Source organism: Labrus bergylta, chromosome 13 (assembly GCF_963930695.1).
Source record: "Labrus bergylta chromosome 13, fLabBer1.1, whole genome shotgun sequence".
NCBI classification, from domain to species: Eukaryota; Metazoa; Chordata; class Actinopteri; order Labriformes; family Labridae; genus Labrus; species Labrus bergylta.
Genome location: NC_089207.1, coordinates 5359175 through 5503353, shown reverse-complemented (window position 1 = coordinate 5503353; position 144179 = coordinate 5359175). Strand labels below are relative to the sequence as shown.

The 144179-nt window shown below is 41.3% G+C and overlaps 2 protein-coding genes and 1 long non-coding RNA gene across 3 annotated transcripts; 1 reads left to right on the top strand and 2 right to left on the bottom strand.

Moving 5' to 3' along the window:
* Positions 1-70942: 70942 nt before the first annotated feature.
* On the bottom strand, positions 70943-132727 carry LOC136181313 (uncharacterized). Its single transcript, XR_010667665.1, has 3 exons — positions 131782-132727; positions 119668-119746; positions 70943-72433 (listed from the first exon to the last, which is right to left on the bottom strand). It is a non-coding gene; the product is annotated as an uncharacterized lncRNA (long non-coding RNA).
* zic2a (zic family member 2 (odd-paired homolog, Drosophila), a) lies at positions 126231-130163 on the bottom strand. The gene is made up of 3 exons (XM_020633965.2): positions 128733-130163; positions 127395-127558; positions 126231-127264 (listed from the first exon to the last, which is right to left on the bottom strand). The coding sequence occupies exons 1-3, from the start codon at positions 129703-129705 to the stop codon at positions 127070-127072; spliced, it is 1332 nt and encodes a 443-aa protein (XP_020489621.1). The 5' UTR covers positions 129706-130163; the 3' UTR covers positions 126231-127069.
* A 1569-nt stretch (positions 132728-134296) lies between the features above and the next one.
* Positions 134297-140143, top strand: zic5 (zic family member 5 (odd-paired homolog, Drosophila)). Its single transcript, XM_020633942.3, has 2 exons — positions 134297-135869; positions 137300-140143. The coding sequence occupies exons 1-2, from the start codon at positions 134828-134830 to the stop codon at positions 137737-137739; spliced, it is 1482 nt and encodes a 493-aa protein (XP_020489598.2). The 5' UTR covers positions 134297-134827; the 3' UTR covers positions 137740-140143.
* The last annotated feature ends 4036 nt before the right edge of the window (positions 140144-144179 follow it).

The window sequence follows — 144179 nt, the reverse complement described above, 5'->3', positions numbered from 1 at the left end:
TCCGGTTGCGATTCCCACTTTTGCTTTCTTTACACAAGTACAGAGGCCAAAAGATGGCATCCGTTTGTTCCACACTGGGAACCGAAAGAGGGGTAGAATACAGCGTTTTTCCTTTTTTTTTAATTAATAATAACAAATGATGTGTAAGTCTTTGTACGAGGGTCATGAGGGACCCTCTCCCTGCACAAACAACAAGACGAGCCGCTCGGCTATCGTGATCTTAGTGGGCTCTTAGTATGTGACCGTGTCACGGACCCCACGGCCTGATGGACACAGCTGTCTTGCCGCAGGCCAGAAAAAAAAAGGGAGGAAGGAGGGATAGTGGGAAAAAGATACAGACAGTGAAAAAGGAGAGAGAGATTGTGTGTGTGTGTGTGTGGTTGTGTGTGTTTATGTGGCGACTGTGTTCGATTGTCCTCTGGCACTTTCTGGGGCATGTGCCCACTCAGCGTGGCTTCCCGCTTATTCAGCACCCCGACGAAAACTCCACACAACAGACAGCAGAGGAACACACAAAGTAAAGTCACACAGACACAGAAGGGAACAGCAGCTTCTCATGTTGCTGACCAATCGCAACACATTAAGACTACAAAGCAGGTAACACCAAGACACACAAACACAGGTGGACATGGGGCCCGGACATCACCCTGTTACATGAGAAAACAGAGGCGGAGAAGCTGCTGCTCGTCATTAAGGAAGTCACACAGACGTCCCATGAGATCATTGTTGTTTTAATTTTGTGTTAAATGAGCTACAAGACTTTGATGAGGTAGTGTGGGGGAATTAAATATAAGCATACATGTGGAGTTTAAAACTAATAAGACTTCAGCTAAGACAAGAAAATAAATGTTTTACAGAGTAGGGTTGAGAGTTAGAGGAATGACAATCTGACCCTGGCAGTTTATTCAGGTAAGGAAACACAATGATGTGCGATAAGACTCCACACTTAAACTTTTCCACATTATTTGCATGTTACAGCCGCAGATTAAAATGGATTTTATTGGGGAAGTGTGTTATATGGACCAACACAAAAGTCCACAATTTTAAGTAGAAGGGGAGAAATGACATGGTATTATACAAATAAAAATATGAACATCTGCGGTTCCTTTGCTGTGAAGGACTAAGCTCAAGTGCAGGCATCCACCTGATGTTAGTTTTCAGACTTGTTTTGTTTATTTAACTGTCAAAAGCCAATAAAGTTATATGAATTTGGGTTGCAACCTTGTACAAATAAAAGAAGGGAAAACTCCAAGGGGTTTGAAAGCATATTATCCCAAATCTAAGTTTTAAATTTTAGTGCAAGGTGCTATGTCCTTTCTTGTGTGAATTTGTCTTAATGAAGCTTATTTCCTGTTGGATTAGAGCTGCAAGTGGATGTAGGCAAAATGATTTTGCTGTGCTTGTTCTTGTTGCAGCTACATGTGACAATAAAGAACCCTGTTCATGAGTCTGGTTGTAGTTCTGTGGAATCTCATCTATACCTTCAGGTACAGTAAACGTCTGTGTCCCCTCAGTGCGGCCCTGTCTGTGCCGAGCTGGGGCCGAGCGGGGCCGGTCAGGGCTGGGGAGTCTCAGAGCTCATGTTAGACGCAGAGGAGAGAGCCACTCAGACCGGAGGAGAGCCACATGTGCCGGGGCTGCACAGAGACACTCCGACACCGCTCACGCTGTCAACATGCTGACATATACATACGCAAACACGTCTGTGGAGGAGGCGCAGACACACACCAGCGCACGTACACACTGCAGGGCCAGGCCAATTAACACCCTGCCACAGTGCAGATCATTCTCAGAGCAGTGCTGGAACAGGAGGGCATATGTGGATAATCATACATGCAAATTAGACGAACAAGGAAGGCATCGGAAATTCTGGCAATGACTCCTGACATCACCTGAAAGTAGAGCCTCGAGTTACCCACACTTGTATAGTATTGCTTAACAAGAGTAATCATAATTCTATATTCTAATGTACAACATGTATTCATTATTGTTTACTATATTGTTCATAACATGCAGAAGAAAGGCACCAACTCACATCTCATGACAACACCTAAAGGTATAGATCCTTGAGTTACCAGTCCAAAATGTAAATCTTTTCATGACAGGAACAGCAACATTCCTAAAATAAACTATTTATTAAAGATTCTTTGACATCTAGATGAACGAGAAAGGCATCTTAATTCTGACAACTCCTAAAAAAAACATTTCAAAGAAGGGTTTTGAGGAAACATTCAAAAACATGGATTCGTATATTACAGGATACAAGAGTTCTCAGAAATAGCATTTATTTATTATTATTTTTATTTATAATGTGTTTAGATTAAAGTCAAAAGAAGAAAAGAAAAAAAAAGAAAAGTGTTTTGTGGAAGTTGACCCTGACCAAACCAATGACCTTTCAGCAACCAATTAGGCTTTAGCTGTGGCTTTTATGGCTTTTATTTTTGTAAATGCATTTTATTTTGAAATAGAAAAAGAATTAAAGTTAAAATTGAATCTGACAGTGCTTCCAATCTAAAGTGAAATCATATCTTTATTCAAGTCTCAGATCTCAAATATATGGAGCCCTGAAGGTCTGAGTGCAAATTCCTTCCTTCCCTGAAGTTTGACTCCAAAACCAGAAGATGGCAACATACCTCTGGCTGAGACTCGGGCCTGCAGCCTCTCCTTTCCTCTTTTTTTACTTATTTATGCATTCACATATTCACCTAGTGCTTCATTTATTTATTTATTCATCTGCTTGTGCTGCAATACAAACATTATCAGGCTTGAAGAGAGGAGCAGGTAAATATAGTGAATTATTCACCGCGTTTTTTTTACTTGAATACTGGATGGTTATATATAAAAGCCGGACACAATATTCCCTACAGGTTCTGTTGAGTGTGTCTGACATTAGATGCGTGTAGGTGTGTGTGTGTGTGTGTGTGTGTGTGTGTGCGTCATAGTCTGTAAAGATAAAGGGAGTTAAATGGACGTCTGAATTGAGAATTTAGCACAAATCTCTAAAAAGTCTTTGCTCTGTAGAACAATTCTCTACTATTCCTTTTTGCTTTTCTCTGCTTCCTCTTCTTCCTCCTCTTCTTCTTCTTCTCTGTCTGATGTTTGTTACATAAGCAAACACACTCAGACCACTGCAGGGTTCCAACGTTTACACCCAAAAGGAAAGATATCAGCGTCATGTCCTGACTAATGCAGAGTGGGTGCCTGATCTCCAACATGAGTGTGTGTGTATGTGTGTGTAGAAGTGACACAACAGAGTGAATGGGAAATGAGTGTGTTAGTTACAGTAGTAAGTCCCCCGCTCTACGACGAGTGGCTGATCCGCTTTACTCACGACTCGCAGTCATGACTGTCACTTCAAACAGACTGAGCCGGGACAAGTCTATTTGCCATCGTAAACAATTTAATATTTGATGTACAGTACAGTGAGCGAGCCCGCCCTGCATCTTTTCCTCCCCTCTGCTGTTTGTTTTGTAGTGTGTGTGTGTGTGTGTGTGTGTTTGTGTGTGTGTTTGTGTGTGTGTGTGCGTGCGTGCGTGCGTTTGAGTGTATTCAGCGAGGCTACATGAGGCAATGAGAGCTGTGAAGTGCATGCATAATAATGTCACAGAGGGATGACGATGAAGAAAAACATGCTGGCTGTTAAGTAAACACTCAGATGGTGATATAGATGCTCACAAATGATCATCTTTTTTTATTTCAAATATTTTATACTTTATTTTCTTCAAAAATGTACCTCACAGAGATCATGCAAAAAATCATATTTAAAGGGCCAGTTCACTCTAATCACACATCATATCTCTCGTCTATGTTGCTGTGCAGTTTGAGTCATGTTTTTTTTTTCCATTGTATCGGTGTGAGGAGGAGAGGCGATCACCAGAGGCCAGGAAACATGATATTAATGATACTTTAGTCACAGTTTGATTTTATCCTGATCTTTGCATTTGATTTCTTGTGAGTTGTGCTGTAACATGCATCTCTTTTTTAACTCATCTTTGGACTGAAATTCTCCACAGAGGAAAACATTGTCAGCAATACTTTTATATAAAGAAGTTTTCAGTGCTTTTTTTTTTTTTTTCCTTATGCAGCATTCATTTTAAGAAGCAAGCAGAAATAAAATAAAATAAATAAATATTAAAAGAAAAGCCATAAATGTTGAACATGACTAACTGAAGTGGTCAAAACTTCAGATGTCCAACTCGTGTAAATCAAACATGGCATGAAGAACTGCACCATTAAAGGTATTTTAAACATGGCAACCTGTATGAAAAGGTAATGCAGTGCCTTCTGCAAAACTAAACAAAACTTAACTAAAAGTGAATTGTGATGTCTTATACTTTTATGTAAAGCTCCTGTGAGGAACCTTCTGTTTGTACAGCTTATGGCCTATGGACAAACAGGTATATCTGTTATTGCTGCTGATTTTGTCCTGTACACACAAATAAGTGTCTCCTTTCTTTTTACTGTCAAATGTATCACTAATCAAGAATCTTTGCTGTGAAAAATATTTTATGAAAGTCAGCTTCTACAGTGTGAAGTTAATCTTTTCGTCTGACACCTTACCCCCCAGCAGCAGTGTCAGATATAAAGAAATAATCACTCTATATGCTGATGATCTTGTTTGCTTTTGAAGGTCGTAAAGAGGAATCAGTATTAATTCCATATTCTTTCATAACCTGATAAAAACTCCTAACAGGAGCTTTAACTTCCCACCAACCCTGCAGACATCACCAGAGGTGAGGCAACTCGACTGGTTAGCGTTGCAATATTACTTTTCCGTATTGGGCTTTAACGTTTTAAATAACATGTAAGTTGTTGATTTCACAATATTATCACCATCATTTGCAATATCATTTGCTTTTACTATCACGTACAATCATGTTAAATATGATATAATATGAAGATGTCACTACCTGGAGCTTGCACGAAGCCCGGGTCTGAACTGCCACTACTACTGCCATTTATGCCAATACTGTTGAACTTAGCTAACTCTGTAGCTTACCTTATCATACTTTAAAGACACGGTTTCTTAGAATGAAACCCTCATCCGTTCAATACTTTATGACAAACTGAATGCTTTATGTATTTCACTTATATCTGGTGCTCTTTGTAATGTATTGTTGGCTGGCATTAGACTGGAAAAAACATTTGTTTGTTAATTTCCACACCAAAAAGTTCTTTATTTTTGTGATGCTACCTTGATATCTAACATAATTGGAGGTCAATACCTGACATTGGTGTGGTGATACAATACAGACTAAAAATATCCAAATGATATGCTATATTTACCTTTTACCTGTCCCTAATTGGCTGGCATGCAGAACTGTAATTCTGCATAACTTAATATAAAAAGGGAGAAAAAAAACTGCTTTGGCAATAGAAAATGATGATGTGTCTGACAGTATCAGACACATTAGAAAATATGGATTTCTTATTGAATCCTTGAATCCAGAGAGTACTGATGTCAGGATGAGAGTCATGTATGCGCTGTAGTCATTCATCTGAAAAAATTCCACATCAACATCAATCCGTACAGTCGTATTAAATCTCTTTGTCAGGGGGCCGTGGGTTCGTGCCAAGATGGCCCATGAGGGCAATGTGGCACGACCAGGAGGATGGAGCCAGTTGGTTGGCTGAAGTGTTGGAGCTGGGAGCGGAACAATTACAGCAGTCACTTACCATCACAGTGTCTGGTTGAGGCAATGGCACAGCGGGACGCCGCGGGGCAAGAATGAAGCTTTCATCCAGCTGGTATCACAAGATCAGGCTGGTCAGGCCAGAAATGACAAAACAATGTGCTGAGCCAAGGAAACGCTTTTAAACACTTTTTTCTTTTCTTTTTTAACAATTGAAACATACAAGTGAGAGATCAAATAAAATCTTCTTTTCTGACAATTTGTGTGAACTGATGTCAGACTTTGTGATCTATCATGGAGAAAAAATGTAATTTCTTCCACTTCTGTTTGCTAACTCATCTCTTTTTAACTCAAATCAGTGTATTTACCTCACCATGTGTCATTTGGCAGCTGTTGGAGTTTTACGAAAAGCCCAACAGCAGACATGACAAACATTAAGAGTTAAACACTGATATTTTGTCAGCTTTCAAACTAAATATTTAACATCCTACAGCTAATGAAATACTTTGGGTCCAGATGGAGAATGTGACTGGAGTGGAAAAAAGAAAAAAAGAGACATGAAAAGAAAGATTTCATGTGCCAAAATAACCACCCACAGACACGGGCCTTCAAACCCATGCATTGACACAAAGACTTACATATCTGCATGCAAACATGCAAACACACACACACACCCACACATAAGCACATGCATACACAGAGCGCTAAGGCAGCTGACCGCATCTGCCCCTCGTCCTCAGGTTCAGTGATGGCCACTCCTGCAGCCTCACCTCCCCCTGTCATGTTTGATTCTCCTGGTAGGATCCATCATCTGGTTGGCAGTCTGGGTGCCAGTCAGCTGCTTCCCAGGGGACCTCGCAGGCAATGGGAGCCGCAAGGCACTGGGCTGAAGCCTCCCCAGCCTCGGCAGCAGCTGTGTGGGAGACAGAGAGAGGTGCGGCACAGATGTGGGAGTCTGGAGCCAACAGAAGGTACGGCTGATTTCGACGTCGGCCATGTTTGTTATTCCACCTTTTCCTGGGAGGAAGAAGCAGGCCCTTGATCTGGCTCACAGCTAAACACTTAGCTTTTGTTCCCCGAGATGAAAAACTGCAAGAAGAACGAGACGCGAGGGAGAACCAGAGAAATATGAGAGGAGAAAAGACTCAGGGGCCAGAGAAGAAATCTGTTGACCAAGGGAAGAGTGACTTGTGCCTTCACTTCTCCATTAAAGCTGAGACCCGATTTCAAAATCTGAGCTTTCTGAGCTGTGGCACACCTTTCCTTTCCTTTTGCTACAGTTCCTTAGAGCCACTGGCAAATGTACTGTATTGTTGTTATCAATCATCTTTCTATCAATCATTCTTTCCACCTTTATGAAAACATGCAGTCAAGCGTTGGTTTTAAAAATGCGGAAAATAGTCAACATTTATTCTAAATTTGTCTTAAAACCTCTCAAATTTAGCTTGAAATAGCAAAAAACAGGCACACAATATCAAAGTTGAGAGTCGCTTAAAGCTTGATCAAACAACAAGTAATTTTGTTGTTTAGTTTTCAAGACTTCAGTGCTTTGGCCTCTGGCTTTGATAGTCATCTGCCCTGAATGAATTCATGGTAATTGGTGACTGAATGGTGAGTCCCAAAATGCTTTGCTATCCATTACATCGTTAGCAGTTAGCTTACACATGAAAAGCTCGCTTAGATTGCTCATATTTGTTCTAAAAGCAACGAATGCGATGCTAAATGATTGCTTCAATGTTTTACCGAGTGTTTTGTCGTTCGAGAGATAAATCCCCTCCTAAGAAACACAAGACTTGCCGATGAAGAACATATTATCTCCCATACTCATTTCCCGGCAGAAAAAAGCAGACATCGGCAGTTTAGCCTCAACGTTACCATTACTACCCTCGCGCTTATTGTAAGAAGTAGAATAGCTGCTGTGTGGCTATCAATAAGACTGATTAGTTGAAGTAAAGGCATCATTTCCGTAACAAATAAACAAGCCTATCTATGCCACATTCAACCCAATATCACAAAGGATTTCAGAAAGTTAAAAGACTATGTCAGAATGCGATTGAGGATTTAGTTTTCTAGTGGCTTTACTCGCAAATAAGTTTGGATTTTTGGACTATAATTCCCCTTATTAACAGCTTTTAACACTCTCCTTCTTAAGGTGGGAAGATATTCATCCCACCGTAAACAAACGGGCTTGGCTGACTCTCAGTGGACCCATGTGATGAATAGTAGCAGTCAAAATCAGAGCTAACGCACATAACCAGATTTTCACAGGCGATTTTGCACAACTTCATTTTGTAGTAACACTATCCACCTTGTAAAAATGAACACCCTCTCCTAACAGCACAAGTGAGAAATGGGATAGTTTTCCCACTGAGTTCCCAGATGTAGGATTGCCATTGTATTCACACACCCGGTGTTAGCCCAAGACGGCACCCTCAAATACAGCTCTGTCTTTGCTCTGCAGAAAAAACAAGGCTGTGATATGTGAAGAGGTGGCAGTGTGAAGCAGTCGGTACAAAATGCTTGTTTATACTTGAATAACCCCGAAAGCAAGATTCCATTTGAAATCTGACAGCCTCGTCTCATATTGCATCCAAAAACCATTGTCCTAATAAATATTTGAGTTCCCATGATGTGCCTCAAAAACGCTGTGTGTGTGTGTGTGTCAGCAAAGTGTGTGTGTGTGCAGTACAGCGGAGCAGAGTACATCTGCAGTGGTAAGGAAACAGGCTGTTAGCATACAGCTTTGACAACTCCATCAGGCCAGTCTCAAGGTAGCTGTCAATCACCACAAATCATCTCATCCCTCAGCGCTGCAAGGACCTTCTCTCTCCTACTACACACATGACAGGCCCCTACAGCTCTATTTACCCATGCACACCCTCCCCGCGTGCCAACGGGCTTGTAATTAGAAAACAGGAAAACAGGAAAAAAAACAGACGGGGGTAGGGTGGTAAAAGTAAGTCGGTAACAAGTTTGGATACAAAGCGGGTGAATGGTGCCTTTTCAGTGGCCATGTTGGCATTTGAAGAGTGGGCTGGCACTTGTGTGGTGGCATTGAAAAGCAAAGGCATTCACTCTCCTATTTAGAGGGCAATTTGTGTTTGTGTGTGTGTGTGTCTGTTTGTGTATTTGGTGAAGGGGTGTCAGACACACACTCCTGATTTGCAAGACTCATTTTCAGCTATCTATAATTAGATTAATGTGGCGATGGCGTAGCACAAAGCCAAAGCAACTCCACGTTCTTTTCTGGAGCAGATGAATTAGAAACTAAACGCGTCTCTTTCTTTTCCAGGCAGAGAAAGTGTGTGCGAGCGTTTAGCATACCCTTTATGATGAGGAAAGATGTTAATTGTGTGCCATTACCTCGGAAACTGTTTGCTTGTTGTATTAATCACTGTGCTAATTGATGCAGAAATAAAATTGTTGCCACAGGCGAGGGAAGGGAGTGAACCAGAGTCAGGGATGGCGGATAAAAGATTATCGCGGTGAACATATGGAGATGGCACCGCTTTGAAAGTGCGCTCTATATTCCCACCAGCGCCACATGGGATGATGAGTGGAGTGCCAATAGCAGCACCGTCTCCTTATGTAAGGTTTGTGCAGAATGAAACAAAGCATGTCAGAGGAATTGTCTGCATATTCAGCAGACGACAAATGATTTTAGGCAGAATGGCTTTTATAATATGATAATCTGGACCTTGACTTTGCTGGATGAATAAAACATTCTGTTGATCTAAAGGTAGCTACTGTATGATTCAGGAACACTGTGCTCAGGTTCAGTCACACAAAAGCCTTACAAAAGTGCACCTTTGAACAAGTATAAGCAATCGTAAATATAGAAGAAGTATCCAGCTGAATTTCATTCTGTGGGTGAGAATGTGATATATCATTGTGCCTATAAATGGAACAGGTGAGGTTCAATTTTCTTCAAAATTAGTCAAGCACACAATGATCTTGTAACTGAATGGTTCAAAGTAATAGAAAACTCTTACTCTCTGACTGAGTTATGGGGAGAAAAACTTCTTTTTTTTTACTTTTTAAAATTGTGGAGTGTTTTTATTTTTTAGATATTTGCTTTATTCTGATTTGTTTTCTAATTGCAGAGGAGTAAAAACAGATTGGAAAGTAATTAAAGCTAACTTTTATGTATTCAAATGTTCCAAATGCTCAAAAGAGGCATGCAATTAAAGGTTGGGCCCTGCAAGGCATAACAAGACCTTATGAACCATAGGTATATAATATATTAGTGTTCATTAATGTATCATATTGTAATCATGCAGTGTAACAACCCTTGGTGGCCCTATTTGGCAAACAAACCAAATTAACCACACCTTAAACCTTGGGACACCTTAAAAAAAACTAAAATCCATGGGATGAACTATCACTTGACACAGAAAGACTTAAATCAACCCAATTAGGATTCATTTAAGACTAAATTAGCAAAACACAATGACAAAGAGGCACGTGACACAACAGTCCTCACTCTAAAAGCCTGCCTCTTCTGCAGTCAGCTGTGAAGGTTTTTAAGCATCTAAGCCAAAGTTCGACTCACCGACAATAATACGTGTCACCTGAAGCGCCGGAGAGCCAACAGAAGCGAGAACGTAACAAATACACAGAGGAAATATACATCTGTAACAGCAGTGTTCAGCAAAAAAAAGACTCGATTTTTTCACATTTTTGCAGACTGCATCAACGTAAGCACTGTTTCCCCAATCAATATATAATATGAAGGTTTAAAAGAAATATATGCTTAACATGTGTACTTAATTTTTATTCAAAAAATGACTAATGAGTAAATGATAACATGAGATTCCTATGTTGTGTGATTTAGTCTTGTACATTTATGACAATGACAGGATGGGGAGGGGGGCTCTATTATTGCACAGAGCCTAGATCCTTTTTGATACACCTCTGCTTGGGGCTATCAATCAATTTGAATTTGATTTCATTGCACAGATAGAGTTAATACATTTATATAATATCCTGTATCTAAATCTTTTCAGAGCATAGTTCTAAAGTCTCTGGGTTTGGCTAAGTCGGTATTAGCATGTGCAGGTGCCAGCCGGTAACACAGAGGATTGAATGTGCAGCTGTATGCCTCGCCGCCTCGCAATATGAAAAGGGGATAAACAGAGGCGGCCATTTAAAGAAGCATGAGTCCGTAAGGAGCAGGCAGTGAATGAAGAGATTCAGGGAGAGCTTCAGAGGCCCTCACCAGAGGACTGGCCGCTGCCTTCAAACCTGCTGTGTTTTTGTATGCAGATTCCCCTTGTCAGAACTCATTTGATTCAACGGGAGATATCTGAGAGCGCGGGTTATGAGACCAAAAATAGTCGCATTCACATTCGTCCTGAAAAACATTTGGAATGCTAATGCCATGAGAACACGCCGTTGATGTGCCCGTGTTTGCCTAAGAATCTGATCCAACACTGCCTTGGCTTGCTGGCCGAACAGCCCAGTTCACATATACAGGAGAGCTCTGATACCGCTTACAGGGTTCAATAGTCTAAATCTGCTCTTGGGGAACATTTTTTTATATTGCCAGGAACATTTACCATTGGCACTCTCTGTATGAAGCTGCTTGAGCCAAAAAAAAATCCATATTTTTTAAAGGGTTATTAGATCATTCTGCTTACAGTCGATCTTTCTAAAATTGCATCTTTGTTTATCAAAATAGATGTCCTTGGTGATGATGACAAAATTGCCTCACCTAAACGAAGAAACGATAAATCTCCAGCACTCAAACCATGCCGTCACAATCTCACTCTCACTGTCTGTTTGTCTCCTTCTCCCCCTCTTTCTCTTCCTCTGCACAGGTGGTAGGAGCTTCCTGCTAGAGTCTTTCTCATTCCTTTTTGTTCCCCTTCAATTGCTCTGATCGTGGACTGTTGATTATGATGACAGTGCTAGCTGCCCATTGATTTGCTGTGGCCCCTGGTCGTGAGTTCACAGCAGATGACACTCTTCCTTTGGCTTTAATTAGAGCTAGCCTCATCTTCTCTTCCCTGCAGCCCTGGATGTGGTTCGACACATGAACACAAAAAGCTCCTACTCAGACAACTCCCTGCTGGAAATAGCCACTACCGCCTACCGCAGCTAGCCCTTTACTCTAGATCTGCATGGTTGAGAAGATGTTTTGTCTCTTGTACTTTTAAAAAGACCACACTGTGAGACGAAACTACATGCACCATTGTTTTCAACAAATAGATTTCCTTTTGTGCACCTGTGTATATCTATCAGTAGCCTGAAGGGCTGGAAAAAATTATGCTGAAGAGGAAGTGCCAAGAAGTGCAGTACCACGAGGGGCCACTTGAGGCCAATCTCAAAGTGAGTCGAACCCCATTACCTACCATATTAATTTGTCCAGCTCTAAAGCAGAATTTAACATGATTTCAACAAGTCACAAAAATCGTTTGTGTGTCTCTGGAGTTAATTTGCCTGTAGTGACAAGTGAGGACTGAATTTTTATATAACTCAAATGTTTAAACTATACTAACCCTTAAATCTAGAATCAGTTCGGTGCTTGGTACTTGAGTGACAGGTGGATGTTTCTATTTTGTATATTTTTTCATACAATCATTTGATAAATAATATGGCTTATTGCACTAACATACCATTTTAAGAAGTCTGTGCTCCATGTTTTCTGCTAAATGGAAGTCATTATGGCATTTATATGCTAGCACACATTATTCAGTATTGGCGTCGGCACATACCTCGCTAGCTCATTCAGTGTTTCTAAATGAGCTAGCTAGGCCTGGCCATATGCATCAGTATTATTTTTGGCTTTGCACTGAGAGGACAGTGTGAAACTGTGAATACTTCTTCTCTTAAATTACCCCATGTGGGCTGTTCATCCACAGTGGCTAGCTTACCTGTGATCTGAGCGAGTGAGCGCTAGTCTACAACGTTCCAGGAAGTTCCTACAAAATTTGTAACTCCAGTCAGCTACCACCACGCATGGAATCTAATTCTGTAGGATCACAATCGGTGAACAGCTTTTTGACCAGCTAATGAATTAGCTAAAGACACAAAAACTAATTCACAGAAGGATTATGTGGCTGAGAAAACCAGAGTTTTCTTACAAAATACATGCAAAGGGTTCAATGCTCCCCTAAGCGTGCTGCAGAACAAACGGCGCCTTTGTTTGCCATTGCTGTTTTGCGTGTATTTAAATGAGCCATTATGAAGTTACATTGGGGAAAAAGTAACTGCATAATTCTGTACGAATCAGCCTAATTGCAAAATCATCTAATTCACAAACACTGGTGGGAATTACCACGCACAGTTAGAGTGAAAACTCTATCTCCTGCTGAAAGCTGTTGGTGACCGTGACGTAGTATAAGACATGTCATGTGCAAACTGTCCAGTAATCAGGAACAGATTTCTGCCTCCATATGACCTAAAAATAGAATAATCTGTAAGTAAGGTCTGTTAATATTACTTTAACATTACTATAAGTAATATAGCCAGGGGTTAAATCAGTCAGTAAGCTGCTCTACTCTTCACATGTGGAGCTGATACACATGATGACGTCATTGTTTTTTTTTGTTGCCCTTCTTTTATCCATTCAGGTAAAAAGCTTTGCTTCAATCGCTGAAACTCATATCATGTTTTTTTAGAGGCCAGTCTAGAAAAAAAAAACAACCCTCAAGGTTTCCCTTCCCCTCCTAGCTCATCATCTTCATGTGGACAGAATAGAGCTTTTTCCGCATAAGAGGGCAGCTCTGTGCAGAGTAAGAGTGCAGATGGCTTCTAACCACATTCAGATGCGAAACAAGAGCAAACTGCACAGAGCAGGTTAACTCTCTGTGTGTGTGTTTGCCTGTTTGTGCTAGCGTTTGCGTAGCGTTTGTTTATGCTATAAGCTCAGTAAATTTGACCTTCAGACGAGAGCAAATGCATCGCAATTTTTGGAGCTATAGCTGGCCACAATTCCGTCTCAGGGAATCAGGCCCATTGACTGTGTAGCTTCAAGGGCCTGTTGTTTGCTAACTTGTCGAACCTCTACGGCGCCAACTTTTCATGCCAATATGGTCACTTTTGGCAACAGAAAACCAAAATGGTGATGCTAAAAATACTGAACTGGAGGCTTCAAAACAGCCATCACCAAACCAGAGGAAAATGATGAGCTGGCTATGTCCATTTTTTATATTCTCACTGGTGTTTAAACACAAATTCTGTACCCAAATCCATGAACATGCACAGATACGCCCACATGCACTCCTGCATTATTATCTTATTTGATCTTTTTTGTTCATCCTTATATCCTCCATGAACCATTGTCCTTCCCCAAGCTCTGCCAGGAGATACAGGGGCCTCATCTTACCATCTGTCCCAGACATGCAGGCACTCCAAACCCAGGTGGGAGTGGAGTAGAGCAGAGAGTGGACAGAGAGAATCCACAGTCAGGGCAGAGACTATTATCTCAGTGGTCATGGGTCCTTGCACATATTTCATGGTTACTCTGAGGGTGTCTCCTCGCAGCTATTAGCAGACCGTATTCACTTGTGTGTCACTTGCCTGGGTAGCACTCTTTCACTGTTTAAAAACAAATAGGTTAAAAATGTTTGCGATAAGATTTGACAGTCAAATGGAAGACATTTTAATAACATTTTGTACAACTCTAACTCCCAAAGAATTCATCATAGTTGTCTCCCTCTCTGTAGAGGGGTAGGTGGACACTTTTTGCCACTGACACAGACGCACAAGTTTACTATGATAATGTCAGTTGTCAGATAGTTTAATGGTTTAATTCTGTGGTGTGGCCATAATTTTTAGCATTTGGGTCTTTTTTGTACTGGTTTGTTTTTTGTTTTTTTTACAGGACAGTGGACTATGTGAAACCTTCCTGACCTTGGGGTTACAGAAAAAAATAAGAATTCCTTTATTCACTGTGGTTTCTCCACAATGTTTTGGCTACAAAAAAAATGTTTTTGACTCGCAGAAAGGACGCAGAGCACACAATACCTGGGCAAAACAAAGCGAAGCAAACATTGCAGTTCATGTTGCAACTTTTGAGCAGACTTGTTTTTAATTTGTATTCCAGGCATGACAAGGCTGTTAATTAGGTTCACCGTAGCATAAAAACGGATCGACAGGTAGATTTTTGTCTTTGTTTTTATATGCCTTTTTTTTTTGTTGTTAAAACAATACACACTATACTAGCTAATTATTTCCACACACACTGGTGATGATCATATGTGCATGTCAGGGGTCAGCTTGTTGTCACATGAATACATTCTTTGTTGTATTTAAAACTTAAAAAAAAAACAAATATGAGGCATCAGTCTGCTTATATCCACGCTGGATTTTTAGCCCAGAATGAATGCACTTCCAAGTTGCTCCATAATGTAAGTGAAAATGGACTATTACGTTTATGTCTAATGCCTGTTCTGTTTTCATCATATTTGGTTTCAGGATTGGTTTCATGGAGTTGGATCACAAACAAAACTTAATTTAAAAATGTGCCGATACGGGTTGCTTGTGGTGTGATGGTTCGTGCCCGCGCCCCATATACCGAGGCTACAGTCTTCCAGGCGGGCAGTCCGGGTTCGAATCTAGCCTATGGCTCCAGCATGTCAGTCCCCACTCTCTCTCTCTAATAAATACATTAAAAGGCAAAAAAAAAAAAAAAAAACTGCTAGGGGGGTAGGTGTCAGTTAAGGAGAATAGCATTATGCTAAAAAACAAACTTGTTTTTTCTTTACATTTCCCTCTGCAAAGATTCACAGTGAGTTACATTTGACTGGTAAAACAGAATGAGATTTTTTTCAGATAACACAGAACCAGATCACAAATGTTCTTATTTAAACACAAGCCAAAGTTCCTCACAGGAGTTGAAAATTACACATACTCCCCCCCCCCAGTTAAACGCCGACAAACCAATGAAGATGAAAATATGATTTTGAGCATTATTTTAGTGCAGTACAATGGATATACACTTGAAGCAAACACACACACACACACAGATCCCCCCAAAACATATGCCCACATAGAGTACGTGCAGATGCTAAAATGCACATGCTTGACTGCATGCTTGCAGACAAGCACATAATCAATGCAGCCGTACAGCAGGGCTGACCAGTGGGGGGGCATGACCTGCCAGGTGACCCATGTATGTCTCGACTAGTGCCAGTCCATGCCTGTGAGAGTGTGTGTGTTTGTGTCTATTAGAGTGAAAGTCAGCTGCTCATCCATGCGAGTACAGTATATTTCAGTTTACAAGTTTAAAGAGGTACAAAAACATGAAGTAGCAACATGTGTACCCTGTTACAGACACGGACAATGCACCACATACTACTAACTTATCCTCAACCAATGTGTTTCCTTTGATAAATGAACCCATTACAGTTACGCAGCTTTATCATCCCATGTGTCACTCGTCTTTCCAACCACTTCATCTTCAAGACGAGCCTAAGTTTAGAGTTAAAGACCCCCAAATGACAGCAATAGTAGAGCCTAGACTGGAAGTCCTGTCATAAAGCCAATCAGGGGAGTCCTCGTTGGGCCTCGTAAATCTCACGCTTTGTAAGGTTACTGGGAGGTCTGGGAAGTGAAGATTTCCCACTCATTATTGTCAGGAAACCCCAGACAACCTCCCCCTGAACTCAGGTCACACAAGGTTATGACCTTGGGACGATCATCATTGTTGTTTTAGTAACTATGGAGATCAAGGGCCTGAGTGATGTGCGATTCACACCCTCTACGTATAAAACAGGGTGTGAATCTCTATTAACATTCCAATATATATTAGTGTATACATATATATTAATGTTCATGTTGCAAAGGTTAATTTCAAATTAAAAAGAAAAGACGAGCTCAGCGGAATCCAAGAGGATCAAACAGAGCTTTTCAACCAGTGAACTCTGTTCGTTCATTTGACTGTTTCCAAACACTCTGTGTAAAGAGCCCTTTTAAAGGCTTATCTTTGAGATTGAGAAAACTTCCACACTAGATGACTGTAGGATTCAGAAGCTGAGACCGCAGCCTGAAAGAAACAGAAACCATACTAAAATATGACAGATCCTGTCTAAATGTTTTTAAGACAATGAGATTGTTACTGTCAAGATTTCAAATGGTAAATCTTGGACATTCATAGTATTTGCACATCCATTACTTACATATGTTCAAATATATATTATTCTTTTAATGCCCTGCATAATTCATTTTTTTGATAAAACTCGTTATCGTCATCACCAGTGATGAGCTAAATCATGCTGCATTTCTTGTACACTTTCACATACACATGACAGCATTGAGTAGGTACATTTTTTAATGGATTTAGGTTTTACTCATCTCCCAAACTACACTTATCTGTTGAAGCGTATACATCAATACTAAAAAAAAAAAAAGCAGAATTGACAAAGCAAGTTAAAATATATTTAAGGAAAGTCGACGTGTTTCATTTGTAGAGTGCCGTTAAAAAGCAGTGATTTTTTTTTCATGCTCAATCATTAGGGGTCCTTAATCACAGAAAATGTATGTTTATTATGATGAATACTCACATAACATAGTAAAAAAAAAACATCTATTATTATATATTACCTATTCAAAGAGATGTGAAATTGTGTGGTTCATTTTAGTGTACTTTCAGTTACATTGTCGCTACAGAGCTGCGTGTACAGTATGTGCGTCTTTATTTTTTCACTGCAGAGCCTTCAGAAAATATCTCTGTGCCAATGTTCCTGCAGACACCTTAACAGGCATGAGACACATTTCCAGTGGGACACCGACCATCTCTTTCTGTCTCAGCAGAGAGCAGTGCTCCAGTGCCAGCGCAGTGCCATCAGCACAGGGATAAGCGTCCTGGCAGAACATTGACAGGCTTTCAGAGTCTCCTGAGGCCAACCCAGACCCAGAGAGGATCAGCGGGCTCCCAACAAGTGGTCTTCAGGGCAGCATGGGCTTTCACACTGTGAGGGTCTCTGACAAGTGAACCACAAGACAGTAAGTGACAGGCGCTAAGAACCAAATTGATCAAAGGCCCCTTCAGTCCCGTCGTGTACTGTATGCAGACATAGCGATATTCTGTTATACATATTGTATTGTATCATTTTAACCTCTTTTCTGTGTTGTATTTACTATAATACTAAAAAATATAGAGCAGGAAAACAGATGGAGTACACTTTTCACCTTAAGCACTTAAAAAAGTTTCCCTTAAAATATCAAAATGTCTTTTTATGACTTCTGTTCCACTTCTAGTTCCTGTAACAGCCATATAGGCCATGCCAAATGTGCCCAGAAATAAGCTGGGCCACCCCACTGTCTCTGAGATTGCCCACCCAGGAGTCTGGCACACGCCACAGCGAGCAGGAGGCCCTCTGGATTACAGTAATACACACTATCTCATAATGGAAAGCTGCCTTGCACATTTCCCTCTCTCCGCCCTCATTGTCCACACTACCAACTGCACAATCAGGATATGAGACTGTGATTGCACCCAGTAGCATCTGTGAGTTTGTTGGTGTGTTGCTTCTCTGCCACATTTGTTTTTTTCTGGCCTGGGCAGTGCTTGGCTGCTCCAAAAAAAAAAAGAAAAAGGAGTGAAAATCTAGGTACCATTTACTGCTCATAACAATGTCATGCCAAATAAACTACAATAAACACAGCACTAAAACCAGCTTCAAAAGTGAGCTCTTGGCTGCAGCAAGAAGAAGTAGTTTTAAAATAGATACAATGAACTGATAATAACCATGTCATGCTAAAATAAACCACCAACAAATACTTCAATATATCTATATAAAAATAGATTTCCTTTTCCTTCATCAGCTTAAAATGTTATTAGAAAACTTTGGTGCCATAAAAGGCTAACATGTATCAATGTAGTATAAGCTAACATAACCATGAAACCTTACATACATCAAAAAAAGCCACAGCTTGGAAGTTAAAACTTAAAAAAAAGGATTGGAGAAGTAGGTAACATATGGTGCTAATAACGGTGCCATTTAAAGTAAAATAAACAACCAATAGCGCTGAGCTACAACTAGCCTAGAACGGCTGTGCTTAAACAGGGTAAGAAAAAAGTATCGGACAATGATGTGCCATACATTGATAATAACTTTGTGATGTCATGTAAAATAAACCAACATAAACATTTCATAATATCTAGTTTAAAAAGGCTTCCCTTAGCTCCTACAAGAATAAAAAATAGACAACAACACAAAGCTAATAACTAGGTCATGAAGTGTTAAGTAGACATGTCTGATAAATACAGACTGTCCAGTTTTTAGGTATTCCAGCTGAGAAAATAAGTAAATGAAGATTTACAGCCTACCTGTATTTTGATATTGAGCTCAAAGAACATTAGTTAACATAGATCCTGTCCGAGTGTCTGGAGATTTTTAGTATTAATAATAAACGCTTTAGTGCCTCATGCAGAAATATTGACCGTGTCTTTCTGACCGCTTCTGATGTTGTGGGAATAATTCAGCGACTGCAATCTGCAATCAACATATTTTATACAGTGTCCTGTGTGTTCAGGGGCACAGTTCAGAAGTTAAATGAGGAGTTTTGCCTATCTCAGAGTTAAAACTGAAATCCGCCGGGCAACGTGCCTGCCTGCAGCCGCATCTGGCTCTTAAAGAGAATGAGAGCTAACCTTCTGATTGGTTCGATTAGATTGATTCCCAAAACACGCCTATATATAATCAAATCACATAATCCACCTTCTTTTTGATCTGCGCCTTGATTGGGTGTCGTGTAGATACCAAAATATAGTCTCACACACGCCCCAAATCGCCGTGCTCCATGTGCTTTAAACAACGCGCTTTACGACATCAGTTCAGGGCCCATAGTGTTACCATGTTTTTCTATTTTTAAAAAAACTGAATTTTAAAAATCAGCTAGAAAGTAGCTTAAAATGCACTTGACTTGGAAAAAAACAACAACCCTGAACCCTCAGCCGCGGATGGCTTGATTAATTTCAGGCAGCAGAGGTCAAGAGTCACAAGGAAACAATGGCATGAATACTTAACCTGAGATACCTACATGGTTAAATAAACAGTCAAAGCTGCCCCTTTTGGACCCGCCACACGCTAGGCAAACTCCGCCACTTTCCCTCTCACCCCGTAATCACCAGGAGCTGTAATTAATGGGGAGGCTGACCTACGGTTCAGGGCAGTGGAGAGGAAAGCCAAACAAAGTTGAAAGCCATTAAGAGGAAAAGGGGGAAGAGAGAGACACACAAGCATGCGTCTTGTCTTCCCTGGGTGGCTAACAAAGGGGCAGGTGGGCCAAGGGAAGCAGAGGTGCTCTCTGGCCGGAGTTTAGACCACCAGGTTACCACAGACTGTACGTAATTACACCACAGAGGTAATTTACTCTGCTAAGTGGCTTGCCTACCAACCATACCGGTGAGTGCACGCTAATCAGGCTTGGTGCCCTTAACAATGGACCATGTGTGCCTCTGAGTGTTGTGGGAGGGGCAGAGGTAACCTGCAAACCACTGTAGATCAACATGGACGCAAAGTTTCAAAAGGACACAAAAGCTAAAAAAAAAAAAAAAGGGGGGTGGAGAGCGTGAGGAGAGGCCAGAGACAGACAGACGGACAAGAAGGGTCCGCTAAAGTTGCAGACTGGCACGTCTTCAAACCGGTATTTATCCAGGAGGTTCTGGAGGATCAAGGCGGATACAGTGACACTTGGGACAAGCGTAGAACAGATGCTGTCTCACACAAGGACAAAGAGGATTTAAAGACATTAACAAACCACAAGGCTCAGATATCCACTTTATTAAAATATGTTATTGGCCTTCACTCTTTTGTTCATACAGCTGTATTGTGTGACAGTGGTTTGTCCTCGTAGACTAAAACTTCAAAATGCGTAACCAGTGATCTGTCCTCACTTTTAGCTTGTCACTGGTTGTGTTGAAATAGCACAAGGCTTTATTTCTTTCTAATCAGCTAAACGCTAACGTAAAGAGCGTTGATGATGGCGCTACAAGTAGCAGAGCAAAGCCAAGTTGGACTACAAGGTGGTACCTGCTGTTAGCAGTTACATAAGCTAGCTAGAAATGCTGCACTGACGCTACATTTTCCCAAGTGGGCGGATTGTAGGCAGAGAGACGTAGTACTTGACAAGTACATACGTTTTAGAGATACAATAGAGACAAAATTATCTGTTTAGATGATTAATTTGCAAACCCAAGAAAAATATATTAGTAGGCTACAAATAATCACTTTAAGCACAACTATAGCCAAATAAGCTAACAATCCCAATTAATCGCTCTTTGTGAACACCAGCTAGCACTAGCTGGCTACAATATTTGCACTGCTGGCAGAAAATGAACAAATTAATTATGGGGTGTTGTCTGTGATGTAGGTAAATTACTTAAAATAAGCAAAATGTACATACGAGGGGGGGAAAGAGGGTAATTAGGAAAAGTTAAAAAAGCAATAAAAATAAATATGTTGTGTTCAAAGTTTTATTGTTCAAATGTTTTATTTATTTATCAGTAAATGGTAAAAAAATAAATCCCAAATGGATACAAAAGTGTTACAGAAACCACTCGAAATATATCAGACTACAATGAGGAAGAGGTTCATAATCAGTTAAAACATTATCATCAAATAGCTTAACAGGCTAATTAACATTTAAACCATGAATAAAAAATGAAACCATGGAATATAACCTAAATAATGTTAATAAATATAAAAAGCAACCCCCGTTAACAGATCAAATATATACTCATATCATGCTGTTATTTTTGGCTTGGTGTAATGTCTTCCATCATAAAAGTTAACACAACATAACAATAAACTGATCTGCCCTACTTAGCACTGCGCTGACCCTGCTACACTGGCTGCGAGTTACACCGGAGTTTGGCAGTATGATATATGTGTACATTGCTAACAAGCCAATCAGGCCTGCCAACAGAAGCAGTGGAAGCACAGAGAGCCATTAAAGGCCTGGCTGCAGCTACACAAACAAAAACTATCCACCTGAGACCACAGAGGGACAGGATGCAGGCTACTTATAGCAACCCAAAACCAGCCCACAAGAATAGCAGGAAAAAACGACTCAGTGCGGTAGCTTCAGTGAACTCTTTTGAAGTGCGCCACCTCTAAACTATTCAGATGGCCACCCCAGCATCTTTGAAGGCAGGTTATCCTCTGCGGCCGTGTGTCCTGTTGTGGACGAATTGTTTCCTCTTTCACTTTGTCTCTATTTCCCTGCAGAAACTGACACTGTTTTATTGTTCTCCTGGGCCAAACTGTTGTGTAGCAGAGCGCAGGGGACGAGACCGCTCGCTGTTCTCCGGTTGGTAGAGGAGAACCAGGGCGGGCCGTTCTGGCAACATGGACTGTAAGTTGGTCACAGGTGACGCAAGGGCGCATTACCTAAAGAATCAGCAGAAGGATGACCCCCTGCTTATCGAAACCATTTCCTCTATCCTCAAGGTCGTGACCTCACAATGCCCCGGCTCCTAAGAATGGGCCATTGGAGTAATCAATCAGTCAGCTGGCAGTGATGTCATTGCACAAACATGGCACAAGAATAGGGAGAACAGTGACATATTTTGTTGTTTTTGGTGAGGTGCTGATGGTCCTGCTCGTAAATACAACAGATTTATGGTTAGAAAACAGACACCTGCCACTTCATAGGTAAAGAAAACAAGCAAAAAAAAAACAAGCAGCTATAGTCTTTAAAGCTCCTGTGAGGAACTTTGTGAGGATGTTTGTGTCATTTTGGTGCCCCTTGTGTTCAAAGCAGTACCTCAAATGTCTTGGCTGATCTTTTCCTCCACATGTGTAGGTCATGTTTTTGAGCAAGAATCGCATCCTGCTTTCTTGAAATGGTAAAATGCATCATTTACTGAGTATCTTTGCTGTTGAAAATGTAAAAAAAAAAAAAAAGAAGCTGCTTCTGCAGGGTGCTGTAACTCACCTTTTCTGACACCTACTACCCCCCCTGCAGCGAAATCAGATCTCAAAATAACTTCATGCTTTTGGTCTTGTTTGAGTTTTTAGGTCACAAAGAGGCATCCATGTTAATTTCAGTCTGTTTTACAACCAGTTCAAAACTCCTCACAGCAGCTTTTCAGTAATCCGGGAGTTAAAATCTCATTCCTGAATTGGAAGAATAATTTCAAATGCAGCTTTAAGGCAACTCATCAGATTTCCAAGGACAGAATAGTCTCAAAAATATGAAGAAATATAGCTCAACTGTTTCTTTTATAAAACTGCATCCAACTATTTCACACCCTGGGGAAGAAAATAAAAGTATATTGCATGCTTTATAAAAAAAAAGGATATTTATATGAGTGAAAAAGCCAAACCTCTGCTGCCAATAGCATTGTAACTGAGTATTATCTGTGTAATATCAGATGGAGGTACAGTACACGTGCTTCCGTTGACTCCCGCAGAGAAAGAGAGCTCTTTTTAACACTCAATATCAGGGAATCTAATTGCACTTACAAAGCGTTCGTTGTGGCTTGACTCTCTGGAAGAGTCTATAGCAAATGGTGTCATATCACAGTCCTATCATTCTTATTACAGGCCCCATTTCAAAGGATAAGAAATACATCATCAACTGTGTGATATAGGATCTGCTCCTTTGTAGAGAAGTTAACTTACAGTGTGCTGGATATTCCAGAAATCAACACATTTAGATATTTTATGTTTTAAAATGATCATAAAATCAATAAAATTTCATCTGAATCTTTCATTTTCTTCCCCCCATAGTTGTTTGTTTTTACCAATTGGTTATCTTTTTTAAATGTTAATTACACAATGGAGGAGCTCATTAGTCCAATGCTGTTTATGTTGTCAGATTGTATTCCATTGTTAAGTTGTCCTTATTTTCTTTTCTTTGTAAACTTTATAATGAGAAACTCCTGGTTTAAGTTGGTCTTTGTTATCCTCATCTGACTAAGCGATGACAATCAGACAACCATAGCAACCCATGGCTTTGGAGTAACACTGAACAAATCGAGAAAATGTTGTTTAAAGCAACATTTTGTGATGCTTTAATGATCAAAGTTTGGTATTTTTGCTGCAATTTGTTTTTCTCCATGCAAAGTGGAACAGGGAGCAAGAAGTAGAGTTTTACTTAACTTCTGTTAAATACAGCCATTCATCATTTTCTTGCAACTGTTGCTGCAGAACAACACTATCTACAACACCAAGCTTTACCTTCTCCCTCTCCCCCTCCCCTCTTTATTTTCTGTGTTTATCGCACCGTGCACTATGAGCAGAGAAAGCTCTGGAATTTCCTCCTTAGAGTCTTCTTTACGTGAACGTGCAGATCAGCACTGATTCTTCTCTGTGCAGGAGCAATGGATCAAAGTGCAGCCTGAATCCTCACTAGAGCTAAAAATATCACATTTGATTCGGGGCAGAGGTTAAGTGTCTCACTTCTGGCAACTACCTGAGTTTACATTTAACTCAAACTCTGATTGGTCTCTTTGATGACTTTCCCTTGGCTTATCTGGGAAGCCACTTCCACTCCAATACAATAATATAGTTTTCCTCCATTGTTCATGTGCACCTCCAATGATCCCATTATTAAACTGGGCATGCTGAGGTCCGATAGTAAAACATATTTTTCTGGTTCATGCCACTCAATTGTCTCATAGAAAACATTGTGCAAACAAGTGTGCACAATATTCTAAACTTTTTCTGTTTTATTGTTCCATTGGGAGTGTCTGCTGGCTGTACCTCAAAGACACAAAGAATGAAATCAGAAGGAGACTGTGCCTTTCAGGTAGTGGCACCTACATGTTGGAACTGTCTTCCCCTGGAACTGAGAGCCGTGAACTCTGTGGACACTTTAAAAAAGAAGCTAAAGATCCATCTGTATAGACTGGCCCTTGATTGATCTATCTGTTTTTGATTTGATGTAACTGTCTGTTTGTGACGTCTCTGCTTTTTCCAATCCTTTTTGTAAAGCAAAGGTGCTATATAAACAAACTTTACTTACTTACTACTGACATTGCTGTACAAATAAAATTAAATAATTACAACGATGTAACACTTTTCAGTACCATGTGTTTTAAACAATACAGTTGTTGTTTAATGTTAAGTTTTTTTCTTCTGTCTTTTGAAAACTTCAGCCATATTTTGACAAAAGCTGCCATGAGCAAAAGAAAAGAGAGCAGCTGGGTCCAATAAAATCTACAGTTTGGTACTGTAAGATGTGAAAATATGAAGAGTTGTAGTTCCACAGTTTTATCATACTAAATTGCAACAAATGAATAATATATTGCAAAAACTCTACTATACAGCTAATGGGAGACATTGGGTTGATCACTTTGGACAAAGTGGTACCTCTACCTCTTCACTAATCACTAATCTTGTTCCTTACATGTATACGAAGTGTTTTCTGACCAAAGATCTTATCTTTAACTGTCAATTGCATCACTCACTGTGAACCTTTTCCATGTAAATTGTAAAAATGAAAAAGGCATTTATAGTTTTCTCTATGCATGTTCCTTCATCTGACGCCCAATGGTAGTTCTGAAAGGCATTACAAGTAGCTTTATAGATATAATCAAACTTCTGCCTGATGGCCTTTATGTGGTATTTGTGTTCCCAAAGCTTCTGTGTAAGAACATAACATCATGTGCAATGTGCATGGAAATGTATTTTCTGCTCTAAATGTTAGGCGAGGCATGGAACGGTAAACACACAGTCTATATGATCATGTCTTCAGAAATCGTTAAGTGGCTCATGATTATAGCTCCTAATAGAGAGGAGTTCCTTATCATAGTATTAACTTTTTAATGCATCTTAAAGTAGTAATGTTGATGTATGAGGGGGGGGTCTAGAAAAAAATCACAATATGCAATAATAATAATAATAGCATGCAATACAAAACAATCTACGGCTCCCGGCCTTGATGCAGACAGTCTGTGTCAGTGGTTGTAGGACAGCAAATTACCATTCATCTAAATGAAGAGAGCTAAACAAGAGAACTTAAACTAATGGGGAATTGCTTACAGTAATGACACAACAAGGAGAATAATAGATTGTTAGTTGGCTTCATAATGACGTTAGATATCCGGGGATGTGTAGATAGGCACATTAGAAGTCAATACAGTTCCAGAATAATAGGGAAGGCTCAGAGATAATGTACTCACACGAGGGGGCCTCGACATTAGCAACAGCCCAGCAGGACTCGGCTCGCACGTGTGCCAATGACGCATTAAATCCCTCAATGACAAAAGATGAAAGAAAGGTAAATGTGAAGGCACATTGTTTGGCCACTGTCGTACAGCAGACACCAGACTGTACACATGCCAGTGGCACACAGGGATGCTGAGGTGGCTGGTTTTGGTTTGTAAATAAAGGAGGGAAGAGCACATTTAGTGAAAATATTGAACTAATGTGTGTAAGGCCAGCCTCAGGATTGCCCAAATTAAAAAAAAAAAAAGTCTCCTTGCTGTCTGAAGTTCAAAACACAAGCAAAAAAAAAAAGGGTTTGAAATCCATTGTTCACTATTTTAAAACAATTATGTCTGAATAACGACTGCTCACGAGAGTCAGAAATCTTTAATCAACCCACACTGTGATGAAAGCGTACTTCCAGCTTGAACCTCGGCAGATAAAAATAAAAATAAGACAAGGGAACAAAAAGTACAGATGACATTAACTTCTGCTCAAATGAGCACAGTGGGAGAGCACGCAAAGTATTTAGCACCACTCTTTCTCTCTTTTGATGTTGTTTGTCAATTCACAGCACCCAGCGCAGTATTTAGCGTCTTCAGCCCCCGTCTTCCCTGACGGCATGAGAGCAGGGTGAGTGTAATCGCGGCGCTCCCCTTCATTAGATATTAATTTATTCATTACATGTTAACTCTGCGAGACCTTGGAAGGAGACGCCAGGTGACTCTTCTTCATTTGGTCCCCAGCGCTCTCCACTGGGCCTGGGAACACCGCAGTAATGCCACGCAGTCGGGGAAGTGGAGAGCAAATTATTCAGCTCCATAGAGAGGGACTCTTTATGGTAAACACACGGTGGGACGCTTCTGCTGTCATAATTAAATCTGCAAATCCATAAGAGCAGGGTGCTTCCACTTTAGAGCTCAAACATATTGTGGGGTAAACACAATGAAGCCAAATCCCAAAACAAGTACAGCACATACTTTAAAAATACAAGAACAAATAAAAGTACTTACATAGTGCACAATCTCATGTTCACACAGACAGAGGTTTACTGTATACATATGCATGAGCTTTCTGACGCTACATATCCAATTTGGCTCTCAATGTATCTCAAATACACTTTCTGGTTAATATTTCTTCTAACTGGGGCACCAGTGGCCAAGCGGTAAGGTCGCGCCCCCGAGGCTGCCGTCTTTCAAGAGGATGACCTGGGTTCAAGTCCGAGCCGTGGCTCCTGTACCTCAGGTCATTCCCCCACTCTCTGTCCTCTCTAATAAAAAAGGCGTAATAGCCCCAAAAATAAGTCTTCAAAAAATCTTCCAATTTGTCACTGTTTAACACCAAGGCACTCGGTTGAACTGTTATAACTTGTATTAGTGTAAAACATTTAAAACTGAAATAAAACCTAAGCAACTAAAATGTGTCCAACATTTCCAACATGCATGCTTATTCTACATTTATTATTTTTATTTTTACCCGTTATATAATGAGAATAAAAAACACAATGCTAAAACTTTTTCCACTTGTTTTTCTATGCCTTGTTGCAAAGCTAAAAGCTAGCCGAAGCTAAGGACATTAACCGAAGGTAAAAGATGCCCCCGAAACAACAATGTTCTGATGCACTCACTTCGAGAGATGTTTTCATTGGACTTTTATATTACATCATAACAATAACATTTGCATTATAATTTCACATCTTTTTTTACTTACAACTTAAGTAAATATTGCTTTCTAAAATCTCATCATGGATCATTTGCCATGTCCTTCCTGTGACAGTGTGATTGGCCTGTTAATGTCTGTCCTTAAAGAAGTAACTAGCATTGAAATATTGTTCATGTTTATTCGTTGTTGTAGCCTCAGATACAAGGAAGAATGATTGAGTTTTCATTTTACAAAGGAAACAATAGACACTATTTAATTCAGTCGTTTATCAGTGGGTCCTGCAATTGTTGATTTCCTTTCTTATTTTCACATTCATTAGAGTGTAAATATATTGGCCTTGTGTTTATTTTTACCTCTTCTGAAGGTCTCTGTTTCCTTTCCGTACATTACAGATGCAATTAATTCTGGATTTTATACCAATTGAAAATCATGTGAATGTGTGAAAAGTCATGTTGTGGTAGTTTAATCAAAACCTTACTACGTCGCTATTTGAGATCTAAATGCAGAAAAATAAGTAACAGAGATATTGGAATAGGGAAAGAAAGAAGGGGATGAGAAAGAAGGGGACCTTAGAGAGGGGAGGGGGGTGAGAGGGGGGGGCTCTTAAACTTCCTTATACGTGCCCGAAAGAGCTCTCAATCTTTGACCAAACCGTGGCAGATCAGAGAGAAAGACGCCAAAGAGCATCAATCCCTGCTTCTCTGAGTCCCCCCATCAATGGGGAGAAAATCCCCAGTGAACAGGCAGCCAGGCTAATCCACAGCTAAATGACACCTCCAGACGCTAATGCCCAGACTGACCACAGAAGCAATCCTCGGCGACTCCTCCACACACGTACCCGTTGATGCTTTTCAGCCGAGGGGTGGGGGGGGGGACTTGAAAGGGACCGGGGGCTGTCTCTGTCCCTCTGTGTGCCACCTGCTTAGCATCCCCGCGCTGCAAGCTGCTATAGAGAGACATCTCCGGCAGAGGAGAAAGGCCCATTGTGTCCAGACGCCTTTGAGGGCATTGTTCTGCTTCAGTGAGGCCAGGCCGACATCTGCACCATTCACACTGAAGGAAGTTGTAATCACTCCCCTACTCTTAGCTTGCCGGCTCCAACTTCATACCAAGAGGGCCTATGAAGTAAGGCCTGTAAACAACAAGGCAAGAGGAGGAGGGGGGGGGGGGGGGGTGTATATAGGATTTGGAAGGGTGGCGGTTTTTGTTGGGAGGCATCAGTTTAAATAGAAACTCTTACATACCCCCATACAGGCCCCCTGATCCCCCAACTCTCCCTTTCAACCCCCAACTCAACCAAGTGCACTTATTCTGTACAATACAAAGCCTGCAAGTGATTCACAGAGTTACCTCTCCATCAAAAGCGCTCGTTAATTGCTTGTCTTTTACAAGGAGGGTAACGATTTCAAACGTGTCTGTGTAAAGTATAAATGCGTTCTCAGAATGCTGTTTCGCTCTCGCTTTTCATTAGTTGCAATGTGGAAGGAAAAAAAGGAAAGGAGGCACTTAAAGAAAGGATTGTTTGAGTGGTCAACTTGAGAAGAGGTTTTTATGTAGTTTTCATTTACATATAATTACTCTTTAATGGAAGTCTGACTGGTGTGGGGTAAGAGTCTTGGCCATGCAGGCTGCTGTGGAGACCCCCTATGATACTGGATGACAGGCTGTAGCGCTAGCTCCATCTCCGGCTAATTAAACGAATCAATTAAGAGACTATTGTCGTAACTGTGTAACTGATGTTCTGTAGTGGCAAAAATGGTCCCTTGGGGAGGCTTTCCAACCATATTAAAAGACCTATCCTCTACATCTCCATCTGATACCAATATAGACACTTATTTGCGCCGTGCTGTCATGTCATTGGAGGCGGGCGCATTATGGAAATTGAAATGGAGGGGTTGAGGGGAGCAGGGATGCGCTCAGTGTGAAGCGGCGGGGTTCACTTCCCATCACCCTCCAAGGAGAACTCGCTTCAGCAAACTCCAAAGTCCCTCAAAGTTCCCCTAATAGCAAAGCGAGAGCCGGCACACCCAGCTGTGTGAATCCAGTCACTAGGTAAGGGTCGCGCAATTAGCATACTCCTCCCTGCCAGGCGAGTCGCGTTGATGCAGATAAATTATCATATTAGATTTACCCTCCTCAGTTCAACTGATTGGCTCCCAAATTGTTTTAGATGGCCGTCATTAATCCTTAGCATAGGCTAAGTGCTTTGGCTTCAGATCTGATTGCATAGAGGCGCCTTGGGTCAAATTAACGGAATACTAATGTCTGAACTCTATCTCATTTGCAGTGTCAGGATGCTGCTTCTATTATAGGAAACAGAAGAGTCAATTGCCATTTATCTAATGCAAGGTTTAGAAACTCTCGGGATGATAATTGAGGTCCAAGGTAAGAGCGGAGAGAATGTTATCCCTCTCATTTTTTATAAATAATTGTATATAAGAGGCTTTCAGATGAGAAATTGAAAGAATGTCAAAGCATTTTGTAACTTCAAAGGCGGATTGTTAAAGGAAAGGTAATGCCTCAACTGCGGCAACGCTTTCCCATATGATTCTGTACAGGAATTCATCAAAAGGAAAAGACTTTGAAGCTGCAAAAAGCAAAAGCAGATATGTCAAATACGTACACATATCTGCTCGGCTTGGATAATGAATCTCCAGCTGCTATAAATACGTCTGTTCGCGGGGAGACTGACAGATAGAGCAAATCTACAGACTTGACTGAGACTCCAGTGGATCCATGTCCCGCCTTTGTCTTTGTGAGCTGACCCTGTTTGTTTAAGGCCCACAGTGCTGGCAGCACATGAGTGGAACTGGGCTGCTACAGCGCCTCAGCTTTCCAAAGTCAGCATCGGCATGTCGCTGGGGCCTTCTGATGGAGATCAAGGGATTATCCACACCTCACACACACAGAAACACATCATGCATATGCAGTAACTTATTATACTACAAGTAATGTTACCTAAAACAGTTATTTGTTCCTAAAGAAGCACTGGTGGCACCCATAGCCAGCACAGACATGACATTTACAATCAGTCATTAGAACCCGAGAGTGCAGACAAGACTCTTAAGAGTTTGTACTGGCAATCAGCTCTTACTGACCAATGAGGTAGCACATCCGCAAATCCATATTTGGTAATGAAATTGTCCAATGACTCAAAGATAGAGGGGTTTTTTCAACCAATACTCTTTTGTCTTTTTGCCAAAGAGAGACAGAAAATGTGGGAAAGAGAGAGTGGGGGTGACATGCACCAAATGGTCCCGGGTCAGAGATAAAACCAGCATCTAGGACTTTGCAGCTGTACAGTATATGTTGCCCCTGCCGAACGAGCTTAACCAGTGCCATCATCACAGACATGGTTACATACAGTATGGGAACAACTCATCCACATGTGGGGAGACCTCCAGAAGACGGTACCCTGATGAGAATGTCAGATTTTCTCTCCTTTCCTTGCACCAACCAGGAAGGAAGCTTTGTTTTAATCGGCGAAACTAATATATCACCTTTTTTTTCCGAGTCCGGCCTTGCCAATAAACCGGATGAAGTGTCCCCTCCCCACCCAATTCATCATCTGTGTGTGGACAGACTTTAGTTCCTCATCATGAGAGTCCAGGTTTGTGCAGAGTTAAGGCGCAGATAGCTTCTCTCCACATTCAGACGCAAAACAGATGCAAACCGCAATGACAAGTTCAACTTTATGGCTGTGTTTCAAATGGAATATCGTCAGCGCAATGTGCTTTGTGAGTTGGATTTTGGTACATAGCAACAGGAGCAAATAATGCGCAATTTTTGGTGCCATTAGTGGCCACAATCTACTCGTGAAGACTTGTAGATTACACTTTCAGTTAAGAAAGCTTGGGCAAAACTTTATCAAATGTCAAACTTTTCCGTATATTGATTTACACTTTGTCCTGTGTTTTTCTTTGCTCTGTGATTAAAACACCATCTCCCCTGAGGGTTTTTATTTCCAGCTGTGTTGCTGAGGTCTAAACCCCTCATTGTCCTTCAGCTGGCCATGTGTGTGTGAGCCAGTCTATGTGTGTTTAGGTGTGTTGATGCAGCCAGCCTTGTGTTTCTTTCTTTATACCTCCTGAGTCTCTCTCTCCCTGCCTCCCTCATACCTGTCATCTGGCAAGGCTAACCCCTGGTAGCTCCCCGCCAAATGCACACACACATACACACACTTTGTATATCCCCGCCAAATGCCCGCCCTTCCAGCCCCCGCACACACCAGCCGGTGTCAGCGAATCAGCTGAACCGTCTCCGCCCCGAGAATAACCCCATGACAGACAGCCCTAGTGGCCTCCCCTTGTCAACACAGCCTGCCTGGAAAGCTGACAGCCAGGGCACAGGGTGGACAGGCTACTGTAGGCAGGAGTTTACACCGGGCTGGGCCTGGAGAGTGCGGGCCTTTTGGGTTTAGATAGAAGTAGAGGTAGCGAAGGAGAGTGGGCTTTAGATAGGGGTTATATGAGTACAAAAGCAGGGCCAGGATAGAAGATAGGGCTTATTATAAAGCTAAGGATATGAGCAGGGTTGAAGATGGGAATAGCGAGTGTGAGGCCTGGTGTAGAAACTTGTTAAAGCTGGGGTATTCTTTCACTCTTCAACGTGGAATAAGGAGAGAAAAAAAGAGCGCCAATACTTCAGAAAAATAGGGATTATAATTGCAGAGGTCAGCGTCTGTCAAGGTGACTGCAGCATTCAGAGTACAGTACTTGGCTGGCAGAGTTGAGTGGTCAGTCCCTGCAGAGCAAAGATTGAAAGGTTCGGTTTGGCTCGCGGCCGGGAGACTGTCATTCTTCTATCCTCCCTACAACAAATCAGATACGAGACAGTCCCACTAACTTTTTCTCTAAAACTTCTTCATAGGGAACACTTGCTCACATTAAAAAGATAAATCACATGTTATATTGTGTTTTTTGTTGTTGTTTTGACAAATATTTTGATATATCCATTATTAATCCCCAAGGGGTAATTGAGGTTTTAAGTCTGTGATAGAGAGACATGCTACTTACAAACAGGCCTGAATATACATTAGCACACACAGGACCTATGGACATGCATAAATGGAGAGATGTCAGAGTTAAGGGGCTGCACACAGGTGGTGCCCCAAGCAGCTGGGGGGTTCAGTGGATTGCTCAAGGGAACCTCAGCAGTACTGAGGAAGAGAGTAACCAGAAAAATTACCATACTTTGGTTAGAGAGAGGAACCGGCTACCCTTTGGTTCCTAATCCAAGTGTGTACAGACTAAGCTACTGGCACCCCAGTTGACACCATATTGATCTTTAATAATCTTATCTTGGGAACATTCCACAATTGGATGATTTATTTATTTTTAGAAAGACGGATGTACATAAAGATCAGTTACATCTGCATCTCCCCAAGTCTCTCTTGTCACGTTCATACGGATTTCTATTCTAGCTGTTGGCCTTATGCATACAGTATGTGCAAACGACACACCTGCACACCTGGAGGGTGTTAAAAATAAAGCCATTGCAGACATGCAAACATCTGCAAGTCTTCAAGTGTGCACTTGAGAGAGAGGCTCCAAAAGCCAAGGAATCCTCATTAGGTCCCATATTAAAAAGGCCTTTGTAACAGCAGAAATAAACATGTTTACAGCCTGGTTAAAAAAATAAAAAGAAGCTGTGCGGGGGTGAATGTTTCAAAAATCAGTAATTTTGATTATATTTATGCTAAGAGTTATCCTTAATTATGGATGTTCCGCTATGTGATTGTTTGAAAGGAGGCCTGCCTCAACTCCACCTCTTTGTCTGTTACTCGATTGACCAAAAGTTAACGAGTGTAAGAATTCCCAATATGGTGACCGCCATCAGTTGGCCTTCTAACACCTCCTCAGAAACCAATGGGTGACATCACTGAGACTATGCCCATGGTTAATACAGTCTATGATGCAAACAAACAAAACTGATGAAGCTAAATGGCTGATTTCTAAGTAGAACAATGCAGACTTCAAGAATGGAACAAAATAATTATATAATAAAAGGGATTTATTAAATGGCAGGGATCTTGATCTTGATCTTGAATAGTGGTTTTGGTTTTTAGGGGAACTCCTAGTTTGCTTTAAAATGTCTCACGTGGTTTCATGTTGCAGTAAAACAGTACGCTGAAAAGACTGGCAACCCTGCAGGGAAATAAGCAGCATAAGCTATATTCCACATGTGATTCTAATCCCTTTTATATAAGATCAATCAGCATGCTGTTATTTAAGACCAGCTTTCTAACTCTAACTAGATAGCTGCAGAGAAGCAACTATGATGAAACCATTGTGGTGCCCTTTGAGCTTCCTCTGTACTATATTGCACTTTGCATTTAGGAATGACAGCAACATGGCTCCTGTTTTCTGATCAAGGCGTACAAGCTACATCTTTCCAGGCAGGCATTAATTCTTGTTTGTTGGGGGATCTTAGCAATTTCTGAGAAATGTCAGCGAACAGAAACACTTGCTCCGTCTGAGCTCTAATAATAGAGTAGTTACGAATAAAGGCAGGAACAGTCACATAAGCATAAACGAAGGCGAGGAAGGAAGGAGCAGCTTGACAATATAGAGCCCCTGATTGCTTCAAATAGAGTTGTAAAATGAAAGAGGAAATCAATTATTGAGCACTGACATGGTTTTTAACTGCAAAATATGGATATGCACGTTCTCACTAAGCTGACTGCAAATGGGCGACCTGGGAAACACAAAGATGGATGAGTGAGAAAGAGAGATGGATATTCAGTGCTTGATATAAAGATATAGCTCACTGGCACACACATGCATGCTTACTCACACTCATGCACACTCGCGCACACACACACACACACACACACACACACACACACACACACACACACACACACACACACATACATGCCAACTGTGTAGATAAAAAGGGATTGTCACATGACACATTCCCAGCAGATTGGACATGCAGAGATCTTAGGTCTTAGCTTCTGTGCCTTTTGACTTGAAGTGCATACAGAACGAGTGCAACCCTCAGAAAAGACATGCTGCAGCCTAAATCAAAATTCAGGATCAGGAATATGTGCTCAGTCGGACATATCTCAACTTATTATATGTAATGATTCTTCAACTTTTTAAGTGAATCCATGAATAGATAGACAGAAAGATAGATAGACAGATAGATAGATAGATAGATAGATAGATAGATAGATAGATAGATAGATAGATAGACAGATAGATAGACAGATAGATAGATGGATGGGTAGATGGGTAGAAATGTAGAGTACAGTATTTCACATCTTCCCAGTAAGAACCAAATTCTCTTAAGATTTCCCAGTCGTGACACAGATCTTTTAATCCCTTGGATGTTTATGTGTTGCGCCACTGCCAAGAATATGGTGCAGCAGCGGTGGTGAGAACCACAAGATTCTTCATTTGAAAGATCTTTTTTTCCCCCTACAACGATGGCATTTACCTGGATTTTATCTCTGCAAACCTGAACGACCCTTCTGCACAGCCAAAAGGAATATCCTCCCGGAGTGGTGACCTGTAATAGAATAAACCGGCATGCCTCGATCATGCTTTTTGTTCAGCTTTTTCCACGAGAAATGCCCCAGGAAAGGTGCATCCTCAACTCGTGAAGGGGCTGACGAGCGAAGAGGAGCATAAGGTTTGGGTGAGTAAGGCGAAGCAAAGAGCAGTGGGACTACGCGGCTTAAGCCAAATACATATTTATGAGGAGCATCCACCCACAAGCCTGACTTTTCAAACCTAGCCAAGCTCAGGAAGGCATGCAGGCACACAAGCTGGGCCAGAACAGGGGCAGGCTGATTGGGCCAGAATCAGCAGGGGCTCAGGTCTCCACTCAACTTTGTTTACGTACGATTGTGTCCTCTCCTTTTAATGGTGCCTTAAGAATATGTTACATTTTGAGAAATATGTTTCTCTGTTGCTGATTAAAGATAAAAATCCTGCAAAGTGTGTGTAATGGGTGTAAGGTTGAAGGACATGGGGGGAGGGAGTTGGATGAAAGAAGGATTTTGCGGAGCCTCTTTAAGAACACTGTTTGGAAGGTGTTGGTCCTTTGAATAATTTCACTACAAAGTATCTACCTCTTCTTGTTGATATCCCTCTTACCTTTTCTTTCATGACCTTTTGTACCACAAGGGTTTATGAATAAGGTGGAAGGATATGGAGCAAAGAGGAGAATAAAAGAGGGTTTGGGGGAGCCCAATCAAACATGTTTCTCCCTTCGACTAATTTTGCCGTATCTTCAGATGATTGATTACCTTTATTTCATGAGCCTTACCTCCTATAGCAGGCCTATTCAACTAGTGACTATCAACTTTTTTTTACATTTTCTATGGCCTGCAAGAGATCCCCTAAACACAGGGCAGGTGTGTCTAGAATATGTTCAATTATACTGAGCCCCGGGATTAGTGGTTAGCTTTTGCTACCCATGTACAGTTGCTAAAGCCCCCAGAAATTGACGGCCTGGGTACGAATCCGACTTGTGGCTCCTTCCCCGCACGTCATTCCACCACTCTCTTTCTCTCTCCCCTGTTTTACAACTCCATCCACTGTCCTGTTGTTCTAATAAAGGCATAAAAAGCCCCAAAAGTGAGTGAAGCAAAGAGAGCAGACTCATGTTTTCGTGAGGAAAACATCACAACAATGCTGATTATAAAGTACTTGTCTTATCTATTTAATCTGAGCAATTTCAGTGAATTATTTTACTACTCGTACTAGTTTATTCTGGTGTTCCATTTCCATTTGCATGACCTTTCCTTCACAAGGATGTTGTGCGAGACCATGGACAGCCCAAGAAGAAGAAGTAAGTGCTCAAATATTTGGGAAATTGTGGAGCAGTGCAGCTGTATGACTATTTTATGAAATGTACATCTTACTTGCTGATAAAAGACAAATTCCTGAAATCTTAACGTAAATGTTGTTGAGTGCTTCGTCAAGGTTGGAGTAGAATTTAAAAAAAAGAGTCTGTGAAGATCTTTCAATATTTTAGAGTTTGGAAAAGGTGTCTCTGCTTGGTTTCTTCCTCTTTCTGTTGCACCCTTCTCTTTCCTTTCACGACCCTTTACCACTCAAGGTTATTATACCAGTCGGTAAGCTCTGGCAGCCTCTAGAAGGAGAGAAAAGATGGTAGCTACACTTGGAGTAGCGGTGCATGCAGTGGGTCGACTATCGACTGGCCCATCCGGTGTGGCTACAACCACCACAGTTTGGTCTCCTTCACCCACTTCTTCAAGGCTGCCTTTAATCTCTCCCTGTGCCTCCCAATCCATGCCTTTGATGTGGGGATGCCCTTCCTTCACTTACTCAATATTTGATCTATCTCACTTCATACAGCTAAATCCAGTTGAAGTGGATTCGCATAGACAGGGTACTCCCTTTTTTTTCTTCCAGGTCGTCCAGCTTTTTCCTCCCTCTCTCGCTCTCTTGTGTTAAGCAAAATGACCACCTAACTGACTACAGGAAATCACTTTCTCTTTGCCGTGTAACACAGAACTGAAGATAGTGTTAATTGATAGAACAGTCAATTCCATCTGCTTCAACACAAGGTACACAGGACTTATAGATGGACTTGTAAAGAGGTTGCAGACATGCCTTGCTCGCAACCATGGACGCATTCACACCGCAGTGTCTCAATAAAAGTCAAGCAGCTGCTGTGCACCCACCCACCTTGTCAAACCAGAGGTGTAAGTATCAAGGCACCCACAGATGAGCCTACGAAGTCGAAACAAGATACAGAATTACTGCCTCTTTACTTCAACTGGAGACCTAACACATGTTGTGTAGGAAGATGGACTTTATTGTCAGCGTGGAGAAAAAAAAAGCCTTGGTTGTAGTTCCATAAACATAACAGATGTTTAACAGTACAGCACATCTAACGCTGAATGTGTACAGTTCTTTCATACAGCTTGCAGGCTATCCGTAGACGGGCTGTGTGTATATAATTGCTGTCTCTTTATGGTGCACAGCGCTCGGTGTCAAAGAGTGACCCCGCAGCCCATTCCCCGAGTCTTCTCTCCGTCAGGATGGGTGATGAGACAACTACCATATGGCCTAGCCTTCTGCATCCTTGTCCCTGCATAATCACAAGACCAATGCTGTACGCAGGGTAACAATTCAGCAGAAACGGGAAAAACAATAGAACCTCTAGAAGTATACAGCCAACATGAGCAAGGTGAATAAGCTTTTTTTTCCATTATGTTTGGAATTTAAATAGACCTTTTCTGTGCCAATTAAAACGAAGAAAAGCCCCCAAAACAAACAGACAACCTTATACAACAACAACAAACAAACGCTGTATTTGTTCCAGCCATGATTCAGATCATTGAAGCCCTCTTTCCCCACTTAACGCCAATCAGAGATTCCTTATTACAGAGCAGAGGGTTTGTGTAACACTGAACCCAAACCCCTCTACTATTCTGCCCCCACATTAGTTCCACTTAGTTGGGTCCCAATGACCTATTCAATGTAAATGCACTGAGCAGTAATGAGTGGCGGGCCGTGGCAGCTCTTTAATGGGCGAGAACGTTCAGGAGGAGTGAAATGACAAGGCAAAGGGGGAGAGAGAGAGAGAGAGGGAGCGGGGAAGAAAGCAAAGTGAGGGAGGGAGGGGTGCAAGGCCTTTCAGGGTGGGTGAGTTTAGGCGGGTAATGATGGGAAAGTAAACAACTTAAAAAATAATTAGGCAATGAAAAGACAACGGCCAGCCATGTCTTAACATATACACCGCTGGATTCTTGATATTTATTTATTGCATGGATAAGTTGAATCCTTGGCTAATTTCTTTATTGGTTAAACTTTCAGGGTTGGGATTTTCTTTTCATAAAACATCCATTTTTAATGATATTTAGGCGAAGGGGCTCGGTTGAGTTCTTTGACAAGCAAGCACTTTACAGGTCTTTGCCTTAACTCCACCTCTTCTTCTTTTACAAGACTGACAGAACGTTGGGTTGAGTCAGCATTTCCAATATGGGGACCACCATCGTTGGGTTTCATAATACCATTTTAGAAACTAATGGCTCACGTAACCGAGAGTACTGTCATGTTTTATGAAGTCTATGGCTCCGACCTAATCTCAGGACTACCTTCAAAAATTAAGTCCACTACTTTCAACGTCAACCATTTGATGGTAAAATGTCTACGAGGCTGTTGAAACTGTTGCCAGAATAAGGACAAAGAAAAAGAGAAGGAGAAAATGACGACAAGAAGGACAACATAGAAATCAAAAAGTTTGAAGAGAGCACTGAATGTAAACAGGAAACTGAACAGGGTATGGCAAAGGTAGTTTTTTATGAATGGAAGGAAATGTCAACAAACTAGGCGGAACATGTCAATCAGGTTCTGCTTTGGTTCTTGGGGCCATGTTTCCCACCTTTTCATGCTTTACCAGCAATAGAAATGTGAAGTGCCTAGAGATTTTAAAGATGCTATGGACCAAGTTTAATCTATAGAGTCTTAAAGAATATTTTTCAGTTTAAGTAATTCGATTATGATTGAACTGAGAAGTGGAGTTCCATTTTAAGGTGTCCAATATTGACAACTTTAGTAATGAACTTTTTTTAATTCATTAGCGGTTTAAAGGCTTTATATGCGATTCTTTGATCCAGCAGATGTCGCCCTTGAGCACCAGCATGAAACCAAAACAACTTGCGGTGCATTGTTGTGTTAACATGCTAATGCTAGCGATCTTTATTATGCTGGTATCTTCACACTGCATGTAAATTTACCCAAAATGAGCGTGATCTAGAAACACAGTTAAGCAGTGAGTACAGTATGTTATTCTTCTTTTCTCTAGTCCCTCAATTAAACAACTTTTATACACGAGGGGAGGAGTCAGCCGGCCGTCCCGGCGATGTAAACAAACTTAAGATAGGACTAGGAAAACTCGGAAAACATCACAGACAGTGGGACTCGGGTGTTACACCCATTGTAGACAGTCATGACTCACAGAGTTATTTTCAGAGATTCAGAGATTTTCAGATTTCTATTATATTTAAGTGTGAAAAATTGCATCTAAAGCCTTTAAGGGTCTCTGTCTGCTCCTGTTCACTGTACATTATACCCATATAAGTTACAGTTTCAGCCTTGTTAGTCTCAAGCAAAGGACAACTTAGGAAAAAAAAAATTGCATCTGTGATACTGTTAAGCTGACAAGATGATCTCAGAGGTAAAAGACCTGCAAATCAATCCGAGTCACACCTCAAAGCTCTGCTCGCTGTTTTGATTCATATGCCGTTTAAGCTTCGAAAAGGACTCAAATTAATGAGTGAGGTGAACAAATGAGTGCATCAGAGACATATTAATGACTTAAGTGTTAAGAGGAGTGCAACAGCCTCTTCTCTTCTTCCTCCCATTTTGGCACAAGGAGGTGTTGAGGGAAATAGGCTTTTGACACAACGCCGTGTCTGCAGCCAGAGAGTGTTAGACGAACTTGACTCAATCTGTCACGCTCTGGGACCGCCTTTCTTTAGCTTTGCTTTAGCTTAATGGCCTGAGGTGTTTGTGTGTCTGCACTCTGTGTTGAAGAGGGTGTAGGTGTATTTTGTTTCCCTGTGTATGTGTGAGAGTGATCAGGGTGTACCTGTAGGTCCCCATGGTGCTGTTTTATGCTAGCTAGCACTTGCAGATGCCAAGTTCAACTCACTGGACTCCCTCTCTCTATTCTCGCTTTCTCTCATCCGCCTCCCGTCTCTCTCCCCGTCAGATTCCCCCTCGTAGCAGCCAGGAGACAGGACTGTTACCTCGGAGACAGACACCGAGCAGATCTCAGGTTGAGCTCCCTGTTACCATGCGGCAGCCATTGGAAACAGATGGTCTCCAAACAGCCTGTCATGTTTACTGCTGCTGCCATAAAAGACAAGAGTCCAACAACACGCTCCCTCAGGAGCCCCACGGGATCGCACAGGGGCCTGCAAACAGCTGCCTAGGGGGCCCATTGGCCCTGCACACTCACTCATACACACACAAATACACCTTGAACTGACTCCTACCTTAACTACCATCCAAATACCTCTATTACCAAACACACACACACATACCTCTATTGTGCATACCGACAGAAAAATGGCCAGGCACGCACTCCAAATGTCCTCCGCCAACCTGTCCGGACATGCTACATTTACTGCAATTAAACAAGCATGCCATTTGAATATCTGATGACACCTTGCAACCTGCTCCATGGGCTCTGAATATAATGGTGTCCCTGCGGAGCCCGGGAGAAATTGTCCATGTCACAGTTAATGAAGGGAATTTGCATTGTTATCTCAATTAAGGGCAGAGGAATAATGAAGCTCACTTCTGAATTAGTTAATCGACAAAAACTTGTACAAATGTGTTTGCATGGCCCATAGGTATGGCCCTGCGGCTAATGTATATTCTACAGGGTTGGCAGGGTTACGTCAGGCGGAGGAGATGGGGGGGGGGGGGGGGGGGGGGTGGCAGCCGATAATGAGGCAGGTGCTACTGGACACTTATCTTCTTCTCCGAGGGAAGTCGAGAAGCCCACTCTGACCTCCCGACGCCTCATCCCGCGTCTCTCCCTCCCTGTCTCGCTCACGCCACGTCTCCCTCACCCTCTGTTGATTAGTTCCCTGAGGTGCCCCATTCTTTCACCTGCTCATGAAATCAAACACACAAATCGGACCTCAGAAAATCGGACCTGGATCCCTGGGTGCCTGGCGTTCCTCAATATCATGATCGAGGTAGGTCGATAAAAGCCTGCACTGGAAAAATAAATAATCTCAGTTTTTTCAGTTGGAAAAAAATCCCTGCGTTGCTCTTAAGGGATAATGTTAAGTTTGCTCCTTCTACGGATCTGCTGTGACAGTTTAAGTGGCTGCTTTGGTGCTGTTTGAGACGAGTGTATTCTTGTTCAAGTGGCTGTTTGTAAGAAGTGACTAAAGACCGTCACTAAAGGCTCGCACAAGCTTGCTCTTCTGCTCCGGGGGCCTCAAATGGCCAATGAATTATTTATAACAACCACGACATGAGTTGATGTTAGGGTAGAGGAGGGGTGGCACACACACACACACACACTCATTCACAAACAAACAGAGTTACACACACAATGTGGGCTCTTAAGGGGGTCAGTGTGCCAGACTGCCACAGGCTAAGCAGACAGCTCATATAGTCAGAGAGCACTGTGGGACAGTAGAGAGAACAGGACCGGTCAAAGGGGAAATGGAGAGTTTCAACGCTGTTTTCTGCTCAATCTATTCACAAGTGAAGCTTAAGGGATTCGAGGGAAGACACGGAGGATACTCTAAAAGAGAGTGCATCACAAGAAGTTATTGTAGGGTAGACAGGTCAATGTACAAGCCAAATAGACAAATACCAGCCACCCATTGACGAAGACTCAGAAACTGAATCATGGATGCCAACAGGATATATCTGATCTAAAAACAGTCTTTTACTGTTATTTCCAGAGCTGGGCACACATCTGTTCATCCGTTTTTTAATGGCGTTATTTTTTTCTATTTATTTCTAATTGAAAAAATGATTATTGGGACATTTAACTTCCAGTAAATGAGTTTTCTGTTACCGTCATTTTCGTTGCTTTAATTAAATTTTGCCAACTCAAGTCAGCTGACCTCATTTGCTTTCAATGTCAACAGAACAACGGTTAACAAAATAACATTTTTTGGATTAACTGTGCCGACCTTTGGCTATTTCTACTTCAAGTCTTATACAGGCGGTACCCAAAGCAACTCCAAAAGCAACTATATGTCCTGTCGTGTCACATGTTATTGTCCTTTTTTCACTTTTTCTGTAAATCCAACATTTTATGTTCTCTGGAGATCAAACCCAGTGGCAAATATAAATGCATGAGGGGAATTGGGCATATAGGGTATGGATCTTAACCCTGATTTACTCCTTTTTCTAAAGCCAACACTTTGTGCAGTTAATATACATTTTAATAATGATACGATGAGTCTAGCATAATCCTAAATAAAAACTGATCAGCACTAATACTAATATGATTATAATAAAACAAATGTTGCTGTGTATAAAGAATTGTAATTTATGCCTTCTCATTTTCCAAATGTACATTTGATTTTCCACCAGCTTTGTATGACACATCACAACATTTATTTTGCTGCCACATCAAACATGGCTTTTAAGGAGCGTATTACTTTCCTGTCCAACTCTGTAACAGGAGCCTTATAACAGATCTGCATTATTAACAGTCTCTTAACTCCACATTGTGAGCGCTAAAGACATGTGCATGCATAATGAAGAATAGGATCTGAGATTATAAAAAAACGTTGATATAATTAGTGCTGATGTACAGCAGATTGCGATTTCCTCAGCCTTTTTTTCCTTTAGCCTGTAGGACTAAAACCTTGAGCCTCAGGCTCAGGTCTGTAATATCTGAATATTACTGAAGGGATTAAACTAAACTTCTACATGGTACAATAAAGACACATGAGGTTGTAGGCACACACTCATAAATCCATGCACTGAGTTATAGTAGAAATACTTTAAGTCATGTGATATCGCTAAATCCAGGTATGGAATTGTGAGTTCACCAACTCAAATTATTTCACAGCTCAAGGAGACTGAATCCTTTTTCACACGTGCACTCCTGAACATTTCAGGACAGGTCGCCCTGTGAAAGCTTTCTGAATTGTCAATTCACAGATGACTGTCACTGTCGGAATGAGGGGGGACTCTGGCGGCAGGACATGATGCATAAAGGACGTTGCAGAAACATTTATATATATATATAGATTATATAAATCCCACTATATCAATTATATCAACCTTGCCTTCGCAGGACATTTTCCTGAATATTACCTGCTGTGTTCAGAAACGGTTTTACCCCGAATTCCCATGGAAATTTGACTGGGGCCTAGCTGGGAAAATTCTGGACAAAGATGGAGTGAAAAATTCAGCTGTTTGCATTCACGCCAAGCTGCAACCTCCAGTGGTGAGAAATGAAGCCATTGCGGAAGTTCCGAAAGCTGCTGTAAACATGTTAAGAGCCTGGTTCAAAAAAACTAAATTGTGTCTGAAGAGCTTAACTCACTGGTTTTTATTTTATGAAGGATTAGAGGTATTGATAATAAGATGTGTGGATGACCTGACTGACAGGCAGGCACGGTCTAGCTGTTTGTGTTGAGGTTTAAAACCTGTGTCAGCTCCAGCTCTTTGCCTGTCGTTAGGTTGACTGAAGTTTAGGTAAAGAGAGCATTTCTAAAAAGATCTGCACACCGTGGAGCCCCTGTTAAAGGATTTATTTAGCAAGAGGTGGCATTTGGAGCCAACATCACGACTCAGCAATTGTTTTCCCATGTTTACAGACAATGGTTCATGCAGCTCACCCAAAAAAACTTCTGCAATTTTTCAGTTTTGTGCATGTGTGAAAACACCCCGAGATGGTAATTTCGGTCTTTTTCTCGATGAACATCCACAACCTCATGTTCTCCTTCTGTTGACTGCTAGGTACATAAAGTTTGAACTCCTTCAGATTGCACATGCGGATCGGTAACCACCCCATTTTCTCAAATGGGACATAATCTCTCTGGCCAAGGCTTCAATGCGTTCTCTACTGCGGCCCAAAGATTGGGATTTTCGATTGTTTAATTCCAGTTAAATTCCTGAGAATTTCAGATATTAGGGATCCCTCCAATAATAGTGCATTTAAAAATCATTGGTGACAAAAGTGCTGGTTGTTTACATTTAAAATCTCTGTAACCCTGTTTTGTATGTATGCATTTTCTCTAAAGCAAAGTACGAGGCATTTCACCAACCCTAAGGGACTATAACTAAATCTGGACTGCGATTTGAAATGTATGACCTAACAAAATAAATCATTAGATATGTTCTTAAGTGTACAGATAGAGACAGATAAAAAGGCATTGAGGTGAGGGAAGAGAAAATAAGTAATGGACAAGAGGGAAGGAAGGAGTGAAAGGGCATGCAAGAGGGAATAACATCATCTCCGGGGTTCAATGAGGGTTAAATTGAAAACAAAACAAAGTGAATGTGGATGTCAGTAATAAAAGCTTCATTAAAAGGTCAGGGGTTCCAGAGGTCACTCAGACGGATCCTCCCCACCTCTGAATTGTCTCCCTCATTCCCTGCAACACTTGAGTCGCATCCCAGCAGCGTCTCTGCCTCTGATGCAAGGTGGCATCTTAAAACAAGTACTTTACATTCAAAGGTCAGCCGGGGGGGAGGGCAGCGCGCTGACTCTGTGGCTCCAGATGAAGAGGGCATCCAGCAACAGAAACAATACAGCACAAACACATACACAAATACATGCACACACACACAAAGAGACAGTCCTGTCTGTCTTTTTGCTTTGTTTCATAAGCACATACTGGCATACTGTAGGTAGTGGGCGCATACAAAATCACATAGACAAACCGCTACACTGTCTCTATCACAAAGTACCCAAACACGTGTTCAAATACCAAAGAAGCACAGACTCGCCTCCAAAAGGTTAGTGAAATCCAAAAAATCAACAAGAGCAGAGTTTAAATGCCAAACAATTTCAGATGCAGACATGTTTACAGTCACATCAGTGTAAAAAAAAAACTGACAAAGAAGGTTAATCTACGGCTTTCAAAAAAATCCATGCTAACCTGAAAGTATTTTAAGCTCTTTGACAAAATGCACAACGACACCGTTTACTAATCAACTTAGTTTTAATGAATTTTATAATGAGATGTGTGAAATAGATGCAGTTACAAGGTTAAATATCTATATGTGTTGTAATTGTGTGTGTCTGTGTGTGTGTGCGTGTGTGTGTGTTCATCGGCTTCTAACAGCTCCCTCCTCTGACACATGCAGCCACAGTGAACGGCTGCTTGATTAATTCTGATCCACTTAATTAGAAAAGCTGACGATTTCCCGCGTGAATACTGATAACGGGGAGAAACTGCTGTCATTGACTGTTATTGACTGATGAGTTCATTAAGACGGAGGAGCACGGGGGTCGAATTGAAACTTTTCTTACCTGCAAAATAAAAAATAAGAAAAAACAACATAAAACCTGCGATAGTGCAAAGTGGTTGATGCCATGTGGAGTGGTTTAGGTAGTTTACACACACAGTTACGAGCAATGTGATAAAACAATAAAGCTATTGTGTAAAGTGACATTGACACTCTGACATGAGACTACTAACAAGGAGGTTGTCACCCTCCTAATGGCGTATGTGTTAAATCTCACCTTGCGCTAAAGTTCACTGCCAATGCTGAAGGTGTGTGCAAAACCTAAAACAAATCAACAATTATATCATGTGCATGCATTAAAAGTTATTCCCCCTGTTAAGCGTGTTTTTGTAGGCGCACGTGTGAGTTCCTTGGGATGCCATTTTTACAGCTGGAAGTGTGTATGTCTAACCTCTTTGTTTCCACAAGCAAAGAGATGTTTTCATGGCTAACGAGTGAGAAGTAAGGGCTCCGTTACACTTGTGTTCTGTAAATTTGAAAGCAACATGCACAAACTGCATGATCGCACCGCACAAACACCCCGAATTATGATCCCTGTTCACCTTTTATTGACATTTTCTTTGTCGAAACAGGCAAATTCACAGCTCCAACTTTACTTTCCGAAGCAAACAGACACGCTTGTAGAATTTTTTTTTTCTGTGATGTGAAGTAACATATTAGCCGAAGGAACAAAGGCAGAGCAAGAGGAAGATGGACAGGCTAATAGTGAGACTATGTGAGGAATGTGTGTGAGGAGGTGTGAGGGGTGCGGGTATGGATGTGTCGGGGGTACAAGGGGGACAGAGGGCACTCTACCCCCCCCCCCCCCCCCCCCCCCCGTGGAGATCTCTCCAGTAGGGTAGACAGTGATAGCATGGACCCCAGATCTCCAGCTACGCAAACAATCTCTGCACGTCCAACTCCTGCTGATTGGCGGCGACTCTGTGAAACAATGCAGAAATTCACCATGTCTGCATTGTCATTCTCTCAGTGTCGGTCAGTGTCAGTCCCTCTAGGATACCCTTTTTTTGTGTACTAAAATGCCTGATTTAACAGCAATTGCTTAATTTTTTTATTGCAAGGCTAGTTGCACTGTTTTAGGTTTTTTTTTCTGTTTGACACCTAACACATCCACTGTAAGCAACATGGACTTTAATACTTTAATCGGAGCGGCAGTAGCTCAGTCCGTTGGGTCTTGGGATGGGAACCGGAGTGTCGCTGGTTCAAGTCCATTTGTGGACCATAATATGGAAGTTGGTCTGGTAGCTGGAGAGAGAGAGAGTACTGCAGAGATGTCGTTGAGCAAGGCACCGAACCCCCAACTGCTCTGATGCGCTCCCTGCGTAGCAGTGTGTAGCAGCCCCACTCTGACATCTCTCCACTAATGCATGTCCTGTTTGTACATGTGTGTGTTTCGGGCCTATGTGTGTGAGAAGCATGTCTCTAAAATAACTGAGAGTAAAACCAGAATTTCCCTCAGAGATTAATAAAGTATATAAAATGTAAGAAATTCAAAAAAAAAATGGTATTAGACCAAGATTTGGAAACCTTAATCCTAAAGGACAGTGGACAGTGGATAGAATATGAAATCAGGGAAAGAGAGTGGGGAATGACATGTGGGAGAGGAGCCACAGGTTAGACTCGCCGCCTGCTTAGAGGACTACAGCCTCCACACATGTGGAGTGACTTAACCACTACAACCAGCGACCCTCGGCTGTGCAAAAATAAGATCAAATGTATTTATTAATCAAACATATTCACACTGCTGTGGCAATATAAAACCACTGCTAAGAAACAGGTGGATAACTATCTTACTGAACAATGAGCAGCCCTAACACACAACAGTGATAACAACTCTGGTAAGTCAAAAGTTGGGAGCATGGCCTCTGATTGGTTGATTTGACCAGGGAGTTATGGAATGGCGAAATGGACCGCTAAGAGCTATTGTCACACAAACCACCAGACAAGAATATTGGATTTATTATTGATTGAATTTCCAGACAAGTTGTGCTCATTGGAAAAAAATGGCAAAGTTGCACAGAATGCATTGGGATTTGATGATTCTATGTTAATTGTGGTAACAAAGACATTGCTTCTTTTTAAAGGCGCCTGCTCCGTCTCGCTCTGTTTCTGTCATTTTCACTATCTATGTCTAAATTGCACACACGCCCAGATCACTAGAAAAGTCATGCTAGCTCTGTCAGCCATTGATGATATGTATTTCCCTTCTTTTCACTAAATGACAAAGGCACTAAAGTCCTGCAACTCAAAAATGATCACACAAGCAGCAGTTCATGGTTGACATGTCTTGTAAGCTTGTAACCAAAGTCAAAAGATGGATCCACATCAGCACAATTTATCATCAAAATTTGAACGTTTGTTTGCTTGACTATAGGGGAATAAATACATACATACTCCCTAAGTGAATTGGTTACAGGCCTCTCGTCTCCTACACACCTCTCACACAAATCAACTTAGCCAATATTGAAAAGCCCTGATTATGCATAATTCTGATGTATTGCTTTGGTTTATTAGGAAAAAACACAGAAAACAGAAATATGATCTATTTCTGTGTTGCTCCCTTCGCCATTTTGTTGGCACCCACTCACTTCTCCAAAAGCCATTAAGATGTGGAGTCTTGCACATAAACACACACACACCTCCAAGAATACAGACACACAACATGCAAAAACTTTGGGGAGGTCCAGTTTGGCATCAAGTTCCAAGCTTTATGAGTTTTTTATTCAAGCCATATTTAGGTCACGTATCAATCTGAAGAAGACAAAAAAGTGGAGACAAACTATTTCCACGAGAGACGAGCTGTAGCGTTCCCTTCTGAGAGAGGTCGTTTGCGTTGTTCGCCGTTCATAGCTCTGCCCACAAGCCAACAGTTGCACCCCAGCCTCCTTTGAAGTCAGCTAGAATTACTTATGACACAATAAGCGGCAACAATGAAGCAACAAAGGAGACTGGATTTTAAAAGGGCATTCCACTTTACCAAACTCCACCCAAAACATTGCTAGGAATTCTCGAGCAGACACGGCTTCTGATTGGTTTTTCCTGTAAAAGGCAGCAATCCAAAAAGTGTTTGCAGGTGGCAGATTGTCCAACCGCTGAAATGTAGTTCCAGTTCGGAAAGTGAAAGTATATGATTGTGTTTTTAAATATGCTCTCCGATGATTAACATCTCGTAGTAATCCAGACTTGGCAGAGCGACTTAACCAGAGCTTCCATGTTGGCCGGGAGCCAGGCCGACGCTGTGACTTGTCTTCCCACAGACAGAGGGATGAGCTTGGGACAGGATGGGAGATGCGGGGGCCTGGATCGACTGGCTGCAGACACAATACTGGCACGGTGACAACAGACACCAATCAAGACTAATCTCACACTACCAAACAAAACACACACACACATATTCTTATGGACCGTATAGACTGTGTAACTTGAAAGCCCATTTCTACTTCCCACAGAAAGATTACGATGTTGTTTTACACAGAAAGAATCACCTGTTCTACGAGCCCAATGCAGCATGTCGATTGATCTGAAATCACTTAATTTGCTTTTAATGTATTATTATGTTGAGGCCGCCTAATTGGGGATCCGTATTGTATCATATTGAATCACATTGTATTGTAATGTATGGAATCGTGCCTAGCCTTATTGTATCCTAACACCATCTTTTAGCATTCAACTCATGGGCACTCATTTTATGTGATTGTCCTTTTTATTTGTTACAATAACTCAACAGTTCTCTGTATCTCTACATCATTGCAAATGAGAATTTAGAGAGTTAAGCGTCTTTCTAGGCTTAAATTTATATTATATTTGACTGAATGGTAATGAATTAAAGATTCACATTTTTTACATTTTGATTTTGGGATCAATTTCCTCAACCTTATGCATACTGAGAGGTACATTCATCATGATATGATTCAAAGTTTGAAAAAAAATTGGTTTTGAAGCTGTAACCTGAATAGGACATCTGTGCATAAAAAACCCTGCCATGTTCAGAAAGCTAAAGGAACAGAATTTAGGGACAAACTTTCTTTAAAAAGAAAAAAATAACCAGTGACTGAAGTGCACCATGTGGAGGCTCTTGTAAATTCAGGCACAGTCAGTTCTCCTTTTGTAATGCTTGAACCCACTGTCATCAGACTGTGCACTTCACTTGGCAATTATCGCCATAATCAAACAGGCTTATGTATGTTTTACCAAAATCTTGTCAGTGCAGATTCCCTGCTTTCTTGTATCTATATTTGCCCGCTTGGTTAGGAGAACGAGGGAGACATTTGGACATAAAACACTGTTAATAGTCAGAGCATCATTAAGGGATCTTTCCTCATAACTGGCTTCACGGGGGGCAGAGGAATGATCAAGAATAATGTGCGGTGCTTTGTAGCCACCCAGGTCACAGCCTGCATACAAATCCGCAATAAGGAGGAGAGGCAGGGAAGGAGGGGAAGGCCGGGGACGAGGCGGGGGGTCTCGAATGGTGAATGGCTTGGAGAGGGGAAGAGGGAGAGAGACAGAGGGTGAGGATAAGCGATCTCAATAAGGCGGGTCATTTCTGTGTAGCAAGTTCAGAGATTCTGCGGGTCCTTGTGGGGAAGAGGTGGAGGGAAGTAAAGGGGAAAGGAGGGAGGTTTTTTTTTTTTGGGGAGGGAGAGGTAAGCGGGTAGAGATGGGGGAGTCTTGTGCGAGGCGGAGGCCCTGAGCTGTATTCAGTGGGGGTAGGTTGCTCCAGCTCCAACACTACTACAAAGCTGGACTCCTAGGGTTCATGAATAAGGCGAGGAAATGATCAGAAAAAAAAAAGGGAAAAGAACCCTGAGAGATGTTTAGACAGATGGCCCACTTGAAACGACGCAAGGACACAGAGAGAGAGAAAAGTGATTTTAATGAAACTTCAGATTCGGCACATAATTGATCTTTATTTCCCCCCCTCCTCAAAATCCCAGCAGAAAGGTGAGCATAAATTTGATGTGTTACAAGTGCCTTTCCAACAGACATTAAAAGATACTGGTCGCTTTAAATCCTTTAGATTGAATTAAATTGACATCATGAGAAGGGGCTGGAAGAGAGAGGGAGGGAAAAAAGAAAAGAAAGAGAGGCAGGGAATCAAATGGAAGACGTTCAGAAACGAGCTGTGGCGCCAAAGAAAATAGATAGCAGGGGACTTCTCTCCTTCTCCAGCCGTTCTTAAAGGGCCACTGAGAGCCTTTGAGGGAGAACATGCTCGTCAGTATTTTTAGAAATTTCATTTGATGGGATTCTGGCAAACATCTCTGCTCTGGGCCTTAGATGTAATATCAAATGTTACTTGCTGGGGACTGGATGATGTTTTATGAATTTAGCGGCCATGAATTATTAATATCCAAACCGCTATCAAATATCTAAAATGTGCAACTAATTATTTGAAGGGGGGCGGAAATGTATCGCTTTTGTGATTCTACCAAATTATTGCTGATTATTTGACCATATCAAACCTCCACACTTGAGTTCTCTCATAAGAGGGGAAGAAGAAAAAAAAAGCCAGAGGAGGTTTCATACGTTCTCGGGTTGCTTGGCGGAGGTTTTTATTGAAGGGTTTGAATGGAGGGAAAATAAAGTGGAAGGTGTAGCGCACAGGCACGGTAAATCACGGTAAAGTATGTACAGAAAAAAATGGCATAGAGAAAAAACACCAAGCCTACAGTTTAGGCACAAAGGACTAGGAGAACCTCCTGCTGGGAGCTTCGTCATATTAATTCGGCTCAGTGTAGGTACGCTGCCAACCAGCTACCTATCCTTTATAATCATAATCCATTTCCACTGCTATTGTCCTCCATGGAAAAAGGCTCGCTCCATGAGATCACCAAATGAGACAGAGAAAAAAAAAGAAGGAGAAAGAGCAATAACAGTGTAGAAATAGTCTGTGTGAGTGTGTGTGGTGAAGGGGGCTGCTCTAGACCAACTGAACGCTTATTAGAAAGTCCCCCTGAAACCAACCTGCCCATCCCACCCACAGTCTCCCCTCGGCCGTACCCAAACCCACCGAGGCCCTAATCATACGCTTGGATTTCTCTTAGATTACATGACCATAGCATTGTGGCGTTAGCACTTAACCACTCGGCTTCTAGAACATGGAATCAGATTTAGGATGGCGATAAAACCCAGAACAGCTCGATTTTTTTCGGGCGCTGCGTTCAACTCTTAACCAACATTTGAGCTGTGTTTATTAACCCTCTGCAAGTCAACTCTCTAAGGTGTTTGTGTGTGTGTGTGTATGTGTGTGTGTGTGTGTGTGTGTGTGTACGTTTGCCCAAAGGCCCGTCTGCCCTGCTCAGGCTCTCATTACTGAGTGAGTGAGCGATAGCTGTTCTGCTTGGGCGGCGACGAGAGCAAAGAGGTACGCCTCAGAAAATGGGTTTTCTGGATTTTGATTAAACAGATTTGGTGTTTCTCGGTTAGAGGAGTCAAATCGAAAGCAAGCGGATGGACTTTAAACCTTAAGTAAAATTTGGGAACTCACACGCCCTCTGTCCATGTTGAAAGATGTGTTGAACTTGAAGACAACAGGAGAAGCTAATCTATTTTTTAAATCAGGACATGTGCTAGTTTTACCAACGTTACCTTGAAGCTAATATGTTTTTGTCTTTGCTTTTTTTTGCTCCATATTGAAGACAGGTTTCCTTTCTTTTGCACTTAGTTTGATGACAGCATTGGGCGGAGTTCCTTACATCAACATCAAAAACAATGCATTTGATATTTGTTAATCCAGTAATCAAACACGTTGAGTACAGATTTGAGAGAGCGTACAGGGCTCTATATAACCTTGGCCTTAAATATGCATTGCTTTCGGTTACCTTTGACAAATACATATTGTGCCCCAAAAATAATCATGAAATAAATACAAGGTAAAGGACGGGAAGAAAAAAGAAAAGAAAAGAGAAAAATACAAACAGTAGCTGATGATTGCTATTGCCATTGTTTGTGTATTTTCTTATATATGAAGTAGTGGAGAATGCACACTTATAGACCCAAACATGGTGACCTCTCTAAGAGTCCTGCGATTATGATAGCCTGTCATTACTTCAAACACCCCATGTGAACACACTGTACAGCTTACACACACACACATACACACTGTGGCCTCAGCAGCTCACCAGCATTGATTTTCACTTAAGTCTTCCAGGTCCAGCACACACCTCTAACCCTCAAGCATCCACAATATTTACCTAGCTGCCAACAGGGGATTGTCAGGGCGGTGTGGTGACAGATAGGTGTACAATGTGGCTGAGAGGCCTCTCCTTTGACACTTGTGCTGTGTCTATTCAGCCGGGCACGGCAGGGGAGCAGTGTATGAGATGCCCTTTCATTTGTTCGCTCCTGCTCCGTCTCCATCCAGTCGCCCATCTAACTGCTCCATTTCTCCCATCCTTGTTCTTCCAACCTTTTGTCACCTTCTGTCTGTATAGTGGTTGCTTTTTTTTTTTTTTTTTTTGTCCGAAGTAATTACAGCCTTCCATAATAAACTGTGGTCTCTTTAGATGTGCTTTATTGTGAGCAACTGAAACTTCACCAGTCACAAACTACATCAACAAACGGGGAAAGGGACCAGCACATGAAGAGGCACAAATAACCTCTCTGTAATTCAATTCTATGTCTGTGCTCTGTTCTAGAGCACAGACCTGTCGTCCAGTGTGAAGTCCTTCCATTGAGACACAACATGTGTGCTTTCAACCTAAGATCTCACACCAGAGAACTACATTGTGGGCCCGGTGTAGTTGTCGAGAGGCTTAAACCAACCTAAACTCCAGCTCTCAGCCGGTGGTTAGGTTAACTAAAAGTTAGGCTGAAACAGAATTTCCAGAATGGCGACCGCCATCGATGGGCTTCCAAAAGCCTTTAGCAGTAACAGATCGGTGACGTCACTCAGGCTTTGTCCGTTAATATTTACAGTCTATGAAAGTACCCTTAACTTAAGACAGTATTTGACATTGTACATTTAAGACATTGTACAATGTATTGTCTTTATTGAATATCATATTACATTATATTGTATTGTATCATATCCTGGATGTATTTTGTGTCATGGTGTCATGGTGTCATATTATAAGTCTAATATCGTATTGTATGAAACCATTTAACATTGTAAATTATTGTTTCTATTATATTGTATCATACCCTTTCATTTAATATTGTATAGTATTACATCGTTGTGTAACGTAGTATTGCATCGTATTGTATCGTCTTGACCGTATATTAGTGGTGCATTAAATCTGCAACTCAAACCACAATGAAAAAACATGCTTGAAATCTAGATCAGATTTCTGCCTGTCCATTTTCATGGGCGCTCCACTGGAATCTTTTTTTTAAACATATCTAAAAAAACATTGGTAGTTGGGATTACCAATGATGGTAAGGCAAAACGAGTTAGGGGCTCAAGCCAGTACAGTCGTCTCCTTGGCGATGAATACTGCTGAAAAAGAGAAAATCTGGGGCCTGTCATTCTCCAAGTGGCTAACAAGGAAACCCTTGTTCAGAAAATCTGTGGTCAACAGGGAAAGGGGACATGCCAATGAGCTTCAAATATCATATGTATCGCATAATGTTTGCCCATATGAAGTTAACAGACACACACACATCAGTATGAATAGGGTGCTGTCTCATATGGCTCATATAAGTCAATCAATGGGAAAAGACATGTTGGTCCCTTCTTCCAACAGGCGTCTTAAAAGGTTTGTGCAGGATGAGTCACTCTCTCAGAGTTGCAGCAGGTAATGTTTGATATTACAGCAACCACTGTACCTGAATATTCATGGATGGCGCGTTTCCAAGTCCAGCGGTGAAGGAGAAATACAGAGCGACAGAGCAGATTAAAAGCACAAGTCAAAGTCCTGGGGAGGAAGGTTGTAGGAGTGTGTGTGGGGGATGTTTGTGTGTGTGTGTGTGTGTGTGTAGATTTTAATGCATGGTCAGAAGCAGGCATCATTGATTTCAACACTAAGTGAAGGACAAGGAGTGCAGAGCTCGATTCCAAATCAATGACACAGTCCAAAATGTCTGCCATGCTGAGTGCAAGGCTCCCAGATTAGTGTGCAAAACCTAGAGTGGCACAATTTTTTTTGTCGGACGCACACGAGAGGAAACCTCGGAGACACAGTCAGACACACAGACAATCAGACCATACAGGCGGATCCCATGTGACATATATAATGTTTGTTTTTTCATCCCATCATTTCAAAACACAAATAAAGGAAGCTTGTCTATGAAATTGCGTGGCATATGCAAAGGAGAAGCACTTGTGGGGATCCTATAGAGACCAAAGCAGTGGGTGTGATGGACTAATTAAGTAGGGCCTGTGTACTCAGACATCAATAGGTTCCATCAGACTGCACATAGCTTTCTATAATGGCACATGCATGCCCAATCACAGAGGGAATTCTGCTGATTACTCACCTGCATATGCACACATTTAAACTTACGCAACCGTTAAAGGATGTAGCTGAAAATCTTCATATTTAATCCGAGCAATATTGAATTGGTCCCTGCATTCAAGTTGCTTTCCCTGCTTGTAAAGTTAATTTAAATCAATAAAAACGCAGAAAATAGGAAACTGAAGAGACAACTACAAATCAATTTTACACTGACTGGTTAAAGATCTCGACAAAAAAAAAAAAGAGATGTTGGATGAAGAGAGAGAAAGAAAAACCTCTGACTGATGCACAAGTGGAGGCGGGAGCAGAAATTAAAATGTTTCATATCGAGCAATCCGAAATGAATTGGGTGAAGCTTGAGGACAGAAAGGAAGAGGAAAAAAAAAATCAATGGCTCTTTGGCTGCAGTGAAAGGGACGGCATCGCGAATGGGATTTGCCAGTGGGGCACAGCAGCTGCCAAATAACCTAGAGCTAAAGAATTACAATAATACTGATGAAGTGTGTGAGGGGCTTTTAGAGGCATTGCTGGAAAATTGCTCTGATGGAGGCATAACAAAGCTACCTAATTCGACTGCCCTCTCTGCTGCTCTCAAAAGGCACAACAAAAAGATGGAACACCACCTTCTCCACACGCTAGGTCCGGTTCTACAGAGAGAAAGACACAGATTGAGACAGAGGGGAATTTTTTTTCTATTATTTTCCTGTGTGATGTGTGAATGAAAGGCTTGTCGTCACCTCAATACAAAACTCCCATCAAACCTCAGGAAACTACCTGCACCCCGCACGTTGCCACTGTTTTTATTACGCCAGTATGTGAAGTGATTAAAGTCAAGGAAAGGAATACAAGTGGGCAACTCTTTCCCCCATTACATTTAGAGTGAGCAGCTGCAAAAAAAAAAAAAAATAGGGAACAGGAAAGAAGGAAACGACGAGATGGGGTGAATAAAGGGATGAGAGGAAACAAGCTCCCATCATCTATTTTTATGCTGCGTTTAATTTACATTTTCTTTTTGCTGCCGATAAAAGCGGACAGGGAACACAAGGACGGTGACACCAGGAGAGCTCCCCGGGTCAGAGGGCAGCAGTTAACCTGTCAGAAGCAGAGTACTGATTAGAATAAATCTACACACACACTAGAGGTCAGCTCTGGCCTCTGCTACCAGCCTGACCCACACCACTCTATCAGGGTGTGTGTTTACCGACCAACTAGTGCGCTTGTATGAGTTGGAGTGCACACACACACACACACACACAAACACAAACACACATGTTTGTATCTGAGAGTGTAATAATGCTGAAATTCAGCATTCATGTTTGTATACTTGTATGCATTTTCTTTTTGTTTTCCTCATATTCATATATTTTTCTCTACCCAAATAATGTTGAATCAGAGGGTTGTCATCTGATTGACACCAGTCAACAAAGTTCTAAACTGTGAGGCCATTGACCCATACAAGGATTTTGGGGGATTTGAATTACACTGTAGCAGGGTTGGTACCTTATTTGTGGACTTATATTTAAAGCTCCTGTGCAGACTTTTTAGCTGCTAGTGAATTTGACAAAAATTAAAAGCAATGCCTCTTTATGACCTACAAAAGCAAACTATCTGTGACAAGTCAGACTATTATAGAGTTATTTTAATGCTTGTAATCTGTTGTCAGGGAGTAGGTGGCAAACCTGACGATTTACAGCATCTTCTCTTACAGTTTTCTGCAGACAATATTAACAATGCTTAATCAATTTGAATGTTAAACAAAAAACTACCTACACATGCAAAGGACATGTTCAGCAATTAGATAAGATGTACTGCTGTGTCCACTGGGGGAACCAATAATGACACAAACCAAAAGTTCCCCACAGGAGCTTTAATATAAAGTCATAATTTAACTGTTTGGTTATTGTACTGTTTTTTTATTTTTATTTCATTTATTGTGATTTTTTAAATAATATTTTTTCTAAAAGAACATTGAGATCAGTGTTGGGGGCGTTACTGTCTCTAGGTGACATTTGTCTCTAATGCAGTGATGTACGTACGGCATCACTGTTTCTCACTTCAGTCATCAGACCATCACAAATCAAACAATTATCTCATTACTTGCATTACTTTCAGTTCTACCGCTATCTGCATAACGGGAGGACAGAAAATACAAATCAAATGTCGCTTTTCATGCACATTAAAGCAACACATCTGACCTTACTTATATGATGTTGGCCTGGGTCCATGGAGGAGGAAAGGAAAATCAAGACATCTTTTAAGGCTTGGAGATATGCACGTACTTCAAATTTGTTGCACGAAATGCTGTCTCAACCTAATTTTCAGTCATCCTAGCAACGGGCCAAGGCTGACTTTACGCGTCCCCCGTCTGTCAATCAGGTCAGCGACGTGCCATTGTGAATAACTCTTATCCTTCATAACATCAAAAGAGATGAGTTATCCAGAAATTCATCCCCTGTACAGTGGGTGCCGTCTTAGACATTAGCTAACCAGATCAATTTTGTTTTTTGAGCCAGGTTGTAAACATGTTAATATATGTTTAAAAAAAACAATATATTTTTTGAATGGGGTGTGAGTGTGACTTTTGGTTCTTCTGCAGCGAGCCTCAAGTGGACACTCGACAAACTGCAAAATTTTGCACTTCCGCATCGGCTTTAATTTTCAACACCAGAAGCTGTTTGGGTTTAACTTTTTTTTTTTATTGGAACTTCAGTGACAGTTGCTGATGTTACATGGTAATACACAGTAAATGTAACTAGTAGAGTAACTTGTTACTTTCATCAGTGAGTAATTTAGTAAAGTGATGCATAACTTTTTTGGAGTAAACACTGCTTGTCATGTATTCCTGTGTTTTTAAAACTTTTTTTATTATGTATTTTAAATGCAAAGAAGTACAACTTCAGAAAAATATGATATGTTTCTAATAAACTCAATAAGAGTCTTATTAAGGACACAAATAAAAAACTTTAGCACTATCAGAGGATAGTAGATAGTCAGTAATAATAGTAAAAGTATGAGGTCCAAGGCCTTGCTGCCTGTAGGAACTGACAACACTAAAAATGTAAACCAGCGAGCTGCTGTCCACATATCTTCTTTAATGTGAGTAGGGAGGGAGGGCCCGCTCTGTGGGAGGCAAATCTAACGCACATAAACACTAGACTTCATCTCTGGGCTCAGAGGGCAAGACCCTGCGGCCCTCTTACACAGGATGAAAGAGCCATCCCTGAATAAAAGAGTGAGGCTGCCAGTGTACACATACACACACGCGCACTGGCAGATGCATGTGCCACGCACACACAGAATACTTCATATGAGGAGCTGGAGGCTATCACAGTGTGAGCTACCATGTGGGATGTTTCTTGGGCCCACACCTATGGAGGGTGTAAAGCTGCGGCTGAACGTGTAGGGTGAGCTGAGGTTACCCACCAGAGGACTGAAAGGCTGGGTTTGTGCATTTAACAAATTGTTAATGAATACTTTGGGTTTTTCTTCTTCTTTGTCTTTTTTCACTGGGAGTACATTTTTCAGACATTTAGGGATTTAGTGCAACAATTGAATCGGCCTCTTTCCTTAATTGCCAATGTAGCAAGCAACCAATACTAATGAGTACAAGGGTCATCCTCTGCATCCAGACAATACAGGGAACAAATACCTCTGTGTGCCTTGAATTTTCATTTATCAGAGGCCACTAACAAGGCAGTTCATAGATTTGCATGTCATCTGTTTGCAGAGACTGTACTGTATGTTGATATTCTTGCTATCAATCCAAAAACTGTTTTGGCCTCCAGTCTGCATACTTAAATTTTTCTAACCTATTTTATTTATGTGGAGAGGGGCAGGAAACTTCAATAAGCATAGAGACAGATTTATATTTGGTTCAACTGCACCAAAACCATCAAAAGCTTAATACTTTCTATGTTAAAGGGGACATATTGTGAAAAATCCACTTTTACGGTGTTTGTGAACATATATTTGGGGAACCTGAGTGTCTACCAACCAACAAAATGTGAAATAAACCCATCCAGTCCTTTGTTTGTGATCTGCATAAGTCTTACAACAGAGAAAATGCTCCATTTCAAATTTGTTCTCCTTATGACATCACAGTGGGATTCTGGTAAAAAAAAAAAAAAAATGCCCTCCCCTCCCCTGGTATCTCCACCCATGGACTCCACCCCCAGCCTAGAACAAAACTTTTGCGCAGGTCAACCGTTTTTATTCTCGCTAGCCAAGAAGTGATGTCCACCGGGAAAACTCAGGGGGGCGCATTGCATTTAAAGAGACACACACACCAAAACGGAGCGTTCTGAGAGAGCTAGTTTATTCAGGGTCACAAATCTCCTCTGGTGCTTGATTCATGTTATATTTTGACCAAAGCAAAGCACAGATGTTTCATTTAAACCACAGGGAACTGTTTGAAAAGGTGGAAAAGGTGGATAATATGTCCTCTTTATGGTTCAAACTCAACTCCCTGTAAGTCTACCACAAAGCTGTTACTTGCATCTTAAACGGCAGATGTCATTTTCCAAAATGTGACAATAAAAACCGGAAAAAAGAACCAGAATTGTTCAGGGAGAGCAGTGGAGCAAACAATGAAGCTATCATCAATCATCTCTGCTGGTTTCCTGGAGGAAGCGACATGTGGTGGTGTAGTAGACAAGGTAAACACATACTTGCACAGGTGGCTGTCACAAACACCCTGGTGGATGCGTACAGTGCTTGGCTTGATACCATTGAATGTGCTATTGATCTCCCTGATCAGAACCCCCCCCCCCTCAAAAAAAAAAAAAGAAGAAAAATCACTTGTGTTTTTTTTCTTCAACAAAATTCATCTTAAAAGTATCAAAGACAAATCAAAGGTGTACCCTTTAAAACTATTGATGCCACTTTCTCTAAATGTCTCAATACATGGACACTTGGGTTGATCAATTATTTAAATTCAGGAGAAACAATACATTTAGCTTTTGTGATAACATTTTGACACTGAAGTACTATACTGCCTGTTTTGGTGCCAAATCACTGTGATGTATCTCTAACTACATCTACCAGAATGTAAAGTTAAGTGGCTCAGATATCCCCTGAAACAGATGAAAGATAACGTGATGAAGAATTAGCTAAATTGTTTAATTCAGTCACATTTTGAGTGACTTTTTTGTTGCACACAGGTAAATGCAGTTCTGTGACTTGGCCTAAGCTTTCCCTGTTCTTATTCTGTGTACTACGTTGCTTTGCTAGCTAGCATCTTTGATAAGCAGAGCGACTTCACAGCATCACGTCACTGCTTATCATCATTTTTACGTCAGCTCTAAATAAAGAATCATAACTGACAGACTGATCTGCTGTTATACTTGTAAAAACCAACACTATCTGAAAACTCCAAGTGTCTGTTTCACCTAATGCTAACAATTTGTTAAAACAGAACATTAACTTACCAGCTTCTCTGCTTGCAAGTTTCGTTAGCCGAGGTAACTCCCCCCTCTTCAAATCCTGATCCAGACTGCGTTTCAGTTTTTTTTTTGCTTGAAATCTAAAATGTACAGATGGTGAATTATTTAATGATGTTTCCCTCCAACCCATACACAACAAGATTTTGACTTTTCTCAAAGATCTTGATTCTAGTTTGTGTATAACAGGCAGGTTTTGGATCTGCAGGGAGGTTGTTTTAGGCAATAATGAAGAAATAGGTGTTTAAATTAAAAATTAGTCAAATCTTATATTTTAGCTTTAATTCATCAAGAAGGTCTGAAATAATACAAATATTTTAATCGCATTGATTGCATGCTATTTGGTCCCTCATGGCGCACCTTAGCTAAGCCACCACGCAGATGGCAGCGTCTCGTGATGGAAAAGAACACAATGCGCCTTTGAGTGGCTCATTTCACTTTTTAAAAACTTTGATGGCTTATTTGAGGAGTCAAAAGTAATATTCACCTCTTGACATCAAACATTTCACTTTCTTACTGTTCTCTCTGTTTCCATTTAGCTTACTTTTCCATCTGTGACCATTTCCTTTTTTTCTGCGGTTAAGCTAATGTTGTAGCCTTCAGTGTACCACAAGTTCCTAATTTAAAAACAGAACAAAACAAGCAGGTGTGTAGCCAAACTGGAGGTAAAGTACCTTTAGCTTAAGACAGTGCAAAAAAACAAAACATAAACGTTTTTGAAAAGCAAAATAACGTGATTTGAAACGTGATTTCAAATGTGATTAATCGCATTTTACTGTTGAACTATTGATCTTCTTTGAATCGCGATTGAAAGATTTGACTTTGTTTGACAGCCCTGGAAATAAAACATATTTATCATAAATTATCATAATTTTAAAAGGGAGCTAGGGTCTTATGATTAAACATGAGCTACTGTATTTCTCTGATCTTTTTATGCTCAATAAGCTAAAATTGCAATGAAATTCCTGAAATAGGCAGGTGCCCATGCAGCTGCCCACAATGCCCACAGGTATCTGCTATCTCTTTCTTTGTGCGAGTCAGCCGCAGAGATCAGTGGTGTCAGAACTATCAGGGCCCGGCCTCAACAGAAGGGGGGGTCAGGTCAGGGAACTCTTTCTTCCTCTGACCTATTGTTCTTCCTCGGTTTGAAAACACACCGCAGCTCTTTCATCCGCGGCTCTGCGCCCAGAGAAACAGGAAGTGTCTGCATCATAGACTCCATCCATCATCTCCAGCCAAAAGACCTGTCACATTTATAGACTTTTGACTCTCATTGTTATCCACTTCTTACATGACTGACTCGCACTATTACTCATGGCAGAATGAACATTGTCATGATAATCTCCCTCTCCTACGCGTTGCCCTTTTTCTTAATAATTTACCTTTTTACCACTTTATTATGATTATAGTTTGAGATTAAAATGTCAAGTATTTGAATAAAATGTGCAGTTGGCCCATTGGCACTTTCCCCCCAAAATACATCCCTTATGAAAAAGTAATTGAAGTGGCCTGACTTTGCCCAAATCAGTTAAACTAGGGGGAAAGTTTTTTTTAGACTTTTTGTTAGACTGCCAAGTCAATAAAATGTCTTTGCAGATCAAACACAGGGAGTGTGCACCTATTTTTAATAGTAATTCAACATTTTGACATTTTGGGTGTTGGTAAGCCGTAAGTACACATCAGCTGTTCAAACTAATTTTCACTCTGTTAACAGCTTAAGTGGAAACTTCTTATTTTGAAAGAAAGTTGAAAGTTTACATTTCACCTGTATTCTAATATTTGTTAGTTTCTTTATAAGGCTAGAGGGCCGGATCGAGGCTGTTAGAGCTGCCAACATGCAGCTAATTGGATGGGTCTAAGTTAGGCTCTCCTTCTAGAGACTGACTGGAGCAGTCCACTCAGACCGGCTTAACTCTCCTCTTCTCTCCTTCACCCAGCTCCAGGCCAACTCTAATAGCAATCAATGAAGTTCCAGACACAATAGCTAATTCAATTTCCCTGGACCAGTTTTCTCATCAGGGCTCAAGGTCCTGTCCCCAGCTGATAGGGCCCCAGAACATGTCTGGAAGAGGGAGGATTTATCCCGACCGTCAGCCACCCTTCTGTAATAGACACAGATAACCGGATTGTTCAAAGAGGAGGTGGAGCAGGGTGAGGTGAGGAGCAGCTCACCTGCCTGCGTGCCCAAAGTTAGGCCCTTACACCCAGCCGCGAGACACATCCCTCTGCCCTATCTGCCACCCGGTTTCCTCTCCTCTTCTATTAAAAATGGAACTCAATCAAGAGACTTCAACTCCCACTTTGCTGTCTTCAATGAGATTTCAGGGACTTAGGGCAAGAGGGGACAAGGAGAAGAAAAGGAAGGAAGGGACCTAGAAGGAGGTGGAGGGGGGGAGGGGGGGAGGGGGGGGGGGCGGGGGCTGAGGGGAGATTAACATCTGTGTGGCTTCGGTTCACTTACCTGGGGTTCCCAGATGATTCCCAGGGTGCAAAACGTATCCCAAACAGCAAAAAAAAAAAAAAGTGAGAGAAGAGAGGATAAGAAGAGAGGCGGCACCCTCCTCTGGCTGTCTGACAGCTGGTGACCCATGGGGGCAGAGGTTTGAGGAGAAGGGATCAAAGATGAAATGGGAAAAGGAGAGAGGAGCTGTATGTGAACAAATATAAGGGGGGAAAGGTATAGTCAATGATGTCTCTCTGTCTCCTTCGATCTCTGCCTCCTTTATTCCTCGCTCTGTTTGTTCGCCCTCTCAGCTCTCCTGGACAGTAACCTGCTGTCCGCACCAGTCAGAGTAAATAATACAAGGCTGGACTGAGGCCTAAGTGCGCAACAATCTCCTACATGCACTGGGACAACAGAGTAAACAATACAAACATCAGAGACACAACAGCCCTCAGGCTCTGCATTCTGGCTCTCACACAGCCTCTGTGAAGTCTGGGAGTGTGTGTTTGTGTGTGTGTGTTGCGCGCACGGAGGTTTCTCTCTCTTTTTTTTTTTTTCCTTTTACATGCACGTTCAAATGTCATGTTCAGCAGTGTGAAAGCAGATACACTCGCATCTCCAGCGCCATTCGGGATCCCCGGTGAGAAGACACCTGATGGCAGATGCTGCAGTCTGATGGCAACTTGGAATTATCCAAATGCACCAAACCATTACCTCTACCTCGCTCAAGTTGTGTGCACACAGCAGCAGCTATTAAACAAAGCGACGGAAGAAAATTTCAGTCTCGGTTCATGCAGAAACAGGCATCATTTTACAGCAAAGATAAAAACCAACACAAACGCTGGCTTCCATCCATAATGCATCGGACATGCTTTGGAGATGTTGTTTCTGAGGTCTTGAATGGCGTGCGGGCAGTTGTCATCTGTCTGCTGTACAGCGAGTTAGAGCCGCCATGGCAGCGCGGTCCAGACTGGTGTACAATGAGCTGGATTGGAGCCAAAATGTCTCCTCACAACATCACACATCGCAGTCGTCCCTTTCAACTTGTGCAGGATTGGAGGGAAGGAAAATTTCAAGGAAGCAAAAGAAAAAAAAAGCCAATAATTCAATTTCTTATGAGCATGAAAGAAGAGTTAAGAGGGTTGGAAATTTATGGAAAACGCGCCTTACATTTCTAAATAGAGCTGGAATAGTGTGATTAATAGAAATGTCGGTTAATTGTTTTCCTCCCAGCGTTTCATTATTCTGTGTCCCCTCTACAAAAGGCCCGGACTAAAGACGAAGAATTCATAAAATATGTAATTTAGCACTGACCTTTGGCAGAGTTCATCAGGTCCCCATCTGTGTGTGAGGAGCGGAGAGAGAGAGAAGAATGATGACCCCTTTAACAGCTTGCCTGCGACTACCTGCTGATCCAAAAACACTGGCCAGACATGAAGCCCCTGCATAGTCAAAGGATCAAACAGGGCCAGAGAATACTGCTTATTTCAGAGAAACAGAAAGAGGGGGTTTGGGTGGATGTTTGTGGGCATGGGGGTGGGGGGGTGTTCCAACAGTACGTTTTGTGCTACTTTGGCCACCAGGGAAAGAAGAGAGGAGGGGGTGAGAAACAAGGGGGATGTAAGAGAAAAAGAGATGAAGACAGTGAGGAGGACAGGAACGACTGTGCTCAGGAAAATAACACAAGAGGACGATTAATGGGCAACATTAGAGCTAACCCGTACCTCGACTGCTGGGCGAGAGAAGGAAACGACAAAAAAACTGTGCCGTTTGAAGCCTAATCCCCTTTTTACATTCTTAATTAGGAAACAACAAGCCATAAGCTCCTTTGTTGTGCTGACCCGCACATACTAAACGCCTATTGTGTGTGGGTGTGTTAAGATCTGAGGAGGAAGAATTTCTCCGTGGCGTCGGACGGAAACAGAAACACGTCGCCATATGAAGTCATTTTTTGCCATTCAGCCAGTTGAGCTCCTTGAGAGGCTGAGGCGAATTTATATTCTGTAACCAGTTTATTTGTTCCAGATCACTGAGTGACTGTCCAGAAGGAGGGATGTGGACGCACAGACGTAGATTTACACTAGCTGTGTTTCAGCATGCCCTTGTGAATCAATACAAGGAAACAAAAGGGAATGGGAATATTTTTCAAAAGGGGAAAAAAAGTGGCTGATTCTGACTGAAATGTACAGTCGGACTCAAATGTGAACAGGAGTCACATTTTATATTGAATCATAATTACTGAAATTAAACCTGCCTGGAATTTTGTTTGGTCATACGTCTTAAAAGATGACAACATAGTCATCTTATTTAAGTTAGAGACACAACATCCTTCTTCACATCACATGATTATCTCTCTTCATGACAGTAAACATTGACTTAATTTTTGCATTATTGATAATGGTATTGTATCAGCTCACACACATTTTCCTCTCAGTATGGGCCTTTTATATCACATGCAAGGCCACACACACACCCTTAAATTTATATCCTCACACACACACGCGCACACACACATGCACACAGAAGCAGCTGGGGAGCACGGTGGCGGGTGACGTGAAATGCCCACAATGGCTCCAGAGGGATTAATTTCTCCCACTTTATTTGTTTATTACTGCGTGGAGAGCAACTGGGGTGGCAGCGGCACAACAACCGGGGATGTAATAGTGAGTGGCTTCCTCCTGCGGTTCCTGATGCCTCATGCTGGTCCCTATATTATGATGACTCAATCCACTGCGATATACAATGTGTTATATTGTTCTCCAATATCCAGTACGGTGAGGTTACTATTTTTCAATTAACACTGCTTGGAACAAAAGCGTCTGCCAACACTTGTGTGTTATTTATTTAAATAGACAAACAAACTAGTTATTTTGTCCATGTGTTAAATAAAATTAAATGGATAAATGTGTAGTTGGCTCCACAGTAAGGATGAAAGAGCTTAGAAATAGATTTTTCCAGTACTATCAGTCAGATGTTGTATTGGTCGAACAAAGAACAATAAATTGATAAATCAGATATCTGTGAAATACATTTGGAAAAAAAAGTGCGATCAATATCTCATATCTTTATGGCTTACACGTGTACAGGAGTTATTCATTCATTTTCATAATTAGGAGTATGTTTGAGTTGACTGACAGCTAGGTGCATTGTAGCTACCAGCTCCACCTTTTTTGCCTCTTTTCTGGATTGATCTAAAGTTAGGTTGATATACCGTTTCCATTATGGTGACCACCACCATTGAGCTTCACAATGCCAATTCAGGAGCTAATGGATGACATCAATGGAGCACGTCCATGTTTTATACAGTCAAAGATTTTGTTAAAAGTCATACTGTACAATGTTCCTACCTGCAGAATCAGCACTCCTCTCTACCAACGTGGATTAAGATTTCAAAGTAAAAGTCATAACGACATTGACCTTGCTTTATCATTGTTTGGGGTCCCAGTGACTTTAGTCATATTATTGTATATAGAGTATCTTTTTTTTTTTCATTTTCAAAATGTCTTCTTATCAACACCTGATGTATGTATTGTCGGCCCATTGGGACAAAATGTATACAAAACCAAAAGCACTGTTAACTTATTACTCTACCTAAATAAAACAGTTCATGTTTAAAGGGCTATTCATGTGTTCCAAAAAGCCAATCACATAGAATTAAATGTAGGTGTAAAATGCATATGCAACCTTACATTATTAATATCATTTAATTGGGTTGTTAGTACCTGAATTAGAAAAAAATCATTTTATTTTACAATGTGCTAAAGCATAAAGAGCTCATTCAATTTGTTGCTTTGAGCGTCAAGTTGAACTGGTAAAAAGTGTGAATCAGTTGAATTAGTATTTATTTATTTTCTTTGACATACTTTAATCGGACTTTCAGGGGGCTCACTTTTTGTAAAGGGGGGATGCTTTCAATGCATTAAACAGCGGACTGACTCTGTCTTCTTTTGCAAAAAAAATATTCCTAACTGTAAGCATGTAGGCTTTATTGTGATTATACTGATTTATGTGAGCACATCTGATGTATGGTAGTTAGTTAAATCTCATATAAGACCGTCCGACTTTAATACCTGACGTGTTCAACAAATGGGTTAAGGGGCTTTTAATGTAGGCAGTATCAACCTCTGGATGGGCCACACTGGTTAAGGAACAGTCTACACTATATTATGAACAGCCTAATTAAAAGACGACCACTAAAGATTGTATTGTATAATCTTAAAGGAAACAACTCAGAAGTAAGAAAACGTCATGTGGAACAGAATTCCCAGTTTGGGATAAAGACTGTGAAATCAGCAGGACTTCATCTGGTTTCCAGTGTCACCAAGACGAGCTTGACCTCCTTTTTTTTTATTACATGCCGAGGTATTTTTGTATCTTCTTAAGCCTGCACCTCCCTCCTCACAGCAAGGATCCCAATCCTGATACTCACACAGGACCTCTGAAAGTCATACTTAAGACATACAGTACAGTGGTCTCACACACACATACATGCATTAGCACATTTTGCAACTCACCCTTTAGGGCTTTGAGGAATCAAAAATAACCAAAAGTTTGCATGACTTCATATAAAAACATGAAAAGAAGCACCCCTTTAGAACGGGCACTTCTGCAGCTTTTCTAAAACGAAAAATGAGCATCACTTGAATGAAAAGCGGTAATTATGCACAATGGAATAAAAATCAGCCCTCATCATCAGACCATTAGCTTTTGCAAGAAAAAGGCGTTCTTTGAAATCCATTTAATAATGTCCGTTGAGTGCCGTGTTTGTCCGTGTTTTAATATCCAGCTAATTTCCAGCTAACTGGCAAAATGATATTCAATTAGTTAATTAACTCTGATCCAGCTGCGTGCCATCTCTCCGCACCGGGGGCTGTCTCCCTGTGGGCCGCTGGTTTAAGCCTCTCTGCTCTAATTATCACACTGACATTATCAGGCTGTACCTGGCACTCTCAGTTACCTCAAGCACTGCACCATTATGTGCTGCTACCACGGCATCACAGTAAAGGGCAGTTAGGGAGTCATGTAAAAACTTGGTATATAAAAGTGTAAAGAAGCATGACGTACCTTTTTTTATCCGCTTTCAATTGCTCTTGTGGAGGATTTAGCATACCTCACTGTGATTTAAAATGCTGTTGAATTGACTTAAAGCCTCTGGAGACGTGGCTTAAACTAGTTAAACATGCTTACATTACAGAAGAGTTCATGATGCCTAATCCTCTGAGCACTAGCTACTGATAAACTATGACAAAATTATCCATTTTCATGCCAACCTCATTACCTGATGACAAAGGCTGATCATAAACCGGCCTTAGTTAACTCCTACAGCCGAAAGCAGAGTAAAACCGAAGTTAACGGTGAACACTGGCGGCTTGCTATACTTCAAGCTAAAGCTCGGTGTAAACACCATAGCTGCCGGCTGTGAGTCTTTTACAAAAATTTTGTGGACTACATTCATTTCATAGGAATTTACCCAAACACAAGGGTTCCCTTGGAGCCTAAAATAGTCTTTAAAAGTTTCTTAAATTTAAGGTCATATAATGTCATAATCCACCAACTGATTCACAGACTTCAGGCCTTTTTTTCTTGATTACACAAACTGTCAAACAGCGACCATAGCACCAGCAGGTATGAGGTGTCTGTCGGTTGTTCCCAGCAATCTGACCGTACAGGGTTAGAACCTAAATTGTGATTTTGGGTCGTGTGTCGTAAGCGAATCTTACTGTGTGAGCTGACATTTCCCCCACGACATTTTTTAAATCTTGAGGTGTGAGGCGTTCAATGTTATATTATCATACGTTTAATGTGGATTTGCTTGTTTCCGTCACAATTCATGGGATTACATGCTTGTTAAAAAAAAAACATGACTGGAAAAGAGCAGGAGAAGAAAGTGGGGGAAAGCAAGTTCAAGGATATTTGGCTTTGAGATGAGAAAAACAGAGATAGTTGGCGGGGGAAAACAATGATTAAGATTACGACTTTCACAATATGAAAATAATCTTTTCAACTCAGGACAGTGAGAATCAAAGCTGTTCAGTCCCACATGAAATCCAAAAAGCATTGATCAAGTGTGTCGTCGAGTTCACGGGGGCTGAAGTGTAATGGGTTCTACTCAGGACAAGTTGACTCTATTAAAACAAGGTGAATGAGGACATCCACCTATTTCTGTTAAATACACTACCCCTGTGTTAACTGCTGTTTGTTCTGCTGTGAGATAGATTATTAAAACCCTAAGGCAATGTTATGTTATATCTTACATGCATCTAGGTTTCTTAAAAACTCTGGTCTTTTATTTTTTAACTGTAAATTAAAAGTATCACTGCAAAGTAAAAACAAACAGGGGAATCATTGAGACAATGGTTGTTTTTGCTGTTATATGGAGGGACAAAGAGATGCTATAGATAACCAGACATCCGGAGGGCTGTAATAATACATCCTATTAATGACCACATACAAAAACACACAGTCCACCTACGCTCCTGTTCTATAAACACACACACACACACACACACACAAGCATCTTAGTGGATCCGCTACTCCATTCAGGTGTATTTTCATGTTCCTTTTATCTTATAACAGTGTCATCTGTTTTGATGGGAACACCTAATTAAAAACACTTATGGACCCAAGTCGGTGCACACACAGGGTCCGGTCCACCCGTCTCTACCTGACAACTGACAACCCAATCTGATTAAAGGCTGCCTGGAGGAGGGGCCTCTGTCGGCCTTCCACAGAGGGCCAAAAGTGATCACCATGGCGATGGGTAATTACAGCTGTCAACGCATCCTCCGTCCTGCTGGCACAAGTTTGATTGCACTCTGCAACAATGATGGACAAGCTTAGCATGCGCTCTCCTAACCGCCAATCACATCATCCCCCCTCTTTTGCTCCATTTAGCTGACATGCAACATTCACATGGCCACACAACACAGGCCCGTCATGGCATCCCAGCCATGTTTTTTAATTGTTTCTCTCTCCTTCTCTTCTACCTCTTCCCAGCCTCCTCCTCCTCCTCCCCATGTTCCCTCCTCTGTTCTCCCGTCTCCCTCTCTTCTCCCTCTCGCTCATGCGGACAGCTCAGAAGTGCAAGTGTTATTACATGAAACTCCCGCTGTAGCATTAATTGAAGGGAGATATGGTGGGACAAAAGCGACGGGGGGTAGAGCGTGCCCATTATCACTCCTGCTTTCAACAGGTCTCACATTTGGAAACTGCAAATTGCAAAAACTTGCAAGGGCAAAATGTTTGACATTATTTGATCTGCAACCATATGGTGTGAGTAGGGAGGGGGGGGGGAGGGAGAGGGGGAGGTAAACACAAAAATAGATAAATAAAGTAAACAAGAGCAGAGAGAAATACAGCGAGCACAATGGGACATGTGGCCACAGAGAGCAAACAAATCAAGAAAATAATTATCTTTAGGGTGTAATTAATGAGGGCGTTTGCTTGTGAGAGGGGATGTCAAGTGCTCTCTTCCCAAACCTCTCCCCTCTGCCATGCCCTTGCCTCCCATCCTATGGCTGACAGTGACAATAGCCATACTGTGGACGTTAAGCAGCCTATTGTGAAGGCTGGGAGGCAGGACTACAAGTTCACATTGAGAAAAACACAGCCTACCTGCTAGCATTGTGACGGTTGATTTAAGATAGCTGTATTAATGAAGTCAAGTGGAGCTGGACAGGGGCCGACTCGAGCTTCCATATCCTCTCTTAATTACCTGGCTTTGTCTCGGCATGCTTGTCCTTAATCTGACCTAATGTGGCTAATAACTGAAGTTGAAAACAATCAAAACAGCAATTAGCAACGGCGGCACAGAAATGTTGAATTCTCAAATTAACGGGTTAAAATCTGTTTTCTTCTTTCTTGTCAAATTGCTTTCAAGGTTTTTTTTTTTTGAACAAAAGATTAAAACCAGAGGAAAAAGAGGATTTAGTTTTAATAAAACCATAGAAACATAAAAGCTATTTGTGATTAAAAAAAAGAACAGAGTCTTTTATGATTTGCTGTAAAAATGAGATTTTGACTGAAATATCACATCAAAGGTCACGTTTGAATATAGATTTTTATCTCCCAACATTCTCAGAATAACATGGCAAAGCATTTGAACAACCTTTTCTTCCTTTTTTTTTTACTCTTTTCTAATACAGATATGTCTTCAAGGAGGTCTTACTTGAGCCTGTAAATTCCTTGAATGTGGATGACTGATACAGTCCCGGCATGGTACTGACAAAAACAGATGAGTGTTTTTCCTGAGGGAGAGGGTTGTGGGTATGGAACGAGTTAGCGCTGCCTGTTATTGCAGCTGATCATAAAAGGCTACATGCATGGGAATTCCACTGTAAAAACTGGAAAATGTTTGTTCTAATAAAAACATGTTAATGCAAAACAGTTAGGTGAAAGACAAAACTTAACGACAGACGGTAAGGTCATAAAAGTAGGAGCATTTTATTCACAGTGTGTTCATTAAGGAAATGGAGCTCTGAGCATATGCTTCTGCAGGGAAATAACAGAATTTATTCAGATACACAAAAGAACAGAGTGACTCAGACATTAACTTGTAGAATTAAAACAATGTAATAAAAAACACTTTCTGAAACACACAAATATATTTTAAAAAAAGACCATCTCAAATTCTCCATATTTTCTCATATTTTCTCAATATATTCAGAGATTGTTGAATTTTAAGAAGAAAGAGGGAAGTGTCCCGGCCCGGGTGGAGCAGCAGCCTGTTAAGTGTTTGGTCAGTTTCATTCCATTTTATTTAAATTATTATATTTTCAGTTTTTCTGTGCCTAAATGTTATGTTCAGTGTCAGACATGCTCTCTTCGACTTGATTATAGCTGCTGGAACTATATATTATCCTCCAAAGGATTAATACAGTGGTTCCCAAAGTGGGGGTCGGGCCCCCCCAGGGGGTCACGAGCCTCCTAGAAAGGGGTCGCAAGATGCCTTCCAAAAAACAAAAACAAAAATAATTTTAAATTGTATGCGTATGGTACCTGTTATTGTAAAAGTAGATTAAAAAAGGAATTCCATTTAAAAAAAAAAAAACATTAAGTGACATGAAAATTAAATTAATTTGTAAGAAGACTTTGCACATGAAAGCAACAATGTTGGCGTCTGCTGCTCTTTACACATAAAGATGAACATACTTGTGTGTCTTTTAAGTTTTGAATGTCCACTCAGTTTTAAAGTCTGTTCATGTTTTTTTTCAGATGTTTGTGCATAAGGCGACAAACTAATACTTGAAAATAAAAAAATCCTGCTCACTACTCTTGCTAAGTATCACCAATTTATTATAAGAATCACAACGTTTCTGTCCCTCTGAACCTTTATCACGTGTTGGTTTTATTTATTTTCAAGTAAAAGTCCGTACATGGAAAACTACTTGTATTCTGCTTCCAGCCTTTCTTACACTAAATACATACATATAATAATGTTTAGACTATTACATACTTTTGTGTTGTTCTTTTTTGTTAGCAGTGTTTGGATATGCCTATGTGCATGTGTGCTACATTATAAGCCATAACTACCTCCAGACAGTGGACCCCCAGTCTCTGACACCCTTATTTTGGGGGTCATGAGCTGAAACATTTGGGAACCCCTGGATTAATAAAATATCTATCCATCTATGAAAATACATCAATCATTTTAAAACTCTATTTGCCCTCACCAAACTGAACTTTAGCTGTTGTCATACATCCTCACTGGGGTGTGATTGAATTCAGCCCCTCCTCTCTGTGGCCCCCAATGCTGCTCCAATCCACCAATAGGGCTCCGGCAGGCAGATTAGCAGGAATCCCTGAGAGGAAGTTTAAACAAGAGGAAACATTAAGTTTGAAATAAAACACAGGAAACAGGGTTAACTGCTACTCCTCCCAGTCAGTGCCAGTGGCCTGGCTATTTTTTGCCCAATTATCCTTGGTTAACGGGATTAATTACTCTAACTTCTCCTTCTTTTCTTCCCCTCCAAGCAAACGGGCAATAAATCCTTCTCCCTGCAACCCAGTCTGAGAGGGCCGCGCTAATTAGCATAACAAGTTACAAAATCATTACGGCCTTAAAAGTGCTTACAGAGAAAACAACATCAGAAGCACACAGGATGCAGGATGGGATTTAGGAGGGCTATTTAATTGAATAAAAATGTTTGGAGAGGTGGGAGGAGGGGGCCAACACAACAGAGGTGGCTCAGGGGGAGGACAGGGACACAAGTTGGGGGGGCTTGACTTCCACAGGACTGACACATGCAAACAGAAAAGAAAGGGTTAATGTGTACCAGAGGAACAGGATTTGCTGTATTGATCCTAAGCCACCACAACTGGTGTGAATCATAAATAATTTTATGATCGAAAAAGGTTTGTTTTGCAAATAAAAACGACTTTCTTTGATTACACGAAAAGGTTGACATTGTTTTTCTGAAAAAAAAAACAGGCAGCCCTGAAACAAATCGCTGCGGTTATGAAACCCTTCACCATCCGCCGCCCTGTGCCAGAGCCCACATCGCAGAGTCTGAGGGCAAAAACAGCCGTTTTCTAGCCAACCTGTTTAGCATGAGTCCCACCCAGTCGTCTGCTTTCACTAACCTGTCCTGACAAGTACCCAGATTAACGTAATCTTATATCAGTGCAGAGGAGCAGAAGAGAGCAGATGGACCCCCTGTGCACCCCCCCTCTCCATCCGACACTGGCACACATATACACAAACACACACACGCACACATAGAAATATGCGAGCGCAAAAGCAAATAACAAACTCTCTCGTACACACGTATTACAGACGTAGCTGCAGAGAGTGCTTAGCATGCACAACCTGGGCCCCAGCCACAGCAATTAATGTTCTCACAGCAAATTGCCACAGCTTTGGATGATGCTGTTTGGGGAATGTAACCCTGTATCTTCATATGCTGTGCCTCAGCGAACACTCCAGTCCTGCTGGTGTGTGAGAGTGCTCTTTTTTATCGAAAGAAGAGTCAGACAAAAAAAAAAAAAGTCTGGTATAATTCATTTGCAGATATAAATAAAGAATTATTAATAGACAAGTAATTGAAAAAGAGACTCAACAAGAGGCTGCAGGCTGGGGAGTTGAATTTTTGGGATTTCTAACACTTGTCATCTGCCGTGTGGAAGCGAGCTTGTCTTTTTACAGTTTCTGTGGTAAATCTCAACAACTTTGCTAAACTGAACAGATGGGCTTGCTAATTAGCAGCGCTCAGGCTGTAAGTTTGTTTATAAAGAGAGAAAGGGTTCCAGACATCTTGACACATTTTATTAACATATCATACCTTAAAGCTATGCCTCTTCATACCCACCAGGCTCTTTAGCTAAATGCACACACACATGGTGGATGGTGGGGGGGGGCACACACACACACACACACACACACACACACACACACACACACACACACACACACACACACACACACACACACACATGCTTTCACACATGCACTCACACTCTTATATAAACATGCTCATGTGCGTCAGTGCACACACACATACACTGTACACACCAGGGAAACAATAAAACTCAGCCTTGCGAAACGGAACACCCTGTATGTATGCTCATGAATATGCACAATTAACTCTGAGTGTGTGTGTGTGTGTGTGTGTGTGTGTGTGTGTGTGTGTGTGTGTGTGTGTGCGGACACAAGTGCATGTCTTTACAGAACTGTAACAGCACATTTTTCACAAGTGTGTATGCACTGTAAAATTATGTGTGCATGTGAGAGTTAGTGTTTGTTTTTAAGGTGTGCGTGCGTGCGTGCGTGCGTGTGTGTGTGTGTGTCATGCATCCATGTCCTTGCTAGAGCGTTGGCATGCGTCTCTCTCCTCTCCTAAATTCCCACCCCCTGTGGTTTTGTCAGATTTCACTATTGTGTGTCAGGACACTGACACTAGATGATGTCCCAAGCAGACGGGGACGACAAGCTCCCCGAGGGGCCCCGGAGTATTCAGCAGCGGGATTGGGATGGACTGCGGATCCATCAGGGCTATTTAAGCCTACTGCGGGGGCCCCTGTTAAGGACAGGGGGCGACATGTCGGCACCAAAACCACCACGCTAAAGCAGGGCGATGTGAAAATGTACTGGAGAAAGATAATGATGGAGGAAAACCGAAAGAAAATGAATCACCAATGCCGAGTAACACAGCTCATGTCCAATTTTTTTTGTGTATCCGACACACACATACCCACAGACACCGGCTTGATTTTTCAGCAGCCACATATTGCCATGGTGATCCTGGTTAAGAGGCTTACATTCGGCCCATGCTGATGGTTGCTGGGGGACACTCCCATTGCCATGGTGATGGCTACCAGGAGGACACTCACATTGCCATGGTGATGATGGCAGGAGCCGGGCATGCCAACCAATGAGATGATGGATGGATGCCACGCAGGAGGCGAGGGAGAAACGTGACTAGAATGCCCGCTTGTCATGTCTACTGTCAAGGAGACTTCATAAATGGCATCCTCACACATGCCTACGTCCAGCTGCAGCCAGCAGATTTTTATTTTTGCAAATAGACCAGTTTAGGCTTTCATGAGGGCAAAAAGAATGAAAACATGTATTTTGATGTTTTTATCTCTAAATATATCAGGACAAGTTCACAGGCTACTCTAAAGATCACTAAAGAAAACACTGCAGATTACACATTTAAGATTGCAGATGACATGAATTATGGATAGGAAACATGCAAAAGAGGAGCTTCAAATTCAGAGCATGTAGAAATGCAAAATACATCAGAGCAAAACACAGATCCAGTCATTGATGCTACAAGGTTGGAGCCTATTTGTGTCAGCGTTTGTGTGTGAAATATGCATGCCCACCTAATTCCACATTCCATCAGTTATAGTAATAATAATACAAAAGCTGCAAAAGACGATAGCAATCTGGTGATTTAGCTCCAGATAATAGCCCAAGCCGTTTCTCCTGGTTCCCAGTAGAGGGAGGCTGGGGCTGGGTTTGAGGGCCAGCGGGACAAGGCTGGGAATCAAGGGACTGGAGCTGCCTGAAGGCATGGCCCCGGTCCAAATCTGGCCAAGCGTAAATGACTAACCAGGAGTTGTTGTACGTGTGTTTGTGTGAGGAACAGAGCAAAGGCAGGGGGCTTGATCCATCCTGTGCACACACACACACACACAAACAACCATACACACATCACAGTTTCACCTGCCCCTGCTTTCCTACCGAGCTGTTTTTCTCCAAGATGGACACTTAAAAATACTGATCCCCTACAAAGAAACAGGCCAACACCTAAAAGGTCATAGAACCATCTCATCCAGCTTTGCCACTAATACTTTAAACCCGCTCAAAAACATACACACACTTCCAAACACACACAAGGATGCACCACATGTTGCTTGTCTTCTCTGTGTCATGAGAGCCTGTGAATCTGTCAGCCAATAAGAACCAACAGTCTTATCACTGACCCTCAGGCAATGGGACTTTAAAAAAAGAACACACTGACCAGACAACCCCCATGGGTGTATGTGTGTGTGTGTGTGTTTGTGTGTGCATGTGCTCATGCATCTACCATGTTTAGCAGGGGACGCTGTAACCACCTTTATTTTTGCTTAAGCTGACAGTTCAGCAAAGATAAAAGATTTACCTTTCTTCCTGACAAAGTGAAACACAATAAACCAGATAAAGAGGTATTAAAAACGCACACAGGAGTGTGTCATGTCTACAAATCTATCTCTGCACGCCATGGGTAGATGTGCCTGCAGGATGCTATCTCCTATATCGAAGGTACAGAGAAACATCCCTGACACTCAAAAGACTCGACAGATTACACAAACTTAAAATTACACACAAAATATATCCTGAAAGTATATTTCTTAAATGCTGTGCGTCATTATGCATGTATTGTAAAACTGCACCTGAGTATCTTCATTTAACTCACTCACCTGCTGGAAACTGTCTGCCTCTTGTGCTCCTTCCCGGAGACCTGCACTCTCCAGGTGGAGCCACAAACACACTATAAATATCTATGGAACGCAGCATGAGGAATACTACAACAGCTTGTGTGCAATAAAAAACCATTCAGCACAAATGCAGAGATGATTTTTTCACATTTCACCCACATGGAAATCCAGTCAAACGCAGCGACCTTCCAACAGTATGGAATCATCAAACACAGCGAGTGGAGAAATTACATCACGGAACAGCAATTGAAGATAAAAGACACAAGAGATGTGTCAAACTGACATTGAAAACCCCAACACGTGCATGTGATGAGAGGCAGTAGCATATCTTTTCACACATAATGTATTGAGTAGAAATGCTGACCTGAGCCTCTTGTTTCTTTGATGTTAAACCGGACATTAATTTGTTTTGTTTTTTATCGGAAGATTTTCAATTTCACCACCTTCCATCCTTGCAGCCATTGGTTTTGCTTCTGTTACCAGCCAAAAGAATGACCTGTTATGAAACCTGCGTGGGCATGTTACTTAGACTAGAACTGATTTGCCAAGGAAAAGTAACCCCACTTTTTGTATGTGAAGTAAAGAGCATCTGCATGCTGCCGGCAAGACACTGTTAAGATTTTGCCATGAGTCGTTAATGGTAATAGGTATTGTTATAGCGTCCCGATAAGATTGAAAATGAAAGGTAGCAGCTGTGTTAAGAGGGCCCCTGTTTTTGTTAACAGCAGCAGTGGAAAATTAGGCTCCAGCTGAGGCACAAAGTCTCATCATCTTTCATCATCACAGTGGTCCTGGCTAGCTAGTTACCAAATTAATGCGAGGCTCAATCAGTGTGCCCACAACAAAGTGCAGGGTCCTGAAGCTGGACAGAAAGATAACACAATCATTAAATTTCAACATGAAAGACAGCAAGTGAACAAACGTGGACATTTTTTTTTTACTAAAGGTAAGTCCATGGAGTCTTTAATTCCATACCACTAACATATACATACAAAAAAAGATAAAGATAGTGATGAATTAAAGTATTAGCTGATGTGATGTCAGGAAAAATAAACTCTAAACTCTCCTAAAACTCTGAACTCTAAGATATAACTCTTCAAAACTATGGCAAAAACGGAGGGCTATAATGAGATATTTGTAATTCCTTTGTGATTTTTTTTTGTTTGTTTTTTGTTTCCATATACAGGCCCTTAGGGAAGGGAATATGTGTGGATTACACCTTAAAAGACACCCCCAAAACTAGCCCAGCCCCTGAGGAGACCAATAGAGAACCGTGTTACCAAAGTCCCCGCAGAGACAACAAGCCATGTGAAGTGTGAAACCTCTCGCCAACCACGGATTTAAGATTTCAGAAAACGTACATCAGTAAGAATGGAAATATTCGGGGGTAGAAAGAAGAGAACGGAGGGAGAAGGAGAAAGAATGGACAGACTGCTGTTTGACAAATATTGTGAGACGTGGTAGAGGGCTGGTGGTGTTTTCATTGCTGACATCAACATAAATTTTCCTGGCGTGGCTCTCCTTGCCCAGCGTGGGCTCAGCACTGGGAAACTGGAGAGGAAATTCTCAGAGCCGCAAGGGAGTGGAATCAAAGAGCCGGGGCTCCGAGACCTCTGACACACTGAACTCCTGCCTGACCCCACAACTCTCTCACACACACACACACACACATACACACACACACTCTGGGATCGACAGTAAGAAGTGCACAAACAAAACTCCTTTTTCAAGAGCATTTGGGATCAATGCTCATCACGTTGTGTCTTCTGTGTGTGATCTTTCTGAGAGCAGTGCATCTGTTTCTGCCATCTGATAAGCAGTGTTTGTCCCTGAGTGTCTCTTTACGGGTGGCACACACTAGCCCACATCAGAGCTGCGAGGCGTTCAATGTTAGACCAAAGATTCAATGAGCTATGGCTGAGGAGCCTCATTAAAACCTGACGGACACACACAGTTCCGTGCATGTCATACCGAACATGCATGCACACAAACACATGCAAACACGTGCGGGCCTGAGTTGATGATGATGTAATTAGCCCTGATCTCCTGAAATGTCGGGTGCCAGGAAGTGGGGACATGCTTCGTGTCCTCTGCAGAGTGTGAATGTGTGCATGTGTGCACGCACTACGTGCCTTCAAAGTTGCTTGAGACTGTACAATGAACATGATGGTCTCCCCTATTCTGTGCCGCAGTGAGTCTTTCCACCCCAGCTCCTCCGAAAAGAAGCGCGCACACAATGGTCACCATAATGAGGGACTCTTCCAAGCGGTCGCACAAACGCACAATTTGAGCAGGTGTGTTCGCAAACCGCTGCAGATACTGAAGGTATTTTTTTGAGAAGGGGATTGTTGTGTGCATGTAAGTGGGTTTGAGACTTTGTATGTCCTCGCCCTCGATCCAGGGTCCATCCATTCACGATTGGGCACTAGGTGAAAGAGGCTGCAGCTGCCTGTCATGAATGAATGCTTTTCCCTCTGACCCCTCTGTGTATATCTGTGTGTGTATAGATAGAGGGTGCGGGGCGTGGGAGGGCATGATGAGTGGACAAAGCGACTTTCAGATGCCACCACAAAAACACATCATTGGAATGAGAGGAAGGGCACAGAGGTGAAGGGAAAAGAGGGTTTACAACACTGCTCAAGCATGGCAACTTGTTCAAACCTCCTTTTTATTGTGTTTGGAACAGTCTCACCCCATCACCCACTGTTTGTCAATGCACCGTGTTCACACGGAGGCCATTTTCATCTGACATCATGTTCAGGAAGGGGAAATTGCAATGCTGTTATGTGGAATGTATAGAGAAAAAGGGACACCAGGCCCAATTTGGCCTTAAAACTAATTATTTGATAACCAACATTAGGGCTAAGTCAAATAGCTTAGCTTTCAACCATCTACCGAACGGTCCCTTTTATAAGTTAGCATAACATTTATTGTGCCGGTTGATCTAGCCAGCTAGCATTACCAAAAGCTGGTTGATATAAGCTTCAGCTAGCTAACCTTAAAAGTGGCTTATGAAATATTTAGCTAAATAATATTACCATTTGCTTTAGCTTAAGCTTACATTACAGTAATTAAGTTAGCATACATTTATATGCTGGTAAACATAATCTTGACTACTTCATTTGGTGGCTAATATAACCTTTACTTATGTATCATTACTAGCAATGTGTTCTGGTTAACATGACCTTTCCTTGGTGAACATTAATGTAAGATGGGTAACATGCCCTTAAGCTAACTAATACCTAAATTAGCTTGGAAAGCAGGCCTTTCCTATCAAACCAATATGTTAGCTTCTAGAAACTCATGAAAGCTAACATTAGCTGCTACCTTATGGTACCTAATACATTATATATGGCCCAATTTGACTAAATTGTCTCTTTGGATGTGGCTCAATCAAGAAGAAGTCAGATTTGGTACAATTGTATAGTTTGAGGGCTAGCACAAAGCAGAAGAAAATGGCTGCTGTGTAAATATGGGAATCAGACACGATTCTCAGAGCTGGAGAGGGTTCCAGTCCTATTCTGTAAATTATGTTAAAGAAATATTAACAGCATTTGTGCAGCAGGGGTTTTTGTTTTATTCCACAGTTGTTGATTTTTCTAAACACAGAGATGATGATGTTCTGGTGTTGCTCTGCTTTTTGAGTGTCACCAACCAGAGAAGCAACAAGGTCCCCAATCAGAGCTCAGAACAGATGCTGGGGCCCACTGAGGTCCGTCAAAGTGTGCAGGCTGTTTTAATCCACTCTGTTGGAAGTCTCTTCTGTAGACGTGTGTATGTGTGTGCATGTGTGAATGTCTGGAACAGTGGGCACGATAAGCCACAACAAGATAAAAGCTGGCTTGAACAATGATGTCATAGATTTCCACAGATTTTCTGGGAGGTCGGCGGAGTCAGACCCTGAATGAAGCCGAAGCCCTTGTTATGCTCCAGCTATCCGCCTTCCCTCCATCATAATAAGCGATAGTTGCAGGATTAGCCGGCGCAATGGGTTTGAAGCTTTCACTTATCCGTCAATATCATACTTAGAGCTCCTGAGTGTTAGTCTGCCCTCGCTCCCTAAGCATATCTTTTTGATCCTTAGTTCTCTGTATCAGTAAACACTTGTTCTCCCCTTCCATCAAGAAGGAAAGAGGAGGGTGACTAGAGGACTCCAAATAATGCAATTAAACACTGACCGCAGGGTTCAGTGCTGCTTATCAATACACCCAGCAGGGGAGCAAAGAGACCAGCTCAAACCAGGGCTTCAGCTGTCTACTCTATAGAGACAGGCACTTTATTAGGCCGCTACTATATTCTCCATCTTTCCTCTGCTGTCTGAAAACTAGACCATTTGTAAAACTAAGACTAATACAGGTTTAAAACTATAGCAGCAACATTAAAAGAAAAAAAAAAGCTAGCCATCAAATGCTGGCTATCACATAATACAAAAGGTGTGCTGCAGGGGACATACTCCCTGCTCTGTGGTAAGGACAGGTGTGCTCAACTTATCTCTTTCCTCTTTGCGTTGTTTCACTGTTGGCACAGCTGACCTCCACAGGAGGCTTGTCTGAAGCAGAGCCAGATTGAGAGCTAGCACACTAGCCTGGGAGCCCACAGAGCACATAAACGAGGCCTAAACCAGGGACTCCGCCAAGCAGTAGAGCTCCAGGCCACGCCTACCTCTGTCACCCCTCAGTCAGCAGCCGACAAACGCCGGGTCGCTCCCCTGGTTTCCTCGAACCTGGACACAGGGCACCCAGAGGATAAACCCACTCATACATAATAAACACCGGCCCCAGGGCCTGTTGTGTGATCTCATCATGCATGTGTCCTCTGCAGAAAGAAATGTGACAGACTGCAGCGAAGGAAGTGTGCGTCAGGGAGGGTGGCATGTGTAGAGAGCGGCAAGGGTGCCAAACAGAGAGGTACACAACATCAGCATGCATCCTCTTCTGCCCAGTGTGCAATGCCCTGCTGGCCCCCCGCTCATCTGCATAATGATAATGTGCACTGGTTAAACTGACACAATGCCTAATCAGGAATAATTCCTTTGGACCACCACAATCAGCTTTAGGAAGGCCAAGACTGAAGAGTTTCAGAGCTGAAAGTGTGGGACAAAAATCTGCAACAATTTCGACTTTAACACACACATACCCTAACATGCAAAAAAAAAAGGGAAAAGACGAAAGAAATTGATAACAGAGGGACTTTCTTCTTCAAAGCCTGACTGGATTGATGAGTGATTCTAAACAAACAGTGCTTCAGAGTTTAGTGAACAGAGCCAAGCACTTAGAGAACATGAAAAGCTGCAAAGCCCTGGCGAGGTGGTCCGGCTGTTTCATCGCTCTGCAGGCTGAGTAATCAATGGGAGCAGAGAGAGAGGGCATTCTTGGACGACTGACTAACTGACACAGAGAGAAAAGAGGGAGGACATCACAGATTTCCAGATAAAGGGAAGAAAAGTTATCAAGTGAGTCAGTCTAAACTTGCCCAAGCTTACTCAAAATGTCATCACTATTCTCTCAATGATGCATAGTTCCATTTGCCTATAGAAAAAAAAGTTAGAGCCAGACCATGGGGGGTGGGCCTCAGAGAGGGACAATAAGCAATGCTTTGACATGCAGTCTTCTCTCTGCAGCTGGACCAATGGACTATTGAGACAGGTGGACAGCATACTGATCAAAAGCACATACCCTAATGGGGCGGCAGTTTTCGTCCAAATGCAATAATATAGGGAAGACACATCGATGCTGTTTTCATTTTTTCTGTAAGGCCTTGAATTCAAGTGGGAGTTTGGATTTTTTAAAAGTGGGTTTATATTTATGGAGAAAATGTCAGGAAAATGTCAGGACAGCCTGCCCCTGAAGTCTTTACCCTGAAGAACAAATTGGCGAGCAGAAAAAAGTACAAGGCTGCATTATTACGTTGGTTAGGTTGCTCACGTTGCTTAGTCGGTGGCGTATGGTTGTGTATGAATGGGATTAGTTAATACTGATGGACACCTTACATAGCGACCTCTGCTATCAGTGTGTGAATGTGCCGTAAAAGGGTAGGTGTGTGCTGTGGTGTGTCCAAGCTCAAGTCCATATTCCTTAGGTGGTTGGTAGGAAAAAAAGTCCTGGTAAAGACAATTTTCAAGATTTTTTGGGGGGTGTTTTGTGTAGATGTTAAAGCAGCCTATCAGATATTAACTAAAATGCTTGGCACTCTACATGGCAAGCCAAGGGAACTTCACGGAAGCTCAACTCTTCACAACAAAGCCCCCCCCTTTAGATAATGAAAGTGCAAGCTGTATTTGAATTTTGTATTTATTTCTTTGCCTTGTCGTCTTCAGCCCTTTCATTTGGCACGTTTGCAACAGTACACAGGTTCTGTATTCCCAAACATGCCACACACTGTTTCTGATCAGAAGTTTAGGTCAGCTGATTGCCAAAAGTAGAACAAAAGTACCTCCTAACCCCAACCATCCATTTAGGTTCAATGTCTATTTCGTTTTAGAAAAGAAAACATAAACAAATCAACACTTTTAATCTGCAAAATACATAATCATGAGGGATATGTGTGGTTAGCGGACAAAACAACTCAACGCTGTCATTCTCAACACCAGAATTAGTTAAACTAACTATTTATAGCTTATTTATTCAGGCCTGCAATGCAAGTCAGTTGTTGTGTTTAAGCTGTGACACAGCCACCCGCCACTAAATGGCTATACTGCCATAATGCTCGGAAACCCAGATGAAATGCAGCACAGTGGACGGTTAGCATCTTGCAGCGTGAAGCCGTTTGGCAGTATTTTGATGTATAAAATGGAGATAAAGTTGAAGGTAGGCTGTGTTTTGTTAAACTGGCATTTAAATACACGACCATTGCAACCACATTCAGCCAAGACATGTGGACGTGAACGCACAAGCATTGCTAACGTTTTTCCAAAATCCAAACCTAATTCACATGCTGGATTTAATCATTTGTGCTCGGTTTTCATTGTTTCCCCGAGTGCTTCCTCAACTTTAGACCAGTCGACTAGTCTGAATTTAAATTTGGAATCGTGGAAATTAGTTGCTGGGAACATCCCTAATAATTACACATAGTAAGGAGTATAAAAAAAAAAAGAGTGTGTGTAGTGCCTTTTTTAAACAGAGCTAGCTTACAGTAGAGGACACACAAAGTCCACAATATTCTGTATTTCAGCCAAAGCAATTAGCCAAACAGGGGGCTCACAGAGGTGGGCTTTGATCGCGCAACTGTGAAATATTTATGAAGAGATGTGATACATGAAATGAGCTCGGCGAATGAGGATCTGTGGGGGTCCTAGGAGCTCCACCTCGGAGGGACCTTCAGGGGAGGACGACTGCTCGGACAAACAGTGGGGATTTCTGCGGGCCCATTCAAAATGAAGGGCAGGAGGGGACGGGGCAGGCCTAAAATGGCGTCCTACTTTTTCGAGGCAGAGAAGGGAACGCAGGGAGTTAATCCAGGGGTTTTTGGAGAACGGAGTGGAGGCAGACATAGTGGGACATTGAGCGTTTTGCGCGCGTGTGTGTGTGTGTGTGTGTGTGTTCTCAGCTGACGTGCTCAGTTCCACTTGGTTCCACTCAGACTGAGCGCAGGAGTTTTAACACACTCAAGCATGCGCTAATTAAAAATCCACACTCTGCATCACTACTGCAGCAATCAATATGCTTGATTAACTCATCTATACATCACTACTGCACATAATGGACACCACATTTTTGGACAACAGCTAGGAAAGTGAAAGCTATTTTCATTTGTAATTGTTACATTAAATCCCTGTGTTGTTTCGAAAAACAATTTTTTTTCTTCTAATTTTAACAATGTCATTATCATTTTTCTCCCCCTACAGCCTCTTTTATCGTCATAATCATTATGATTCATTTCTTCTCCTACCTTGAAATGTCATCTCATCTTGAAGAAGCTGATTTGTACATACTTCACCTGTGATTAATGATAACCAGGTTTGGAGATAACTGCACATGTCTCACTGCTCCTCTTCCTAATTAATTCACCCTGAGAGACTCGAACGAGGGAATAGTTTCATCCTCCAGCCCAGGTTATAATCAAACTGCCCCCTGGAATAATTTCACACTTCAGCGTGGTCGGGAACTTGGGAACCGTAACGCAGCCCAGGTTTCTGTAGGAAGTGCTAATTTGATAACATTGGAATATCAGAGGGGGAATACAGCCTATTAATAATTCCTGCGAGTTTTGATCAGAGTGGGAATTAAATCTGCAACCCGGGGAAGGTTATTAACATACAAAACTCTGTTTGTTTGCCAACTTTTCCAATGAAAGAAGTGGTCAGAACACAGAAAAACATATTAGAAGTCAATGAAAAAAATTTGGCATGATGTGGATTGAATTTTCTTTACAGCAGCTTTGAGAAATTGTAATAAAGGTTTTGGCGTCAGCTGTGGACAAAGTGGTTTGTCTTTGCTCCTTCATGATCCTGTCATGAAACTTTTTCTGTTCTTTTTTTACCAGATAAATTCATGACTGGGATTTTTTTTTACGGGGAAATTTTCAACAAAGAATTCTTCATCTGCAGGCTGTATTTGATTTTTTTTTTAGAATCCAAAACTAATGTTGGCCCCAAATAAAAAAAAATGTATATACAGCACATCATCATCATCTATACTTGATGGTCTGGTTTGCTTTTGTAGGTCGTATAGAGACATCAGTATTAAATTGAGACAGCTGCAATCTCCTTATAGTATGTACAACTTGTCCCTTACATGCATTCATCTGTAAGTGAGAAAAGGCTACAGCGAAGTAGCTGCCTTACTTTGCATACAAAAACTCTCAGGGGGGGCGAGAAGGCTCTTATTTGAATGGAGTTACAGTCATGATTTTGCTCCATTGCAACAATTGATCCGCTCACTATCAGTGTCCTGGAGCAAGTTGTGCATGCAGCGTTTGACCACATTCAGGATTCAGGCGTAGGCATGGATAATCAGTCAAAGAAAAAACAATTTAGTGTTTGACTACAGCGACACACATCAGCAAAGTATGGAGGGCTTGATGCAAAAGAAGAAGTACAAGCAGCTGTAATGTACAGTTCTTTTTGAGGGGATTTTGCCCTTTTTGTACAACTTCATCCTTTAAGTTTAAACCAATTTGTTGAAAATGTGTGTTGATGCTGTGAACTGTCTTTTCAGGTTGATATGATCTATTTTGTCCATGGCTTCAGCTGTCTCTCCCTACCTCTCTCTCTCTCTCTGCTGTTCTTAGCTCAGCCTGAGCCGGGGCCCCAAACTCAGGCTTCAAGTACCCCTTATGGCCCTCCTCTCCTTGAAGAGAGCCTGCAGCCTTTCTCTGCTGTTTGTTGAGAGAAAGAGAGAGTAGAAAGGAGAACCTTGAACATGACCCTCTAAAGGGCTTTTATTGCCAGTTCACGCAACACCGTTCACGAGAACTCCCTCCTTCATGTCGCACTCTTTACTTAACCCTTACTATTTGCAGAGTTTCTGCTAAAAATCCAATTAGGTTAATTCAAAACAGCCCTGGTGAGAGAACTTTATCCTTTTGGTGCATAGATAAGTAACCTAATTAAGACTAGACCTCTACCTCTGTCCTCTTTGAGCCTGCAAATTAAGGAAAGAAAAAGAAAACTTGTCAGAGATTAGGGCTCAGATTAGATTGCTAAAGTAAACACAGAGGGGGGAGACTACAACTTCAAATGCCCTTTAATTTGTTTAGAGCTCTCAACACCTTGGGTTTCACAGCCACCAACACCATGAAGGAAAGATAAGGAGAGCAGCTAATACAGTCTTTTGAAAAAATACAAATGATGATACATATGAAATAGATTGAAAGAGAGGTCAACATGTGCTTAGAGCACCTGTGAAAGTAGAACTTGATGGATTGTGTTTTTATAGAGAACCATCAAAGGTGCTGGAACATGTGAACCAATAAAAGGGATGTACTGTTCACCCCCATACACACACACACACACAGACACACACAGACACACACACACACACACAGACACACACAGACACACACACACACACACAGACACACACACACACACGCATAGTGTAAACACAAACAACAGGCCTGCTGAGTTTAGTTTACTCCTATCAGCTGGCTCTGACCGGCCACACGGACCACCCCGACTCCTCAACTCTTCACTCTCATTGGGACAGGAAGGGGGGTGGGGGGTGCAGAGAGGGAGTAGGGGGGGATTTGGACTGAAGGGGGATGGGTGCGGCAGTTGAAGAGGGCCCTCCACCAAATTAAAACCCAATCAATGTGAATCTCTCTCGGCCCGGTCAAAGCCCCTTTCCAGCGAAAAGCCCTTTTTCCCCCCCTCACCATCCCCCACTTCCAGTCATCCTGGATGTAACCCCCACCACCCCACAGCATATACCCCCATCCAACCCCCCCTCCCTGTGACCCACACTCACCCTGCACTGTCATGGAGCACTGACTTCAGGCACTGGCCTCTATTCCTCTGCTCCACACCAGGCAAAGCAAGCACATCAGAAATACAACACAGTGGGGATCAAACCCTGAAAAAAACCTGTTAAAAAAACAACCTGATTATATAAAATTAAAGCTTTTTTTGCATGCATGTTTGAGGGGGCTGTAGAGGCAGGGGGTAAATAACAAATTCAAATTTTAAAAGAACTTTCATTCATTGTGCCTTCATCAAAACATCAGGAAAATCAATGCAAACCTTCCTTTGCAACGACAGAGTAAAATAAAAGATAAATTGTTTTTCAGTGTGCACAAATCAAGAACTGTTAATAATGACCTCTAACGACGTATTTAGAGAGCGGTGATTCAAATCAGAGTAAGAAAGTGCTTCGCGTGGACAGCAAAATAAAGGAAGTGAAACATGACAGTAAGATATCAGTGCAAGCTTTAGAAATAAAAAGATAAATCAGTGCCTGTCACTTCTACCTGTTCGAGAATATACAGTTTAACAGCTGACTTTCAGCCTCCATGGTGTTACATTATACAGGAACAGCACGTTTTTAAAAAAAGGCAACACTTGTATTTATTTATTTAATCTTTTATTTAAGCAGCAGAAAATTTGCTGAGATTAAAAATCTCTTTTTCAAAAGTGTCCTGACCAAGACAGGCAGCAGCACGGTGTACAAATACATTGCTTTACTGCAATCTTACCTCTGAAACCTTCTTTATTTTAGTCCAGGTTACCAGTCACAGTCTTCTTATTTGTTGCTCTTCACTGTACCCCATGTTTTCACAGATCTGGGGAAAGCTGTCTTTATAAAGCACCTTGGGCATAGAATAATCTTCAAAATGAGCTCAAATTGGAGTCACTGACATCGGAAAACCTTATACTCCCTTTTCCACAGTTCAGTCGAAACAGACGATTAAGAAAAGGGTCCTGAAGCAGAAGATTGTAAGTTCCTGTACTCTTCTGTCTGATGTAGGTCAGAAGGTACGATGAAGGCGGAGCTTAATTAGCCTCATAAAGAAGAATGTGTCAGTGGTTTAGTCTGGTGGGCAAGGAAGACCAACGTATACGTCCATACAGCGAACAATGATGAGTAAGGCCTGTAAAACGAGTGAAGAACCTGAAAGCTCCACAGCACAACATTGGAATGAAAAATGTTTCAATTCAAATTAAACAATTAAAATGAAGCTTAAAGTTAAAAATACCACTAGAGCACATAGAACGTGTAATCTAATTTTTTGATCTAATGTGCTGGAGGACGTAGCAAATCTCCTAATATTTACAGACTACACTGCACACACACACACACACACACACGCATACACATACACGCCACCTGCTGAAGCCTAGACGGAGAGAGTCCTTGCCGGCTGAAGCCTAACAGTGGGGTACAATTAAACCAAAGAGCAGCCTTTGATCACTTGGTCATATGAACATGACAGGTGACCATATGGCTGATAAAATGTACATGACAGTCAGTGCTGAAAACTCTCAGGATGCAAAACCAAAGGAAGAAGAGGGAACAAAAAATAAAGCAGAGATTTTCTTTAAATGACGTTTACTAAACCAGATCCTGTTCGGTGCTGGATTTTCCATGCCCTAAGTGTTAAAAAAGGTTAATTTTTATGTAGTGTCAATGTCTCTTTTTTTTGGCTTCTTGGTCTGTTTTCATTCTCATCCCGCCCCTTGTGAGGATAGTGGGAACCATCCTGAGCAGTTTGTACTCCACACAAACACTCGTTTAAAGACAGAAAAGACACATTATGGATCATTAGACTTTTATAGCGGGCCAGGCAGACAAAAAGGAAAAAGGAGGCTGAGCAACAGTCAGCAGCCACAAACAATCGCTTGCAGATGCCGGAGCTGTTGTTACAGAGTGGAGCAGGGGTGAGCGAATGGAAGGTGAGGTCAGGTACATATTTGTGGCAGGATGCAGCAGAGTAGACCTACTGTGTAATGTGATGAGATGCAGAGCTGCACACACCGGCTGGCACATGCAATACCTAGAACCCAAAACTAACCTTCTCTTACATGCACACACGCAGAGCTCAGGGAGTGATACGGGGCCCAGAGGCAGTTTCCCTCTCCAAGCAGCAGGGGGAGCAGCTCCACTGTTGTTCTGACTGGATCCAGTCCCAGGGCACAGGGTTGGGGGGAAGTGTGTGCTCAAAAAGTGTTTGTGTATGCAATTGCTTTTTGTGAGCTTGCATGCATGTTCAACGTGAGAGATGAGAGAGGAATAATAAACTGTACATCCTATTTTCAGTCTTTTTGTCACTCTTTACAGCACCTGGAATTTTGGGTAAGACAAGCACAAGGAGGTGTTTAAATCTGAACTTACAAAGGGTGCCTTTTGTTGCAAGACGCATAAAACAGTGCAGGCAACTGCATACTGCAGAAGTTGAGACAGCAAATAATGAATAAAAATGAAAGCCCTGAAAGTGCAAAAAAGTAGCAGGATCTATATTTTAATGATTAACAATAAATATTGTGAAAGAAATAAAGAAGTGCTCCAATAAGGTTAACATGCATGGAGTAGTGTATTTGCAGCCGCTTCTTCTTTATTTAACTTCATTGATATTATAAAGAAGTTACACTGAAAAAGTTAAGCTTAAATCATTTGGTCAACTTCATTCTGGACGACGTTTTTAGAGTTCTGTGTTCATTGTAGTGCAGGACAGGAATCTGCAACCCAGTGCAGCCATGAGCCTCTTTAATGTATTTATAAAAGTTCTTACTAAGGTGAATATAAGTGGCATGTAAGCATAAACATGTAAAATAATGCTTGATTTAGTCTTGCATAATGATACTGAAACAATATTGCAAATGCAATGTGAATATGCATGGACTGTTTTGCACCAACAAAGGACTGGTTTAAGAAAACATATCCTGACAGTATTTAACCCTTTAGGTGTTTTGTTTAAGTTCTCGTTTAGTCAAACTCGATAGAAATCAGTCTATTTGATTCTGCTGTAACATATTAACTATTTTCCCAGAGACTTTTCCCTCAGTTATGTTTTGCCAATAAAAAAAAACTTGGAGCTGCTGAATTTTGAAAGTTAGATTTACGATGCTGTGAACAACTTAACTTCTGTTCTGCTCTGTAATAAAACAATATACAAAGAATTTAAACTGCCTCTTAAAGGTGCATTCAATGTTTTTTGTTAAACTTTTGGAATACTCAACCTCTTTACAAATCATACATGGGTCTGTTACACAAAGCCAACATCCCATATCTTCAAACCAAACACAAAACAACTTCACTGCTGAGTCATTTTATTGTCTTTTCAACAGGCAGCCTGCAAAAGATATCCACTGTTTGTGTAAGTCCTGTTTGCATGTGTGTATGTGTCTGAGTGTGTGTGTGTGTGTGTGTCTCACACAACCGTGGCTGGTCTGTGTGCTTGTAGTCCTTTGTCTTCCCTTCACAGTTGTGTGAGGACACTCCTGTTTTATGGCTGTTAACAGCACAAGTGTTAAAGCATCAAAATGCGGACAATTAAAGAGCCGCTCTGCCAGATTAGATGGATGAGTGCTGTTGGTGCAGAGAAGAGCTTTTATTCAGCAGCTCACACTTTTCTTTTCTTAAGCAACGTCTCCACTTTAATGGGCCACTTCACCCCAAGGGCCGTTGTTCAGCGCACTGAACATATATGCACATACTGGATGTGCTAGCATCGTCACAATACCATATTTTTAAACTTTGATATGATTCCACTTAGAGACAAACATTAGTGATAACTGTACAAACCACGGAAAAAAAGAAAGTCCTAAGAATCCAATTAGGGCATTTCTTCATAATTTTTGCAACTCAGACTGTACTTTGTTTTTTTTTGCATGCACACAATAATGTTTTTGTTGTTTTTTGTACTTGCCCAATATGGCAATGTATGTAAAGTATCAACTATTTTAACAACCTTATATGTAGGCTACACACAGGCACACACACATCCATTGTGACTGACATTTTCACTAACTATCTGTTAATTGTCTACACTGTGTTATTTATTTTATTTTGAAAGAAAATGTTTATGAAGTGTAACTTTCATCATAAAAGATGCATTTACAACAGTTTGAAAACAAAAAAACTATTATTTATGTATTTTATTTTCTGAGCATGTGTTCAATGTGAGATTTTCAAAATAAAATGCATTGTTAGTAGAGTTTTCAAATTGCTTATACAGTTCATTTCAAAATAAAAGCCATTTAACAGAAATGTGTTTAAGAGCTTCATCATGATTTCTGTATTTCTATAAGAATCTATTAAGTGTCAGCATCATTTTAAATGATGATTTGGATTTTCAGTCCTGTTATATCTCATTCTTATGACCGAGCACAGTTTGTGAAATATACAAACAATAGTTTTTCAACTAAGAATTTATTCACAGAAAAATGTCTACAGCTTCAGACAACCTTAAACCTTTTTTTTTTTGAAGAATATGTTCTGATCGTAAAATGTTAATACGGATCATTTAATTAAAAGAGATTCTGTTGACTGAATGTAGTATCCACTTCCTCTATCCATCCCTTGATGAAGCCATCAAAGTGAAAGAAAAAAGAGGACATCATTTGAGTGAATGATAGTTAGCGGTTCAGCAGATGATATCACATAGAGTCTGACTGAAATACACGCAGTCAATCTCATCCTTCATCCCTCTCTACTCCCTGCTGAACAACAGACCTGAGTCATTTGCAATGGGCTCTCTGTACATGTGTGCGTGTGTGTGTGCATGTGTCCCTTTGCCTCCAACGGGACCCATCACCTTGACCACAGCAAACCCAAGCCACACTGACCTTGGCTTTTCCATCAACCATTAATTCTGAGTCTTTCTGTCCATCTCCTCCTCAAAGCCTTCATCTCTCAGCCTTGTCTCCCATGGTTTGAGTTGTGTGTGTACACATGTGTGTGTGTGTGTGGTCTCCCATGGTTAGGGGAGCGTGCATGTGTCAGGTCCAGTGAAGGTGACACCTTATGCCTCGTGCCGAGATAATGAAGGCTTTAACTTTACAACTCAAGCATATCAGATTGCAGCACCACAGTCCCTGAGACACGCGGCCACAACATGAGTGATCTGAACGGGTCGCCACCCTCCATTTCATGTGCACCGAGGAGTGTGCGCTGTAAAATTTGCCAAAAGGCCTCATCATCATAACCATCGCTTATTTCAGAGTGGGTTTAGTGAGACATATCAGAGTACACATGCTTGTGCAGAAACACACACCCTTCAAGGAGGGGAGACAAGGGGGTTGCAAACTGTTTACCAACTGTTACGGCAGCCGGAGGCGTCAAAAAAAAAGGCATCTCTGTGTGCATAACCTCTGAACATGTGAGAGCCAAGATGTCAGAAATCATTCATGTAGCTCACAACTGGGCTAAGGAAGAGAGAAAAAACATCCCTCCTAAATTCCCTCACTGCCTCTCCTCTACCCCTTTCTCCTCGACTCACCTTTTCCTCCCCCTTTCATTCAGGAAGGGTTCTTTCCATAATAAAAGGAACCTGTGGAACTAATCCTTGCAAATCTCCTGTGCTTTCTGTCCTATACCTCCAGGCAACACAGCACACTGAAATCCTCCATTTGCATGCCTAAACTGCACTAACTGTGAATAAACCCTTTTAGCTGCTAATGTAATAACATCTCCATTTCAGGAAAAGGAGCAGGGGGTTAGCCAGCCCTCAGAGATTCAAGCAAACTCACCCCTCTCCCTCCCTCCCCCGTTCCCTGCTCCTCTGCAGTACAATAGGCCTGGCATACAGATGCATCCAGTGGCCCGCCTTATCTGCCCCCATCTAGTTAGGGCCAGCTTTGGAAATGGAAGTGGAGTACTGATTACAAGTAGATAAGCAGGAACACACACACACACTTGCCTGCCTTCACTTCACCTTGGCTGGGGGATTAAAAGTGAAGTTGAACATGATTTGTATTTCTCTCTTGCTATTGAGAGATAAAAAAAGAGTGATATTTATACTAATTGTATCTTAATAAAAATATGGGGATTTCTTGATCAGAGCTACGACTTTGCAGTATGCAGTTAACTTTCCTCACTTATGGACTTGAATCATTGTTTGTTTTTGCAGAGGATCCACTAAAAAGTATTTTCCCAAAGGTGCACACAAAATAAAATTGGTAACCATGCAGATTTATCCAGGGGAGGCCCTATATAATTTATTCAAAATGACCCAATAAAAAAAAAAAAATCTAAGCTTCTATTGGTTTGCCCCAGTACAAATCAAAACATGGCCACCGTATAAGTTCTAAAAAGGACCCACTTGAGGGACCCAACCTGAGACAAAAAAACCCTCAAAGGGGGCCCCAGAAAAAGTCACCCTAACATAAGTAATATATAAGGACCCACTTCATCTTAATATAAAAAATATAGACTTTTAGAGGAGCCCTAGTAGAGGTCAACCAGCAATGTCTCAATAAAAGTAAAAAAGGGTGACTCAGTAAAGTTTAATCACAGGGGTGCCCCTGTATTAGTCATATAAAGGAACTCAATAAAACTAGAGGCTAAAAACAAAAATAATTGTCATGGTGCCCCAGTACAAGTCAAACCAGGAGGGGCCTTGATAAAAGTTTTTAAAAAAGGGTGCCAAAGTCAGTTTAAAACAGAGATGCCCTTAATATAACCAATATACAGGGACCCACTAATAAAGAAGGAAACAACTTTTATTGGGATGTCAAAACACCAATCAAAACATGGTCACCCTAGTCACGTAATATTAAAGGATCCACTTAAAGTACACAAATAAAACACAAAAAGGGTTTTTAAGGGTGTAGTAGAGGTCAAACAGGAATACCTCGTGAAAAAAGGGTGCCTCAGTACTAGTTTAAATCGGGGTGCACTAATATAAGCAATGTATAAGAACCCACTTGTAAAGGACAAAAAAACTTTAAGTGGGGTGTCCCAGGTCAATGAAGGGGTGCCCCAATATAAGTGACATTTAAATACCCACCTAAAGTGAAGTCTTTTTTCAGGGCGTAACTCAATAAGAGTAAATAAAAAGTACGAAAAATGAAGAAATAATTGAAAATCATGACGAAAAAGGGGGTACATTTATGAAAAAGAATCCCACTCCCAGCATTAGATTCAATTTAAGAACATCTAATTGGACACGCTCCCTTGTTTCTCAGCGAAAAAATAACCCTCAGAACCTCTTTCACTGTCTTTCATCTCCATCTGAATTACATTAACACTGCCAAGGAATTCAGAGGCCAAAAAAACATGCTCCCTTTCTTTTTACCACACACAGACAAACTCGCACACAGACACGTAGAGTTACGTTGCATTATTTTCCTCAGTCATATCAAGACGAGGGTCAGAATACATTACAAGCCCTTGTATTTTTTTTCTTCCTCCCTCTGAGCAGGCAGCGAGAGATGCCAAGATACCGCTTTAATTGTCCAATTACACGGAATATAGCTGTTCCAGCACACCCTGAACGAGCTACTCCTCCCCGAATTCTGTGTTTTTTGGGAAGATCGGTTTTGGTTTTTGCAGTGATTCCCCCCCCCCCCCCCACTTCTTCTCAGGAATTAGGGGGATTGAACGGTGGAGATAACTGAGACATCTCTCACGTTTCCCCCTCGGAGAGCCAGCGTTCACTACCTCACAGAGTTCACATGAATAATATTAACATCAAAGAGAATTTCTAGGAAAGCATCTGATCAAGCTGTATCATACATGGCTGTGACATGCCTATAACACATCCCCCCTCTCTCTACACGTGCATACACACATATACTGTACTGACACGCCTTACATACATTGGTATTCTTCTAGTGTAAGAGGGAGATTCAGTAACTTCAAAGGTCCCATTTCCACTACTACTACTACTACTACTACTACTAGTAGTACAACTACTACTTACTGACACAATAAGACATCAAGTGCTGCCACGCTGCACTCAGAGCAAAACACAGCAGATGAAAATCGGAGCGTTATTATGTATACGTTGAAACGTTTTTCACACAAATTGTTTGCAGCGGATGTATTCTGCTGACCCATTTTCTTTTCACTCGGGCAGCTGATCGTTTATACTCATCTTTTTCAGATCTCCAAGCCTAGCGCCTGCAGCCACTCCAAAATCCACCTGCTTCAACACGTTTGAGTGCAATAATACACACTCATTACGTTGCATGAATGCTTATATATACACAAGACTCACGACATCTTATGAACAAGACGAGAAAGGAAAAATGGAGATGTATTTTTTTTTTTCCTCCCTGTGTTTGACAACTAAATAAATGAACACACACGCACGAGAAAGACAAGAAAGCGGCATGAGAAAACACATGAGGAGGAACAGCTTGCAGCTCCGCCACTCATCCAAACCAACCAACCAACCAACCAAATGCCAAGCAAGCCCCCCGAAAAAAGAAAAAAAACACACACATGAAAAAGATCAACTTATTGAGGTCTCTATTTCCATGGCAACACAGAATAGTTTTGATGATGTTCCTTCCCAGTCGGCAGGCAGGGTTTGGCCGAATCACGGCACAGATTGGTGCTCCGTGGCTTGTTACTAAGGGCGGGTTTAAAGCATTGCAGGGAGAAAGAGAGAGAGAGAAAGAGAGAGAGAGAGGCGCAGATGGTTGGAAGAATTGCCACTTTGAAGAAAAACCCCAACCCACATTCACAACTGGGTTCTGCAATATTGATTTGAATGGATGGAAGGGAAGAAAAACCTAGTGGCCTATGAATAAGTAAGTAATGGATAATATGGGCTAAATCAAAAGCCATTCAAACTGAATAGGATATGCGTTCTCAATGATGCAGAGGTCCAGTGCGTCTTTCTCTCTACATGAGGGCTCAGCAAAGTGTGGTACTGAACACCACTGTCAAGCCTCCTCATGTCACATCTCTGATATCCTGACGACGACTATAAAGCTCAGAATGAAGACGTAGCAGAGAGAGGCAAATCAAAAAAGATGTTACATCTTTGCTGAATTCGTCTCGTTTAAAAGAACTAAATCTTCCTGGCATATATTGTAAAATATTCATCGTTGTTTTACATCAGAACTGCGAGAAGTATGTATTCGGAAAATGGGGCTTTGACGGACAGATCCGCTTACCACTGTGAGTATCGCAGTCATCTCACCACTACATTTTATCAGATCGCTCCGATGAGTGTACGTTGTATGACTTTTTAAAATCCTTCATTACACATTTCCCCAGAAGGCTCCAGTTCCTTTTTGAATAAACAACACACAATCATTAGGGGTTTTTTAATTTACCCAGCAGGAGGAGTTGTGCTAAATACCATCTATTTGAAAGAAGAACCCCCCCCCCCTCCTCCCAACCCCCAACTTCCTCTCCTCCCTATCTAGAATGTCCTGCTCTCCTCTTCCTCTGCAAGAAGCAGCATTGGAGCACAGGGCCCTGCCAGGCCCCTGCTAGCTGTGATGCGTGTTCGACACGGCGACACTGCTGTTCAGACAGACACGGCTGAAGACGCCAGGTTGATAACGTGGCATCATTTACAAAAAGCTCCCGCACACCGTCCCTCTGTTGTACCCCCAGCTTCCTACACCTTTTCAGCACACCACCCCCCCCTCCCTTTCCCTCTCTTTTTCACTCCGACCCCACAACCCTAAATCCCTCCAGCACACGGGACATGGCAGACAGGCCGCCGCGCAGACAGGTGACCGTAAACAATTAATCAACATGGTGACACCTCTACATCTGCTAGGCCCAACATGGGGAGGGGAGCTGTCAGCTAGCAAAACAAAGCAAGCCCCCGACACACACTTTAACACACACACACACACACAATAGTGTTGCTGACTGGCACTCCAGCTCATAAAGAATGTCACTCATAAAATGTAGTCGCTTGTAGATATGAAATATTTACCCAACACACTGAGAGGCAGTGACATGACACACTGCTTTTAACAACTGATTCATTTCATCGCCTCTTGGGTGCCATTTGCCAGTTGTAGTGCAGCAGCAAAATGTGTCAGAATCTGATATAAAAAAAAAACAGTCCACATCGACTGAAATGCTACAGATTTTTTCGCTCTTTCTTCGCCTTCTCCACAACAATGAGCTGAAGCTGAACAATTGTAAGCACTTTTTAGTCGTTTGACTCCAACAAAGACGTTGGCAAACTAAACAAAACGGTTCAGTTCCACCATCGAGTACTGGAAGATCAGTAAACGAAACAAAAGAAAACCTGTCTATTGAGTTGATTTTTGTTTTTGCACCATCTAAACTGGGGGTGGTGGGGGGGGGTGGTGGGGGGGGTCAGTCCCTGTCTTCTGTGAAAAGCTTTCAGAGGGACTATAACCTTGATAGAAAGTGATGTGTAATTTTGTAGCTTTACTTGAGTGTTTATTTGTGCCTCCATGATCAATTTGCCATCAACTGTAAGGATCAAAAAAGCTTTTTTTTTCCTCCTCCATTCATATACAACTTTATGATACCTCATGAACTTCCCTTGAAGAGTTCTCTAAGATACATTTCCAGCAGTAAATCAAGTTTCAAGTTGATCTGAAACAGGGATATTGCCTGTTATGTGGCACACTTGCAGCGTTGAGGATGTTTTCCTTGATTTGCCACCTTTGTTTTAATCCATCCCCCCCACCCCACGCCCCCCCCTCAAGCATGCCCTCAAATCATCCTGCAGGCCGGAGAACAGGACTGAGAGGCATATTCATATGGATGAGTGTCGCTAACAGGTGATGAATGTCAGAGCCGCTGGTGGCCCATTGTCACGGGGAACAAGGACAATACATGGGGGAGATTGAGAGGTCAATGTTGGGATGTCTGCTGACAAAGTTTAACCAATGCTGACCTGTGTCATCCATCAGTGCAGACACTTTAAAATAGGACAACAGCTCCCCAGGCTAAGATAAACTCATTTTGTGCATGTGTAAAGTCACTGTTTGAACTCATCTTCACACATTTAACAAAACATTACATTTTGAGGTGGTAAATCAAAAAATCAATCATTTGAGGAAAATAGGTTTTCCAAGATGGAAGAAGAAAAATACTTTTGAGTTAAATATTTAGAGACCTAAGGTGATGCATACGTCTCCTACATATTTAATTAAAATTCGTAAATTATTCAGGACATTAGGGATTCCAATATTCCAAAACTCTAAATAACTGCAATGTGGACGCCTATAGGAAAAAAGGTACAGGTGAGATTTTAAGATAAATATTTTTTTAAAAAAGTCTTTTAAAACCAGAAATCCCAACACATCCTAATAAAAATCTTAAATCTAAGCACTGAAACTTACTTTAAAGCAGTGACTGTCAACTGGTCTAGCCTCAGGACTGACAAATCATGACCCAAATTTTACAATATTTTTCAACCAATCTGATCTCTTTGATGAAAATTTTTGCAGTTTTGACCTCGGCAGGTACAAAACATGTGGCTGAACAAAGAAACAGAAGAAAACGTTTAAAAATCCCTTCATAGACGTTGTGACACAGTGTTTTTCCAGGCACACATTCGTGACCTACTGAAAACAGCAACATGACCCACTTTTGGGTCCAAACCCCACCAGTTGAAAACCACTGCTTTAAAGCATCATTAACAAAGAGTCAGAGGTTTCAGTTTCACAGTTCAGAACATTGGTCCTCGAAGTCTGCAGGTTTGAAAATACTGTGGACAACAGCTTTGCTATGAATCGAGAGAATTAAAAAATATGTCGGCATTACAAATGTATTGTCCTTATCTCCACTGTTTCTACCACTCTTCCACTTTTCCCTTTATCCCGTGTGTCCCATAAATAAGCACTGGGAGGCCTTCTATGTTTGTTTTTATGCCCTTAAACAACAGAATCAATGGCTCTGGTTATCAAAATGGGCAAGCTCATTTTGGAATAAAAAAAATCAAAGACCGTTCTTTTTCATTTTGGATTTTAACTTTGACTTAAGTCTTGCAAACTTTGATCTTTTTAGTCTGTTTGTTCCTATGTAATGTACGCTAAGATACAGTTGGACATGTACTAAGTCCTGAAGGGTGTTTATAATTAAAGTTGAGTTGTGCTTTCTTCTCTTGTTTCAAATAATGGTGTATTGGGATCAATTATTAGGCAGGGTATTAATGCAGGCCTAAGGCACATAATAAAAATCAGTCAGATAATTCAGTGATCTTGTTGACACATTCATATTATTCAAATATTAAGCCAGGTGCTTTTAGCTGGATGTTGTTGGCATGATGTTATGAGGGACAGAGTGTGCCTGTGCACACACTCCTGGGGATTCTAATAACAATGCTACAGTCCCGGGGAGCCACGGAGCAGCTAGAGCTGTCAGGCCCTTTTGTTTCAAAGGGGGCCCCTCATTACATTACAATCCCAAAGATAAGACTCCTTTAGGGGGTACAGAAGGCCACGGAGGAGGAGGTATTGTTCCTCTCTCCATGCTCACCTCTCAGCTTTTGCAAACCCACAGGAAACGGTCCTGTGAGATGAACAGAGTTCACAAAAGGCAGGACTCTTACAATGAGAAGATGTAGGCAGAAGGCACAGCTCACCTGGTGATTTGGGGGAGAAAAGAAGAGGAGGAGAAAATAAACTTGTGTTTAGATTAACCTGCCATTTTCATAAAGGTGATCATTATGCTGCCAGTGGGGAAACCTGTGGGACGCGAGCTCAAAGCGAAAACACACAAAGCTCCCGTCTAGTTTTGTTTGTTCTTTACAGGATGCCGATCAGTTTGAGGAGGAGGTTCGAACTGTACAGTGGCAGGGGAGATGTTTATGATGCTTTTGGCTTCTTTTAGGGGAGGGCTGGGTAGGGGGGGGGTTGTTTGGTGTTCAGGTTTGACTACATCTCACACATCGAATTGAAGTAAAGTGTAACATGTGAATGCTGTGACAAATGAGACGCACATGACAGAAAGCAGGAGTAGGTGAGAATTGGGAGGCGAGGGGAAGACTTCCCTGGGGAGTGTGTGCGCGTGTGTGTCACTATATCTTTATATATATATAAAAGATTGTGTGTGTATAACCTGCATTTATGTGGAATAAAATAATGTGGAATAATAACGGCTGAGGTATTTGAAAGCAGCTTTAATTTTGGGGTAAATCTTTTAGTTAAAAATTCTAACATAAATTAAAATTTTACTAGTTCTAATGATATTTATATGACATTTATTACATTGATATACAGTAATAATCCAAGTCCAAAGCACTCTATGGTTACATACTCAAGGCACACTCACAATAGGCCCAGTTGTCTTTTACCGAAGCACGATTATCCCCCTCCCGTCCCCCCCCGCTGGCCTGCATTCAAATATGCTCCAGGCATAACCGGGCCTGAGCATGGTGACTTCCAGTACATAAGTCATCACGTCGTAATTCAACACAGTCATTGCTTTAAGTCATCATGAAGCATTGTTTAGTTTACAAGAAGTGCGGTCTCAGAGTGCTGCCAAGAATTCGAATGAACCCTCTCAGCCTCTGCATCAGACCAATGTGAACCGTTTGCCGCCGTTGTTGAAAATGATTGTTGAGAGTAATGCTTGCATTGAATAAACGTCATGTCCACGTTGGGTACCTGGGATTGTGCATGAGCAACTGTACTGTGCCAAAGTCCACCTCTTCCAACTATACCGGGGCCAACAGAGTGTACCATGCGGAGCACTCACACTAGTCAAACAAACTGGACTTGGGTGCGCCCTCAGTCTCACCTTCTCCATGGAGACAAGGAACATGATGTAGGCTAATGAATGAAGGGTTATTAGCTGTGGGCACCTAAGCTATGGCAAGTGAAAAGCTAATGGCCTGGTCCCCAAATTAATGAATGGAAAAGTTCATCTTTAATTTTGATTTTTTTTTTTTGCAAATCTGCTGATCTAGGTGAATGAAGGGAGTACAAAACCACAGATTGTATAATACATGTACGTAGTCTAAGTGACGTCACCCATTGGTTTCTGAAGCAGTGAAGCAGACTTTTTAAGCTCAATAATGAGGAATCGCCATATTGACTTGTCAGTCAAATAAGCCACGCTACAATAACGCATAATATCATCGAAAGCAAGGAGTTCAAGCTACTTTAAGCAAACAAGCAGCCATTTTTGTTTGAATTTTCTCACATTCGTCACTATTAGCTGCTGTAAACGTCAAACAATATTTGTGAAGTCCCTCCCTGGCGTCCTGTTTACTGAAAAAACTGAAATTGAGTTGATTAAGAAAATATTATTGCAAAATAACATATCTCTCAAACAAAAAGTGATGTGGTAAATGAGCGGTATATGAAAAGCTTTTTGTGGAGGCAATGTTGTTGTGAGAGAAAGCAAAGTAACACAGATTTTCTCCAGGCGGTGAGATTGCAGATACATTTTAAGCATGATAGTGCATACATGAATGCATGTAAAAAAAAAAAAACATATGTAAATTCATTACAACTACTTTGCGAGTATGTGTACCGGAAAAAAAATAAAGAAAATGGGGTCTTCCTCCCCACAAATACAAAAACTTGCAAGACAGAAAATAAAGAAAAAGACCTGACACCCAACTTCAACACTGTTCAGAGTTATTATCAAACTATAAATACAAAAAGTGTTTGATGTTAGATTTATTTTTTCAATTTGAATTTGTTGTTCAGCGTTGTGGTCATTAAGGTCTGAAAGCCTGCAACGAAAGAAGGGGATGAAAATAGCTCAGTGGTTCCCCTCAGTATGTAAAAACACGACACCACTTTTATCATCATGTCTCTTTCTTTCTGTGGCCCTTTAATGTACCACAAACGCCACCCAGATCATCTTTAAAGGTAAGATTAAAAGATGATCATGACTTACAGAGATATCTGTTTCACTCTGTCTGTTTTGCATCTTTTCAAAGAGCCCAGTATGCGAGCTCTCTCTTGGCTGGAATAAGGCAGCGTATACATATACTGGATGTTGATATAATTAAGGATGAATTGAGAATAAATGTTTTTGTTTTTTTATGACATGCTTCCCTTTACTCATTCTCCCTTTTTCACAAACAAATAATGAGCCCAAAACTAACATTTGATGGCCACACAAGTGCAAAGCCAATTTAACTATTCTGTTCACTCCCATTAAAGCATTTGTCAAAGGTATCTGTGGTAATAGATGTTGTACTGGCGTTATTTGTACCATTACCATGCTCCGTCGTGCTGTTATAATGGCTCTAAAGCTTTCTGGTTGTAGTATTTATTATACTGTGTGGTAGTCAAACTCCAAGGTCGAAGGTCAGAGCCCCTATTCCTAAATTTCTTCTCCCTATGGTGTATACCATAAATTGCCCTCCCCTTACCAACATTACACCTAAAAGATGATGCCATGTCTTTTAGCATTTTTTCATTTGTTATCCTAATCTATCCCCTTAACCCTCAATTTGCATATTCTTTTGTTTGGCCTATTGTTTAATGCCCACAGCGCTAAATGATCCTTCCCAACCTGTGAATGTTTTGATATCAACAAAGTGTCATTGGAAAAAAATAGAAGTTTTGGGATATGTGCTTTAGGTGTTTGCTAATTAACTTAACGAACATTGTTGAGTAGTCATGTCATTTGTTAGAGCAGGAGCAGCAGTAGACCAGAACTATCATGGAGGTTGTGTGTCACTTGGTGTTTATCAGAAATCCCTTTTTTTTTTCTTAGCTTTTCCATGTTACACTCTTTTCTACATTTCTGCCATCTGAGGTAGTTGTAATATATTTAAGCTTGTTTATTATCCTAATTCAACCCCCTACTCCTCATATATTTCTATTTATTTTTGTAACCCACAGTCAGTACATTTACTTGTAGTTAGCAAAAACCTTCAGGTAGCTTCTGCCCTGACTAGAAGACCAAACCTGAGAGCGCCCAACTGAGGAAAAAAGGGTTGCTTTCCCAATTTTGATAAAGAAAATACTGTAACCTAATGGTAAATGTCTCGGCCTGACATTATTCTTTCCCCTTCGCCCTGCTCTGCTTGAAAGGCCATTTAAGTTGTCTAATTATCCATGCAGAAATAATTGACCCTCCTCCATGTACAATGACCCCTGTGTTTGGTGCATATGCGTGGGCAAGCACATGCGTGAATGCGTGTATGTGTGCAAATCAAGTTTTCACCCTGACAATCACAGCTCTAATTAAATTAAAGCAAAGGTGTTAAAGCTGTTGATTGTCAATGTGAGGGAGTGAGGAGCTCATAATACAATGCATATCAATGCAGCCATGAGTGACTGCAGTCCCCCAGGTGTCAGCCAAATGAGTGTGAATATTCAGCTTTTTCCCCTCCACTTAACTCTCATTTCACTCTGATGACATTTTATTAGCCTTCCCTTGGCAGTGCTGGCGGGTAGGCGATCCGCAGAAAACGACTTCTTTGTACTGTTCATTCCTTCCAAATACAAAAAGATGCTAATTAGAATAAACAAGACAAAAAGGGTCCTCTTCTTTGTTGGTGTTGAGGCTTCAACCTTTGGGGTTCATATTTTGTATGTTTTTGTGACAAGATCGTGGCAAAAAATAAAATACAGAACTAATGGAGCGTTTTACTTAATGTCTACCATGGTTGTTTTATTCCAAGGAACACATTAGAGGGTAGTTCTAGTGTTTTAAACCCATTGTTGTTGTTGTAGTTATTTTATATGTTGGTCTCTATCCATCTCCCTCTATCCCACTTTCCAAGCCCAACACAGTTTTGGCAGTTGGCTGCTCAACATGAGTCTGGTTCTGCTCACGGTTTCTGTCGGCTAAAAAGCAGTTTTTCCTTGCCACTGTGACTTTGCAAAATGTTGCTGAGGGCTGTGGTCATGGTGGATCAATGTTGGGTTTTTGTAAACATCCAAATATCAAGATTTAGGTTCATTTTTTTAGGACTCCCTTGAAAATGAGACGATGCCTCTCAAGGGGCTTTAATAAATTCAACTTCTATGTGCGTTAGTCCAGCTCTGAGGAATTTGGTTTTGCACCATTTCAGCAGGACTAGCATGGAGACGTGGAGGGTATAAAAGTCCAGTTTTAGTTAAACTAACACAAAGAATGGACTTCTTCTTCTTCTGTCAATGTAGTAATGAGTAATTTAACCTTGGAGGAAACAGAAGTAGCTATCTTCTGCTGCGTTGGTTGGTAGGTTTGTTTGTGGAAGTGTGTCTTTGGTGGTTCAAATTGTTAGTTCTAATCAAAGACAAAATCTCTGTAACACATAAACTAAATAACTGATCCATGCAGCGATCGACCAGCAACTGCAATGAGGTATGAGTGAACTTCTGTTTTTATGTAGTCTGTTGGCTTGTAAGGGAGATCTTGCATGTAAGGCCCCAAGGATTACATTGCAGCCATTACAGCTTAATCACAGCTGGCTGCAACCAAATACAGCAGCATTCCAAGGGTCCAATGTTATTGTACCTTTAGGACATCAAGAACCCAAAATATGAAGAAAAAAACACTCGAGTTTTCCTTAAGGACATGGATTTTCAAAGCATACATCAGTTCTTTATGTCAGGGTGGATCAGTGCCCGTTCCTGATGGCCACTCCCCTCCTCTGTCCGACTTTTTTTTTTCTCTGTGCAACGTATCGATTCAAATGAAAACAAGTTGCCAGTCCAAATAAACACCATGTCAAGGAGTCATCCAAGCAGACAGAAATATCAGCCCAGCATGATACCATAGGGCAGGAAACCACGGGGGCCCTGGTGCTCCTGACCTCACAGGGGGTCCACAGAGGCAACTGAGGTGTACATATGTGTGTGTGGACACATGCATACGCTCATATGTGCATGGGTGAACATAAGAGTGGCTAATCATGTGTGGGTTTGTGACTCTATTGGAGACATTTATCTGGTCAATAAGTGCTATCACTATTATTGCGGGCGATGCACTGTACTATAAGCAATTCTGAAAGGGCTCTGATATAGATTTGCTCATGTAGGAACGACCGCTGATCAAGTTCTGCCTGTAACATTATATGAGTGCTGTCTATAATGATTTCTCAATTGCCCTGACTGCCATGTGCTTCAGCATTGTGTATTTATGATCTTTTGTGCAAGTAAAGAGTTCTGGAGGACTAAAATCTTGTACTAAAAATTATGAACATCTAATTCATGTTGGGTGAAATTACTTAGCAGAAAGTGCAACATGTTGTACTTTAATTTAAGGTTGCTGGCAGCAAAAGCCTCTTTGATTTAGAGTAGTGCTGGTGTGATAGTTTGGATGTTAAATACTAGATCACATAGAAAAATGTGCCGTCAGTGAGCATTTTCCTGATAAGTTCAGAATCAAGAAATGTCAATTTACACTATTTCCTAATAATGGTTGGTGAGGAATTTATAGGCATGTCTTTACTTTCTTACCAAACTTCTGGAGTGTTTCAAAGCGCTGTGATCAAAATTGTGTGTAACAAAAGTTTCAAAGTCGTCTAACAAGCTTTACAGAGCTTAAAGCTTAAATGTTGTAATTTAAGGGATGTTAGGACTGTTTTGGGGAACCCTTTCGGTGCTTTGTAAAATGAAATTCAGAATTTCTTAGCATGCCTCAAAGTGAAGCCATCCTTAAGGGTAGCAATTTAAAATCTAGCAGCAGTCGCTTCCCGCACCCCATATTTGAGTAATGATGATTTGGGGTTAGGACGCACGGAAACTCCCTCAAGGAACCTAGGGAACCTCTGACCTGTACTTGTGTCCTGATGTGGTCTCCCAGGGCCCGGTGGAGCTGAGGGGCCACAATAATCGGTTGGACCCCACTGAGTCTGAACATAGCCACAGCACACCAGGGTCAGAAAGAAGGACGGGCAGAGCGAGCGGTCCACAGGGCAAAGGGGAATGTGCGGGGGGTGATGGCCAAGGCTCTCATGGTGTTTTTAAGGTCATGCTAATTGCCACGGATGTGCAGCATGCCTTCAGTTAGCCCTGAGTCTGGCACAGAGGAGGAGGTGGTGGCGAAGGATGGGGGTTGAGGAGGTGGTGGTACAGGTGTGGACCTTTAATTAAATACCACTGCAAAGGTTAATGCATAGAACCAGGAACTGCAGCCACCGTTAAGTGGAGGACATTTAAACACGGCCAAGAATAAGCCTCACACTGTGCATGCGTGTGTGTGAGTGAGTGTGTGTATGTGAACAAGTACATTAGTGAGAGCAAAGAACATGAAAATATAAAAATGAGTACAAATTCAATAATTCTTTCCTTGGAGGTGCAAGAAGTTAAGTGGATGATATTTCAATATAATGAATCTTGACATCCTTTGAATATAAAGGAATTTAACTCTATACCTACTAAGGGCTGGTAGATTATCCAATGCATGAACAGTAAAAGAATGTTCCTTGAATGCGCTTATAGCATCATCAATTAATTACATCCAGTTACGTGTGATCTCTGGCATCTGTGGGATGTTCACAAAACATATTAGGAGCTATATTAAGAGGTATTGTCACTCCTTTAATAACCTTAAACACTTGTGCGTATATGTGACCCCTTGTTAATTAGAACCATCTGTCATATTAGAACACCTCTGGAGAGACAGATTTGTCTTCACGCAAGCAGGAAGGACAGTTTGACGTAAATATCCCTGCTACTGACAAAGACAACAACAAGGACAAATGGAGACTAACTGAGATATTGTAAATGAGAGGGGTAGCGTGGATAAGCCTTAATATTTGGTAAATGGAAAAGCATTCTTACTAGGGCTTCGCTCTAAAAGGCGGTATAGCTCAAAATAACTGTCAAGAAAACCCAACTTACATTGTGTCTATCAAATATCCTCACTTTCGTTTTTAGCTTAGCTGTGCCATTGTACACTTTGCAATGCAGAAGGAGGCAGGCAGTGAAGTGAAGTCCAAAAATGACCCTTAAGTCATAGATGAATAATCCACAGAGATCTTTTCATCTCCAAAACCAACACACCCGGTGAAAAGGAATGATAGAAACTATGACATGAAGCAGCTTAATGTTTGAAATTAGTTTTTCGAATACATTGTTTGTTGCTGAGATGCGGCTAGCACGCTTGCTAGTGCATAGCTAGCTTATTTTCTGGTTAGTAGCGTATTCATTTTATGTTTATCCTTCCCAAAACTTTTCACCAAGCACCAAATTATTAACAATAACCAATCTGTGTAAAGCAGTTTTTTTTTTTAAATCAGCATTTCCCTGATGCTAATTGGAGGGACTAGCTTGCGGTAAGCCAAGTTTCATGCTAACTTGAGTTGATTATATTGTTAAATGCTGAAAACAACGGTGAAAGAATTAGTCGGCTAGCTAATGTTGTAATAAAGGATTCACGTTAAAATATAAGACCCATGTCTAGGCTAACATTTTAGTTTAGTACTGAGATGAACAAAGGGACAAACAAAGCTGTGTATGAACCAGCTAACTATAGCTTGTGTGCAAGTTGTGCACAGGCTTGTGTTTCAGTCCTTCATCAAACTTTTTGATTACTTTCTCTTCATGTGTTCTTCTTTAATTTACTGTTTAAAGATGTTGTATGCACGTATACTCAGGTGCAAAGACAACACCGGAGACTTACAGTACCATTGGAGTTCACAGCTGCTTGTGGATGTTCTAATTACTAAAAAAAATAAGATGTCTGACCCCCATTACAATATTGGCTCAAAATCAGCTCCAACATTAGGAGCACTCGCCCGCACACGAACGTCGCCACACATAACGTGTTCCTCTGAGTCACCGCCAGGAAACTGCAGATGGGAAAAAAAAGAGCTCAGGGACCAGTACAGCACATCGAAGATATCCACAAAGCCAAAGAATACCAACAGCCCAAATCCAACACTCAAATATGTCCTCCTTAGAGAGAAGCAGCTTTCATCTCACATCTCAAATTAGGCAAAACACACAATTTATTGTCTTGGAACATCAACAACAAGCTTGTATGGAAACTGTCCTTGCTACACTTCCATGTAATGGCTCGTCATGGATCTCTGCAGTGCGTAGTGTGTGGTATACTGCTACGAGGCCGTGGAGGGAGGCCAAGCTGTGGTTTTTGGTTACTCCAAACCAAACCCAAACATGCCATTAGGCCTTCACTCGGAGCACTAATTGGGTATTCATGTGGTGTTTTGTTTGTTTATCACCATGTTACCACTGCAAGTCGTGGTTCAACACGTCTCATTTTCATCCTCGACATGAAAGCCGGAGACAGTGGAATTTCTGCACTGTATGTTAGCCACGGAGCATAATCTCTGTTAACACAAGCCCATCCCAGCTCCCTTTTTGCTTTGAATCACCACCCGCCGTGGTTTTGTTGTCCCCCCCACCACCTTCCCCCCATGTTTTGTTAAATAATTTATTCTGCCTTTAAAAATCCACTCATATTATATACCTTTTTTTTCTATGAAGAGGAGTGAGGAGAAAGACATCTTTTGTCATGAGGAGATGAGGCAGTATTGAGCTCTATGCATGACTGTGGTTAAGATTTCCATTTAACAATTTTTATTTTGTCACAGCTCATGCTACAGTATAGCATCTATGCTCCATCCCCCAACCTATATATGCTGCAATGCAATGTGAGCTCACACACAGGGACACCGATAATACGCTGTTATGGATGCAATACCTAACTTACTTTGTTACGGCACTGTTGCTGAGCCGTAATCTTAGAGCAGCTAATGTCTTTACTTCGGGCCTCAACATTTAAACTTAATCAGAGATGTAGCCTGTAATAAAGTACAACAGTCTTCTTCCTTGGTAACTCAGCGCTCTCTTTATGCTCCCCCACCCTACGCTCCCTCCATAAATGTGTTGTCATGTCTGAATAAAGAAGAAAGGCAAAAAAAGGACTACTGACAATGCTGCACTACTTCATCAGAACTTTGTTTCACTGCCTTTAGAGTATTGCACCTCCGAGCAGAAAAAGAACAGTTTATAATTGAAATGCAAAAGATTTCTCAAACTCACTCATTTTCACATACTTAGCCACATTCCCCTCTCATCATCAAGCGTTCTGGTTGCTGCTACCTGTTTGAAAATGGTTGTCATGACTTATTACCTTTTTTGATTTCCTTTTCCCTGGGATTTAATTTGACGTAGACATGCACACGTGTGAACTGAACTGAACAGCGGGAACAGACAGATGTGCGACACAGTCTACAGAGGAGGAGGAGGACTCTATGATCTCACATATGTCACAAAAGATGCTAACAGGGAAAGAAAAAAAACCTTGTCACTGATAGGTGTGAAAGCAATGTGTTTTAGTACATCTAGAACAAACGAGGGGAGCCTTTTAACGGTTACACACTCATCTCCTCTCAACACTAATCCCCAACTGCTGTTTCCTCCCAATTAACAGAGTTTGTGTTGCAGAGGAGGCCATTGAACCTCATCTGCACTCCCGGATCAACTTTGTTCTTCTAGCCATATAGCTGCTTCCCCTAACATATACCAGTAAGAAAGCAAAACGGAAATTGTCTTGCTTGGGCAACCACATAGACAAACGATTTTACATGATTTTGTAGATTTATCATCAAATGCAGCGCCATCACAACAAATCTAGTCTAGGCAGATGGAATTTCGGCAATGAGTCTGGTTCTGCTCAAGGATTCTGCCTGTTGAAAGGGAGTTTTTTTACTTGTATAAATGGGAAATGATCCCTCGATTGATGTCTCTCTGAAAAAACATTTAGGGACCTTTTTGAGAAATTAAAGCATTATAATTTGTTGTAGCCTCAGTTTTGATAACCAGATGATATAGATTTACTTTTTTAAGCTTAAAAACATTTTTAAAAACTAAGCAAATTTTAGGTCACACTGATTTAGAGAAGGTCATTCGTGCTTTAATCTCATCTCATTTACACTCATGAAATTCTTTTCCTTTTACATTTTTTTTATATCTTCTATTTATATCTATCTATATATTTAGAGATAGGACAGTTGATAGAGTCAGAAATCAAGGAGAGAGAGAGAGAGAGGGAAATGACATGGGGGGGAAAGGAGCCACAGGTTTGAACCGAGGCCGCCCGCATGGAGGACTGTAGCCTCGGCACTAATGAAATCTCTTAATCGATCAGACAGTCAGTCAATTTTTAGCGCCAAATGAAAACATAAATTATCTCAGGGCACTTTCAATAACAAGCTGGTCTATACTGTACTTCGTCATGTTACTTAAAGAGACCCAACACAAGTCCAAAAAGAGCAAGCACTTAAATACAATGGAGAAGAAAAACATCCTTTTAACAGAAACCTCAAGCAGAATCAGACCTATTGGTGAACAGCCATCTGCCCAGATAGTGGGATGGAGCGAGAGCCCGAAAGAGAGAGAGATAAACAGAGAACAGGCACCAAAAGCAAAATACATAAGAATAGAATAAATTAAACTTTTATCCCTTAGTCAATAATCGATCACTCATCTCCAGCTCATCCAAACGCAGTCACAAGAATTCTACCAGGAACTTAGCGTACAGAGACCTGCAGTTTCCATACATCTGCACTTAAGTAAGTTTTAGAACCTTTTAGATCGATTGATTGCTTTGACAGCACAAAAGGGACAAGTCCCAAGCTATATCTTAACTTTTAAAGAAAACAGGTGAAAGCTGAAATTCCTAATTTGTTTTTTTATTCAACAGTTCAGGCACGACTGTGATTCCTTGTGGTGGTACCGGCAACCTTCATGAGGAAATAGGGCGACAAAATCAGTTGAATCCTTTAAATCCCTTCTCAAAGCATAACTGTATGAAAGGCATGAACGCAAAAATAAAAATAGTGTTTGATCTTTACCAATACTTTAGCCAAAAGGTGTTTTTAAGTCTATGATAGTATCTTTTTGTATTGCTTGCTGTCTTCCTCTTATTGTTGTACTGTTTCTTTTTGCACTCTGTGAACTTGCTTCTCAAAAAGGTTCCTTGCAGATAAAGTTTCTTTTTTAACATTGTATGTGTTTCTTATGTTCAAGACAGGGTCTACTGGTCACCCAGGCTCCTCCTGGCTGCTAACATTGTTTATACATGCAGATTGAAGAAGCAACTTCAAGATGCTGCTCTGTGCCGGGCACCCTGGGTGGACTTGCATAATTAAATGAATTGACTTAAAGGGATGCAATGAATATCCCAACACAGTGTCAGGTCAGCCTCGCTCGCAAATTAAAGCCAGGGGCCAAAGAGGGTAAACATGAATTTATCTGAAGAGAGAAAGCAGAGGAAAGTATTCAGGCGGATGTTTCCCTTCCTGTCAGCATGATATGTATTCTTGTGTGGTATGGAATAACTTGATCTGATCAATTACACAATTCATGAATTTATTCAATTGCGATGTTTACGGTTAAATAAGAACGGATATGATGGCAATGTGGAGTAGCTTTTCCATCTTCTCACACACGTGGGAATAAGCTATAAATAAACAAACATAAACACAACAATTACACTTTACCAAACAAACAACAATTGCGTACTCATTTTCAGCTGCATATGCACACAAACACAAACAAACGTACCTGAGGAGCATGTGGTGCTAAAACACGAGGCTAATTAAGTGACAGACAACAGCTCGAAGGAGGGAAGCATTCTGGGAATAATTTCACTAACTGCATCACAACAGCAGCAGCAGCATTACAGTATAGAAGCTTTACGCAAGCACTTGTTGTCAGCTCGTCTTCTTCACTACAGAGCTTTGATGCTTGTATTGCTTCCTCTTGAACTCGTGCATTCAGTGTGTGTGTGATGGAGCACTCAGAGCATTATGGAAGAAGAAAATGTGGTTCATCAGACGGGCTTTTAAATCACTGACATGATCTGCATAAAAAATAATAAATAGGATTATTAAACTTACTATTATCACAGGCAACCAGCTGCAGACTGGATAGCATGAAAGCAGGTAACACAGGCGCACACACAGGTAGTCAGACGATGTGCATTAACAGTCATGCTAATGAACTTTGAGTTTATTTCTTTAGCTGTGCTGAAATGTGTGTTGGGGTGACAATTGTTTAGGAATTTTTGTCTTGTTGTGCAGTTGGTCAGAGTTTCAACGAACAAGTTGCGAGAGTAATCGTCTGGGAATAATGAACTTCTGTGCAAAATGTTGTTTTTATCCATTCTGTGGATGTTGATATGTGAGTGAATTAAATAGTAAATGTGATCATTCAAAGTTCATCATCTGGGCATATTTACATCAAATATAATGAACATCCATTATTATATGTCAAGAGATTTCACTAAAAATGGCTTCTCCCTCTGTGGGATATACAAACTAAGTGCAAACCGTTCAGTAGTTGTTTTTTGTTGATAGACAAACCTACTGTCTGTCATTTGCAGAGCCAATAAGCTAGCAATGCTAAAATGGCTAAAATGTTTATATTTCCAATTTGCATGAATATTTATTTCCTTGGAAGATGTATTTAGGGACAGTGCTCATTTTCAATGGTGCAGAGATACAAACAGCGATAGAGCAGATACAACTAAAAAGTAGATGCAGGACAACTAAGAAGCAACAGGACAAGTATGAGGCAAGACTTAACAATAAAATAGATTAAATCATTAATTGAACTCAGTGAGATCTTAAATTAAAAGTTAGATTTGTCTCAGTGGTTTTACTGTGGTCAGTTATTTTATCTTGGGGGGGGGGCGGGGGGATTCCAAGTACATCATCCTTATTATACTCTGCGTGAATTTTGGGAACCTGCAGGTTGAGCCATGACAGGGAGCTCATATTTAAAAAAATAATGGTCAAAATCTGCTAAACCATAGAGCATACACATGTAAAATACATGAGCTGAGATGAGCTCCTTACTGACCTGCATTAAAACGGCTGTGAATCGATGATAGAAAAGTGAGCATATACAGTGTGGGGAGACGAGGACAGAAACCAGAAGCACAGCAGAATGCGACACGCTGCAAACTGGTTGCTTGACTAATTTTCTCACTATCTGAAGAGTTCCTCAATTCAACTCAGTCTCATTAATTCACTTCATTAAACCAAATGTAATCAAGTCAATACGAGCTGGTTTGCATAAAAAAAAAAATATGTGATTAACTTGCAGATGACACCTTGCGTCTTGACACCATGCCAGCTACACACCTCAAGCTCGCTGTGCGTGTATCTAAAATGACCCCGGTATGTTCTGGGCTCTGATTGATAATGACCCCTTCTGTGGGGCTAACCTGGTGCTCCATCTGTAGCTGGAAACAATAGCACCAAACATGGTCACGAACGCTCCTCATCACTAAGCTTGGCAAGGCGATGTGTTTGCATTGTTGGCCCAGTGATGTATGTGTATTGTCATGTAAATTGTCTTCTGCTATAGGCGTAAATCTAAATGCAGCGATAGGATAAATGTGCAATTCCAGTGCTCTTACTTTCGCACAGCCATTGATTCAGAGAGTATGTGCATAAGAAAATGGGTTGAGCTTAAGAAAACTACGGAGCACTTCTGGATCACCGTCTATTGTCAAAGTCACACAATTCCCTATATTCACCCCGGCCCTACAGATCAGGAGAGAGGTGTCGAACTAGCTGTTGCGCATCTCTGCCTTCGACTACCGAGCCCCCATACTGTAAGTGTCCCATTAACAGTTCCTCTAGGAGATTGGCGAGATTGACTGTCAAAAGCTTTCCCCCTTTGTGTTTCTAATGTATGGTGCTATTGTTGGCTTAGCAAGAAGGTACGACATGAGCGAGCACAGCAATCAAAACAATCAAGCATTCACATGAAATTAGGAAGTGCAAGAAACAGCAAAGCAAGTGCCTCATGAACAGTAGAAATTCAATCAGACCGGGTGTGAAAAGTAATGAAAAACACGTACAGGTCTGACCAGAAGCTTGTTGTTTATAACGGTAAAGTAAAGCGGCTGGTGACTACTCTATTGTGCAGGAGGCATGCCTCTTATTGGTGAGCAGAGCCCCTGCATGTCAGGCAGAGGTGGGGCACTGTCCCTAGAGTCCACTATCACAGCAGGTTAACCTGGCACTGCTTTTCTAAGGACTGATTGCCCGGCCCCCCGCAGCTCGAGGTAAACTGACAATTTTCCATCAGCAGGGAACACAGCTTTATTAGTAAAAGTAAGGGGGAGGGTGGGAGGTAAGAGAGAAAAGTGAAATCAAGTTTACAGAGAAGTGGAGTCGTTAAAAGCGGAGGGCAATGAAGGGGGATGAAAGAATCGAACAAATCCTGGAATGTATTATATCAATGTTAAGAACAGGATTTCCTTCATATAATTCATGTGACTACAACACTAAATGCTCAAATCTCAGTAATAGTTGATCTTGAAAGTCACAATGTACAAAGGCTTTTACCTGTTTATTGGTATTAGATCTTGTGAACTTAATGGAACAGGCATTTATACTAAAAAAAACATGAAAATGACATAAAGCAAAGATGTATTTTGAAGAGGTTTAACTTGCAGAATAGCGGTAAAAACAAATGAAGCATGTGTTGCTCACTTTGTGAATTTAACATTCTGTTTACATCAAGGTGGTAAAGACATTTTAAACTAAAATGTACTTTTACAGGTAAGCCTAAATCAATGTAAAGTTCCACTATTAAAAACATATCCAGCCAACTCCTTACTAAGTGTTGCAAGTCACGTCAACATTCTTGCATAAAAATCATTTAAACGGGTGTAGAACTAAATCAAATTAGACATCTAGTACTTGCAACAGCTTAGCATGCAGCCAAAGTAGCTACTTGAATGTTCATTTTTATCTTCGCCACCAACGTTGAATGCTAACCCTAAACACCTCACAAAAAATGTTGTCTTTGTTTAGTCTTGTTTTTAAATGAAATGTTGAAGCTTTGATCGCTGATTTGTTTTTGTGTGCAACTTCATTCTTAAGTGTTGAATATGTAAAACAGGGTAAGAACAATTAGCTAACATTTTAGCCTCCACCTTCTTAGTTTTCCTTTTAGATTTATTATATTAGTTAATGTTTTATTTGATTAGGACAGATAGAATATAAATAGACACACTGAAAACAGCAATCCAATGCAAGTATCTTTTAGTGTTAAATTTAAACTGAATCTCTTTTATCATAGTTTATGAACCTGTTTGTGTTTTTTGTGTGTCGTTTTGTTTTTTTGGGGGTAGGGGATGTTAATACAGACCAAAATAAACTACTAGACGAATAAGAAAATATAACCTATCCAAAAATATGTCATCCTTTCTGAAGCTTAAACAAAGAATTTGTGGAGATATGTTTTGCAAACATGCGCTCATTGAAGGAAGTAGTCAGACGAGACTGTAAAATACAATTGTGCATCTAAAATTATTGAATGTCATGCAGGAGAAGCCTTTCTGACAGGTGGGGAAAACATTCACCTGAATAAAAACTGCAACCCCTTAGTTGTATCAGAGATGAGACAGACTCTCCAAACAGCAAATCAATATCATCCCCAGGCTGCATTTGAATTTCCAAGGACCAACTCTACCAAAGATTTTACATTTTGAACAAAAAAAAACAAATAAATTCACAAACAAAAACAAGTCGTGATGCTATCAGGGTAAAATGAAAGCACAAAAAAAACAAAAAGAAAGAACAACTTAGAGGGCAAACAAGCAGCACCTTATGGTTTTCAAGGTCTCCATTTGTTTTTCCGTGTTCCTCTGTCAGGTTCCGAGAGAGGAGCGGGCAGTGGAGAGAACGGCGAGCTGGAGAGGGTTAAAAGGCCATGGCTGGGATTATAGCACAAGTAAGGACCCCATACTGTGGCCTGACATGCCTACCAGCTTACAGTGCATTTTTCTCTGACAATGCAGGGTCACACTCGGTCAGAAAGCATGACATGTTTTCACACACATGTTGAAAGACAAGCGAGATGTTCGATGGTGAAGAGCCTCTTTTCGTAGAGGTTATCTTTGCATGACGCTTTTTAGTGACTACGTTGTGCTGCAAAGTCAAAATACAATTCAAAATGTGGTTTGATAATCTTTGTTTGCAACATGTGGCCCTTAACGGACAGGTAACATTCTAACACACTGTATATGTTGGATAGTTGATAGTTCAATGTCAAAATCATCCATCATATATAGAGACAATCCTTAATCAGGGTTTGCACTCATCAGTGCCCTTTAAGAAAATTATGATAAAAAACGGTGCACGAAATAAAAATTAATTATGTCATTAACACTAAAAATCAGAGTGAAATTTATCTTTTTTATATTTGAGAAACATTATTTAAAAAAAACAGCTGATATTGCTATCAAGATCCTTTCTCAAACATGTAGGCTTAGCTCATTACTTTTTGATTGACATCTGCCTAGCTCACACAACAATGGCACGTGTGACAGTCAACAAAATGTATTCAGAAGCTGTGCTATTCCACATTTATTTATTAGAATTAGTCACTGTATGGTGAGTTGTTGCTTTGCTATCTATATCACATGGTACTTTCACACATGCACAAAACTCCTAGAAATGTTAGGGTCAGGCTGCATGTGTGAATGCAAACCAACACATTTTTCAGCCCATCTTTATCTAGTCCTTTTCCTGCTAGGCCTCAGTAGACATTTCCACCTGAAGTCGGGGTTAGCTGATGTGTGAATGCAGCAGGACATATTCAGGAAAAATCACGTTGAGCGGTTTTCCACTAGTTTGTTGTTGATTCTGTGAACATGTCGCACTGATATAAAGGAAGATAACTGTCATTATTGGGTCAGACTGTTGCTTTGTCAAACATCTGATGACGATGATGCCAATACTGGATGTAGGCTGAATAGCTGCTGGTTGACAATCCCTATGATTGGATCTTTATTTGATTCCCTGATGTGAATAATCAGGGAGATTAGAAGTTTTAGAACATGAATTGAAACTTGTATTTACAACCAAAATCAGACACTTACAACATATAGTATAGTTTCAAGCGGTTTCAAAGGACAGTGTAAAATGCTAACCCATTTGTTGTAAAGTTTGGGGTTCGATGTCTACCTTCATAAAAAAGTAAACACGGCGATTTTGTGAAAAGACAAACACCTGTGATGCAACGTTCACCAACGATTCCTCAGTGCCTTTAAAATGATTCCGCAGTGTACATACAGCATGGCACTCCCTCCTCTCTTAATGAGAGGCCACTGCACGTGAGGACATAGCGAGTGCCGGGTGGTAGTTAGCGATCAGCATGGGAGCCAGCTAATCCTGCCGCTGATGAACTCATCTGTCTGTCCGTCCACTCCATGCTCAGACATGTGCTAACACGCCATAATCGTCATAATTCTGCTCCAGCTTCAGGTCTGCCACCTCAGCCACCTGATTAAGGCCTAAGTCCCGAAGGTATCAGTGTTAAAGCTTTGGTAATTCCACCCTTAGCTTCACACCAGCCTGTCAATAGCCTTTCCATTAAGTATGGTAAATCTGAGGCTGTTAGAGAGAGGCGTAGTGTTAAAGCAGACCAGGGGGGGGAGGGGCTGTTATTTCAGCGAGGCTCTGATAAAAACAAGGATTCTTTCACAATATGTCATCTACATTTCTCCCACATGCAGCATTGGATTGTCTTTTATCAACATCCAACAATGACACTTTCCAAACATTGAACACATGGGGGAATTTCTCATTCAATCTGAGTGAACTGTATTCCCTTCAAAAGAAAAGCCCCCCCAGAAAGTTGTGTTTTTTTTCCACCAGGCGTGAAAATATCGGTCATGAAAACCACTCTTTTCATGTAATTCCCCGTCCTCCTGCTTCACTGTAATCGCCTGTCAACGGTACGTCTGATTTATTTGTCAAGTGTTGGTGGGACAGGGGCTCCCGCACGGCACTCCTGCACCTGTAGGGAGGGTGTTCCAGAGGGGAAAGCAAAGCCCCAGCTCCGCGCCAGCTCGGGAGACCGTAGGTGGGAAGTAAACTTAGCCAACACCGCTGAAACAGGGCGCAGCGCACCCATCAACGCCTCCTTTGCAGGTGAGCGAAGAAAAACAGGAGACAGGAGGGGATGTCAGCCTGCAGCGGAGCGCTGAGAGGAGCGGCGCGTGAGGAAGCTTTTTGGAGTCATGTTTATATTCATGTTGTGCAAGACAAATATGGATCCTTCAAAAAATATATGCAGACGCCTGACACTGAGAGGAGTAAAAGCACACTGACAGACATGTCGTTGTTTGACATTTTACTACACCATCATTTGACAGACACAACACACGTTACTATCTGTCAGTGTTACAGTGCTACTCATTGTTTGGCCTTATCTATAGGAAGTGACTCTCCTGTAAAGAAAAAAAAGATGAACTGGGTGTTAAAACTTTAAGTAAACACCATAAATTTGAATTCTCTTCTGGCTGTAACCAACTCTGAATTATTTCAGTTGAATCAAATTTAGCCATTCAATATAACTTTCAAGTATTTGCTCATGTTCAGTCTCATGTTCTACTTGTAAAAAGTATACAGCCAACTATGCTGAGTGTTTCAAGTCAGACATCCATTATTTTCTTCTATATCACTTAAACTGGGGAAGAAATTGAATCAGAAAATGAGCTAATGTTAGTGACAGCTAACCTAGCAGCCAAGCTAGCCAATCCAACGTCAAAAAGACAATGTTTTTCAACTTTAAAGAGCTTTATTTATTGTTTTTAATGTTTTTATTAACTTGTCTGTATGTCTTTAAGAGGTCTTCTGTAAAAAACAGAACTTTAAATGATAAATACTGAATGAATTCAAACCTACAAACAAGCTAAGCACGTCAAACAAGCTAGCTGCGGCTCGGCTCTGTCCCTCCTGATATCTTGTCACCGATGAATCTGAGAAGCACTTATTTTTAACATTTCACTTTGTAAGTCAGTGCAGTTTTTTCACCCTGTTTTTTATTGTTTTGTTTTTACAGAGAGGAGGTCTCTTTGGACAGTTCGTCTCCTGACTTAGTTTTAAAACAGAAGTTCACAGATGTGATCTATAAATGTAATACCTTCAAATGTCTACTTAGAAAACTTTTAACAACCAAATTGTTTGTCTTTGAGGGCTCAGAAATGCTAAGTTGGCTTTGTTTGGTTTAACATATCAGCACCAAATGGTTGAGATTAAATCAGAGGTTGTGGAAAAGTCACAGCTTTGCATAAGAATATGCAATGAGGGAAACAAAATACACTACTGGGGGATTTTCTGTATGACCCAATGCAACCTGCAGGCTGCTAACTCATGAGTGAAAAAAATCTTAAAGAACTAAAGTATAAACCACATATTTGTAATCAATTCATTTACAGTTAGTCGTGGTATCTTGAGGCACATTCGCACTGGATAACAAAGCCGTAGTGTGTTAGATTGCTGTGAAATAAATCAATCGTGTCAATGAGAAACATACAAGCACACTCTGAGCCTAACTGTACGGACTAGTCTTGGCATTGACATGTCAAGTGCTAACTGACGGCCTGCCAATACACTCGCTGACCAGAAAGGTCTCGTACTGTCAGGGGACTGTGAGGTCTAAGGCAGGAGAGTGAGAGAGACAAAAATGGAGGTGAAAGTCAATCAAATTAGCCCCTTACAGTCCACTCGAGTGAAGAAGAAAAAGGGAAGGGAGAAGAGGAAGCTGAAAAACAGAGCACTCTTCACACAGAACTGACAATGTCTATCGGGTGCAATCTGAGCGGCACCCTGCGGAGAAAGGCTAAACCTGAAAAAAATTGCATGACCTCTTCAGATTTTCATTAAAATGAAACATATAAAGACTGAATTTAAAGCGTGTATCAATCTAATGGCTGCTTAATATGGAGATAAGAGATTAAAAAAAGTTTGTCAGTGCTGATTTGCATGTGACAAACCCTACATCGGCGTGTTACTTGTTTGTCTTCCCCCGGTGAATGGAACCCTCCGGAGAGAAGCAGACAGTGAAAATGCTGTTAAGATCAGAGTGATAATGACTTACAGAATAGGAGTCTGCATCACGGGGACCGCGACTGGTTTTGATCCCTGTCCTCTTTCATTTCTGTCTCATTAGACAAAACCTGTGGAAGTCAGACAGCCTTTTACCACCAATGTGTTTAAAGACATTAAACATTCAACACAGTCACGTCACAACACATCACAAATTAAATCATCTCAAAGTGACAGGAACATTTTTTTTTTTTTTTTTTTTTACAGAAAAGTCTTCTCTCGCTGTTTTTTTTTTCTTTTCTTTAGATTGAGCTCATGTCAAAGGGTTGTCTTGTAAGATTTTAGAAGAAAATCAATAAACAGTGTGTGAAAAGAGGAGAAAACAGAGCAGGTGACAGATGGCTGGGAGGCTAGTGTGTGTGTGTGTTTGCATGTGTGTGTGTGTGTGTGTGTGTGTGCGTGTGTGTGTGTGTGCATTTGCATGTGTGTATGTGTTTGTGTAACGGGAGTAGTAGGGGGCATATTCAACTCATTCCTGTGTCATGTCATATAAATCTTTTTTGAATATGATGGCTGACTTTTTGTCGTCTGATCACTTTTGAATTGAATGTGAGTGACAGCTGAAGGGGGCGGGAACACTGCGCTCACACCTAGGTTCACAGTCATGAATAGGTATTTTAAAAGAAAGCAGTCCCTTCTGAAACTTTTCTAATGTGTCACAACGAATGTTCACACAGAAAGATCAACGATTGGGAGCTGATTTGCAGCGATCACTTTTGTAACTTTTAAAGCGCCACTTTTGATTTTGTTATCACTGTCAGAACAAGCTAATCAAATGCAAAATACAAAAAGCACAAATCTCCCTTTTTAATGGGTTGTCTTGTTGTCTGTTTGAATAAAGACAACAGTAGACAATAAAGCTGAGGTGTCCAAGATGATCATGTTGAAACAGATCAGCGGAATGAGCCAAAATGGTGTTAAGACACAGTATTAGTTCTTGTACTTTATCTCACATTCAATTTGTTTTTACCTTAACTTCCTATCATACTCATTCTGTTTAACTCTATGCTCAAAATCATCAAAAGGGCCAAATATATTTATTTTACCATGCTGAAATGATGTGTTACCTCTATTTTTAGCTATAGTGTTATATGAAACACTTATTTTAAATGGGACAAAGCTGATTAAATAAAGTTGGAATTCAAAAATGATTAAAGAAAGTGTATGTTAGTGAGATAAGTAAAGCTGAAGAGTTGCAGTGTACTCTGGTTTTCATCTATTTTCATGTTAACCACATTAGTTTGCTTCTAATTCAGCCTCCTGCTTCTGAACGTGACTGTGTTTGGTCCTCAGCTTTATCTAAGGTCGCCTTAATGATGTTGAATGTACTGTGGAGGCTTTTTTCACCCCAACATTATAGCTCAAAATATGAAACACAAAGTGGCCACGAGGAATGTTCCATTACTTGCCGGCATTCCTATAAAACAGAAAACACACACCACCCAGTCACCTCTCTGCACTGATGGTGTCCCTCAGGGCACGGTCCTGGACTGTTTGAAGATCAAAGCGGCTGAGGTAAAACAGCATGTTTACAGGTGTTAGGAAATTGAAAATTTCCTTGGCTGAGTGTGGTTTTGAATGGAAGAGGAAGTCTCGGTTCATACGTGTGTGGTGGTGTTTCTGTTGGGGGAGCCTGGCAGGTTTTTTGCTGAATTTTTCTCAACATTTAGCTTCTGTAAACTTGTTGCAATACTGTATGAATGGACAATATATGCAAAAAAGTTATACTTGTAGCTGCATGTAGATAATTGGTTTTTATTTGTAATCCTGCCTTAAAGAGCAGAGAGACCCACTTTAAAACATCTTTAATTGAGAGCATATTTGTGACAAACAAACAGGATTTGCCAAGCTTTTGTGTTTGAGCCATAAGATTCTCACTGCAAAAGCAAAAAAACACACAGGAGGATGCTGAGCTTGTGAGGGATTATTTGAATTCTTACATTTTTGGGGGGGAGAACGGGGGGAGGGCAAAACAGTGAGCACACCTCAGTCAAACTCAAGTATGTCATTTACTCTGCACCTCTCCACTTTGTGTTTCTCTGTGTGCATGAGAGCAGCAGCCATGCCAAGCTTTTCTGCATGAAAGGGAGAGTGTTTAGCTTTTGAGGCTATTTGTGCGTCTGACTCTGTGGTGTTTGTGTCCGATGGGAGGTGCCTGAGCCAGCTTCCTTAAAGGAGCAGGGGGTTTTGTTTGTTTCTGCGCCGTGCCAGGAGAAGTGACAGCCATTCCGGCTTCTTTCACAGAAAACACATTCATCTGTGTGAGAAAGGCGGCCGCTCAACTCACATGAAAGGCCAATGGGGGCTGCGTTGCACAGGAAGGCAGACTGTACATGGACTTCAGTGCAAACACAACACAAGCCAGGTCACAGACAGACAGATAGAGATAAGAGAAAGAAAGAAAGAAAGAAAGAAGTATAACATAAGCAACATATATAAGAAAGACTGCAATTGCTACATTAACTAAAGTTTAGGGATATTTTATGTTTTTCAGTTTCTATATTATCAGTTCATATTATATATTTACATATGAGATGGACTTTTCTGCAAGAATGCATGAAGACCCTGTTACAAATACCCTATACTGTTAAATAATCTAAATAATCAGGTTTTCTGGAATTATTATTATATTCATGTTTTTTTTATGTTATTTATTTATTTTACTGTATGAAATATGTGGTGAAATGTATATATCACATGTTAAACTAGTTGTTTTGTGGGGGTGTCACCCGTGTGACTATAAATAACAGGCGGCGGGCGGCCTCATTCATTTCATTAGGGCAGCTCCAATTCAATTAGAGGATATGGCGTTTGTTTTCAAAGTTTTCTCTCAAAACATGGCCGCCGACAAACTCTTAAAAGTGTCTCTGTTGTTTCTGTTGAGGAGGAAGTATTACCAAAGACACGCACAGAGGGGTTTATATGAAGGGAAATATTTGATTAACTCCATCATTAACATTAATTGATTGGCAGATTTCATACATGGCATTTTTTTTCTCCCCCAGAAAGACAGAACGAAAACAGCGAGTCTGTAACACATAATTATCTCTAAATCTTCTCCATGTGTCATTAGAACACATTCAGCAATTGGTTATACATACTGCTCATTAAGTTGACGTTAATTATTCACAACAAACAACAGATCTCTTAAATCTAAAGAGTCATGCAGCTTCGTCAACTTCATTAAGTATGCTGAACTTCTATTCAGTTAGATTTATTTCTTGAATACATTTATTTTAAATATTTTCTACTTATGTTACAAATACGTAATTGATTCGTTTTTGTATTATTATTATTATTTGGACTTCACAGAATGGTGTGTTTGTGTAAAAAGTGACGAAATAGACTATCCTCGACGTATTTTTAACCATTTAATCATTTATTTAATTATTTATGTATAACTGCGTTGTAATAATATCTTAGAGATAGTCCGTTAAATTTGACTCATGCCGTGGGCTGGGTAGAAAAGGTGAAGCAGGTCAAACTCGTCACCAGGCCTCAAATAATAAATAAATAAATGACCAACTGAGAAAAAAAAATACCTTCAAGGCCTTGAACTAACACGCGTGAGAAAAATGCTCTTGCTTATAAAGGTGTGACCATGCAAACAAAGAGAAAACAAAAATACATCAACACAGATTTATTGATTCAAGTTTTGGAAAATTAAAAGAAGTTGAACGTGCACTGGTAGTGAGGTGCAGCCTATGTGTGCAAGAGAGAGAGAGAGAGAGAGAGAGAGAGAGAGAGAGAGAGAGAGAGAGAGAGAGAGTTATTAAATAAAACCATAACCTCACTGATCCGAGTCAACGCAGCAGCTCGCTTCACCTGCAATGATTGACAGCTCTCGTGTGTTGTTGCAGCTACACACCAACAAGTGCAATTCACAAACACACACCCACAGGCGCGCACTGATTTCTTTCCCCTGGAGGCCTCTAATTATTCCTGTTGTTCTCAAACTTCAACCTTAAACAATTAAATTGAAAAAAAATAAAATAACCGTGTTTGTCGAGGGAAGCACAACTGTGACGACAACAGCATTGTTCCAAATATGGACATAGCGGAAACTGTCAACTAGTGTTGATCAAAATGATGTCCCCAAAAACGGCCTATAACAGCCCCCTCCTATCCACCTCTCCGTTAGACACACAAACACACTCTTACAGAAACTCTATCTCTCTCTCTCTCTGTCACACACACACACACACACACACAGAGATACACACACACACACACACACACACAAATGCGGGGGCGCAACACTCATCTTTACTGACTCAGTAGTAAATATAGTTTTGTGCCATAACACATCCAGTCATCCAGCAGTGGTTATATAAATAAATAATGGACATTCTGTTATAATTAGCTCGCACGGATTTCAACAAATCATTTTTTCTTGCTATATTCTGATTTCCATTTTCGTATGCTTTATCATGCATCAAGGTTACAGTAAAAAAAAAAGAAAAAAAAAAGACTGCTGTTTCCCTGGTGATTTCCTCTTCCACCGGACATGATAGGATGCCAGTTTAGAAAAAGACATAGGACGATGTGGCTGTAGAGGTAGTGTGGTATTTAAAAAGACGTATACAACTAACCACTGAAAATGAGAAGTTGTGTTTTTGTTTTTTTTGCAAGTATCTTAAATAATAAGGGTGAGCCGGTTTTACGCACAGGTGGTTCTCCCTGCAGCCAGCGCGCAGTTAAAGCCGATTGCCTGCACGTATGAAGAACAAGTCAAATTGTGCAGTGAACTTTTGATATGACCCCAAACACTTCCCCCTGATCTTCGGCCTTTTGGAGTCCAAATGAGAACCCTTGAAAAACACCCCTATAGCCTTGTCTCACAGGGCCAGAAACACAGGTTATAGGTGTGTACAGTTTCCTTCCAAGAAACAGACAGCAGTGAGCCTACAAGGGGCTGGAAGAAGAAAAAAGGAGAAGAAAAAAAAAAGCTTTTCCTTCTCCGCGGATCAATATCAGCGCAGCTGGAGCCGAACAGGAACCGGCATCGACGCACTGTGGAGCTGACCTTTCCCACTCCCCACAACTCATCCCTTCCTCTGCCGGAGAGGTCAGCGGGCCGGCCGAACGAAGGGGCCATCAGGAGGCGATTTCTATTATTCAACAAGATGCAAAATATACAATAATTTTCAGAAAGACTTTTGACAATAAACCCATCTTAATTTACTTTTTTTTCTTCTGCCAAAAAATACAAATTGTTTGCAGTGTACATATGGGAGGAAATCAGCGCAACAAAACTGAGAAGCATTTTAAAAGTGTAAAACAAACAACCTTTTTAAGAGGTTCTAATTGATTTCAGTGTCAGATGTGATCGCTTGCTTGCAATCAGCATCGCCTTCGTTCAAAATCAGCATTTTATTTACCACATCCTTCAGTGAGCAGCTTTTACAACATCGTCGCCTGCAGTATTATAACCACACACAGACATGCCACTTGCTGCTCCAGCGGAGCCTCTGCCCGGCCTGCAGCGGATTTCCACAATCATAAAAAAGTCCCACTACGTGTTGTCTTATGTTCCTGGACAAATATGAAGTCATACAACAATAGTAAATGCAACGCAGAAATTGCATACCCTACAGCAGAGACCATATCTTGCAGGAGAGCAATAATGTAAATTGACAAAAGTTCTATAAATTGATCTACTGTACTCATTTCTGCCCACTCGGGCTGTGACATTAAAACTCTAGAAGAGCCTGAGATCTATAAGACTGCAAGCTACACCATTCTCTCTCCTCTGCAGCTTCACAAAAACCTTTAATGATAATCACAAACAAAACCGCCTCAAGCGTCTTCACAACAACCGGAATAAATCACAGACCCACACAGACATATGGCCTGTTCTCAAACCCGGTTACAAACAGAGCGCGGAGAGGGTCTCACAGACTACAAGCCCAGTCAAGTTCAAGTTCACTAACTCCTGAGCACTGGAGTGTCCAGTCTGTATGTAGGGGGGGTAGAGAAGGAGGGGGGAGGGGGAGTGTTTAAGGGTTGCAAATTAACTCTGAACTAAGATTTTAAAAATTTAAAAGATGTAATATTTTTAAAGAGAATAAAATTATTGTTTTTCTTTTTTCAAAAAGACTTGCAGACAAACAAGCAGATAGTGTGCTTGCTGTGGGGGAAAATGCATCATTTGACAAAAATGTGTTGTGCGTTCACGAGACTGGAGCTTTTTTTAACTGTTATTTAGTAGAAAAAATAGATTTTCCTCTAAGTGTATTTTCTCCTATTTTAAATTGTATCATGTTATCACACTTTACTTTGAATCTAGGTTGTTGTTTTGTTTGCATCACAACAGCCATATTGTGTTTCTGCCATTGAACTTCTTTAATAAGCTAGAGTTGAAAGACCAAATGTTTGTTTTTTTTAGCCTATGAGCACAATAAATAAGGAATAAATATTGAATCATGACAATGTGACTTAAAAGGTATGTCTATAAGTGTCCCTAAATGTGTCTGAGTCCATTAGAATCTCCCAAAAATAAACTAATCTACACGGGCAACCACCAGAAAAAGCATGAAAAAGCAAAAGCAATGGTTAGCACTTGCAACACCTTTTATTATATTTGTATGCAGTAAAATTCTTATCACAATAAAGAAGAAAACACCTCTTAAAACTTTGAACAAAAGCACAGAACGAAACAACTGCCCATGTTTAGCTCGTCATTGTACATATTTATAGTAAAGAAACATTCTTTATAAATACTGTTTCATCTGTAGCAAGTAAATACCATAATTTAATTACAAATGGATAAATATGGCAGTTGATATTTACAAAAAAAAAAAGAAAAGAAGGGTGTAGTTACAGAAAAAAAAAAAAAAATCCAACGGCACAATGTTTATTTTCCTCACAATCTTCCAGATAGTATTTCACAATTCAAACTTGCAAAGCACAAAAACATCACAAGTTAAGCCCGGCAAACTAAAAAATATACATTCACAAGCATAATATTGTGGTGTGTTGGAGTTAAATGTTAACTTTGGCACTCTTTCCAGTTTATAGATGTTTAGTATAGTACAATCAGTTTGCCTTAGGATCACAATATTCAACATTATAGTACAATTTCAGCGTAATATGTGCCCTAAGAGTCCAGTTAGAGAAATAGCTACCATTGAAGGAACATCTATACACCAAAGACTGACAAACTATCACAACCAATGGGAATGTGGGCTTTTTAGGAATTATTTACAATATGAAACACTCCTCGCTATTATACATATTCTCCTCTGTTGGTAATCGCCTTCCTCCCTGGTGAGTCAAAAATCAACCAAAAAACAAAAAATGTTTGTGTGCCTCCTGTCCCCCAAATAAACATCTCCTGCTGGATGGTCCCAGTGCTGTGAAATGAGTGTGTGTGGCTTCGTTTCAGCTCAGTCCTACACATACCATTCACTGAAATTGGAGGATAGGCCACTGTGGCTGGTGGTGTTGTGTACAGCTGAGGCGGGGGACATGGTGGTGTTGCTTTGGGTCTCGGTGGTGGGAGACACCAGGCCCGGGGGTGTGGAGGACTCGTACCCGGAGCTGGCTGCTGGTGAGGAGTCTGATGCTGGTGGGGACGCTTCATGGACCTTTTTGGAGAAAAGAAAAGAAATGAATATTAAGCATCTTTTAATTTTAAATGGCTATCAATATTAAAACAGAATTACATTTGTGAGGTTTAGGCCCTCCACACGCATTTCCATTGAACACAATATTTACCTTCATGTGTTTCCGTAGGGAGCTGGGGTGTGTGTAGGACTTGTCGCACATTTTGCACAGATAAGGCTTGTCCGACGTGTGCACGTGCATGTGTTTCTTTCGGTCGCTGCTGTTTGCAAACCTTCTGTCGCAGCCTTCAAACTCACACTGGAACGGCTTCTCTCCTGCAGGAAAAAAAAGAGGAGAGGAAGAAGCACAGTCAGATTTTGTATTGAGAGACGCCTCGGGCTTCAAAAAAAAAAACCAAAACAGCGAGCTCAACCAATGCGTAAAATTAAAAACAAAGTTCAGTGTCTGCAGGAATATTCAAAATAAATCACAGAAACATTTTTTTAGAACCACTCATCCTAAGATCTTAGTTGTGTGACTCTAAGTTTAGGTTGTATTTTTTTTAAAAAGGGATAGGGGGGTTGCCACATCTTATTTAGCTTGTATAAATAATGCGCATAGTGATTTGGAGGGGGGCAGGGACAGAGAGGGACTCTGAGGGCCGTCCTCAGTAGGCCTACAGAAGGCGAGCCATTTGCTTGGGAGACAATAAAAATCTAATTAGCACCTGACCAATTTCATGGCACGGCACCAGAATGTATGTCCCCAAGAAAATAGGTCCAAAATGTGAAAGGCTGGTAATGGCCCTGTCTAGCACCTTGGATCCTATCAAAGGGGACCCATCAGATAACAAAAGGCATTCTTTGCGCATAAACAACAGAGCTTGTGCTGGTGATTTGCTCACCTAAACCTAAACACACACAAAAGTGGAATTAGAAACCGATCTTTGAAATAATTCCTGACCGGCCAAAGCGTTCATTTTTTTTGAATGAAGGGGAGAATGTGGGTTATACAAGCACACTATCGAGATCAGACACTAAACCGATTGATAAAGATTTACTACGAGCCTGGCTGCCCCCACGTTGCACGCAACACGCTCTATCACAGCCCTGTGGCTCGTTTTAAAGTTATTCTACGAAATAAAAAAATCAACAGGCCCTGCTGAGTTGTTTTCTGCACGTTTGAAAAATGTTTTACGCAAGAAGGATTGCTAAAATACCTCCTGTGTGGGCGAAATTATTCCGCTACTCCAAACTGGTTTCCTGCCTGTACTCCTAATTCTACTTTCGTTATAGAATAGTAGTAGAAGAATACTTCACTTCTTTAGCAGCCTGAAATAGCCTCTGATAATTAGATCCTTATTCGTGTTTGCTCTTGGCAAAGCGCATGTTTACATCTTTACAGCAGCGAAATAAACGAACATGAAGGCTTAGTAAAAACAACACCAGCGATCTCGCTAAATAAAGACAATTAATTAAACAGTGTTTTTTTTGTTTTTTTTATAATTACCTGTGTGTGTTCTTTTGTGGATCTTCAAGTTCTCTGACCGTGCGAACACCTTCCCGCAGCCGGGGAACGGGCACGGGAAAGGCTTCTCTCCGGTGTGCACCCGAATGTGGTTCACCAGTTTGTATTTCGCCTTGAACGGTTTGCTCTCCCGGGCGCAGTCCTCCCAGAAGCAGACGTGGTTGGTCTGCTCCGGTCCGCCGACGTGCTCCACGGAGACGTGCGTGACCAACTCGTGCATGGTGCTAAAAGTTTTGTTGCAGCTCTTTTTGGGGTTGCTGAGCTGCTCGGGGTCGATCCACTTGCAGATGAGCTCCTGCTTGATGCACTGTTGCCTCATGTAGCGGAAAAAGGCACCGGGGTGGTGATGGGCTGCCATGTTCATACCCATGTTCATATTCATGGAGCCGTATTGATTGTGCAGCTGCGCCGCCGAGTAGGGGTCGGTCCTCGGACTGGAGACCTGGTGGTACTGGTCGGAGCGTCCGAAAACTTCTCCCGGTAGTCCGAGCCTCATTTGGCCGTTCAGGACATTGGGGGAACCGTGGGAGCCGTGCTGCTCGTGGATCCCCGGGAACAAAATGTGGCCTTGCGTGTCTGTGTGGGAGTGATGAAGGGATCCCGCCGTGGGGCCAAAAATAGTATGTTGGCCGCTCGCCGGAGAGGATTCTCCGAAGCCACGACTGCGAAAGAGAAAGTCCCTGGTGGAGTTAAAAGGGGAGCTCGCGTACGACGTGACATGGGCGGCGTGAGCCCCAAGAGCCGCAGCAGGGTAGCCCGGCGCCTGTGTGGTGAAGGCAGAGCTCTGTCCCGGGGAGAGATCATGGTTGAGCTTAAACGCACCCATGTGTGCGGAGTCCACAAAGCTGTTTTGTGCCAAACTCAAGTCTCTGTCCTGCATCTCGCTCGCTGAGTGATGCCTGGCGAAGGACCCCACTCCCAGTCCGGGGAACTGGTGACCAGCGTCCAGTAACATAATGTCAGTTAGGGGGATACTGTTAGCTATAAATCAGATGCAGCGAATAAGTTCAAGAAGAGAAAAGAAAATCAAACGTTGATGCTGGTGGGCAACGATTCAACTTCCAGCCTTGGAAACACCATATCAGACGGGCTTCAAAACTCAGCTCCTCTCATCAGGAAAGAAAAAAAAATCAGCTCGGATTATCGAATTTACTTCTATTTAAGTTGTGCGTAAAAAAGAAAAAAATCCAAATGTAACGAAATGAGGAGTTTCCTTGTGTCCTCTTCTCTCGGATTCGTTCAAATGCACTCGAAGAATTAAATAATTATCTTACTGGGTGTCCTCTGTGCGCGCAGAGCGAGAGTTCGTTGGAGCATCTCAGAAATCGCTGCTCCAATTGGGTATGTATTTATGTCTCTGGCTCGCCCGTGTTTATCGCGGAGGGTCCCTGTTACTCCGTGGACTGACTCTACCTCCTCTTCCGCCCCCTTTAACTGGAGCCCGTTCATTCATTGCGCGCAGTCTCATTGGCCACTGCGCCTCATCAATCCCAGGTGCCCATCCAATAGCAGGTAGCGCTTGGGCGACTTAATAGTGCAACGCCATTTTCCACTAATAATTACCGCCTACTTTTTAGGAGAAGATTTGGAGGGGGTGTACGAGCGAGAGGATCACGACGAGAGAGAGGAGAGGACGTGGATTTGTTGTTTATGTCCAGTGGGTGCCAAGTTGTAGTGGGTATGAAAGATAAATGTATGGAATTTGATGAGAATTTAGAAGATTTTAGACGTTTTTTTTTCAGATCGGGAGAGAAGAAAAAGTCAATCAGAGTGGTGGGTTGAAGAAGTGGTTGCTGGGTATTTACTTTATGTAAATAAAACGCAACAGCTCTGTGTATTTTGTACGTGAGAAATGATAAAGGACGTCCATACAGAACAATACAGAGACGTGCTTTAGGCTCACAATAAACCAAAGAGGTATCCAAAATGACACAACATGCGCTAAATGTTCTTTACGCACAGCTGCAAAAGGGATCCGACTTTAAAATGAAATCTGAGCATTTTTTAATCCTAAAAAACGCCAAACATTATTTACATATTTCACTTACTGTAACCTTTTCAAAATTTCAAGATACAATCATCAAACCTATTTGGGAAAATCCTCAAGTGATTTTGGATGTACTACAAATTAAATTGTTACATTTCATCCTGCAGTAACACCTCTCCTTTTACATTTATTTAGATTCAATATTAGGCCAAAACATTTAGGATCATTTGTTAAATAGTTCAACATGTACATTCTGAATGTTGCTTTATGTAAGAATGTATTACTGATTGAAAACGTAAATACACTAGAGATTCAATGAAATGCGACCAAACTGTAACTCTCCGCAGCTGAAACAGCATTTGTGGCTCCATATGGACTCCAGCGGTTTGTTCACTGCTTGTAGAACCACAACTGGGCCTTTAGTGGTGCTCTCTCTCACACACACACACATATGTACGTACACACACACACTCGCTGGTAACCGCTGCAGTGGTTGCTCTTAGTTCTTTTGTTAATGGTTCCATATGTTGCTGGTTCTGCGTCTTCCTCGGTGGTTCTCACGTTCACCACAGCAAATTACGCGACATGTTCTTGGTGGTGAACTGCACTCAGATGCTAGTTAACCATTAGTGACCCGTGAGGTCGAGCCCCCCTCTTCAGCTGACGATCATGAAGTTTTACGCAAAAAAAAAAAAAAGTGGCATGTTTGCTCGGTTTGGAATGAGTGAAGGTGTTGAGGTGATCCCGTTGGGAATGGGTGTGTACTATTATTTAGTTTGAGCCAATCATAAAAATTAAGCTATAAATTGTATTTTTACATTCTTAACACACATTTCTCTTCATTACATGTCCTCTTTCTTAGCACACAATACGTGCAACCACGCTTAAACCTGCCTGAGGGAAGTCATTTTCACCAAAGATTTGCTTCATTTACTGGCAATTTTCCATTACAAGCATGCACTCAATCTGCGTTTGGAATAGGGATATACAGGCCACACTCCACAGCTGCTCATTCACACTCAAGTGAGAAGAAGTTTTACTCACATTTTCACTGAAACAGAGTCCCAACAGTCCCGTCTCCACTCTCTCCAAGGCTCTCTTTCTCCCTGCAAAGTGACGATAAAATGTGTGAAGGCGCAAGGAAACGTTTTTACCAAACTTTTTCTGAAATAGTGTGTCTCTAAGCTCAGAGCGGGACAGGCTGTGCGTTGTGTGTGCCATTCTTCCAAGTCCTATTTCAACCCGCACCACAGGAAACTGCAGGAGCTGATCCAAGTTCAAAGTCACGTCTTCCGACCCCTATAAGAAGTTCTTTATTTCTATGGAAAAGCACAAAAACCTTCCCCAGATAGGCAGAAGAGAGAGAAAATTAAAAAGGGGGGAAAAAAATCGTAGGGGTATAGAGGCACATGGCTGCAGGTTTTTCCTACTGAAAGGCTATTGAAAATCCCCCAAAGACCCTCTATTTCAACAGGTTCTAGGGCCAGCTTTACACAATGGGACATAGCCAACAGATGTTACATTTTAAGTGTAGAAATATAACTATATAAAATGTGATCTGAAGTTTTAAATATAACGCAAAGATGGACAATAAAGGCACGAGTCTTGGTCGAAAAATGGGGCTCTGCTTGTGCGTAATAACGGGGGCCAAAGGCGTATTTCAACTCTCTGTTAAATGACAATATCAATATGTTGACACGCTGGAAGGTTACTTGTGTGACTTCCGTGACCTTGTGTTTCATGGATGTTTGACCTCTGACCCGTTAAGACCACATATGTTGGCCTCTTGACTCCTTTTGGTAAAATAACCCTGTTTATGACAAAGCGTCTTTGTTTTAAAGCGACAGAGGGAGAGAGAGAGAGAGAGAGAGGGGACGAGAGAAGGAGAGAGAGAGAGGTTTAAGATGTAGCCCTCTTCCGTCTGAGGCATCGACAGCTTTGAAGTAATTTGCAGGATACAAGTCAATAAATATTAACCCTCTCCTTCAAGGCAGCAACGCCTCTGAATTAATAAAAATAAATAAAAAAAACAGAATGCGTAAATAGAAGTGTACAGCAAAAATCTCACATGCATGATATTCACTAACTGTCAATAAAATGATAATACTTGTTTACTTAATGTGTAATAGGTCTCCTTTAACGTGGTGTATAATTTAATGTGTAGGAATCAGGGGCCCCTGAACGAATCCTAAACAATGCCCCCACTGCTCCTCTGTGCTGATTTTTTTTGGGGCTTTCCAGAAGCTTCCATTGAAGTCGGGTTACATTTTTATTTATTTAATTAAATCCCAGATAATATTAACCACGGCCATGTGGCAATTGGAGTTTTACATTTGTATATTTTTAGCTTTTTAATAACTTTTAAAATTTTGAATCAATCAAAAAAAAAGACAGTATTTGTTTATTGACAATAAACACACCAGTTTACAAATAAGTAAAAAACAACTTTATTTTTGTTCATATTTATTTATCCTATAATTTATTTATTGATTACTCCAGACACACATTTTGAAACGTTTTGCTAGAAAAGCCTCTGCTGCTGATTTTAACAAGTTCATAAATCATCTGAGGGTAAAGCCTTCCTCTTTAACAGGATGGAAATCAGTTATGAACCTGTTCACCTGTTGTCTTCACTGATATGTTCTCTCCCTTCCTATGACTAACTCCTGTTGAAGTGACACAAACTTCAGATGTCGTGATGGTTTTGCTGTCAGATCGATTTGTGGAGGTGAGTGAATGAAGACATATCAGTGACAGATTCACGTCCTGCTGTCAACAGGGACTCTTCAAATGGCGTGATCCGTCACACTCAACTTACAAACACTTTAACGACCCCAGTTTGAACAAAGGTTATAAAAAGTGGGAGAAAATGATAAGCTGAGAGAAAAAAAAAATCCATGACACTTTTTTTTTGTTCCAAGACCTGCCAAAATATTTAATTTAACACATAAGTATGGTCCTCTGTTACATCCTACACTTGTCTAAGTAAAACACAAGAGGTTTGCCACTTGTACTGTATTTAATTTAAGAGTTATTTTAATGAGAGTTTTTCAAGGCGTAACATTTTGTTTTTCTGAACAATTAAATTTAAAGACACTTATTGGTTTTCCCACTTCAGCAGTAGGCTGTCACAACAGAGTCCCATATCCAAAACGGAATTTAAAGATGATATTAGTACAAGCATAGGGGGCATATCATTTATAGAATCATGAGAAAAGTGACAAAATCACATATCAAATGGAAAACTGGACAATTGTGACAGGGACGAAAGTGGCTCAGATTTAAGAAAATGACCAAAAGTAACAAAAGGAAAAAGAGACGCTTAAATTATTTTCTTGAGTTTTGTTTACTTGTCTGTTTCCAGGAAACGATTTTATTTAATAAAGAATAACGCCTTGCACAGGTGCGCTTTTGTTAATTAATAGTTTTATTTCATGTTATGCCTTCAGTGTTTGCTGAAAGATTTTTATGAATGAAAATGTTTCCAATAACACATAAATCCACTTCACGCATTTATCCTTGTGTTCTTATACACACAAACACACTGTTCAAAAATTCTAGTCACATAACCATAACAACAGCAGTGATTTTTTCTTTCCCTTTCTAATGCCTGCATCAAATCAGCAGCGCGACACCTGAACAAACCAAAGCAGAGAGGGACACAAACTGACATGTCGGTCATCCACATGGACCGGCACCAGTCAACACAGAGCCGCACAAACAGATCCGCTGCTAACTTTGTGAGGACAACTTTTTGGAGTCAACAGCGATAAAGAGAGTGAGGGGGCGGAACCCTGCTGAGCCCCTGCGCTGAACGACAGCCAATCGCTTCGTTCTCCTAACTGCCAGTCACCGAAATCCGTCCAATACCCGCAGTGCCATTTCTAAACTGTATTCCCCACTGTGTCCTCCAACTGTTGTATGTTCTGCCAATCGCTTGAGGACAGAGTGGGAAAAGGAGCAAGCAGAGTTAGACGCCGGACAAAAGAACTTATAGAGCCCTTATATACATATTTTCCCAATGTTTTAGAGCGCGTGGTGTGGTAAGAAAAGTAGTGCGCTGAGTGCGGATGGACTTGTTAGTGTAGTTATGGAGCCCCCTTTAAGCAAGAGGAACCCGGCGCTAAGATTAGCGGATTTGGCAGCGACTCAACCCCTTCCTCATCAGAATATGACAGGCTTCCCGGGGCTAGGGGGGCATCACCCTCTCTCCCACCATGCCCACCTCCACCCTGGGGAGCTGGGCAACGACCCCGGAGTGGCACTCACTCCATTTGGACCCGAGCACATGGCACAGACAAATGCTCTCAAACTTAGCCCATCTCAGCACATTCAGAGCCATCACGAAGCCCAGACCGCGGCATCTTTCACTTCTGCTCAGACCACAGTTGGTTTCCCCGTGGCTCACCCCCACTCAGGCTACTCAAGCAGCAGGGACTTCATCCTCAGGAGAGAACTCTCAGCCTCTGCTATGCATGCACTTGGCGACCAGCATAGTTCCGCCTCCTCCCCTCATCACCATGGCATGTTCATCTCCCCAACAGGTGCTTATGGGCACGCGGAAAGTGGGGCCCATTCACTTTTCACTGGACTTCACGACCAGGCGTCCCCAGGTGCCCACCACCATGCCCTTAACGGGCAGATGCGCCTGGGTATACCGGGGGACATCTACGGCAGGCCGGAGCACTTCGGGCACAGGCCGGAGCACTATGGACCCTCTTCCCTCCACAGCTACAACTCCATGAACCTCAATGTGAACATCGCTTCTGCTCCTCACGGAGCGGCGGGGGCGTTTTTGAGATACATGCGGCAGCCCATAAAGCAAGAGCTTATCTGCAAATGGATCGACCAGGAGCAGAATCAGAAGAAGCCCTGCTCGAAAACGTACAGCACCATGCACGAGCTGGTCAACCACGTCACGGTGGAGCATGTCGGGGGACCGGAGCAGAGCAGCCACGTCTGTTTTTGGGAGGAATGTCCGCGGGAAGGGAAGGCTTTCAAAGCGAAGTACAAACTGATCAATCACATCCGAGTTCACACGGGAGAAAAGCCCTTCCCGTGTCCTTTCCCGGGCTGTGGAAAAGTGTTCGCTCGCTCAGAGAATTTAAAGATTCACAAGAGGACTCACACAGGTCAGTGCTTCTAAATGTGTTAAACTAAACCCTAATGTGAAAAAAAAAATATCCCCCCCTGTCAGAGAGTACTATGATCTACCCCGAGACGATCTTGTCTTGCATGAAACAGAAAGACGATCGTGCGTAATTGCGCGCACAAGCCAGTAAAAAGTTTTATTCAGTGACGCATTGGCACAGTGAGGTAACGTGTTTCATTTCCTTTCTGACATTCAAACTCTTTAACTCGCTGAGACGCCTGCGGTAGGCGTGAGAGGATTAAGGCATATGATTTGTAAAACGTGCTTACGTACGTGCAGGACAGCGTTGGAACACGCGTAAATGTAATTATCCTCAGGCGTAGGACGGTTAGAAGCCGAAGATCACTTTCTGTATCCGCGAGGCTCATGCATATAGTTTGAAATTATTTACATAAGCCAGATTTGTTCTATTAAAGCACTAGGCTGCAGTTAAAGATCCAGGGTTTAAGCTTTAGGCGACGGTGCATGTCTTTGTAGAAGTATCAAACGGACACTATTCAAGCAAAACAAGTGCATCGAGTTGACTTGTCAGAGTTGCACAGGTCGAGGAAGCGAGTTTTTTTCAGACCAAACTTTCCATAGCGTTAAACTGTCATGTGTGTTTTTTTTCTGTGGTGGTGTTTATTTGCATATATTAAGAGACGGGGTTTGACTAAGAAGGAGTTTCATTTGGCATTATGCCATTAGTTTCAATAGGCCTGTACACCTGGCGATGATGTTAAATCCCAGGGGAAATAAATAAGTAATCTAACAAAATGCATGTCACCAGAAGGTCCACCTTTTTATTATATATAATCTCAGAAGCACTTTGACTTAAATCCATGTTTTTTTAATCTACTAATTTAGAAAAAATTTACATGTTTTCGACGTAACTTTGAAAAAATGCTTATATGTGTATGTGTGTGTGTGTGTGTGTGTGTGTGTGTGTGTGTGTGTGTGTGTGTGTGTGTGTGTGTGTGTGTGTGAAGAGGTCTAACCAACACGGTACATAAACTGTTCCTGGTGGTCTCCAGAGTGCCCACTCCCCCCCCTCACAACATACACACATACGTGTAACCATAAGGCCTAAAGGCATGTTACACGTGTTCACACAGGAAAATGCTTTGGACAAGTGGGTGTGGAGGTGTGTGGCTCTGTGTGGCTCTGTGGTTACATGTTTGGTGAATAAGCTGTGGTGGAGAAGAGGCCCCAGAGGAGAAGTGAAGGCTGTTGCACAGAGCAGTTAATGATGCTTCATGTTGAAGTTATTTAAGGTGGAATGGAAAGAAGAAACAAAAGTTGGTGTAAGAGTTTTTGGAAGGTCCATTTTGATAGGTTGGAATGTAAACTACCTACACTGAGGCTTTAATGACAGTTGTTTAAGGGGTGACATGTTTTTTTTGACTGCATCTGTTTCTCATTTCTTCAAAGGGGAGAAACCTTTCAAGTGCGAGTTCGATGGCTGCGACAGAAAATTCGCCAACAGCAGCGACCGAAAGAAGCACTCCCACGTCCACACCAGCGACAAGCCTTACTACTGCAAAGTCCGCGGCTGCGACAAGTCCTACACGCACCCGAGCTCGCTGAGGAAGCACATGAAGGTGCACTGCAAGTCCCCGCCGCCCTCTTCCACCAACGTCAACTACATCTCCTCCACGAACCCCCTCGGAGACCCCCTCTCGCCCAACTCCGAGCCGCACAGGAACCGCTCCTCCAACCTCTCCCCGCAGGTCACCAACCTGAACGAGTGGTACGTGTGCCAAGGGAGCGGGGGTCCCAACCACCTCCACACCCCCTCCAGCGATGTGCCAACGTCAGAGTCAGACGAAGAGGACTCTTTCAGGAACTCAGACCCGAGGACGATGCTCTGATAGCACTGTTTACAACCACTGACTGTCAGACTTTGTAGTTGGCCCCCTTAAGTGTGCAGTTCCAATGCTGGCCCGCGCGCTTTGGGTATTGATCCGTTATTTTCACTGTAGTATTACTAAACGACTGTGCTAAACGCAGATCATTCACTATTATCGTGGGAGCAATAGAGGCCCGATTTCTAAGAGATGACCCCTGAACTCCTAAAACTGTGGCTGAACTCTCCAAAATAAAAGCCCATTCTTGACATTTGGCTGAAAATTGACAAAATAAAACCCTCTTCCTTAAAATGTGGCTGAAACTTAAAGCCCCTGTGAGGAGTTTTTCACTGGTTATGAAACAGACTCAAATTAATACTGATGCATCTATATGACCTACAAAAGCAAACTAGACCATCAATGACAACATTACTATTGCTATATAATAATTAATAATGGCAAATACAACTGTGGCGGGGTAGGTGTCGGATATAGCACACTACAGAACCTGTGTTGTTCATATCTTCCACAACAGAGATTTTCCCGATGAGCGATTTGTTAGCCTGTTAACAGTCAGCAGGATGAGATTTGGTTGTTTTTATAAACTATTTAAACATGTACAGAACAAAATCAGCAAAGAAATAAGGCGTATCATTTTGTCCACAAGGGGCGCAGGAATCAACACAAACTGAAAGTTCCTCGCAGGAGCTTTAAACTAAGACTCACATTAGAGCAACAATTAGATCATTTGTTTCTCATGACTGCTCTGCAGGCCTGATTACATGAAGGAGACATTATTAGAGGCGACACCTGTCTTATTTTAAATGTCCATGAAAATGTGACTGAAAAAAAATCAAATAAGAGAACTATTATAAGGGTTAGAATTAAGATAATTCATGATTCTTGTTGGTGTAATGAAGGCCTGGTTACAGGAAGGAGGAAGTCCTATGAGATGATCTCAGATCTTTCTTAAATTGGGGCTAAAAACTGCCAGAATAAAACTCACATTAGAGCTCAAAATAAATGATTTCCTGTTTTCGTGGGTGCAATGCAGGCTGAGGTGACCCATGACCTTTCTTAAAATGTGTATGAGTCTTGTGAAAAATTAACCCTTCTTTTAATGACGCTGAAAAAAAAAAAACGAAATTAAACTCATATTAGAGCTAAAATAAGATGATGCACAGACCATGTGGTAGCGGTGCAGGCCTGATTTAAGGAAGGAGAAACTATTGAAGTTGAGCCCTAAACCTACCAAAAGAAATAAAAAATAGACTTCAACTAAATGTAAAACAAAAAATTAACACCTTTCTAAAAATCTCGTGGAAAATTATCAAATTAACAGAGACGCTTGTATTCTTTCGTGAGCTCAATTTGAACGCGAAAAGCATACAATCTAAAAAAAAAGGACCAAAAAAAGTCAACTTGAGAAAACTGCTGAAAATGAAAAATGTTTTCTTCCAGGAGCAATATGCAGGGTTTAATTAACTGCATGACTTAAGGCTGAATTGACATCTTTTACGTGACCTCCCATCATCCCCTTGCAGTTTAATAACTTGCCTGCTATCAATCACTGTCTTATCCCAGACATGTAAGGAAATAAATGGTACCACTTTCAACCCCACTACTGGCAACAAATGCTAAAGGACAGAATGTGGAAGTTTTTTTTTTGTTTTTTTTTAAACATGTGGTACAAACTTTGATAAGGAAAAAAAAAAAAAATGGGGCAAACATTTTAGTGTCTTAAGGGTTCTCATTAACCTTTTCAGATTTATACAATACATGTGTTGGGATGGAATTTTGTAATATTTAAGAACTATTTAAGACTATATTTTATGCAAAATACACAAGTGTTATGCTCGTTACAGAGTACGAGTACGTCCACCGAGACCCTAAATGTCTACACTGACAGGCTTTGACCCTGTACGATTTGTATATATGTAATTGTACTGATGCTTGTGAATGTTGTGTAGTTTTAATTACAAGAAAAAAAAATGTTGTTTTGTACATTGTAATTTATTTGCTGGTATCAATGTTGTACTGGAATTACAGGAACACCAAAGAATAATAATATCAGTTTTGGTGATGCATAGTACCCTGCTGATGTTTTTTTTCTTTTTCTAATTTTATGTTTAATTTTTTCACTTTTTTTTTGTTAAATTGTGGTCTGTAAAAGAAGAAAACATTGACTTGAATAGGCTGTGTAATGTGAAACGTCCCCTTTCTCGCATGCCTTTTTGTAGTGATCTATCTGTCTTTCTGTTTGAGGTGCATGGTGCCATTGGACATGATGGATAAAAAAAAAGGAGAATCAGCTTTGACTGTGCAGACCCTTGATGTTCACAATTAAATTTACAATATAAATTTCATGCTAAAATTAATAAAAAAAAAACAGGACATATATGATTACTGATATAAAAGTGTCAAATTATTCAGATGTATCAGAGAGTTTAATTTGAAAAAGTTTTGGGAATAATAGTATCACTGATTTCAGGAAGAATGGCAACACTTAAGTGGAGGAAGTTGAAAGTGGGATGCTTCTTGTAGACATTAATTATCAAATGTATTCCTGTTTTTGACGTGAAATGCAACAAAACATCCACGTCCTTCCCACTTCAGATGAACAAGTAGAAGTGTTCCCTTCCTGTTCTGTCATGAGCAGAAAATCTCAGCCTGTTATCTCAGAAATAGGCCTGCCGGGCCAAGGAGGCTTCTATAAACTAATCAGCGAGCTAATGGGAAAACTTATAGTCCCCTGATGGCGCTACCTCTGAAAGGCGCGACAGCACAAAGCAGCCGAGGCATGAATCATTCATGGGAAAAATAAAAGATAAAAAGATATGTGACAATGCGCAGGGCCTTGTATAGAGTGTATAAAACAAGTTCCCCCTCTTATTTCCTCCATTAAAACGCACAATCTCACTTTCAAAGAGTTGCCTGTCCAGCCTATAGAATTAAAATTGACCAACGCGAGTCCTGCACCACTTCAAAGGCTGCAGCTTCTGAGAGGAAGGGCCGGCCCGCTTTGACAGTCTTCATGGTGCGTTAGGATTTCTATGGCAATTGGGGAGCGAGACGCTCACATTTGGATGTGTCAGCTTGGAAAAAACACTAACTGCCACTAAATGAAGTAGAATCAAAGCTCAGGATCCACCCTCCTTCGAGAAAATGTGTGTTTAAACGACTACCAATACACCGTTGTGCAGGTGGATGACACGCAAGTTGTCAGACACTTTGGTTGCACCTGTCCGGTAAGAGGAGCACAAATCCAAAAGAGAAATAAATGACAAATGAATCCTTAGAAAATTAAAAAAAAGAGAGAGGGAAAGAGAGTCATACCTTGGAAAAATACGAGGGAATATTTTTTTTTACTGAATCAATTAAGACTCAGGAGGCATCTTAGGATATTGGCTATAAAAATGCACACACAATAGGAGTGTAAAACATCTCTAATATTAAACAGAATTTACAACCACTTCAGCAGCACTGAGAGGCTTTTTTACAAAAGAGAAACAACTGCACGTTTGTTCAGCTGTATTTTATGGTTATTTTTATCAATTTAACAGCTGCCCTTTTACCATTTCAAAAAACGCTTTCTGCTCCATTCAGAGTAAAAAGGGGAGAAAAAGGCACTTGTGGGCCTCCTCTCCTTGTATACGTAGACTTTTACTGGGATAAAGAGCTGAGGAGTTGCCTGCTCTTGTTAAGGTCCTGTTTGGAAACAAGAGCTCAATGAATGTAACAAAATAAACACGATGAAAAATAACCAGAGACAGTTCCTCGGGTATTAAAGGGAGGGAGACTTAATAAAAAGGAGTGAAGCAGTCACCCTTCAGTGAGAAACGCTTTGAAGTCCAACTTATTATCTGAGAAATACTTTTTGGTTGTCCTAACGACGCCGCTGAATGGGAAAGGCGCTCCTTTGTCAGCGATTTGTTCTCCTTTAGTGGGATGCCCGTGGAAATCACTTACATGGGCCACCTTAACACACTGCCTGCAAATCAGTAACCGGCGGAGTCAGACATGCAGACGCCACTTTGGAGAGGACAAAGCAAGAAGTCGCAGTGAAAACGCCGCAGCTTCTCAATTGCGCCCTTTAAAGGGGTTGAAAGATAATTTCTCAGACGAGCGTAGAGGCAAAACAAACGCACTCTTGTCAGACTTTACAAGCATTATCCATCTCCTGAATGCCGTGGACACAAAGCGCGTGAAGATGGTTTTGTGAAGTGATCATTTTGGTCACAAAAGTTAAGAGGCTCTGGGAGAAACGCAGGTCACTTGATCCGAGCACCTGCGCCTGGAACACGGCAGTGCGCATGGATCACCTTGACGGAGGACAGGGAAGTGCGCAGAGACAACAAAGAAGAAAAGTCCAAAACAACAACAGAATATTTCAATGTGTGACTTGGATTTAAATTGTTTGTGAGCAAGTGAGCAGGTGTGTTCAGCCTCACCAGCCACCATCCAGATATCAAATCTAGCAGAACAGCAGCACCTTGTGACAGCTTTGGCCCCTGTTTTACGCTCGGTTAAAAAAAGAAATCACACATTTCTTGATCCTTGATAAGTCAAGTGGATAAACAGAAGTGGTGGACACATTGAAGCACATATTATGTAAATGGTAAAGGGAAGATTATGATATATTTAGATTGATTTTCCCTGTACAGTTATGGCGCTATAAGAGCACAGTACTGAAATATGGGGCCATGTCTTAGAAAAGAAAGTAGTTCCTTTTATTTTTCAGAGGGGAAAAAGTCAGCCTTATTTTCATGATACCTCATTTATTATTTCTGCTCTGAATTTAATAACTCCTCTTTGCAACAACTGCGCAATCCTGCTCAAAGAAAGTTTTTGATTACGCAAAAAAAAAAAAAAAAAACAATCATCTGAACACTATCAAACTTTGCCTTGAACTTGAGCCACAAACAGAACTAATTAACAAATGTTTCATAAAATGATTATAAACTACAAATACATTTCATGTCCAAGAGCTTGGAGGTAAACACACCTGTTTCTAAACTTCCTCACAGTGTGAACTCTCTGCTTCACATTCTTCCCCTCTTCTTACAAACACAACTCGTTTAACGGCCACATATTTGCGATCCGGGCATTTTGCCAACATTTCCCCCTCCATGCTCCCTACCTGACTACTGTCTTAAGTTTCATGAACAAGTCAGAGAACTACAGTCCCAGTTCTTTTTGCAGCCTCGAGTCAATACTTAAGGAAAGACTGCCTCCGGATATTTTTTTTTCTCCCTTTTTAATAGAAGCAAGCGCGCAGGCTGATTTTGATTCCACTCTTTTTTCTTTTTTTTTTTTACTGAACATCCACTCCAAGACTGGCAGGAGAACTCTTGGCAGAAAGTTAAAGGGGCGACCCAAAAACTTATGTATTTTTCAAGGGAGGACTCTTTCCCCGCTGATTCATGCTTATACGGGAAGCTGAACATTCTTTCCCCGGGGTTTACGCACGGACTGTCGGACACGTGCAGGGGGGAACACCGCTCCTCTCTCCAGCCCAACTTCAGCAGCTGTGGTTTCACCTATTAGCCCCGGTGTCTCTCCCAAAGGAGCGCGAGAGTTAAACATCTGACAGTTAGCCTACCGGGGGGGGGGGGGTTTCTCAACTGACCTGTACTTGGTTTTACTTTCATAGGAACTTCATTAAATCAATTACCTAGTGAGCACGTCAGAATATTTTTTGGGGGGCTTTTTATGACAAATGTTTTTTTTCCTTCACATTCTCAGCCTCTGATATCAAAAATTATAAAAGCATGATGGTGTCTAGCTGATTTAGACACTTCTAGAGTTTAATAACCCGCACAGCACACTGTGAAACAGAATTATTCTTGTTCTGGCATTTGGACAGTGTTGTTTATCACCTTCTATTTCAGGCTAAGTGGTACTAAGGAAGAATGTCAGCGGACACATTAACATTGTCCCCTCCCCAACATGTATTCCTTTGTATGGTTTCATTAAAGAACACAGAAGTACGTTTTTTGGATGAAGTGAAACACAACCTAATTATGGTTCAATAAAAAAGCTCCATAATTGTGGATTCATTTATCATCCTGAAATGAAGTTAGCTTTTTATTTGCAAAATGATATATGGGGGGATAATCAAATAAAACAACAGCGAAAAAAATGTACTGATAAGAAAGAAAAAAAAGGTCAGTTTGGAAAATTGCAAAAGCAGGTGCCAGAAGGCCTGTCTTAGATGTGGACATATTTGCAGTATCACTAAGAAAGTAAGCTGTGAAATTGAAAGAAAAAATACTCAGAAGATAAAAATTTGAAATATATATATTTACAAAACTTTAAATATTTAGTCATGGGTTTCTCAATTCCTATTTCTTCTTCAATTATTATGATTTTCACTTGAAAATGAGTAGATGTCCTAATAAGTTGCCTTGATCTATTAACCATATTTGCATCATTTTAAGCCCGCCTTTCAGGACCCAGGTTAC

Coding starts and splice junctions, on each gene's coding strand:
- zic2a (XM_020633965.2), bottom strand. CDS start 129,705: ATGTTACTGGACGCTGGTCACCAGTTCCCCGGACTGGGAGTGGGGTCC. Junction 127,559..128,732: donor CCACAAAAGAACACACACAG/GTAATTATAAAA, acceptor TTTTTCCTGCAG/GAGAGAAGCCGTTCCAGTGT. Junction 127,265..127,394: donor CCCTACGGAAACACATGAAG/GTAAATATTGTG, acceptor TTCTCCAAAAAG/GTCCATGAAGCGTCCCCACC.
- zic5 (XM_020633942.3), top strand. CDS start 134,828: ATGGAGCCCCCTTTAAGCAAGAGGAACCCGGCGCTAAGATTAGCGGAT. Junction 135,870..137,299: donor TCACAAGAGGACTCACACAG/GTCAGTGCTTCT, acceptor ATTTCTTCAAAG/GGGAGAAACCTTTCAAGTGC.